The 131,974-nt window shown below is 44.2% G+C and overlaps 2 protein-coding genes across 4 annotated transcripts in view; both read left to right on the top strand.

The window, feature by feature from the left end:
- Positions 1–16,419: 16,419 nt before the first annotated feature.
- On the top strand, positions 16,420–99,407 carry ULK2 (unc-51 like autophagy activating kinase 2). Of its 3 annotated transcripts, XM_080826199.1 has the most exons (27): positions 16,420–16,649; positions 17,867–17,959; positions 19,087–19,128; positions 30,263–30,295; positions 30,588–30,624; positions 35,105–35,278; positions 36,331–36,404; positions 38,087–38,188; positions 39,334–39,392; positions 40,706–40,788; positions 44,503–44,550; positions 44,882–44,970; positions 50,467–50,638; positions 64,928–64,988; positions 72,444–72,581; positions 75,932–76,077; positions 78,003–78,083; positions 80,000–80,286; positions 81,699–81,886; positions 82,478–82,581; positions 88,810–88,959; positions 90,498–90,706; positions 92,381–92,559; positions 93,206–93,324; positions 93,704–93,861; positions 96,710–96,845; positions 97,704–99,407. In XM_080826199.1, exons 1-27 carry the CDS (start codon positions 16,560–16,562, stop codon positions 97,760–97,762), a joined length of 3,111 nt encoding a protein of 1,036 aa, XP_080682325.1. In that variant the 5' UTR covers positions 16,420–16,559; the 3' UTR covers positions 97,763–99,407. The 3 variants fall into 3 exon arrangements, with proteins under 3 accessions (XP_080682325.1, XP_080682326.1, XP_080682327.1); XM_080826200.1 differs by lacking the exon at positions 88,810–88,959; XM_080826201.1 differs by lacking the exons at positions 16,420–16,649; positions 17,867–17,959; positions 30,588–30,624 and adding an exon at positions 18,643–18,658.
- A 32,243-nt stretch (positions 99,408–131,650) lies between these two features.
- ALDH3A1 (aldehyde dehydrogenase 3 family member A1) overlaps positions 131,651–131,974 on the top strand; it is a gene marked incomplete at both ends in the record, with an annotated part of 5,101 nt that continues 4,777 nt past the window's right edge. Inside the window, one exon of the mRNA XM_080826604.1 lies at positions 131,651–131,812. Coding sequence (XP_080682730.1) covers positions 131,651–131,812 — 162 coding nt within the window. The remainder of the gene's footprint in view (positions 131,813–131,974) is intronic.

Raw genomic sequence — 131,974 nt, 5'->3', positions numbered from 1 at the left:
CTTGGTGGGGCACCTGGGTGGCTCAGTGGGTTAAGCCTCTGCCTTCAGCTCAGGTCATGATCTTAGGGTCTTGGGATTGAGCCCCGCATCAGGCTCTCCACTCGGCAGGGAGCCTGCTTCCCCCTCTCTCTGCCTGCCTCTCTGCCTATTTGTGATCTCTCTGTCAAATAAATAAATAAAATCTTAAAAAAAAAAAAAAGAACGTCCTTGGTGAAGCAGAAACAATTATTAATTTTACTAAACCTCAACCCTCAAGTCCATGTTTTTTAATATCACAGGGGACAAAATGGGAAGTAGGGATAAAACACTTCTGCACACGAAGTATGACAGTGGCCTTCAGGGAAAGCACTTCTGCAATTTTTTGGGCCGTTGGCAGAACCCGCCACACTTGTCATAGAATACCGCGGACGAATAGCCGACTAACTGGGTATTCAGACCTGACTCTCTTTTTTTTTTTTTTAATAAGATTTTATTTTATTTATTTATTTGACAGACAAGAGATCACAAGTAGACAGAGAGGCAGGTAGAGAGGGGGTGGGGGAAGCAGGCTCCCTGCTGAGCAGAGACCCCAATGCGGGGCTCGATTCCAGGACCCGGAGATCATGACCTGAGCCGAAGGCAGAGGCTTAACCCACTGAGCCACCCAGGCGCCCCCAGACCTGACTCTCTCTCTCTTTTTTTTTTTTTTTAAAGATTTTATTTATTTATTTGACAGACAGAGATCACAAGTAGGCAGAGAGGCAGGCAGAGAGAGAGGGGGAAGCAGGCTTCCCGCTGAGCGGAGAGCCCGATGCGGGACTCGATCCCAGGATCCTGAGATCATGACCTGAGCCGAAGGCAGAGGCTTTAACCCACTGAGCCACTCAGGCATCCCCAGACCTGACTCTCTTAAAAGACATTTTCTGGAAACCAAATGAAGCAAGCCAATGGCCCTGAGAGGAAAACACTTGACAGCATTTATTGCCAAGGATAGAAGAATGAGCGTTTTCAAGCAAAATTTAGAATTTTGGAACACCGGTCTTTGCCATCGTGACCTGGAGAGTTTCCCATGTTTACAAGGCATTTCTGTTGCGAGCAGATTAACAGATACGATTTTTTTTTTTAAATACCGTCAGACAAAATGTGCCAGCATTTGGAAGATCGGCATAACCCAATGAACCAATGTTTCCCAAACGACCAATGCGTGATGCATAAAAACACGTATAGGTAAGAATCATTCAAAGCTCAAGAGCCACCAATAGAGGCTTGAAGGATTCCTGAGATGAAGAAGTCTGAGAACTCCTCCACTTGTCCAAACCTCAGGCTGGTAGAAAAAGCCACACCTAGGAGGCCAGACCGTATCTGCACTGTGCTGTTGGCATGGAAATAGGTTCTATCCCGTATCATGCTGCGTCCCTGCTGTGGGCTCTTCGGCATTTCCTTCCCCTCTCTGGGCCTCTGTGTCGTCTGCAGAAGTGAAGGTGCTGATTCTTCAGCAGCTGCTGGCGGCGGCGAAGTCCACCGATTCGAGAAACCTTTCGTAATGCAGTCCCCAGGTCCTGATGGTGTATTATGCAGAAGAGAGCGAAGAGCTGGCTTTCTTTAGGTGGTTGCAGAGAAAGGCCCTCTCCAATAACCCTGCTTCCGAGGCTGCTCCCACAGGGCACACCCAGCAGGCCACGCGGGCCCTTGGCTCCTCGTTTCGCGGCGTCTCTGATCGGGAGGATTTACTAGGGTTGTGTGATTGCCAAAGGAAGAAGGAGTCTTCCTTCTCTCCGCACTGCGGTGACAACTGCTTATCTGTCTTCCCCCAACTCAGAAGGAAGTGAACATTCCGTCCTGACCGCAGGGCCCAGAGCAGGCTCCTCTGAGCTGCCTGAGGTCAGCCACAGCGCGGACATGCCAGCCTCTCGGGAAGGAAGCTCGTGGACGCTGTGGGCCTGAGGTCAGCCCTCAGCGTGGCTTCGATGGTGAGCAGGGGACACCAGGAGAAGCTGGGGGCCCCGCGGTCCTCCCTAAGGCTCTCCGAGGGGTGTCTCCCGCCAGAGAATTCGCACAAGCCTGATTTCAAGAGCACCCAGAGGTCTGGCTGAGAGCTTGTCTCAGGAACCGGTGGCATCACTCCAGTTCCCTGAGGCCGTGGCCCTGTCAAAAGGTAAACCAGAAAGAGCATTTGGCAAAATCCAAACACCCGTCCCAGCAAACCAGGAATAGAGGGGAGCTTTCCTCAGCTTTGACGTTTGTCCAAACCCACAGAGTGCGCAACACCGGGAGTGAGCCCTAACGTAAACTCCGGGCTCTGAGGAAGAATGGGGTGTTGACGTAGGCTTATCAGTTGTCCCACGTGTCCCACTATGGGGCTGCATGTGGACAGCTGGGGAGGACGTGCACGTGTGGGAACGGGGTATATGTGCAAAAATCTCTGTACTTTCTGCTCCATTTTTTAAAAAGTCATCTCCAAACCGAACGTGGGGCTCAAACCCACAACCCTGAGATCAGAAGTCACGTGCTCCACCCGCTGACCCAACCAGGGCTAGGACATCTTGCATGAATTCTGCTGTGAGCCATCGTGCTGGTTTTGAACTTTGACTCTCAGAGTTAACCCTCCATCCATGCAGCCATCCTACAGAATGTCAGTTACACATGTCGTCTTTGTCAAGGTCATCCTAGGGCCCAACACAGCAGACAGAAGCAGAAGGGATGACAGAGACATCGCAAAATGGAGGTGCCTTATTTAATAAGAGCAAGTTGTTAAATTTTCATTTTTTACCCTAGGTAAAGATAAATCTCAGATGGATTAAAAAATCAAATGTAAAAAAACAAACAAACAAGATAAAACCACTTCCCAACTCACACAGGAAACTCAGAAGATGGCGGGGGACGGGGAGGGCGGGATACATGTTTGAAAATTAAAAATGTGTTTTGAGGAACACCATAAACTAAGCCAATACATAAATTATAGATTTGGAAAAACAATATTTTCAAGGCAAATGACAAAGTCTGTGTGTGTGTGTATCATATAGTTCTAAGAAGACCTCTAACACATTGCCAGATATTAAATCACCAAGAAAAGCAAATCCAAATGGTCTGCAAGTATATGAAAAGATGTGCAGGCTCCTTAGTTTCTAGGAAAAATCACATTAGAGAAAAACAAAACATTATTTTATTGCCATGAGAGTGGAGAACATTAAAGAGGTAGAAATGGGAACCGTGGTAGCATTTTAGGAAAGCAGTCTGGAAAAATCCATTACAGTGAAAGATTCATATATCCAGGGCACCTGAGTGGTTCAGTTGGTTAAGCATCTGCTTTCGGCTCAGGTCATCATCTCAGGGTCCTGGGATCGAGCCCTGCATCGGGCTCCCTGCTCAGCAGGGAGTCTGCTTCTCCCTCTCCCTCTGCCCTTAGGTTCTCTCTCTCTCTCTCAAATAAATAAAATATTTAAAATGAAAAAATTCATATGTCCTCAGACCCAGCAATTCCATTCCTGACAATCTATTCCAAGAAGTAAAAGCTTTGATACATAAAGCATAGATGTAATGTAACACGGTTTCTAGTGGGAAAAATATGCACACACACACACACACACACACACACGCACGCGCATGTGCGCACACGCACTACAGGGAACAGTGAATGTCCAACAGCAGAGGGTGATTGAATGTCTTCTGCTGCTTCCACGCTGATGTGGGGTCGTTGAGCATGGCGGTCAAGAGAGAATTCTTGAGAAGGGTTCACAGTGCAAAAAGGTGCTTTTATTAAAGCACAGGGACAGAACCCATGGGCAGAGAGAAGTGCACCTCTGATTGTGAGGGGGGACTGATCTGTTAGGGGGTTTGGGATAGGAAAATCTCTGGGGAATTTCTGTACGTTGAAAGTGAGGTTTACGGGACCTTGGAGGTCTGGCTACTGTCAAGACAAGACTACCCTTTACTGTCTAGCAAAACATTAGTCATGAGACCCAGTAAAAATGCCTTATCCCTGCGGTGCCTGGGTGGCTCAGTGGGTTAAGCCTCTGCCTTCGCCTCAGGTCATGATCTCAGGGTCCTGGGATCGAGCCCAGCATCGGGCTCTCTGCCCCGCAGGGAGCCTCTCTCTGCCTGCCTCTCTGCCTAGTTGTGATTTCTCTCTGTCAAATATATTAAAAAAAAAAAAAAAGCCTTGTCCCACGTGGTTCAGATGTGCATCAGAGGGCCACATGCTGTAAGATGATTCTTTTTTGGTTACATTCTTCCTGCCTTTGTTTTCTTCATCATACACCGTGGAATATTATGCAACCATGAAAAGGGGGGTTAACTAGATGGACTCCAGTTAACCTGAAAGAATTCCATCAGGTCATAATCTCAGAATAGCAAAATGCAGGAAAGTGTCTATTATATGATCTCATGTTTGTCAAACTCTGACACATACGGGAAGGCTGTTTTCCATGTATATTTATAAGCACCGTTTAAATAATTTTCCATATGGTCATACTTGCCTGGGGGAAAATCTGTAATAGGTTGCTGACCTGTGTCTTGTGAAAGAGGAAGAAGAGGGAGGTGAGCAAAATTAGAAGAAAAGTTCAAAAGAGTAGGAAAACAAAATGCTGGCATGTATAGCATAATACTTTGTATTTTGGGGTAGAAAAATCTACATAAGAGAATATATCAATAAACCTTAAAATAAGCACACTACCACGATCCCTCTTGTTTTCTAAAATTGTACACAGATGGGGCAAGAAATGATGTGGTGGTATCTATGCCCAGACTAGATGTCCCTTGTCTTTTCAAAATTTTCTACAATGAATTGCTATTGCTTTTGTTACAAGTAAAGATGAATATTACAAACAAGAAGACCAGGGAAGATTTCTTAGTACCCTCCCACCAGATGCCTCAATGGCTCCCACTTCCTCTCTCCACTTGCCTCAACCCGTCTCGCTGCCTTATTTCATACGTGTTTGCTCATGGCTCCCAAACCTCTCTCTTGCCCAGGTAATAAACAAATATTTGTTGAGTGAAGAAAGGTTGTGTCACTCCTTACCTTCTGGCTTCAGCTCCTTCATCCCTTACTTAATCCCTATATCCCAGCCCTACGGGCCTCTGTACGGTTGCTGGATCTGGGCACAAGCTGCTAACTTTGTCTGAGGAGACTTTCTTCCTCAAGGACACCTGACTCATTTTCCAGATTCACCTGAAACACCATTTTAGTCCCATTGGACTCCATCTTGATAGGATTAGCTGCTTTTAATTCTTCTTTTTTTTTTTTTTTAGCTGCTTCTAATTCTAATTCTAGCTCTGCCTTCCACGGATTGTCCTGACTTGTGGGAGTCCCCTGCCACTGCATGACGGGTAAATTAAAAGACAAAATTTATTCGTTCAACAAACTGAGCCTTTACTCTTTGTTGGGCAGTTTCCTAGGCACGGGGACTAGAGCAGTAAGCGATGAAGACACAAATCCTTACCCCCAGAACGCCTCCTTTCTACTGGGAGCAGACAGACACTAGGGAGACAAAGGGGTAAAACAGACAAGAAGGAGGTGAGGGGTTGGCCATGTGAACGGAAAAGAGTTCCAGATGCAAAGACCCTGATGCAAGACACAGGTAACTTGCCATGAGGAGATCCAGAAAGGACCGGGGAATGTGGAAGAACTTTCCAGAAAGGTGACACTAGGGTTGGGCCCTTAAGAAGGAGACAGGTTTTGGTTGAGGCAGAAGGATCCCAACAGCAGCCACATCTCAGAGGTGTAAAAGGGCTGATGCGTTTGGGACATGACTCGTGTGCAGTGTCTGGAGCTGAATTTGGGGTGTGTGATGACAAGGGTGAGGGGAAACAGAACAGGAAGGAATCGGGATGTGGGTTCTGGTCTCCTGCTTCAGGGTCTGGGGATGCCACAAGACTCTGAGGGAGCTGGGAGAACAGAACCATCACCCAAATCCCCAAATGAACTTCCACCAGTTTTCAGATCATCGTCTATACAACCGATTGGCAGGAAGTTTGGATTCACCTCAAGGGATCCAAACTTCCTGCCCCTCTGCCTCTGACACCAGCCCTGTGGGATTTCCATGGAGCATAGAATGGGGCTCACAGCTCTCCAAGAGGAGGAGGCTGATGCTGTCAAGTCAGAGCCACCAGGTGATAAGAAGACTGACCCTACTAGGTACTGGTGAGAATAAGAGCAACCAGAACCCTCATCCTTGGCTGGTGGGGGTTAGACATTGGAATACACTTTGAAATGTACTTTCTTAGCATCGATCAGCATTGAGTACGCATGCTACGACCCAGCCACTCCACTGCTAGGTATATGCCAAACAGAAATGCGTACCTACATTCACCAAGATTCGTGTCCCAGAGCGCTCACTGCCGCACTATTTGTAATAGACTTGAACTGGACATTATTTAACTGCTCATCAGTAGCAGAATAGACACACAAGTTGGGGTGTTTTCGTACCATGCAGTATTGAAAAGCAACAAGAAGGGGTGCCTGGGTGGCTCAGTTGTTAAGCGTCTGCCTTCGGCTCGGGTCATGGTCCCAGGGTCCTGGAATCGAGCCCTGCATCGGGCTCCCTGCTCAGCGGAAGGCCTGCTTCTCCCTTTCCCACTCCCCCTGCTTGAGTTCCTTCTCTCCATGTCTTCTATCAAATAAATAAATAAAATCTTTCAAAAAAATAAATAAACTGCAAGCTGAGATGAAATTAGCCTTTAAAAAAAAGGGCGGGGGGAAAGGAAGAAAAGCAACAAGAATGAACCAGTGACAACTTGGAAGTTTCTCGAATACACATGCAGAGCGCAAGATGCCTTACACAAAGCAGATAAAACTAAACCCACAGGTTGGGATAGTGCTACCCTTTGGTGGAGGCAGTGGCTGGAGGAGGGCCCGAGGGGGTGTCCGAATGAATCCAGCCCTCCAGACCCCGCTGGTCAAGCCATGACCCAGGAGAGGCTGTCTTGGATTTTCCAGCCCAGGTGATGCCACCCCTGCCAATACCTTGTGGGGCAGAGATGAGCCATGCCCGATGGGCCCCATCCCAATTTCTAACCCATGGAATGAACAGTGACCAATTCAAAAAAAAGAAAGCGGTGCGCCTGGGTGTCTCAGTCGTTGGACGTCTGCCTTCGGCTCAGGTCATGATCCCAGGGTCCTGGGATCGAGCCCCGCATTCGGCTGCCCACTCAGCGGGAAGCCTGCTTCTCCCTCTCCCTCTCCCCCTGCTTGTGTTCCTTCTCTCACTGTGTCTCTCTCTGTCAAATAAGTAAAATATTAAAAAAAAAAGTTTCTTGTTTTAAGCAACTAACTGTTACAATGTAGCAATAGATTACTGAAACAGTTTTTATTCATCCTTGAGAGCCTACTGGGGACAGGGACCTAATCATTTCTGTATCCAGGGTGATGTTAAAAATATCTAACAGTATTTAATATAAATAATGTTATATGCTAATATACAATTATAATAATAAATTTAAACTTTCTGTTTTATCATCTGAGTAAATGAGACAATATACCACAAAGCTTCTTATCAGCACATACATAATGTAGCATAATTTATTAAATTACTTTGAAAATCGTGAATGATTTGTTAATGTTTTGAAATTGTTGGATGATCATTTCTCTGATGTGGCTGATTGTCACTAGTTAAATGAGGGCTCTGTGCAGACCATCCTTTAACTATAGGGAATATAGTAAACTCTGCTTAGGAATTCTCCATTCAATTGGAAGTCATAAGGTATTTCAGTATTCTTAATTTGAGAATAATTTCAATTTTCTTAATAAGTAGCAAATGTCTCTTAATATTAATTATGTTGTCGGGGTGCCTAGGTGGCTCAGTTGGTTAAGGGTCTGCCTTCGGCTCAGGTCATGATCCCAGAGTCCTGGGATTGAGCCCTGCTTGGGGGCGGGGATGTCTGCTCAATGGGGAGTCTGCTTCTCCCTCTCCCTCTGCCTGCTGCTCCGGCTGCTTGTGCCCCTCCCCTGCCCCCTCTCTCTCAGTAAAATAAATAAATAAAATCTTAAAAAAATATTAACTCTTAATCCTTTCTTAATCCTTGTAACAATCTCAGAGATTTTATTTTATCTTTTTTAAGATTTTATTTATTTATTTGTCAGAGAGAGAGCGAGCAAGCACAGGCAGACAAAGAGGCAGGCAGAGACAGAGAGAGAAGTAGGCTCCCTGCCAAGCAAGGAGCCAGATGTGGGACTCGATCCCAGGACACCGGGATCATGACCTGAGCCGAAGGCAGCCGCTAAACCAACTGAGCCACTCAGGCATCCTGAGATTTTATAATTTTTTTTAAAAGGTTTTATTTATTTATTCAACAGACAGAGATCACAAGTAGGCAGAGAGGAAGGCGGGGGTGGGGTGGGGGTGGGGGGAAGCAGACTCCCCGCCCAGCAGAGAGCCCGATGCAGGGCTTGATTCCAGGACCCTGAGATCATGACCTGAGCAGAAGGTAGACACTTAACCCACTGAGCCACCCAGGCGCCCCAGTCTCAGAGATTTTAAAAATATATTCAACATCTTTATTATCAAGTATATATAACATTATTGGTATGTCTTTTTGAATCTATTGACATAATTTTATGACTTTTTGTCCGTCCCCAATCCATAAGGCCAAAACATCACTTGAGCAGTTACAGCATTTGATAAATAGAAAGATTTAAGTTTACTATAATTGTCCCTTGTGTATTAAATAATTTCCTTATTATGTAATTAAACAACCAAGATTTTCCCTTGGGATTGATACTTTGGTTTTTTCCTTCCTTCCTTTCTTTCTTTCTTTCTTTCTTTCTTTCTTTCTTTCTTTCTTTCTTCCTTTCTTTTAGAGAGAGAGGGAGAGAGGTGGGGAGAGGGGCAGAGGGAGAGAGAATCCATGCCCAGCACGGAGCCTGATGTGGGGCTTGATCTCACAACCCTAAGATCATGACCTGAGCCAAAATTAAGTCACACACTTAGCTGACTGAGCCACCCAGGCACCCCTGTTTTATTTCTAATTGCATACCATATCTCTTTATTTATCTTTCACCCACTCCTTTGTCATAGTTTCCCATCCTTAGATTTATATGTTTAATCACTTTTATCCTGGACTTAATTAATCCAGCTGTTCTCAAACTGTTTAGCTTTAAGACCCAACATATTTACTGTATTAAAAATTAAAACTAAGAAACGCAAAATAAATTTATTCTTAATTTATTTAAAGACAACAATAACAAGCCCATTAGAAGTGAATACAAATAACATAGTGTAATAAAAATAACTGTATTTTCCAAAACAAATTTACTGAGAAACGTGGCTTTTGCACTTAGTGCTAATATTAATACAACACAAAAGGCAACTCATATTTTTATGAAAATACATGGAAGACATCACAGTCTGACCTCATGGAAACCCTGAAATGGCCTGAAATCTTCAGGAATTCACACTTTGAGGACCATTTAATTAATCCAGCAGCTTCAACAATATCTTGTAAAGCACTGACTCTTCTATTATTTTTTTTAAAAGATTTTAGTTATTTACTTGAGAGAGAGAGAGTGAGAGAGCATGAGAGGGGAGAAGCAGACTCCCTGCTGAGCAGGGAACCTGATGTGGGACTCGATCCCAGGACTCCAGGATCATGACCTGAGCTGAAGGCAGACGCATAACCGACTGAGCCACCCAGGCATCCCAATTGAATTTTTTTTAAAGTGATCTCTACCCCACTGATGGGGCTCAAACTCATGACCCCGTGATTAAGATAGGCGCCCGATAGGCACTCCACAGACTGAGCTAGCCAGGTGCTCCAACTGATATAATTTTTTAACTGCGTTGTCATTCTAGGATCGCAGGCTGCCTATCGAGATCCAAGTCTTCATCCCACTGTCAGTATTTCAATCCCTGCTCTCAAATATTTTATTTCCTTCCCCCTGCTGTTTATTTGCACAGGGTAGTAAATACAACATTTATCAAGGGAAGATTTGAAGTGCGTTACTTGATTTGCAAACGTCTTGCATCATCCAGTGATGACTGAACACAGTGACTAAGCATCACATGAAAACATCTGAAAGTTTTCTAAAACTTTGAAAGGCTAGACTTTCTTCCTAGCATCACACTGGCACCACATCTGCAAAACAAAATGAAGTTTTCCCATGCATCTTCCTCATTGAAACCATTTTTCCGGAGCACTGACCATCAAATTCAATATATGATTTGATTTCTTTAAGATTTTATTTACTTATTTGACAGAGAGAGAGACAGCAAGACAGGGAACACAAGCAGAGGGAGTGAGAGAGGGAGAAACAGGCTTTCTGCTGAGCAGGAGCCCAATGCAGGGCTCGATCCCAGGACCCTAAGATCATGACCTGAGCCGAAGGCAGATGCTTAATGACTGAGCCACCCAGGCGCCCCTATGATTTGATTTTTAGATGCTATTCCCGTTAGCACCACATCATCTATAAGAACCAGTAAACAATCTTCCAAGCAGACAGATACGGAAAACAGTTTCAGAGGGAGTATGGCCAGGAGAAGGCCAAGTGTCTTTGCGTACAGTGGAGCAGTTCTTCCCCCGTGCACACCTCTGCAAAATAAGGGCTTACTCGCTGGACCTTGGCCCCAACCAGCTGGGACCAGGAGCGGGATAAGGTGGAAGCTTATGGGGCAGCTCATGACCAATGGGTGTGATGTGTTCAGGAGGATGGGAGTCTGTTGCGCATGAGGCCGGAGCTACAGACCATGTTCCTCCCCTTCCAGAGTGGAGAGGGCTGTTCGGAGGGACATGAATTCCCACATCACCCAAAGAAAGGGCAGGGCCATCAGAGAGCCAGATGAACATGAGGAAGAGGTGGACAGCAAGGAGGAGATGGAGGTCACAGTTTGGGATGGTGTAGCCGGGAAACACAGGGTCTGCCCCCAGCCTGAACCCTCTGGTCCAGACTCCCAGACTACAAAGGAAGAGGATGGAATCCAGGATGGCCAGCCCATCGCTGGGAGAAGGAAACGAATGCAACTGGGAATGGTTTGCGCCTTTGTTTGCTAGTTGTTTGTGGGAGGTTTTTGGAGGGTTGTGGTCCTCTGGACTGGTTACCCCATCCCTGCCCTCTGCCCCACCCCCCTTCCTGTCCAGCTCCCACCAGGGGATGAAGAGCCCTAGGGTCCTTGGTCTTGGGATTGATGGGACCTGGTTCACCACACTCCCTTGTTGGTTTCCCAACACAGTGCCTCTTGGGAAGGGGGATGAGTGGGTGTGAGTGTGGCTGGAGAGGCTACAGGCTGATTGACAGGTGCAGTTGGGAAGAAACAGGAGAGGCAGGAGAACCAATAATCAGCCTTAGAGAGGCATTCTAACTATTCAGAAGAATTTCAAAGCTTAGTTTCTGGGCGCACGCTAGCAACCTGGTTGTTGGTGGTGTTCTTCTTCTCCTTTTTTAAGTTTATTTATTTGTTTTAGTAATCTCTGCACCCAAGGTGGGGCCTGAACTCACGACCTCGAGATTAAGAGTCACATACTTTTCTAAGCCAGCCAGGCGCCCCACAGCCTGGTACTTTTGCACAAATAAACAGATGGACAAATGGAGCACAGCAGCCCTCTGAAAGTTTCCAAAATAAACTGTTGTGTTTTTTTTTTCCTTTAACAACAACAACAAAGCAAAGCAAAAATACTTGTATGGGAAACAATAGGCGTGTCATTGACAATGATAAAAAGTGTACAGCCTGACCCATAAGTTTTCCAAAACATTGGAGTTGACTTGGAGATGTGCTGCCCAGAACTCGGGGAGGAAGGATGCACCGCCCGGTTGGTTAGCCTCCAGCTCTCTGCTCCTTCAGGCCCGACGGCAGCCTGGCCCACCGGGGGTCACACCTGCCGCTCAGCCCTATCAGGTGATGAGGTGAGCTGGGGCATTCTGGCTCAGTGTAAGTCAACTCTGAGGTTTCGCTCCAGAGCTTTCTGCCGCCGTGGCCCCGGCTTGGTCAAGCCTGCATCCCAGTTCTCTCTCTGCCAATGTTTCTCCCACCCCCTCCTGCCACCCGTGTTAATTTCTAATAATCACCTTGCGCCAAACTCCAGGTCAGCCCCTGTTTCTGCAAACCCACCTGGGACAAGGTTTTCTCATTTGAGTCGATACGCGTTTCACAAGAGGGTGCAAAGCTCTAGATCACAAGGATATGTCGATAAAATATTTCTGTTAGGAGTTTTAATATTTCAGTTGCTTTATTTGGAAAAAACTGACTCATGATGTTCCTTGCAATTTATCTTAGCGATGTTTACAAATATTCTGTATTTTGCCTGTTAGCATGAACAGAACATTACGGCTGTTCCTAGGAAATACATGTTTAGCAGTTTTAACTTTTTTTTTAAAAGATTTTATTTATTTATTTATTTGACAGGGAGACAGTGAGAGCAGGAACACAAGCAGGGGGAGTGGGAGAGGGAGAAGCAGGCTCTTTCTGAGCAGGGAACCGGATGCGGGGCTTGACCCCAGGACGCTGGGATCAATGACCTGAGCCAAAGGCAGACGCTTAACGACAGAGTCACCAGGTACCACCAGCAGTTTTAACTTTTAATGATCCAAACTGTGAGCACCATTTGGGTCCAGCAGTTATGGCAATGGCAAAAATAAGCTACTCGGGATCTTGGGTGAAATAATCAAACTGTTTGTCATTTTAGAAATACAAATTTTATTCCAGTTCTTGAACAATATGGAAAGATTCTCCTTGCTGTTGTCATATTATCAGAGTTGTCGTATTACCAGCGAATTCCTAGGCTGAAGCCTATTTGGGGTATCATTTTGAAAGATGTATGTTTATGATTCAGAAGAATTGTGGCTATGATATTTCCCAAAAGCTTTACAAAATATATCCAAATCTTGTTGTCTCTTCATTTTACGTGCTTATTTCAATAATTTATTATAAATTCATGCATGTATAAATACCAAAGCCCTGCATACTAACTATTCCCAAGAATTCAAAACCTCAGCAGCAGGATCAGAGTAGAAACAATAGAACCGAAATAGAAGCAGTGATGTCATTTGAAAAAAATGATAAACGAGCGATTCTCCTAGACCTCCAGTACTTCCCTGCCCAGGAGACTGGGCTGTGAACGTTCCTCACATTTACTTTTCCAAGAGGCCCTTTTCTCACCATGACATCCTACAGCATTTGGCTGATGAAGTTTATATTTATGAATTTATATTTATATTTATATTTATGAATTTATATTAGGAATTCATCTTACCTCTCATCGGGGTTACTGTTATGCAGTTTACTAACTAGCACTGACGCATTTCAATAGCTTATCAATAGGCACATTTGCACGCATGCGCACACACAGAGTTAAGTTGGACAAATTAAGACCAATGAAAGTGATTCAGATTAGTTATGCTGAGTGATTTCAGAAGCAAACTAAAATCCCCCTTGCCGCCATTCCTGAAGAAAGCCTGAATTTGACCCATGGTAGAAACTTTCTGGGTTGTCCGTCCAGCCCCTTCTTCTGGAAGCATCTCTCCGACCTTCCTCCCACCCCAACCCCTGCCCAGCCTCTCTGCTGCACCTGCAGACTTGCCTTGGGAACAGTCCTAGTTACACAACTTGGATTGCCTCCCTCATCTCCAGTCCCTGGCTTTAAGATGATTGTTCAGTGCCCCTCAACTAAGGTGGGCCAATCAGAATCCCTTTCTTAAGAATTTGGGTTTGAGGGGCACCTGGATGGCTCAGTCAGTTAAGGTCATGATCCCAGGGTTCTACTCAGTGGGGAGCCTGCTTCTCCCTCTGCCTGCCGCTCCCCCTCCTAGTGCTCTCTCTGTCGCAAATAAAATTTGTAATGTGTTAGTATGGGAATGTAATTTTTAATGACATTAAATATAAACAGCTCAAAATTGTATATTAATTATAGTGAGCTTCAACTCCTAGCAGATGGGACCTTGTGAACAAGGCTAGGTTATGAATTATGTCTCATGACAAAAGGTCTGAGACACAGATATGTGTAAAATATCCATTGACTTAGATGACAAAGGGTATACGTGTCCTCATCTGGGACAGTGAGGTGACCACCAGGAAAGTCAGAGTGCTGCTCCCGGCTGGTACTAACCCCCAGAGGGGCGTCCCAGCACACAGACCCTGAAGGCAGCATCTTCAGCCACTTCTGGGCAGCCTGGAATGGCACCCCCTGTGCTCCCCAAGATGCTGACTGCCAAGTACAACGTGGGAAAGGCTGTCAGACCCAGTCTAGATGTATACCTCCCCACTGCTCCCTGCTATCCAGAAAATGTATGCTAATTGTTCCTGCAGGAAACAATTCTGGAATTGTAAGAGGAATAGGAAGAATTCTCCAGACATGTGTTAGATAAACCACCCTTATGAGGGTATAGATGGTCCATCTCTGGATCTGAAGAGCTTTGATTCTGTTCACAGAAGAACTACTGGGGGAGTACACAGAAGAGGGAAGGGGGAACCGTCCTGAGGGCACCGGTCTGGGATTTGGGAAGTACCGCCTATAGCTTTGATTTCACTTTACTTACCTGGCAATTGCTTAAATTGTTCTTTGGATAAGCCAGGCACTGGTTAAACGCTTCACATGCTTAGCTCACTTACTGGACCTGATGAGGCAGTTACTGTTACTGTCTTCATTTTACAAGTGAGGAAACTGAGTCACAGGAAGTTATAAGTAACTTATTCAGAATCCTACAGCCCATAAGACGTATTCCTGAAGATCTATCTTTTTGGTGGTGGGGGGGGGATTGGCACATTAAATCCTATATTCCAGGGCACCAGGGTGGCTCAGACCGTTAAGCCTCTGCTTTTGCTCAGGTCATGATCTCAGAGTCCTGAGATCAATCCCTTGCCTCTCTCTCTCTCTCTCTCAAATAAATACAAAAAATCCTTTTTAAAAATCCCATACCCTATTTAAATATCCATATCTAAACATTTACAATAAAGAAGCTTTCCAACAGGGAAAATCATTTCCAGATGAATTTTTGTGTTTCTGTGCATATTTGCTTCATTTGCTTTTCCATTTCGAAGGCTCCAGATCTCCACAGTGTCCAACACTCACCTGGGCTAGATTTTCAGATAGGGGTAGAATGACGTAGGGGTGCACAGAAGTGAGAGAAGAGTTCCAAGACCCTACATTTTGAAGGTTTGAGGAAGGGAGGTTCTTCCTCTGAGAATTCTAGCTGGAGGTTCTTAGGGTCTCTGTGCCGCCTTCGGGTCAGTTTGCCGCGATGGACCTGGGGTGGGAAATGTAATTCTGGTGGTAAGGGATAACCTGAGAGCAAATATACTAAACAACTGAACATACCGGGATATACGGGGTCTGAGTTTTCTAAGATATTTTCAAGTTTACTGTCTATAAAATGGTTTTGTAAGACTCTTCCTTGAGGAAAGTTGCCAAAGTTCTTTGACACTTGAACTTCAATAATCAGGGAGAAAAACAAGCTCCCTTAAAGCTATTCAAAGCCTGAGATCAAACTGGCAGGATATCTGGTGGCTGGAAGCAGGGGTTCTCATTATTAGGGCCGCGGAAAATGTATTCAATACCGAGTCTGCGTGCATAAACAGTTCTCCGGGAAGAGGGTCCTGAGCTGTCCTCAGCTTCTCACAGAAGTCAAGGGACCCCCAAAATGTGCAAAACCCCTGCCCGACCACATCTTCAGGGACCCTGGGGAGTAAACGCAGACAGGTCGGGGAAGACACGCAGCTTGGCAGCACGACCTCCACTTTCAGAGGGCGCGGGGAAAGCCGGGCTCTAGGAGATGCTCCTTTGCTCTGACCGGTTCCCTGAGGTCTGTACTGCACAAGAGATGCCCGGTCCCTCCTGCAGTTGGGAGTTCAAGACCCGCTTCCCCGAAGCCCGCCTCCCAGTGGGCTCCAGCCCGGGGTGTGGCAGGCTCGAATCTGCTCCCAGGCCCAGCACGAAGGCTGCAGCGCGTAACGAGCCGTGGTTCCAACGGCTCGCACCCTCCTTCCCCGCCTGGGCGAGGGACTGGGGACCGGCCTCGACGGCAGCGCCGCGCCCCGGGACCCGCGCGCACTCATTTTCCTGGCGGAGGGAGCGGGCCTCGGCGGGCGCTGCGTCCTACAAGACGTGCTGACGTCGCGGAGGGCCGGCAGTCGGCTCGGGAGCGGCCGGCGCGCGCGCGTGTGCGTTGGGCGCCGCTGCGAGGCAGGGAGGCGCGCACGGACGGTGGTTGTGCTGGTCCTAGGGCGGCGGCCGCCTCCGCAGCAGCACCCGGGGCTGAGGGGGCCGACGCGGCCGGACTAGCTGGGGATGGGGAGGACCGAGCCCCGCACCTCTCCCGGTCGCGCGTGCGGCTCCGGGGGCGCACAGTGACGGCTGCGGCGCCCCTGGCCGGGCAGCGCTGAGGCCGCTTCGCCAAGGGAGCCTTCGGCCGGCGGCGGGCCGGGCCATGAGGAGCGGCCGGGGCCGGGCCAGGCCTCGCTGACCCCGGCCCCGCGCGGAGGCCTTCCCCGTTTCCGCTCCGGCCTCTCGGCATGAGTGTCCGCCCGGGCCGGGGGCCGCGGCTGCCCCAGTCCGGCGGCCCGCGGGCGCGCTCCGGGCCGGCGGGCCCGCGGTGCTGAGCCCGGCCCGCCTCGCTGCCGCTGCCCGCCAGCCCGCCCGTTGTATGCCCCGGGGGCGCGGCCATGGAGGTGGTGGGCGACTTCGAGTACAGCAAGAGGGACCTCGTGGGACACGGGGCCTTCGCCGTGGTCTTCCGGGGGCGGCACCGCCAGGTGAGCCCCGCCGGCGGGGGCGAGGCCGGGGTCTAGTGGGCGGCGGCGGGACTGGGTGGTCCTGAAACTTGGCGACGCCGCGGGCTCAGAGGCCCCCCTGGGTCGGCTCGCCGCCCTGAGGCCTGCCATTGTGCGCGCTGTCAGTGTCGCGGGGTTTGTTTTGGTCGAGCGAGGATTGTTTTGAGGCCGAAGCCGCTAGGCAGCGCTCCACCTACCGACGGGCCGCTCGGCCTCTGATTTCCTCCGTGCAGAGTGCCTGGCAACCGGAGTGCACTTAGGGGTTCACCGCCTTGGCCCGTGGGGACGTGCCTTTCCACCCGAATGTGCCCAGGATACGAGTCCGAGAGGACAGCACGGTCCGCTGCGCAGCTCGGGGCCCGGGCGTGGACGCACCTTAGGTTTTTCCGCGCCCTGGGTTGCCAAGTCTTGTCACTTTTGAGGTCGATAATTGCAGACCCAGCGGAAAACGGGCTGGTTTCCCGTTAGCCCGAGACTTTCTCAAACTCGGGGCGGGGTGGTATCGCATTTCCCGGCGTTGGTTCCTCTACGCGCGGACGAGCCCGGTACCAGCTTCCCTTCGTGGGGTTAGACAGGCGGGTGGAAAAGATGGTTGGACGCTTCATTCTTCCATCCCAGAAAACATGAACGCAGACTCAAAAATGTCTTAAAGCTCTGGCTGTTCCACAAACAGGGTTCCACGAGGTTTTCGAATCTAAAAAATTTGGGAAGAGCACCTAGGAAGTGGAAATAATCAGAGGCGTTTGAAATAATCAAATCCTTGTTGTTGGCAAGGGGCCTGTTAAAAGTAGGCTGGGTTTTTTTTGCTTATCAGAGTAATAAAAACTTAACTTTCCTTTAATGTGAGAATAACCGCAAACTCAACGGAAAGTAATTAAAAGAGGGCTAAATCTTGCCAGGCGATCGAATACCGCCTTCCAGTTTATTATCTGCATTTCTCCGTAACTTTAAAGTGGCTGTAAACTTTGTCCTTTGTTTCACTTCCTGCTGGTTACTATCTGGTCTTCATAGTTACAGTTTTTAGTGGCTGTCTTGTAGGACATTAGCTTTTAATTTATGAAATCCTTTTCCTATTGGAGATTCAGATTCTTTTCCACCCCCCCCCCCCGCCCCCAGTGTTTATGAATTTGCTAAGAACACCTTGTAGATGATGTTTCTGTAAAACAATTTCCCGGAGTAACACTACTTTTCCTTTTCAGAAAACTGATTGGGAGGTAGCTATTAAAAGTATTAATAAAAAGAACTTGTCAAAATCACAAATACTGCTTGGGAAGGAAATTAAGATCTTAAAGGTATGTTGCTTTATGTGGTATTTCATACTGGGTTAAAACTTATTTTAAATTAATGCATGATGACATCTTTAGTAATTTTGGTCCTTGGAGCCAGGTTTGAGAATTTTCACCTGTTGCTCTCATTTTTGCCTGCTCAGTTTTTTGAGACATTTGAGTACTCGGAAGCTATTTTTAAGAATAGATGTTTGTGGCCTGTGGCCAGCGCTTAGAGGGATTCTGTGAAGACTGATTTTAGCTTCTAATTTCTTCTTTTCTCTAGTTATTGTGTTACTGTTTGAGAAGAGGCACAGCCATCTTATCCGTTATTTAGCCCTTTTCTTGATCTCTTTCAGGTGACACTTAAGTATTGGGGGGGGGTGACTGGGGGGAAATAGAATCTTTTTTCCTTGTAAATTGAAAAAAAATTTTATTTACCTTGGAAGTGGTCTTTTTAGATCACTCACAAGCAGTGTTATCCAAGTGAGGTGCTTTGGGGAAAAAAATGGTCACCCAGTCAAATACACGTGTTAAATCCTGTTTACTGCATACTTCTTGGAGAGTCACAAAGCACTTTGCTCAGTAAAGAAAATCTGAAAAATTGCGCAATGAAGAAACTGGCTTAGGTGTATTTAACTCTGTGTTCCCCATGCTGATGTGGATATAGAGCTCTCACCTCACAGCGGCTTTCATCAAAACTACTACTCTGTGGAGAGCTCTTTGGTAAGAATTACAGCTCTTTGAGCTAAGAATCATACTTCGTTTTCTTTCAGGCAAATAATGTGCTCTTAAAAAGCACTTTGGAATTTCATGCCTTTATTGCTGTTAGAAATGTATATTGAATTCGAAAGACCCCCAGAGAGTCTGTTCATACTAACTGTGACATTTATTTTGTCAATGAGAGTACTCACCTTGTTAAGACTCTAAGAAACAATCTTGGTGAAGAAGCATTTAGGGTTCAGGTAGTTTGATTAGGCACATTTCCTCTTATTCTTTGTAGATTGAATTGTTCTAATCCAGTAACAGAAATATAGTATATAGAAAGAGTATATAGTACGTGTATGTGTGTGGACACTTAGTATTTATTTGCATATTAAGATAAATTTATTAGAGCAATCACAAATATTTTAAATTCTCAATTTCCTTAACAGGAACTTCAGCATGAAAATATTGTAGCACTCTATGATGTTCAGGTACCTCCTTTTTATTATTATTATTATTATTTTAAATTTGCATGTCAGTAAAGAATTTGCTATTTCTTACAAATTTAAGTGGATTTTAAGAGAAATATAAAATTGCCTTATTCTTGTTGGAAAGGTATATAGTTTGAGTTATATGTTTATTAACTAAAAAACTGTATGAAGTAGCGTAGGGGATAGAGAATAATGTGCTGCACGAGTATAGTTATAGTTGTACTACAGGAGTAGTGTTGCTTTAGGTCAAGGAGAGGAATACTGATACCAGATCTAACATTTTTTTCCCCCTACCATTTCTGTAATAAATGTAGAAAGGACTGTTGTGGGCTATTTAAAAATTAGAGCTTTATTTTTACTGCAAAAGCAACATTTGTTAATTGAAGAGATATTGGGAAAAAAATAAAAACAAAGAAAGCATACATATTCATCACCTGATATATCTGTGTCTATCACTGTGGCATACAGTAGAGCTGAATTTTATTTGGAGGTGGGAAGGCAAGGTTCTGAGGTTCTCTTCTAAGGCAACATTTTTCTCCTTGGAAATCCTTTTAAAATGCCCAATTTTGGAGAAAATTAATATTTTGGGAGGGGTAGAGCACCAGGATAGGTAGTTATCTTATATTTAGGGGCCATATTGTGTTTTAAATCCTAGAATCACTGTTGTCTAGTGTGGTAGCCACTGTGTGAGAGCCACGGTGATCTGAGATCTGCGGGGCGGGGTGGGGGAGCAGCAGACTCGGCTTCTCCCTGGATTCTCACTAGGATTCTCACTAGGACTAGGGTGCTTGATTTACTTTATTTCTTTCTTTTGTTTTTCTTAGTCTGGACAGTTGAATCCCAGTAAAGTAAATGGACATGTTATATGAGCCTGCTGTATGTGTTTCTAGCTCAAACCTTTTCTGTGCACACTTCCATTACTCAAATTCATTTGTTTTGTAAAGCTTGGAGTGGCTACTATGTGCCAGGCATTGTTCTAAGGGTTAGGAATAAAGCCGGGAGTAAAACAAAGTCCTTGCTTTCAGTGTGCTTAATTTTAGTGGGGTGACACAAAATGGACTATGAGACAAAAGGACAAAACGTTCTTCATGTGCTTCTTTTTTGCATGTAGTGACTTTTCACATAGTCCCATCATACTACGAAGTATTTAACTAAACCCACGTTACAAGATGTTTCATTTTTTTTTCCATTGTAGAAAGTGCTATGAGGATAATAAATAAATTCTGAACATAGCTTGGATTCTTTACGTTCAGTTTCTAACGTTGGAATCATGAGGGCAGATAAATAGCACACAGAGTTATAAAGTTTTTGACTGTAGTGTGTGATTACTCTCCCCCAAAATTGCAATTTAAATTTCGTGTGCAGACTATGTGATTGCTGTGGGGTGTGTTCATTACCTGTTTAAATGGGTGTAACTCATTCCTTCAAGAAATTGAAAGCAGCATAGCAAGAAATGGGAAAAAATTTTAAAGTCAAAACTAAACTTACCTCACCATCCCTGGTTGAAATGTTGATACTCCTCAGAGCTGTTTGTGTAGTTCATCTTGGTCTCTGGAGGCAGAGGGCACCAAGTGGTACAAGTCAGTGCCTGGTACAAAAATTGTTTAAATAATATTAACTCTTAATTTCTCATTTTTTGAGAAGCACAGACAACCCTGTCAATTGCAGAGTAGATTTGGCTTTCAGAAAATAGAGAGTAAAAAAGAAAATAGAGAGTATACTTAGATTTCATTCTATTAGAAAAATGTTCTTAAGTACTAGCTTTGGTTGTAGAGTGAGATATTTAGGAGGAACAAGTACTCAAAAACCTGAATTATCAAACAATCAGGAATTTTAAGATGACTGCATTAAAATGTTTGTATTTTGTGCATCGTATACTCCTAGAAATACGTACATTTATGAAATATCAGTCAAATACACTTTTGAGCATTTGGCTAATGACTAAACAGTCTTGACCTAATATTTTAGATTTGCTTCCTTGATTGCTTACAGTATGTTGGTAGAGACTGTATAGTAATTTTATCTACTTGAAACAAACATTGTTTTTCCTGGCCATCAGTTTTGGAGATCTGTCTAAAGTTTATGGATACACTTTTATAAATTGAGAACTTCCAACACTGTAAAAAATCAAGTTTCAGTTTAGATGACACTTAAAAAGCAACATGCTTTCCCTAATGAAAAAACTAATGTATTCCCATAGTTAAAATAATCATTGTGAACATGAATAAATTAGAAAAGAATAGAAATTTTCAGAAATAAATTGAGTTTTCAAAAAATATATATATGCAGCTATAATCATTTATACTTAGATTTTTAAACTTTTCATTGTGAGGGACTTAATAATAGTATTTTTATATAAATGCAACTTGTTTCATTAGACTTTGTATATTTTGGATACCTTTTCATATCAACATAGTACCATAGGGCTAAATGATAATTACTTAAAACCCAACTGGGTTTTAAGTTTTGGGTTGTTTCTTATTTTTTCCTGTTAGAAACAGTGCTGCAGAGAAAGCTGTGTACATATCTTTGCTAATTTAAATGAGTGTTCCTGTGGAGTAAATTCCTGGTCATGGAATCATCTGGTATATTAGCACGTTGCCTTGCAGAAGGTTGTACCAATTTATTTTGATCTAATAACCTGGTTAGTTCTTTTTTTTTTCCCTTAAATCATCAATGCTTTGACCATCTTCATGTTTTATTTGCCTTTTTGTATTTCTTCTGTGACTTTCCTGTTGCCATTCTGTGATGCTTTTGTTGTGTTCATTGTTCTTACTGATTTCTTTGTAATTAATATTTCTTGGATCAGTTAGTGAGAGTATACAGGAGTAGAGTGTAAACAAAATAGAAATGGTCCTTGCCCTCATGAAGCTTCCAGCATATTGGGGAAGAGGACACGAAGCAAAGAGCTACTTATTCTAAGTGTGCACCATGTGTGAGGGAGAAGAGGACAGTTAAGACCTTTGAGAAGAAAGCATATGGGGGTGAGGGGAGTAGGGCTCCCCACTTTGTGGGGTGGGGAAGGCTTGGTGAAGAAATGGTGTTAAGCTTGATGGAACTGTGGGAGATGGCCAGGCTTAGGTAGGTGGGAGAGGGGCAGGTAAGAGGCCCAAGCAGAGGAAGTCTTCTGTGTAGAGCAGACAGGCAGGATGAGAGCTTGAGGAGCCAGGAGAAGCCTGGGTCAGGGGTGGGAGTGCAGGGGTGAGGGGAGGGGAGTGGTAGCTGGTGATGGCCTTAATGTTGGCAGGGGCCACATGCGGTCTTGATTCTGACTTCAGTGGCACTAAGCCACTGAAGAGTTTTAAGAGCAGGAGAGAGATACGACGTCTGTTTTTCAAAAAATACCTATCTTTAAGCCTTCCGGGGGCGAGATAAGTATTGTCAGTACTTCACCTGCATACTTGTCCATTGTCAGGATAAATATCCACCACTAGGTAATTTTTAGTGTTGTGAGGAAAAGATGATTCATTTAATAAAATGGTGCTGGCAAAGCTTAGTTGTCTGAGAAAAAATAGTGTGGATCCCTATTCTCATCATTTTCTTTCTATCTTTTTTTGTTTTTTTTAAGATTTTATTTATTTATTCGACAGACAGAGGTCACAAGTAGGCAGAGAGGCAGGCAGAGAGAGGAGGAAGCAGGCTCCCTGCTAAGCGGAGAGCCCGATGCGGGGCTCGATCCCAGGGCTCTGGGATCACGACCTGAGCCGAAGGCAGAGGCTTTAATCCACTGAGCCACCCAGGCGCCCCAATTCTCATCATTTTCCACAGTAATTCCCAAATGAATTAAATGAATTAAAAAGAATTTAATTTCCAAATGACTTTAAATATATAAAATAAAGAGCAAGAGTCTTAGAATAATATATATATATATATAAAGATTTTATTTATTTATTTATTTATTTATTTATTTTTTTGAGACAGCACTAGCAGGGAGGTAGGGAGAGGGAGAAGCAGGCTCCCCACTGAGCAGGGAACCTGATGTGAGGCTTAATCCCAGGACCCTGAGATCATGGCCTGAGCTGACAGCAGACGCTTGACTGACTGAGCCACCCAGAGCCCCAAGAATCCTAGAATAATATTTAGATGACTATAATTCAAGAGTTGGAGAGGTATTTTAAATCAAGAAACTCAGAAGCTATAGAATTTTTCAAAAGTTGCCTTATGGCAAATAGTACCAAGAACAAATTGACGGCCATAAAAAGGAACAAACTTGATACCTGCCACAGCATATGAATTTTAAACATTAGTTTGTGTTTCAATGTCCCGATTGGGCGGGGACCTGTGGTGCAGGTCCTGAAAGGATTCACTCAGCATGGAACAGAGGAGGCGGAACAGAGGAGGTAGACGTTTGCGGAATATGCCGCAAGGGAACAGCGGGCAGGACGGAAGGGAGAGACTGTCTTTGGAGGAGGCAGTGGTGGGGGCTGTAGTTATAATGCAGAGTGAAGAGGTAGGGGCACATATGGACTTTCCCTTTTTTGGTAACTGTACGTGGTTATGTTGGTCACTTAGGCTCTGTGGCCGTTTTGAGGCGGGTCACTTAAGGAGCCTGTTTGCAGCGCAGTGGTCACTGTGGGTCTCTCTGCCTGGCTCATGTTTCCATTGCTCAAGCCTATTGCCTAAAAGTGGCCTCTACAGTGCTGAGGAAAAGAAGCCAGCCATATATACAACTCCCGTATAGGATTCCGCTTTTGTGAGCTCTGAGAAGAGGCAGAACTGAGTGAGGGTGGTAGAAGTCAGGGAAGGTGCAGGAGAGGGTGGTGCCTCCAGGGAGCCGGGGACAGCCAAGGGGATGAAAGAACTTTCTGGATGATGGAAATGATCTGTCTTTCGATTGGAAGGGTGGTTACACGGGTCTATGCATTTGTCGAAACCCCTGAAATGTACACTTTAACTGGTGTATGTTAATGAATATACATTATACCATAATAAAATTTAAAAAAAGAGGAAGTATTTACAACACAACAGATATCAGGCTAATATCTCAAACATATAAATCGTCTCACAAATTGGTAAGGAAAAGATAACCCAAAGAGACAGTAAGCGAAGGATACAAATTGTTGGTTCTCATAAGAGAAATAAAAATGGCTAATGTATAAAATATTCTCTCTCTCTCTTTCTGACAAATAAATAAATAAAGTCTTTAGGGGAAAAAAAAAGGGGGGGGCGACTGGGTGGCTCAGTGGGTTAAGCCGCTGCCTTCGGCTCAGGTCATGATCCCAGGGTCCTGGGATCGAGTCCCGCATCGGGCTCCTTGCTCGGCTGGGAGCCTGCCTCTCTCTCCGCCTCTGCCTGCCTCTCTGCCTGCTTGTGTGCTTTCTCTCTCTCTCTTTCTGACGAATAAATAAATAAATAAATAAAATCTTTAAAAAAAGGGCTAATGTATGAAATGATATTCATGAACAAGTAGTCAGGGAAATGTAAATTAAAGAAACAGTGAGATGTCCCTTCTCATGCATCTCTTCGGCAAATTAAAAATTGCCTCAGTTCCTACTGGTGGAAATGAGGAGGAGGTGTACGGTGTTCTCATGGATCGCTGGTAGAAATGGGAGTTATTAGAACATTTTTGGTATGCTGTTGGACAATATTTTGCTTCCACACCCTGTAAGAATATTCTTAACGTTGCAGTCAGACTAATCCCGGTGATGTAAGTCAGGGTTTGTTGGTCCTTTGCTCGGGCTCTGTAGCAGCTCCCTATTTTTATCAAAGTAAACGCCAAAGTCCTTATTTGCACAGCATGACCCTATTATCTCTGACCCGGCTCCTAGTTTCCTGGGCTTGCTGCTTCTGCTCTGTCCACAGGGGCCCCAGCATGGTCCCCGTAGCAGTCCTTTCTCAGGGCCCTCCTCTTCCTTTCCCCTAAGGCCTTTCTTCCCAGGTACACTGTATATACGGATATAGACATATTCTCAGCCTCTTTGAGGTCTTTACACAAGCGTTATGTTTTCAACAAATACATTTCAGCTTTCTTCAGCGACCCTCAGTAGAATCGCAGTCCCCTCCCCAGCACTGTCTCCCTTCCCTACTTGCTTTTCAAAGCACTCATCACCCTCTGACAGATTTTATATACTCAATTCTTTTGTTTGGTGTCTCTCCCTGACTCTTACCTCTTAGAACTGAAGCTTAACGAGAATAGGGCATCTATCTCTATCCTCACCACCTAGAACAGTGTTTTGTAATAGTGGGCAGTTAAAAAATATTTGAATGTTGCCATTAGAAATACACACTTTTTACTATGAGAAAGTTGTGAAAAGATGCGTACTAGCTGGAAATACTGACTCTTGGGAGGGGTGGAGATAAGCAAAAAGGTGGAAATGGATTATGTTAAAATGTACAAAAATGCAAATATGTGCCCTGTTTGCATGTGAGTGTACGTATAAATAGGTACATGAAGGCGTAAACTATCAGGTCAGTCTCAGATGGTGAGGTGAAGGTGACTGGTTACTTCTTTCAAATGTGTTGTATCTTAAGGCCTTGCAATAAACACTTCGTAATTGAGGAATAAAAGCGATTTTCTTTTTTTGTGGGGGAGTGTTCACTTCTGCTTTCTTTCTGTCTATAATGCTTGGGCAGTCTTCTGATTATGAATTTGCATTCCAGGTCCTTTAATACCAGTGAGGCAGTACATACATCTGAACATTAGATTTAACCATTATGGTTAGGAAAAGGAATATTCTCTGTTATAAATCAGTGGGCATAGGTGTCTGTTAAAGTATGTAAACCACTGGCTACTCTGGAGAATGGGCAGGGGTGGGTATGGGGACACCGTGGGTGAGGGGTGTGGGTAATAGGTGGCACCCCTGGAAATGGAGCGGCCTAGACGGATGGGTGAGACATTTAGGAGACAGGGCTGATAGTAGCTGTGTGAGGTGAAGAAGAAGAAATCTGAGTTGTCAGCTCTTTGTTGTATGTATTGTTCTATGTTTTTCCCAGTTTGCCTGTCTCTCTTCTTGGGGGGGCAATAGGGAGGAGGGAGTTTTTAGCATCTCTTTGGCATATGGAAATTCTTGTGTAGTAGTATTTGTCCATCAGTTCTTTTTTAAAAATTTTTTTTAAAGATTTTATTTATTTATTTGAGAGAGAGAGGGAGAGCATGAGTGGGGAGAAGGTCAGAGAGAGAAGCAGACTCCCCATGGAGCTGGGACCCCGATCTGGGACTCGATCCCAGGATGCCAGGGTCATGACCTGAGCCGAAGGCAGTGGCTTAACCAGCCGAGCCACCCTGAGGCCCCGCATCTGTTCTTTAATAGCCCCTAGGTTTCATATCACGAAGGGAGTTCTCCACTATGAAATTATAAAAAGGACCCTCCGCCATTTTCTTCTAGTCTTTATGGTTTTGGTTTTTCGTATTTATGTCTTTGGTCTCTGGAACTTATGTGCAGAGAAATGATATAGGGGCTCATCTGATTTTTCAGAAGGGTAACCCAAACTTTTACCTGTGGTTGAGTACAACTACAGAAGAGGGTGATACCTTCTGTGGGCCTGTTGCAAAGAGTCAGGCAATTTGAGGAATTATGGGCATTTCGGGTTTAGATTAGGGAAGTCCTTTGTTATCACTTATTAAGTTTGTAACTGCGGCCCAAGGGTCCATGACCACCTGGTGCCAGGGGTCCCGAATGGACCAGGTTTGACCACTCACCACTAACAAAATACAAAGACAGAGAAATGAGTGGTGGTGAAACGAGAAAGGAACTTTTCAGTGCGGCCAACACTGGGAAGACAGCCTAGAGTAACTCTCAAAAGATGGTCTCCAAAGTGCTGAAAATACTTCAAGGTTCATGTAAGGAAAATGTGGGGCAAAGATTGGTCAGTACAGGTGGACAGGAAAGGCCACCCTTAGGTGACCTGGGGGCTCTCTGAAGGTCACCTGATTAACATAACAAAAGAGCCCTTCATCTCTCATCCCTTAGGAGGTTACAAGGATTTTCTTTCTTCTTTTACGAGTAACCCATAGGAGTCACCTAAGGGGTGGAGAATGAATCAGGAAAAGTAGCAGACAAATGGTGAGGGGTGGGTTTCAGGAGTCCAGACTTTGCTTTCAATTTTTCTCTTGCTCTTTACTGAATTGTTTTGTTACTTTAGTTTCTCCCCTTCTGATCCTGAGCATCTGAATTCTGCTGGAAAGAGCACCTAGTCATGCTATCTGATTTTTAAATTCACTTCGTCTTTATTGTTTTTTCAAATTACAGAAGTAAAAGGCCCTCGGTGTAGGTCCTTGGTGGAAAAACAATTTAAGTGGTCTAGCAGTATGTAAAGTGAAAAAGAGATGCCCTTTGCTGATAGCTCCCTTTAGTTCTTTTTCCAGAAAAAACCCACTGTTGTGCGTCCTTCAAAAGACTTTATTTTTTATTTATAAACACCACCCCCTTGGTAAAGGGAGATGATAACCCAAGCCGGCTTACTCACAGGATGCTCTCAGGCTGGCTAATACAATGTAAACCCAAGGAGAATAATCCTGAGGATTGTGTTTTTAGTTGAACGAATTGTTTTTTAAATTGTTTCATCTAAATTTTTGTATTCTGGCATAGAGTTCTTCATGATGATACCTTGCTTTTTTTCCTTCTTAGGGATTTTCTATCTTATTAAGGAGTTTGAGTAGGGAAATGGTAAATTGAAATTCATTGTGTTTAATTCTGTGGATGGGAGTTCCCTGGGGAGGAGTTGAGGATGAGGATTTCCTGAGTTTTAGTCCAGGAGATCAGATGTGTGTTCAGCTTTGGGTAGCCCTCCGTGGTCTGGCTCACAGGCCCGCTGGCCTTGTTTCTCGGCCTTTCTGACCCTCCAAGTACCTCTTCGAGTTCTTCCCTAGTACCCCACTACCGTCGGTGTTTCAGTTTGTCTGCAGATGCCCTGAGTGGTTGTTTGTTCTTTTCGCTCTTTCCTGGCTCTCGGAGCTTGCTCGTGCTCCAGATGTCTTATATGCTTCGCTTAAAAGATGTGCGCTATTTTGTAATGGAGGGGAGTGTTCAAGAGAGAATGATCGCACCTTTGGAGGTTTGTATGGCTTTAAATGTGGGCAAGAGGGGCACCTGGGTGGCTCAGTGGGTTAAGGCCCCTGCCTTCAGCTCAGGTCATAGTCCCAGGGTCCTGGGATCGAGCCCCACATCGGGCTCTCTGCTCAGCAGGGAGCCTGCTTCTCTCTCTCTCTCTCTCTCTCTCTCTCTGCGGCCTCTCTTGCCTGCTTGTGATCTCTGTCAAATAAGTAAAGATCTTAAAAAAATAAAATAAAAAAATAAATGTGAGCAAGAGAAGACTTGCATGAGACATCAAGGATGTTAAAATATTTCTTTCCATGTCTTCATGTGGAGTCAACAGTTTAGCCCTCCCTAGGGAATTCCTAGTTGTCTCTTGTCTTCAGTAGTTAGGATGTGGTGCTATTGTATGGCTAAGCAATACTGATTTGAGATAATATTTTTGTACTTTATACTTAGGAAGAAGAAGACTGGTTTAATGAGATCGCGGTATTTTTAGGGATGATAAGGCATTTTGGTCTGGATTTGATCAGGTTAGATGGCTAAACATAGACCGATTCACCATAGACGTGATTTAGCTAAATTAGAAATGTATTTTTGTTTTTGTTTATGATAAAAGGAATTAAGTATTTCTTGCAGACTTGCTTTTCTGGCCTGCTGGGAGCTGACGGCTCTCCACTTCCTTCCTGCTCATGGGAGTGCTGCTGTTTAGGGAAACCAGCTGTCTGTTTTAGGCTTTCGGCTTGGCTCTCCATGCTGGGTGTGATCCCGCTTGGGCAGGACTGTGGTTCCTGGTTCCCCAGCACAGAGCAGGAGGCGCTGCCATTCTTCTGAACTTCCAAATGCCTCCGTGTGAGGGCTGGGGCTCAAAGAATTGGGCACAGTGTGTTTGAATTTTTTGTCTAGTCCTCTGGAGAATTAAGTGAAGTAAATCATCCCAGGTCACAGAGTTTCTTGCAGAACGTAATTTAGCTCTTGGCTTGTGGCATCCAAACCCTTGGTGAACTCCGCAAAACCACTTTGTGGCAGTCTCTCTGTGGCTTCTTGTTGCACAAAAGAGCTCTAGACTAGAAGCACTGAGATGCCAGTTTTTATTTCCAGTAGTGTGACCTGATAACTGTATTGATAAAATCCAATAAAAACAAATAAAAATGAAGTTAAGAAAGACCTACAGAAGTCCAAAGTTTTTATTATTAGGTTTAGCAGACATAAAATTATTTTGTTAAATTGCTTTAAGCCTTTTAAAATTTCTTATGTTTAGTTTCTATAATTATCTCATGTGGGCTAGTACCAGATAATTCCCTGATTGGCGCTGGTTCTTGAACTACACTCTGAGGGATACTGCCTTACCTCTCCTCTTATCATCCTCTGCCAGAACTCCTCATTCTTAAATTTAGGATATAAGTGAAGCCAAGTGTTTTTGGGAAGGGCTATATCTTGAATCACATTTGAACACTGTCTCCAGTTAGGCTATAGGAAGCACAATTTAAAATTTAATTAACATTGTAAAAATTATTATTGAACAATCAAGAAGCCAGTCTTTGAATTACCCAAGCAGTGGATCTGGATATCATATAGTGTATGACTTTGAGAGATGTAGTAAAATTTCTGAAATCAGTTCCTTAAAAATCAGTCTGTTACCAAGACATGTGAGGAAATAAATGTCTTTCCTTTGCCAACAATTCCCAGATAATGTGATTGCTTCCAAATAAACATAAGAATCAGAAAAACAAAAAACTGATCATCCTGGGTCATGTATTCCAGAAATCAAATTGTGCATTTAGTGCTGCTAGATAGGATTATCAAATCATTGCTCAAATCGTGAACTTTCCAAAGTGGAAGTGCTTTTCTGAGGAGCAGAGATTCCTTCCTGCCCCCAACAAATTTACCATAGCTATGACTGAACAATGAATCTTTCTTTAGTTCTTTCCATAAACAGAATTGAACAAAATGACTATATTAGTGTCATCAAAACTTGGCTTGGCTTTGAAGTTGGGATGCTTAAATTATTGTGTTGGGATTTTAAATTTCACTTATTAATAGATTTTGTGATTTTATTTTACTTGTTAAATAATGAATATAGTATTTTTATTAACTGCCATTATTTTTTTTAATTTGTGCTTCATTCTTTCTCTAAATTCTATTTAATGTTTACTTTTCAGGAATTACCCAACTCTGTCTTTCTGGTGATGGAGGTAGGTAGTATATGTGCTATCTAATTTACTTCAAATTCCTACTGGTTAATATGTACTTTAAAGTGGACAGTAGATTGTTACTTGAAATTTTGAATTAATAAAGTCCATTTAGTGACTTAGATTCTACTTTATAAGGAATATATAATTTAAAATCTTTATACCATAATTCTTGATTTTTCAGGCTAGATTTACATTATATAGAAACTATTTTTAATTAAAATTAGCTGATCATGATTTGAATTAATCTTGAATCGGTTTCCTTATTGTAATTATCTTTTCTTTTATGTATCAGTACTGCAATGGTGGAGACCTGGCAGATTATTTGCAAGGTAATTTTTGTCTGTCAGTGTTCAATAAAGATAGTGCTGTGGTCTGTTGAATCCTCAGAATTACTTCCAAAATAATGCTGACCCTGTTTTCTGCACTTGTACAGAAATGTTCAATAAATATTTGTGTATCTGTTTAAGTGTGATTGCTTTGCTGACCAACTGTTGTTTATTGTGGTTTTATTCCTAAACTTGTGGATAAGTGCTTCCTTCTCTCTGGTACTGTTAGAGAGATGGGTCCTCTCCCCAAGAGAGAAAAAGACCAGATGGTTCTCATCTTCAAAAGACTCTCCTGGGTTGCCAGCAGTGAACCCTTAGTCCCTTTCATTTCTTTCAAAATTAAAAAAAAAAAAAAAAATCATAATGCAAAAAAAATATATCTAAGAATGTGTCTATCAATGTGAATCTTTCTCATAAATTAAAAAGTTACAAAAGATTAATTAAAAGTAACATTGAAATTTTTCGTGGCAGAGGTAAGATTTTAGTACTAGATGGTGCTTGAAATTCTGTATCCAGAATGTGTATAGGCAGGATGGATGTAAGGCATTCAGATCAAAATGTGTCTGTCTCCCACAAGTATGTTTTAAAATTGTGTTATGTGAGGCCAGCTGTTGATCCCTTAAAATGCAAGGGAAATATGCAAAAAAATCTCAACCTCTAAACCGGTCATGGCGGTTGGTGGTGACCCTAAGACTTACAAAGGGTGTGGACAGTTTACAAGAACATAATTAAAATGTTCAATTTCACCTAGTAATTAGGGAGTACAACTGAAAGTGAGCTTTGAAAAATCTTTGAAATATGAAACACTGCTGACTTTCAAAAGCTGCATAGAGATTAATAGGAAGAGCCCTGGGAGTGTTTCCCCCACACCTGCTTGGTGCGGTGGTGGGTGAGGTGGCCCCTGGGCACTAAGCTTCTTGCTGCCCATGGCGGCAGTGGTCCTGGGTGCACAGGGGACAACAGCGACCCTAGGACGCCAACGACCACAGACGCCACACGGTCCGCCGCCGGCAGAGCTCCCGCGGTCCGTGTACATCAGCTGGCCGGCTGGGCACCGCAACTGCCACCTCAGAGAAGGAGCAGAGCGGGCGTCCTGTTTGTCCTGATGGGCAAGAGGCAGGCCCGAGGGGAGCCGAGACCCCACCTGGTCCCGCACGCTCCTGCCCCGAGGGGACCGATGCTCCTCGGCTCCTGCTTCCCCGGGCCAGTCCTGCCTGCCCTGCCCGCTGTGGGCCTTCCACAGTAGTCAGGTGAGAGCGGCAGGACCCCTCCAGAGCCAGCACGCCTTCGGGAGGCACTGGGGACAGAGACAGTGTTTGGAAGCTTGGTTTTTGACTGATTGTTGCGGAAGGAGAGGAGGGAGTGAGTGACTGAAGGAAGGAAGGAAAGGAAGGAGAAGAAGGAAGGGAATGAAGGAAGGAAATTGGTATCCCTCCCCCCATTTAAAAAAAAAACTTACAAATAGTGGAAGCTCTGCCTGAGTCCTTCCCTAGTCCCACTCCCGTCCTTACCCCCTTACCTTGAATTTGGGAGTTTATTGCATGTGTAGTTTTGTGTTTTTTCCAACCAAGATTCATATATATATATATCCCCCCCAAAATGTCAGTTGCTAGTAGATAGAATGTGGTGAGACAGGCACCTTCATTGACACTGGCGGAAAGAAGTTCAAGCTAGAAAACACTCTGCTTCTGCCTGCCCAGTCAGAGAATCTCGAGTTCCTTGCCGGTCTCAGTGATCCGGGTAAAAGCACCTTCCTCTGGGGTCAGATTGAGTGGCTCCCTATCAGTTCGGTGCCCTCATTAGAGTATCAGTTTCCCTCAGTAACAGAAGTCCTCCTTGCTGATGCAGGCGGTGCTGCTGGTGTCTCGGACTTAAGTTAGCTTCCGCAGCAGTTTCCTGCGTTAGGTCGAGCTCCTATTTGATATTACAAAGCAGGAGTGTTAGAACAGGAGACCCGTGAGTGAGGCCTTCACGGGCTTGAGTGTTGGAGTCAGACGAGCTGGTTTACAGCAGGGCCCCCTTCACAGCACTTGACTGCTGTGGTTACTCAAGTCCTTGAACTGCTCCCTGGTCCCTCTCTGCCACAGTCCTTAAAAGGAATCCCTTGTTGTTTGAAAACACTTGTAAAGACATAGAAAAGAAATCCAGACCTCAAGGAATTTTCCAGAGTTAAACCACCCAGTAAGATAGCCACCAACCTCATGGGGTTACGGAGCTCTTAAAGTGTGGGCTAGTCTGAAGACAATGTGCAAATGTGAATGTATTTGATTTTGAACACTTAAAGGAAGAAAACAATGATAATTCGCTAAGGATTTTATGTTGATTACAAGTGAAATTGTTTTGGATGTATTAGATTAAATACATGTTAGTTAAACCTGTTTCTTTTTAGTTTTTAAAATGTGGCTACTAGAAAATTTGAAGTTACATATGTGGGTCATGTATTTCTGTTGGAGAGCACTGGTCTGGACGATCTAATGCTGTTCTAACACAGCGTGATCATTTAGTCCTTTTATTTGCTTTGATAAGTAAAATGCCATTCACATTTTCAAAAGACAGAAAGCAGATTCTATGGATTGTAAGTTAAAAACATTTTAAATTAATTAGCAAGTCATACTTTAACATGCATTCTGGCAGGATTCATTGAGTGTGGCAGCTGTGCTGAGTCTCCTCCCTCTGGACTAACTTGCTCAAGAATTTATTTATTTGGAACAGTTTTGATGTTGGCCGTGCCTTTGAAATACTAAGTTTTTAACATGGGAAATTCAGTTTATGGGGTTATGTTGAGAAGTATGCATTCCATGTTCATTCATGTGAATGTTTACTATAGTTTGTGTTTAAAAACAGCTTTAACTAGATCACTCATCACCCCCCCAAGAACAGTGCTAGAATTTGGACTCTGAAGCAAATAAATTTTAAGTGTACTCAATTGTATGTAATGAGGCAAAAATTCAAGTTCTGAGCAGCTGCAGTCATTTAAAGTAGCCCTAGAATGAAAATGTAAATGAATGAAATGGAAAACTGTTCATTCTAATTTTTGCAAAGTAACTTAAGTAAAACATTACAAAAATAAAGATCTAATCATTGGTTTGACCCACCCACTAAGATCTGGAAGAATACGCTCCATATTTTTAGCAGTGCTTATTTCCAAGGGATGGCATATGGAAGATACCACTTTTTATATGTTTTAGTGTATTTATATTTCTTTTTGTTTTCAGTGAACATCAAGAAAAGAGCCCCAAAGGATTCAAAAAAAAAGTAAAACAGAAAAAACTGTTTATAAACCATGGGGACTTACCTTATTTGAAGATGTTAAGCACATAAAATGTCATTATAATATGTCTAAAATGATCTTAAAACTAATATTTCATTTGTTCCAAGTATAACATTATTTTTATCTTCTTAATTGCGTATGGAAAGTTTATGTAGATCATATTCTAGAGTTGTATGTTCACATACAGAAGTGTGTTCACAAAGGATTTAGTAGGGAGGGTCATGGATATTAAATCCCTAATGTAGATTCAAGGAATCACACTTGTGACTTTTAGATCCATTGTAATAAAAAGTTTATCTTTATGTACTGACTATATTTGAATAGTTACTCTGTGCCAGGCTTTTTCTAAAATCTTCATTACTAAAGGTGCTACCTTTAGTTTGTTTGACTGTCACAACAACCCCATGTGGTTAGTCTGTTTCCAGCTTTTCTAGATGAGGAAGTAGGCCTGGAGGGTTCATCATCTGGGGTCACGCAGTGAGGAGGCGGAGGAGCTGGGATTTGGAGAGAGGCAGCCTGACTCCTGATCAAGCTGTTAACATTACATATGCCCCAGCATACACACAGACACACTGGAGTGGCCACTGTCTTATGACTACCCTCCAGTAACGTCCATACTGTCTCTCTATAGTACTGAAAACAAGTAGAAGTGTTCCTTCTTAAAGGAGCCTAGTGATGAGAGATACTGTGGTGGGGCAGGAGTGTTGCAGCAGGGAAGACGAGGGAGAGCCCTGTGGGAGCGCAGACCCCTCAAGTGGTGGGGAAAGGTCCCAGTCGCCATTCATTGACCCCACCTGCTTTTAATTTGTGCTCACATGATGCCCGGAATGAAATCTGGACATTTATCCCAAACCATTGGCTGATAACAAGGGGCGCTTCTATTTTAGTTTGCCGAGGGGCCTCCCGTTTACAGAGTACCTGTTGTGCTAAGAGTCTCGTGGGCACCTTCACCAGTAAAAACGGGGGAAAGAAAAACACCAGCGAAAACAAGAGATGCAAATTAAGTCAGTTCTCTTTACAACAGATCGAGTGAAATGTTTGAGGTGACTGCTCTCTTTTCATAGACTTAAATTATTAGAGTAAAACGGAAAAAAAAATGTGACTCCCGGTTCCTCATTCCCTCTCTGTTCTTAACTTGATTCTGTTGATGGGAGATGCAGATGGTATTTGATTTTGTGTGCTTAAATATTTATGCGATTCCTTTTCTACCAGCTAAAGGAACTCTCAGTGAAGATACTATTAGAGTGTTTCTGCATCAGATCGCAGCTGCCATGCGGATTCTGCACAGCAAAGGAATAATCCACAGGGATCTCAAACCCCAGAACATCTTGCTGTCATATGCGAATCGCAGAAAATCTACCGTCAGTGGTATTCGCATCAAAATAGGTAAATGGCCATGTAGTGTTTGATGCAAAGGACAGCCTTGGGACTCTGTAGTTTTAGAAAATTTTAGCTCAACTTTGTTGGAATGATGGGTTTTGTTGATGCAATTTTGTAATTTTTGTTGAGTTCAGCAAGGTACATTTGGATGTGGGAACCCTGTACATTACTGGCAGCCTACCCTTAGTCTCAGAACCGAGGGGCCCATGTTAGGAATTCCAAACACAGCTCCCAGCACCAAATGCTGTTCTGCTTCTCATTAGAGGGAAGCTGATGTATGGTCGTTGTAGATGCAGTTGAAGTACTTGGGCTCTTCATAGCTCGTGGAATTGTAACACAAGGGATCTAAGAGACCATTTAGATCAACCTTTCTTTTTTTTTTTTTTTTTTAACAATTATTTGAAGCAGTTTGTAATCCTAGGTATTTTTTTAACCTTTTCTTCGTGTGGTTAGAATTTTTTTTTTTTAACCAGTATGGAAAGAAATTTCCGGAGGTACCTGGGTGGCTCAGTTGGTTGGGCGTCTGCCTTTGGCTCGGGTCATGATCCTGGGGTCCAAGGATGGAGCCCCGTGCTGGGCTTCCTGCTCAGCCAGGAGTCTGCTTCTCCCTCTCCCACTGCCCCTCTCCCAGCTCGTTCTCTCTCTCAAATAAATAAATAAAATCTTTAAGAAAAATAAGGAAGTTTCTGATTTTATGTATGTTACATCTGGATCTGGAGAAGGGAAAAAAAAGAAGTTCTAATTCTCTACCTGGCACTGATACTTAGAGCAGTATTAATGAATCGTTTATTGCAATTAGTGTTTTCTCTTACAGAGCTTGGTGCTCGCTCCCTGAGTATGAAACTGGCAGAGCAGGGACTTGTACAGTTGGTGGTCACTACCCGTTCTTAGCTTGTTGAAACTGAGGTAGAAATTTTCTTCCTTGGCAGGCAGGCTTACCCAATAAGCTGCAAATTTCTCACAGTTCCTTTGTGCCCTCTTGTGTCTTGAAGGTGTGATCTATGTGAAGTGTGAGTAAAGGTATCTTTTGTTTTTCTCCCTTTTATTTTGTGGACTAGCGGATTTTGGGTTTGCCCGTTACCTGCAGAGTAACATGATGGCTGCAACACTGTGTGGGTCCCCAATGTACATGGTGAGTGAGTTTTTTTGTCCTTGCCTGTGTATATAGTATGGTGCCATTAGTACTGGGATTTTAAGTATGATGCTGGTTTCCGGTTCAGGTGTGATTTTATGTGTAGCCTATATTGTTCTATCACTAACAATGATTGTATTACTGATAATGCTTTAAGTCATCTTTTGCTTTAAAATAGTGGACTATAAAAATCATTTTTACCCATTAGCTAAAATTTTTTTTTTAAGTAGGCTCCACACCCAGCATGGAATTCTTTTAGCTTAAGTTTTTTAAAAAAAATTAGTTATTAGTGGTAAAAATTCCTTGTTAGAGTAAATTGAAAATACAGATTAATGAAGCATTGTCATGCTGTACTTGGTGTGTGATATTAGGGAAAACAACAACAAAAAACTGCTCTTGGGCATTTCTTCATCTTTAGGGTGAAAATGCTCATCTTTTCATGTTATTTCTCTTGACAAGACCCTGGATCATAGAAGATTTTTCAGTTAGAGTAGAGTTAAAGCTGAAAAATTGTAGTTCCGTCTTCATCCCTCTGTACGGATGTTGTCATGTCTGAAACGGGAAGGCTATGAAAATTCTGGACCAGTGGGAAGCATCAGGCCTGGAAATAGCTTAATTCTGGAGCTTCAGAATTCTGCCACATAAATGCATGTACCTGTCTCAGTTCTAAGTGTAAAATGGGCTTATGTTCAGTAAGGATTGCCTCTGATCTAAGTCAGTGAGAAGCTTACCAGGGATGACAGCTAAAAATGGTACTTCTGGAAAATAAAGTTTCCCTGGCTTTGAGCGTGTTTGACATTTCTGTTTAATGTTTGTCCAGATTACTGGCATTTTTAAGAAGCAGCATCCAGTAAAAGGTGGGAAGAGAGCTGTAACAAAGCAGTAGAGAAGACAAATGCCTTTGCTTTTAAGACAGTCTGTATTGTATTTTCATCATAGTTTGTGTATTATTTTAAAAGCTTTCAAATGAGCAGAAAAACAGGGAATAATACAGCAAACACTAGTGTACTTATTGTCCATTTTTAAAAAAGGTAACATTTTGCCATGTGTGCCTTGATCTTTTTTTTTCCCCAAGAAAGAAGTAAAACATTTCAGCAACAGCCCAAGTCCTTTAAATCTTTCCCTCTTCCCATTTCCCACTCTTCTACCCCAGAAATCACCTCTGTGTTGTAGCTGGCATGTATTTTTATTATAACCTTAATATCCTTATTGCATTGCTGTCCCATAGTAATACATAGAAATGTTCATTTCTGGGACGCCTGGGTGGCTCAGTTGGTTAAGCAGCTGCCTTCGGCTCAGGTCATGATCCCAGCGTCCTGGGATCGAGTCCCACATCAGGCTCCTTGCTGGGCAGGGAGCCTGCTTCTCCCTCTGCCTCCGTCTGCCAGTGCTCACTCTCTCTATCTCTCTCTGACAAATAAATAAATAAAATCTTAAAAAAAAAAAAAAAAGAAATGTTCATTTCTATAAACTGCTTCTTTTCATGCAATGTTGTTTTTGAGATTTACTAGTAAATCCCAGTGTACGAATGTGGTTTAAGCTCACAGCAGGATCACCTGATTAGGGAAGTGTCATAGTGTGATCTCATTTTAGTATTTGTTAGGAGCGTGAACTTTACCAGTTAATTTATCAATATTAGGTAAATAACATCATGCATGTGTCTGGTATGTTTTTATCCCCAGGCCCCTGAAGTTATTATGTCTCAACATTATGATGCTAAGGCAGACCTGTGGAGCATAGGGACGGTGATTTATCAATGCCTAGTTGGAAAACCACCTTTTCAGGTAGCTGGACTTTTTATTTCTGTGTTCAGTTTTGGGATCTTCTCATTTCGCAGTTGCCTTTGACTTAGAAAATAGGGAATACTTTGAAAACGGTGTTTTTGGTTCCCTTGTGACTTGTTTTGATTTTGTTACAGGCAGAAACTGCTATAGTGAGCCAGAACATCTTTTGCTTTTCCTTTTTTTATCTGCCTTCCCTTTGTCGTTGGCCTGGGCATAAAGCTCGCTTTATGTTTCCCAGGCTGGTGACAACTAGCCAGGGACAGGACTGACACCCTGGTGGAAAGTGGTGTGAACAGTGATGTTCTGCACTTCCTGCTTAGCTGGGTGTGGGAGGCCCTGCACTCCACGTGAGGGCTAGGCCTGGTCTAGGAAGGTGAACGGAAACCGCCTCCGGCTTCCTGGTCCTGGCACTGCTGGGTGAGAGAAAGCTGATGGTTTAGTTTTGGTGGACATTATTTGGGGTTATTCTTCCCTCTTCTCCACTCCCCTCACATCCTGTCAGAAAGAGGCCCTCTAGAACTAATCGTGATGAGTTCATACTGCCCAGTTACAGAGAGGTTTTTCTGAACCTGAAAACTGGAACAGAGTAAGCAGAGTAAAAAAGGATGTAAAATCAGTGCCCCGCCTGGTTTAGACAGTTACCCTCTCAGCCCCCTTGGGTACAGAGGGGCAGTGGGAGGGGCGGGGTGGGGGCTCCACTAATCCTGCAGCTCTTACTGTGTGGGAGGGCGGCATCTGCTGTCGGGGAGGGACTGAGAGGCAGCCGTTTGCTTCTTTCCCTTCCTTGTGCCCTTGGCAGTCCTAAGGGAAAATATACCCTGATTTTACATAATAAAAATGTAGGTGTTGGGCCAGCTGGGTGACCTCCAGAGTAGTGGTTCTGAACTTTTCCTAAGTTTCGGGCTCCTCTGGGAGGCAGACCTCGGCAGAGATACCCTAAGTCCAGATAGGCAGAATTCGCACAAAGTTCCAGAGGTTTTTAAGTTCCTGGTGCCTATCTATGGCCCCCTTCTGCAACCCAGGACTTTCAGGTTCAGAATGTGTGCTTTATAGCAAGCATTTGAGCATGGATCACATGATTTGAACTTTCTGCCCCCGTTGTCTAGGGAATAAAACCTTGTTGTTTTTGTTTTTTTTTTAAACAGGCCAATAGTCCTCAAGACCTCAGGATGTTTTATGAAAAAAACAGGAGCTTAATGCCTAGGTACGTGTTTGGTTACGCTGGGTTTTACTGTCTGTGAATGCAGCATTATTTGAACTCGTGTTACCAGTTTCCAGTCTTGAATCTTTCTTCAGTTGACAGTAATGGGAGAACATTCATTTTAACCAGAAATCCAAAAATTACTGGTGCATCATAGGTGCCTGGATAGTGCTGTACCATTTTTTTTTCTTTTTTAAAATGTAAAGCGTATTTAAAAGGAAAAAAAAAAAACCAGAAGGTTTACATGTTCTTGGGGAGAAGGGAGACACAAACAGAACAGATGTGTGTGAACTAGGCGGTCAGTCCTTCACTCGGTCTTCCCTGCTCTCCAGGATAACATGAGCTGGCTCTGTACCTTCTGTAGATACGTACACGTACATGTTTCGTACAAATTACATCATACTTGGCAAATTGTTCTGCAACTTTTTTTTTTACTGTACAGTGTATCATAGACACCAGTTAGCGTCAGGATATAGAGAATGTCTTCATTCTTTTAAACGGTTCACGGAGTTCCATGGCTAAATGTGTCATATTTTGTTTAATCAGATCCTTGTTTTCATTTTTTGGTTACTCCAAACAGTGTTTAGTGAAGTGTGTGTGTGTTGGTGTACACTGCTGTGTATTTCTTTAGGATAGACTCCTGGACATGGAATTAGGAGACCACAAGGGATGCTCTCCCAATTAGCTAATGCAGCACCACGACAGAGTGCTTGTTTCCCCACCGTTTCACCAACACGGGATGTTATCTCAGCAGGTGCCTCACAAACAGAAGGGGACCAATTGGCTCTTTAATTTGCATTATTCTCTTTACTAATAAAGTTGGCGCTCTTTCATTTGTCTCATGTCCTTTTGTAGTTTTCATTCTGTGAATTGCAGTCGTATTATTCATTTTTCTATTGGTTTGTCTTTTTCTTAGTGGATTTTAGGAAGCTGTATTATTTCTCACTCGAATTGGAGCTGTGCCCTTTTCCAGACAACGAGAGGTGGCTCTTCTTCTAATGGAGAGTTCTAGCAAATATGAGTGCCAGGCTGATTGTGCTTCTGAAGTGCTTTATGCCTGCACATACTCAGATAATATCAATAAGCACAATGCAGGAACCTCCCAAATGGATACCCGTTCTCAAAGGCAGTTGCTTAGTGTTTTGTTTTTTGTTTTGTTTTTCTTCTGTAAGGAATGAGGCTTTACCATGATCTTCTTGGTTTAAGATGTGTTTGTGAATCTGCATATACATTTTCACTTACCATCGTGAAAGCGAAAGTCATGTGGTTAATCTGTATAAACTCACCACTTGGAGTCTTTTTCTTCCTTTCCCCAGTATTCCCAGAGAAACATCACCTTACTTGGCTAATCTCCTCTTGGGTTTGCTTCAGAGAAACCAGAAAGACAGAATGGACTTTGGTAAGTTACATTTTCAAATTCTGCGTGCTTTCTAATTTGACTTTTGTGTGTCCCCCAAAAAATTGTTTTTAAAAAGATACTATAGAGTTTTCAGGAGAAAATTCAAGTCAGTTTCTTTCTTTCTCTTCATCTTTTTTCTTCCCTTATTTTGTAAATATTTATTGAGTGCTTGCTATGTTCTAGATACAGGGGATAGAGTAATAAATAAATAAAGAAAATCCCTGTCATCACATAGCACATATTCTCGTGCAGGAGAGGCAAACAAAGGGTAAAGTTTAATCAACGCACCATAAAGAAGGATAAGTGCTCTGGGAAAGAAGAGGGAAGGGAAATGCCCATGGCTGAGGGATTGAAAGTTTAAATTCCATGAAGCCCCTTCTGAGGAAGTGGCCTTTGAATAAAGACTTGATTGATGGACAGCGGGATAGTGAGACAGTGGGAGGTGTGCACGTCTGTGGGAAGAGCTTGCCAGGCGGAATGAACAGCCAGGAGTGCCGTGTCAGCTGGAGGAACCATTAGAAGGCCAGTTAAAGACATGGGCTTTTGCTCAAAGTGTGATGGGGAGAGTGTGAGCTCAGGAGTAATAAGATCTGACTGATGTTTTAGAAAGGATCATTCTGGTTGCTTGTTGCCAAGAGACTGTGGAGCAGGGCAGTGAGGACCGGGGCCAGGGGACCAATCTGGGGACTACAGCAGTTACCCCAGTGAGAGATGAAGGGACTTAGGCTGGAATAACGGCCATGGAAGTGGTGGAAAATCCCTTGAATTCTGCATCTTTTTGGAGGGAGAGACGGTAGTATTTACAGATGAATTGGATGTGGGGTGTGAGAGAGAGAAAACTCAAAGATGCCTCCAGGGTGTCTGGCCTGGGTGTGTGAAGGAATCGAGTTGTTGGTTACAGACATGCTTGAGGCTTTGTGGCCAGAGCAGGCTCTGGGGCAAATCAGGGGTTCAGCTTGGATCTGTTAAACTGAAGACACGCATTTAACGGAGGGGTGCAGATGCCCAAAGGGCACTTGGAGTCCAGAGGAGAGGTCTGGGCTGGGGATGTATTTCGGAGAAGATCTGGGAGGAGGCAATGGAGGAGAAACACTCCAGAATCCTGGTGGAAAGTCCCTGGCCTCGAAGATGGGGTTTCAGGAGACAGGCAGGGGCCGCTCCGTGGCAGTTTGGTTTTCACGGCGGTGTGAGGGCTGTGGGAGAACGGGCTCTGGGTGCTCCGCAAGGCCGTGAGTTCAGATTTTTACATTCTGAAGGCGAAAGCCGTATTACTGATCTTGAGCCTTTCTTCTTTTTATAATATATTCATTTAAAGCTAAAAATTTCTAAGTATTTTATCTTTACACGGTCTAGGAATGCTTAATACTGTAGGGGTTGTCCAGTCCTGGAAGGCTTTGAAAGAACATTTTCCCCTGAAATTGGCTGGATCTCAGCTCCTCTTTGGGGGCAGTTTGTTAACTTGTTTTTATCAATCTCATGTAAAAGATTGTTCTTTTCGATCTTACTCTTAGCAGTCACATGTAAAAACAGCACGACTTAAATGTCAGACCAGAAAAGCCATAAGACATGTTCAGGGAAAATGCTTTTTATTTTTTTTTATTTTTTATTTTTTAAAGATTTTATTTATTTATTTATTTGTCAGAGAGAGAGTGAGCACAGGCAGACAGAGTGGCAGGCAGAGGCAGAGGGAGAAGCAGGCTCCCTGCTGAGCAAGGAGCCCGATGCAGGACTCGATCCCAGGACACTGGGATCATGACCTGAGCCGAAGGCAGCCACTTAAACTGAGCCACCCAGGTGTCCCAGGGAAAATGCTTTTTAAATTAACCTTGATCTTGACATTTTTAGAAAGAAAAAAAAAAGTGTTTGATTTTTCCTATAGTAATTAGTTGTAATATTAATAGAGATTTGCAAAACCTTAGTCCAGAGTTTTGGTCTGTTCATGTGTGTTATGGAAGTCCATATAGGTTCCTGGATAAGACAGACCAGGGTTTGAATTCTAGTCCCTCAGCTTGCTAGCTTTGACGTTGGAGAAGATACATGGCCTTTATGCGCTTTATCCTTGTCCGTAAAAGGAAGATAATGCTGTGTGTTAAGTTTGTGAGGATTAAATAAACTGGTATGTGAAGCACTCAGTTTGTTGTCCTAGCAAATCTTCTCAGTAGACAATAGCTCTGGAAGTTTCCATGTAGGGGACAAGGTGAAATAGTCTGAACATGTATTTTCTTAACGTTTTGTAAAGTTGGAACTAAATTTCAGCACATGGACTTGGTAAATATTTTTATCTTTCAGGGGGAAGAATTAAATTGAGAGTTGCTCTGTAACCATGAGAAATAGGGGTCAATACTGAAACAACATACTCATCAATAATAGTTTTAAAATACTAGATTATATATTAAGTATTTGTATATTTTCCCTGCCGTAGCAATGGATTTGGGATGTGGTTTCAGAGCATTTGCATTCAGTTCTTTGATATCTTTTCTGTTTCATCCCTATGATGTCCATTGTAAAAATTAGCATTAAAAATCTTATATGTCAAACTAGAATTTATGTATATGTATAGTAATTTTTGTTCTAAAAATGATCTCTGGTAGAAAACTCATATTTTTCTTCAAAAGCCTCCACATTCCTTTTCCTTAGCAAGTCTTGTAACTGATATTTACACTGAGTGCCTTTTGGTGATTTATTTCAGTAAGACCCCCAGGGCCCTTCGGAGTGGAAGATATGCTAGACTGACCCTGAGTTAAGCTTTTCCTGATCTTGTACCTCTTCATTTAAACCCATGCTGGTGTCACGCCACCCTCCTTGCCTGCTTTCTGAGATTTACTAGCATACAGGTCTGGGACTCCATGAGAGTCATGACACATGAGATTAGCTTTATGGGTTGTTGTTTTTTTTAAGATTTTATTTATTTATTTGATAGACAGAGATTGCAACTAGTCAGAGAGGCAGGCAGGGGGAGAGAGGAGGAAGCAGGCTCCCTGCTGAGCAGAGAGCCCGATGCGGGGCTCGATCCCAGGACCCTGGGATCATGACCTGAGCAGAAGGCAGAGGCTTTAACCCACTGAGCCACCCAGGCGCCCCCGAGCTTTATGGGTTTTTAAAGAGTTAATGAAATACTTTAAACACACAGGAAGGTAAAGTAAAATAATGAACGGCCATGTCCTCACTGCCTTATTTACCTTTAATTAGCAGGCTTATTATGTAGGTTTTATCCTTGGTAGACAGCCAAAGAAATTAGACTTGCAGATTTTTAAAAAAAAGTGAAACCAACTGCAGGAATATCTCTTCTGGGATAGAAGGATGGGATTTATTATGTAAATCAGCTGCCTGGATTGCCTCCTAGGACAGTTAACCCCAGCCATGTTTCCATATACACTTTGGGGGGCCTGCTCACAGCACCCCGCCCCCCGCAGGAGGGCAGTGCAAGTCCCTGAACATGCCTGCTTTCATGGAGCCTGCCACCTTGGTAATGCGTGTTTGCAAAACTCACAATTATTATTTTAAATTGTTCGTGGATTAAGATTTATTTATAATGTGATAATTTTTATAGATTTATAAAAATCATAGGCTTCTACAGTGGAAGGAGATAGAGGCTACATAAAGAAGATGATGATAATTATTTATGATCTCGATACTGTTAAATACATCAACAAGATTAACCTGTCTGCTACTCAACCTGAGCTTAAGGATTGCATTCTCCTTTTTTCATTACAGAAGCATTTTTTAGCCATCCTTTTCTTGAACAAGTTCCAGTGAAAAAATGTGAGTACCCTTTTTTTTGCATTTTTACTTGAAGAGTGAAGGCAGACTTAAGGAAAAATTAGTATTTTATGTCACAAATTAATTTTTGATTGTGCTTCTCAAGATTTCATGGAGCTTTATTTATTGAATTCCAGTCATTTTTTTCCCCAAGTCCCAGTTGAAATAGTTGTAGTAATTGCTGCAGGTTTAGTTTAACCCACAGGAGCTGTAATAAGTAGGTAAATGAATCTGGTCAGCACAGCGATGTCGTCGTTTCGACAGGTTTTCTCTTAGACGAGCTGTGTAAGTCTCTGCGGCGCGCATCTCTCTTCACCTGTGTTTCTCCCCCCAGCCTGCCCAGTTCCAGTGCCCGTGTATGCTGGCTCCGTCTCCGGGAGCTCCTGTGGCAGCTCTCCGTCGTGTCGCTTTGCCTCTCCACCAGTAAGTTTTGGTTTTATTAACTCTAATTTCAGAGTGAATGCTATTGCCTCTGTCCCTAAGGGAGCCTGGGATACATTGTGGATTCCCTTCGGACGTTCAGTGTTTACTAGAACTTACATTCTGACGTGTACATTCCAGTGCTACTGCTGAGCTTTGGGCAGAGAACATTAATGTTGAGTCAGACGGACCTAGATTCGCACTCTGCCCTCGTGTAGCTGTGTAAGCTTCAGCAAGAAATGTCACCCCCTGGGCCATTTTCCTCTCAACAGCCGGTATAGTACTCGCAACTTTTCATGCCCCGTGGGTTGGAAAGGATGACAGCTGCAGAGTACCCATCAGAGGCAGGGAGGTAGTAACTTTATTTTCTCCAACTATCATCGCCATCAGTTAGGATATTTATCGTACGTAGAATTTCCAGGGGTGGTGAGTGACCTCGGAGCCGTGTTCCTCCCACTTCAGTTCCCTGAATGCCGCTTCCCAGCCCTTCAGGACTTGCTCCACCCCAGCGCTTCCCTCCCCTGGGCTTCCCAGGCCATTTTCTCTGTGGCTCTCTTCCCTCCAGCCCAAGTGCTGCTTCTAGATCCTGAGAATTTCTGCTCTGCGCTCCCAGGGTTTCACTCTGCCCTCTTCCGCCCCTTCTCCCACTCCTTGCTGTGGGCTGTGACCTTGAGGCTTTCCCATCAGCTGAAGTTCCAAGGGCTCTTGTGTCAGCTCTGGTGACTGTTTTCCAGATTAGCGTGGCAGACGTGAATTTCTTGAATTCTGCCGGTGGAGGGTGGGGCAGTCATAAGAGGAAGTGATTGTATAATTAGTGGGTTCACCTCAGAGGTGTAGGAACATGGGACCAGGGAGCTTCTGCACCCCTTACTTGCCGCATCAACCGGGACAAATCACTTAATCTCTTTGAGCCTGTTTCTCATAGGGAAAGCAGTGTAATTGACCTATTTCATAGGTTCTTTTAAGCGTAAATGAGCAAAAGCACTTTACTATAACGTCTGGTACACAATACTCAGTAAGTTGCAACTGCTGTTACTATTGTTTTCAAGGAAAACCTAACAGCCCATGGTTACTAAGGCAGATGCTGAAGCAGCCGATGGCAAACAGACGAGTCTGAAAACCGGCAAAAAAAATCCTTTTTGCCTAACCCTCCAGACTTAAACCAAGTTAGAAAAAGCAGATGGGCTAATAAGACATTATATTCCCCTAAATTTTTTTTAAAAAGCTAAGAGGGAAAAAAAAGTGTTGTGGATTTCCTGCTTCAGTCTGGAATATAAGAAAACACTGAATTTGGAGTGACTGGAGAGAAACTCGGAGAAGTGTACTGGCATGGAAAGACAGTTGGCTTTATTTGGGGCCAAGCCCATCTGGCTTCAGCGCTGGCCAGGCCGCTGGCTCACGCTTCACCTGGAGCAGGTCAGTTCCAGCGCTGAGCCGCAGCCCCCTCCTCTGTAAGGCGGGCTTCGTGAACAGCAGCCTTGGGCGTGCTTGGTAAACTGTAGCTATTATTATGAAGTCTATATTTGATGTGGTGTGAGACGTAATGTGAAAAGCGAAGTTGATGCTTGAGAAAGGAACTGCAGGGAAGAATCTAATTATGAGAGAGATGTGGGAGAGAGCAAGAAGAGAGGAGCCTGTTCATAGGATGACCAAGGAATGAGAAAGAGGGGGTCCAGTAGGAGGTTCATTGAATTGGAGATTGCTTTGACTGGAGAGAGCCAGTTGGGGTTTTCTGTTGGGTGGGGCAGCATTGAAGAGGAGAGCACTCCGAGCTCAGCTCGGGCTGCTGGCCAAGAGATGGAGTGCTGACAGGGGTGAGGACATGCCAGAGGGAGAGAGGAAGCATATTTAGATGCTAGGAACTTTGGTGAGAAAACCATTTTTAGAAGGCTTTTGTTAAAAGCTGATGGTTGGGACCTGGGTGGCTCAGTCCATGAAGCGTCTAACTCTTGATCTCAACCCAGGGCTTGGTCTCAGGGTCGTGAGTTCAAGATCCATGTGGAGCTCCACACTGTGTGTGGAGCTGACTTTAAATAAAAAGGCAACAAAAAAAAAAGGCAGCTTGAAATGAAAATAAAAAGGGAAAAAGGAAAGCTGAGGAGTAAAAGGAAATCCAGAATGTTTCTGTATAATTTCCAGATAGTGAGAAAGGGGATGGTTTAATAGGCCTTGCTTTTAATGTAAACTGCCAAAAATAAGATGATTTTATGCATGCCTCCCCTTCCTTCCTACGGCTGGAAAAGACTCGTGTGGAGGGTTGATACACACAGGCATGCACATACAACATTCTCTTTTTACATTCTCACACAAATACCCAGCTGCTACTTGATTCCAGAGAAATCTTGAAAGGAAAAAAAAAAAATCCAAATCAGTCTTTTAGTTATGATATTGGCTATAGGTTAAATGCTGTTTAGATAATATTTCTTGGTTTCATAACATTTATTAAACACCTAGTTTGTGTAAGATTCTGGTTGATACTAATGAATGAAATGACCAGGTCCCTTACATTAAGGAGCTTTTAATTTAGTTGTGTGGGGACGAGGTAGATAAAGCAACCACTGTTGGAAGCTTATGTGTGTGTCTCATTATTGCCTGTGGGAACATGAATGGGGAGCATGAAATCAGACCAAGAACTCAGGAAGGCTGCTCAGGGGAGGGCATTGAGCTGAGTCTTGAAGAAAGACCTAGCAAGGTGAATTAGTAAAAGAATGGTATTATAGGCAGAAGAATTCCCATTCATGAAGTCCTGGAAGCATGACGCCCTGAAGGAACCCTGTAGCCCCTCTGGGCCCACTTAAATTTGTTAAAATTAAGTGAAATTTAAAATTTTGTTCCTTAGTCGGGCTAGCCACATTTCAAGTGTTCAGTAGCTGTCTGTGGCTAGTAGGTCGCCAGCACACCGGGTGCTCAGATGTAGACCGTCTCCATCATTGCTGGAAGTTCTGTGGACAAGGCTCCGCGGAGTGGTCCAGGCTGGTGGACGCAGAGCATTGGTGGCGTGGGGAGGGGCAGGTGCAGCTAGAGAGACAGGGGGCTGCTGTCTCTTGATGGGATTTGGCTGTGGGAGCCATCCGAGTGCTTTTAGGTGGAGGTGTGCTGTGAGCCGCTGCAGTGGAAGACGGGACTTGAGAGCAGTAGAGAGTAGAGTGGTCTCTCTGTTAGAGTGCGGAGAACCCCGCAGACTGTTGCACCTTTCTTGTTTTGTTTTTTCTTTTTCTGAGAATGAGGGCCTGAGCTCCAGGGAAGGTGGGGGCCAGGCAATAGAAAGGTAGAGTTCAAGCTTGGAGCTGCTTGAACAGGAGACCGGATGGATGGATGATGGTGAGGTCACTCCGTCAGGGAGCGCGGGGAGCAACGCGTTTGGAGCAGAAAGGTGGTGAGTTAGTCCAGTGCTCACCAGAGAGATCTAGGCCGCAGAGGTGAGGGGGTACTTGGAGTGTGAGAGTGGTCGCTGCGGTGCGTATAAAAATGTGAGGGGTACGGGCCGTGATGAGCACTGGGTGTTCCAGATAACCAGTGAGTCACTGCACACCGCATCAAACGCTAATTACATACGATGCAGCGGCTAACTGAACAGAATTTTTTAAAAATGTGAGGCATAGAGGGTCCAGAGTGGCACCTTGGGGAACTCCACACTCCCTCCCTCTCCTTTAAGGGACGAAAGAGAAGCAGGCACCCACAGAACAGACTAAGAAGTGGGAGGGGAAGCCGGTTCACTGAACGAAGGGGTAGAGTGTCGAGGGGTCTGCAGCGCAGGTGAAGCAGAGCGCGGGTAACACGACGTGGTAGGGGGAGAGCCTGGCCAGCCTGGTGAAGACCGTGTGACTGCACAGGTAAAGGCAGAAAGCGGATTATGGTGGGTTGAGCTATACGTAGGAGGTGAGGAGCTCGAGTCAGTGAAGACTGATAATTTCGAGAGACATTGTTAAAAAGTAAAGAAGTGAGAGAAGACGGTGATTAAGAGGACCGCAGGGATTTGAGGTGTGAGAAAATGGAATGTGTTTATGCACAGAGGGGAAGAAAACCAGAGGAAAGGGAGAGGGTGAGACCGTCAGGGGCAGAGGGAGCTGGTCCAGGTCTCTGAGGAGGTGGAGGGGACCGGACTTAGAGCATGGGGTGGAGAGACCAGCACGAGAAGATCCCTTCCACTCGGATGCTGTGGCTGCAGACAGTTTGACGAAGGCATGGAGGAGCTTGAGAAAGTGCCTGCCTAAACCACTGGAAAGAAATTGTGGAGTTAGATGCTCGGAATCACATCTCAGCTTGAGCACTTTTTAGCTGTGTGGTCTCAGGCAAATTTCCTAAACTGCTGAGCTGTTTGTTTGTATCCATGTATGACTGGGTTTCAGAACAGGACTCGGGTTAGGTAAGACATGGAAAGCACCCAGCGGTGTCTAGCCCGTCGTAGACGGTCGGTCATGTTAGTCTTTCCATTGTCCCTTCCCTTTATTACCTAGACACATAAGGTCTCTTTAAAAAGTGATGAGGGGATTGTATGTCGTGTGTGTCACACACACACACACACACACACACACACACACGATAGGAGATCTGATACAGATTTCATTGCACAGTGACATTTGAAGGAGCGCTAGCAGTGAATTGGGTGTTTAGGACATGGGTTTAAGATTAAAGGGTGTTGTGTAGTATTTTTCCTTTTCTTAAATAGAAACGAAGGTTAAACAAGGTCATAGAGGACTTAACACAATAAATTAGGAAGTTCATTGTTTCAGAAAACCATTGTGTAACCAAGACATTTAATTAGAGGTGTCACTTGAGTCCTTGAACTAGGCAAATGCCACAGGACATACAACTGCTTACATCTGTGTATTTGCTTATATACCTTTTATATGCTTTCCTTTCCTTCCTGTCCTATCTCCTGCAAACCCGCTCCTCCCCCTAACAAAAGAAGAACAAAAGGAACATACCCACAGCCTGTAAGGTTTTCCAGATCTTGCTTTCTGTGAGCATACATAAATTTCTAGGCTTGAACATAGTTATCCTTACCGATTTATTTACTTTTTTGCATAACGTGGTCTCTTGCTTTCCTGTTTATAATGTTTTCTTCTCTGGAGGTTTAAAACTTTTTAAAATGTGTGCAGGATGTTGTTAGTCTAAAGTCCCTGGACATAGTGTTTTAGTCATCAAGTGAATAGTTATTGAGTACCTGCTTTGCTAGGCCAAGAGCTGAAACTGGGCATGTTGAGATGATGAAAACACACCTCAGAAATTTCAGGAGAGGGAGACATGTACATGATAAGTGGTATGATATATTTTTAAGTATCATTTTTGGGAAACATTTTAGAAGTCTTTATATGAAGACACTTTAAACTGTGCTTTTCTAAGGGAAGGATTTTCCAAAGAGATTTTTTTTTCCAAAATTGTAAGATGGAATAACTTTATGCCCACTTTTATGAAGACAGTATTCCTTAGTCTAATGGCTATTCTGACGTGCATTTTATTACTAGGCCAGTTTTAATTTTATGTTGTTAATTTTAGTCCCTTCCAGATATGCAGCATATTCAGGAAGAAAACTTATCCTCCCCACCATTGGGTCCTCCCAACTATCTACAAGTGTCCAAAGATTCTGCCAGTACTAGTAGCAAGAACTCTTCTTGTGACACGGATGACTTTGTTTTGGTTCCACACAACATCTCGTCAGACCACTCATGTGAGAATCTTTTCTACTTGTACACATTATATTTCTTAATTTACTAGACTAGCATTTATTTTTAACCTTTATATCATGCTCTCTTGTGCAGGGCACCTTTTCAAAGGGGCACTTTATTTAGTTGTGTGAATTCCCAGAACTATATACCTACCATTCTAAAATCTGCTCAGTCATCTTCCATGAAGCAGTAACTTTGGATTCTGAAGGTAGATGAGAAGTTTGCAGGAAATGATCTCAAATTCTGTTTGTATCCACACAGAAAGAAATAGAAAAGTCAGCAGAATTAAAGGAAGACCTCTGTTGCAAAACCACCTTAAGAGTCAAGGGAATTTAAAACCAGTCTGGATGCCCTTCAGAAGAGACTGGCATGAGGTCAGGAATGAGCTTCACAAATATATGGGGAGAATTTTTATAAAGGAAGCAGAATCCAAGTTGGCTAAATATGATCAGGGCTCTGAGGAGCAGCAAAGGGCACCAGAAAACCTACAAAAAAGAAGTTAGACAAACCGTCAAGAAAGAAGGAACTGTGGTTTCGTGGTGAAGGAACGGGATCAGAAAAACTAGAAATTGGGTTCCTTTGATAATTGAATAGTATCAAGTTGACCATGTGCAGGTGGTTGGAGAAGTTCGTGTCCAGAGGTCTGTGTAGTTGTTTGTCAGATACTGATGGCACAGCTGCTGCTGTTAGGCATCATGCCAGGTGTGAAGGCTGTCATCCCCAGAGCATGCGCTTTGGGGATGTATCCACTGGGGAGAGGGTGGGGCAGGGACAAGGCTGCAGGAGAAGGTGGGCCGGTTCACCATCGGTGCTCCGACAGCTGGGAGTTCCCTGTAAAAATCCAACATATGGTGGTTTTCTTCTATTTTAAAACAGGAATTAAGACTTTAAAAATTATGCAGTATTTCAAGCAGGAAATACTACAGCAGATACGCAAATCCACCCCCATTCTAATTTTATTTATGTCAGTGTTTAGCCATGTTGTTTTAGATGTCTTTTCTTAAGGATAAAAAATGCTAAATAGGTACAGCCCAAGTCCTTTCCCTTGTTCCACTCTTGCCAGAGGTTAATTCTTACTGTAGATTTTTTTTTATACTTCCGCATATCCTGTATCTATAAGTAACGTATGGTGTTCTTGTGTTTTTACAGTTTTAAGTAAATGGTATAAGGAACGTTTCTATAGCTTGGTTTTTTATTCATGTTTTTGTTACATGCCTAGAGACATATCTAGATATGTATGCAGTTTATTTTAATATCTGAAATTTACGGTATAACTGTATTTTTTTTTAAGATTTTATTTATTTATTTGTCAGAGAGAGTGAGCACAGGCAGAGAGGCAGGCAGAGGCAGAGGGAGAGGCAGGCAGAGGCAGAGGGAGAAGCAGGCTCCCCGCTGAGCAAGGAGCCCGATATGAGACTCGATACCAGGACCCCGGGATCATGACCTGAGCCAAAGGCAGCCGCTTAACCAACTGAGCCACCCAGGCGTCCCAACTGTATTTTTATAATACAACTAAACCACACGTTTTTCCATTTTTTGCTGAGGGTGACCTGGATAATTTCTATCTTTTCACTGTTCGAAGTGTCTTGTAACAGATGTCCTTGTATCAGAGTTTCTTCCACATGGATGCTCTAGAAATTTTCGACTTCAGATCTATAAAATATTGGTACAGACAAGTTGTAGGCAATCAGTAATTTGTGCCATGCTGCCCCAATGGAATAATGGTGACTTCTAAAGATTTTTTTTTTCATCTTTAACTTTACCTGGAATTCACTTTTGTAGATGGAAAAAGGTAGGGATCTTAGTATTGAATATTCTGTCCTTTCTCTGTTGATAGACAATTCCAGATTTGTCCTGTTAGGTTTATATAAAGAATTGGGTTTGTTTTAAGGTGTTCTATTCTGTTGGTCTATTTGTCTGTATTATGATCATTTTTAAATTTGTGTGTGTGTGTGTGTGTGTGTGTGAGAGAGAGAGAGAGAGAGAGAGAGAGACAGTGGGCGGAAGGGTGATGGTAGAGAGCATTTTAGTATTCTTTGGAATCACCCTGGCTACTCTTGACCGCTTTTACCGCCCTGTAGTCTAATATCAGCTTGACAAATCCTACAAAAAAACATTTAGGGATGTGATTTGATGTGAATTTGATTGGTTGATTTTATAAGACCTCTACAGAAACAGTTAATGATCTTTACAATATTAAATTGCCAAATCAAGAATATGTGTTTCTCACAAAATCATAGGGGACCATAGGGGAAGAGAAGGAAAAATGAAATAAAAACAGAGAGGGAGGCAAACCGTAAGAGACTGTTAACTCTAGGCAACAAACTGAGGGCTCCTGGAGGGGAGATGGGTGGGCGGATGGTGTAATTGGGTGACGGGCTTTAAGGAAGGGACTTAATAGAATGAGCACTGGTTCTTTAATCCATCTGATAAACCACTAAATTCTACCCCTGAAACTAGTAATACACTATACATTAACTAACTTGAATTTAAATAATAATAAAAAAAGTATGTGTTTCTCTACTTATCTAGGTTTCCTTAATGTGTTTTGATAGATATTTATGTTTTCCTACATAAAGGACATTCACATCTTTTGTCTTATTCTAGTTACCTTTGTTTTTTTTTTTCCCTTGTGTAAACACTGTATTTGATAATTTTTTTTTTTCAAAACCACTCCTGTGGAGGTCTCTGTGCTTCTAAATCTCAGGTCATTTCTCAGTCTTAAGCTTTTTGATGTATTTACAGCATTTGTTATAGTTGGCCAAACCCTTTTTTAAATTTTATATTTTTTATTTTTTTTTAAAAGATTTTATTTGTAAGAGAAAAAGAGAGTGAGAGCATAAGCAGTGGGGGAGAGGCAGGCAGAGGGAGAAGCAGGCTCCTTGCCAAGCAAAGAGCCCAGTGCAGAACTGGATCCCAGGACCCTGGAATCACAACCTGAGCCAAAGGCAGATGTCCCCACACCCTTCTCTTTATTAAAAATTTGTTATTGTAAAATACATCATGCATATATTTTTAAAACAGTTTATTTATTTAGAGTAAGAGCAAGTGGAGGGAGAGGGAATCCCAAGGAGACTCCGCACTGAGCCCAACATGGGGCTCGATCTCATGACCGAGATCATGATCCAAGCTGAAATCAAGAGTTAGATGCTCAACCGACTAAGCCACCCAGGTGCCCCAAAGATTTTTTTTTTTTTAGAACAGTTTTAGGTTTACAACAAATCTGAGAGGAAAGTACAAGTTTCCACATATCCCTTGCCTCCCCATTCTCAGCATCACTCACCAGAACAGTACATGTGTTGGTGAGGATAAACCTACATTGACACATCACATTCACCCAAAGTCCATAGTCTACTTAGAATTCATTCCTGGTGTTGAACATTCTATGGGTTGGGAGGAAGGTATAATGACATTTATCCATCATTATAATATACAAAGCATTTTTACTGCCCTAAAAATCCTCTGTGCTCCCAACCTGTCCCTTGGAAACCACCAGTATTTTTATTGTCTCTATATTTCTGTACCACAGCTTGTCCATTTACCTATTGAAGGACACTTTGATTGCTTCCAAGTTTTGACAATCAAGAATAAAGCTACTATAAACATCTGTGTGCAGGTTTTTGTGTGGACATAGTGTGCAGCTCCTTTGGATAAATACCAAGGAGCATGACTGCTGGCTGGTATGGTAAGAGCATGTTTAGTTTTGTAAGAAAACACCAAACTCTTCCAAGTGGCTGTACCATTTTGCATTCCCACCAACAATGAGTGGAGTTCCTGTTGCTCCACATCCTCACCAGCATTTGGTGATGTTAGTGCTCTGGGGTGGGCTGTTCTGGTAGAAGTGCAGTGGAGTCTCATTTTAATTTGCATTTCTCTGACGACATCTGATGTTCAGCATTTTTCATGTGCTTATTCACCATCGTATGTCTTCTTTGGTGAGGTGTCTGTTAAGATCTTTGGCCCATTTGTCAGTTGGATTGTTTGTTATCTTCTTGAGCTTTAAGAGTTCTCTGTATATTTGGGGTAACAGTCCTTTATCAGATGTGTCTTTTGCAAATATCTTTGTTCAGTCTGTAGCTTATATTCCATTTTCTTGATGTGGTCTTTCACAGAGCAGTTGTTTTTAATTTCAATAAGTTCATCACTAATGATTAATTCAATCATTAAATAAATTTCTTTCACAGATTGCGTGTTTTGTGTTGGTAACACAATACCCAGGGTCCTCTAGGTTATGTTGTCTTCTACAATATTTGCAATTTTTTTCTTTTATATTTAGGTCTGTGGCCCATTTTGAGTTAACTTTTTTTTTTTTAAAGATATTATTTATTTATTTGACAGAGAGAGACACAGCGAGAGAGGGAACACAGTAAGGGTAGTGGGAGAGGGAGAAGCAGCTTCCTGTGGAGCAGGAGCCCAATGCAGGGCTTAGTTCCAGGACCCTGGGATCATGACCTGAGACAAAGGCAGGCGCTTAACGACTAAGCCATCCAGGTGTCCCTTGAGTTAATTTTTTTGAAAGGTCTGTATCTAGATGCATTTTGTTGTTGTTGTTGTTGTTCTGTAGATGTCTACTTATTATAGCATTATTTTTTTTTAAAGATTTTATTTATTTATTTGACAGACAGAGATCACAAGCAGGCAGAGAGGCAGCAGAGAGAGAGAGGAGGAAGCAGGCTCCCCGCTGAGCAGAGAGCCAGATGTGGGGCTCGATCCCAGGACCCTGAGATCATGACCTGAGTCGAAGGCAGAGGCTTTAACCCACTGAGCCACCCAGGCGCCCTTATAGCATTATTTTTTAAAGACTGTCTTTGCTCCATTGTATTGTCTTTGCTCTTCTGTCAAAGATCAGTTGACTATATTTTTGAAGGTCTCTTTCTGGTCTCCCTATTCTGTTCCATTGATCTATTTGTTTGTTCTTTTGCCAGTGTAACACTGTCTTGATTACTGTAGTTTTATAGTAAGTCTTGAAGTTGGGTAGTGTCAGTCCCTTGTCCTTCTCCTTCAAGGTTCTATTGGCTGTTGTGGGTCCTTTGCCTCTCCATTTAACCTTTAGAATTAGTTTGTCAATATCCATAAAATAACTTGCTGGGATTGTCATTGGGATTGTAGTGAATCTATAGATCAAGTTGGGAAGAACTGACATGTTGACAATATTTAGTCTTCCTATCCAAAAACATAGAGTATTTCTCCATTTATGTGTTCTTTGATTTCATTTATCAGAGTTTTGTAGTTTTCCTCATACAGGTCTTATATGACTTTTGTTAGACTTATACCTAAATACTTCATTTCGGCGGGTCCTGATATAAATGGTGTTGTTTTTTTAATTTCAAATTTTAGTTGTTTATTATTGAGATAGAGGAAAGCAATTTAATTTTTAAATATTAACCTTGTATTCTGCAACCTTGCTTTAGTCACTTATTAGTTCCAGGAGGTTTTTTTGATCAATTTTTTTGGATTTTTTTTACATAGATAATCATGTTATCTTCGAACAATAGTTTCATGTTTACCTTTCCAAGCTGCATACCTTTCATTTCCTTTTAACTTACTGTATTAGCAAGGACTTCGAGAGCTGTGTTGAAAAGAAGTGGCGAGTGAAAGAGGACTTCCTTCAGATGATGAAACTGTAATAACCGCAGCCAATAGAAAAATCAATGGAAGAAAAAAAAGAGAGAGGACATCCTTATATTTTACCCAATCTTAGTGGAAAAGCTTGGAGTTTCTCACCATTTAGTATGGTGTTAGCAGTAGCTTTTTGTAGATATTCTTAACCAAGTTGGGACAGTTCCCTTCCATTCCTAGTTTACTGTGAAATTTTATCATGAATGGTGGTTGGATTTGTCAAATGCTTTTTCTGTGATGTTCTTTCTATTAATGGGTTAGATCACATTAATTTTAGAATGTTGAACCAGCCTTGCATACCTGGGATAAATCCCATTTGGTCATGGCATATGATTCTTTTTATACATTGCTGAATTCGGTTTGCTAATATTTTGTTGGAGATTTTTGCATCTGTGTTCATGAGAAATACTGGTCTGCAGTTTTCTTGTAATGTCTTTTTCTGGTGTTGGTATGAGGGTAATTATGGCCTCATAGAATGAATTAGGAAATATTCTCTCTGCTTCTATCCTCAGAAAGAGATTGAAAATAGATACTTGGTATAATTTCTTCCTTTAATGTTTGGTAGAATTCACCAGAGAACTCATCTGGGCCTTATGCTTTCTGTTTTAGAAGGCTATTAGTTACTGATTCAATGTCTTTAATAGATAAAGACCTATATTCAAATTGCCCATTTCTTCCTGAGTAAATTTTGGCAGATGTGTCTTTCACAGAATTGGTCTACTTCATCTACAGTGTCAAATTTGTGGGCATAGAGCTGTTCATAGTATTCCTTTATTATCGTTTTCAGTGAGATCTCTCCTGATGTCTCTTCTTTCATTTGTATTATTAGTAATTTGTATCCCCCTTTCTGTTTTTTTTTTTTTTCCTTTTGTTAACCTGGCTAGAAGCTTATTGATTGTTGTGTTTTCAAATTCATTTAGTTCAAAATCTTTTAAAATTTCTCTTGAGATTTCTTCTTCGGCCAATTTGTTATTCAGAAGTGTGTTTTCAGTCCCCTTGTATTTTGGGATTTTTCAGTTACCTTTCTGTTACTGATTTCTGGTTTAATTCCATTAAACCAGAAACTGATTTCTGTTCTTTAAAATTTTTTTTTTGGTTGTTTTGTTTTGTTTGTTTTTTAAAAGATCTTATTTATTTATTTGAGAAGGAGCACAAGCAGGGAACGGGGCAGAGGGAGAAGCAGACTCCTCTCTGAGCAGTGAGCCTGATGCACGGCTCTGAGTTGAAGGCAGACGTTTAACCGACCGAGCCACCCAGGCACACCTCTTTTAAGTTTGTTAAGATGTATTTTATGGCCCAGAATGTAGTCTGTCTTGGCAAATGTTCCATGTGAGTTTGAGAAAAATGTGTATCCTGCTGCTGTTGGATGAAGCTGTCTGTAGATGTCAATTATATCTTGGTGTGATTGATGGTGTTATTGAGTTCAACTGTGTCCTTCCTTAGTGGTTTTCTGCCTGCTGGATCTGTCCATTTTTGAGGGATGGGTGTTGAAGTCCCCAGCCATGTTAGTGGTTTCACCTGTTTCTACTTGTAAGTTTTTACCTTGCATAGTTTGACGCCTTGTTGTTAGGGGCATGCATAATGTTAAATAAGAATTGCTATGTCTAGGGACGCCTGGGTGGCTCAGTCGGTTAAGCGGCTGCCTTCGGCTCAGGTCATGATCCCAACGTCCTGGGATCGAGTCCTGCATCGGGCTCCTTGCTCGGCGGGGAGCCTGCTTTACCCTCTGCCTCTGCTTGCCACTCTGTCTGCCTGTGCGCTCTCTCTCTCTCTCTCTCTCTCTCTCTCTAATAAATAAATAAGAAATCTTAAAAAAAAAAAAAGAATTGCTATGTCTTCTTGGAGAATTTATATTTATGTAAATATAAATATATCATTACATAAGGCCCTTTTTTTTTTTTAAGATTTTATTTATTTATTTGAGAGAGAGATCACAGGTAGGCAGAGAGGCAGGCAGAGAGAGAGAGGGTGAAGCAGGCTTCCTGCTGAGCAGAGAGTCCTATGCGGGACTCCATCCCAGGACCCTGAGATCATGACCTGAGCTGAAAGCAGAGGCTTACCCCACTGAGCCACCCAGGCGCCCCCATAAGGCCCTTCTTTATCCCTAACTTTTCTTACACTGATGTCTGCTGTGTCTGAAATTAATATAGCTATTCCGGCCTTCTTTTGATTAATGTAAGCATGTTAGTGTTAGCATGGTCTATTTTTCTCCATCTGTTTACTTTTAATCTGTGTGTCTTTATATTCAAAGTGATTTTCTAATAGACAACATGTAATTGGGTTGTGTGTTTTAATCCACTCTGAAATCTGCCTTTTAATTGGTGCATTTAGACCGGTGACATTAGAAGTGTTATTGATAAACCTGGATTAATATCTAACATTTGTTACTGTTTTCTCTTCATTGTCCTTGTTCTTTGTTCCTGTTTTTGTCTTCCACTCTTATTTTGCCTTTTGTGGTTTTAACTGACCATTTATTATGATTCTATTTTCTTTCTTTCTTAGCATATCAATTGTACTTTTTTTTTCTTTCTTTATTCGTTGCCCTAGAGTTTGCAGTATATATTTATAACTAATCCAGATCCACTTTATTATTTTTTAAAAGCTTTATTTATTTTAGAGAGGGGACGTGTGCAAGCAGTGGGGAGGGCAGAGGGGGAGTGAGAGAATCTCATGCAGACTCCGGCCGAGCGTGGAGTGCAACAAGGGGCTCAGTCTCACAACCTGAGATCGAGACCTGAGCCAAAATCAGGAGTCGGACACTTAACCAACTAACCCACCCAGACACCCGGGTCCAGGTCTACTTTCTTTTTTTTTTTTTTTTTTCCAGATTTTATTTATTGGGGTGCCTGGGTTGCTCAGTGGTTAAGCCTCTGCCTTCAGCTCAGGTTATGATCTCAGGGTCCTGGGATCCAGCCCCGCATCAGGCTCTCTGCTCAGCAGGGAGCCTGATCCCCCCCCCCCCGCCCCCGCCTGCCTCTCTGCCTACTTGTGATCTCTCTCTCTCTCTGTCAAATAAATACATAAAATCTTTAAAGATTTTAAAGATTTAAAGATAAAATCTTTAAAGATTTTATGTATTTATTTGACAGAGAGAGAGAGAGCGAGCGCACAGGCAAAGGAAATGGTAAGCAGAGGGAGAAGGAGAAGCAGGCTCTCTGCTGAGCAAGGAGCCCAATGCGGGGCTGGATCCCAGGACCCTGGGTTCATGCCCTGAGCCCAAGGCAGACGCTTAACTGACTGAGCCACCCACATGCCCTCCAGGTCCACTTTCAAATAAAACTGTACTATTTCATGGTAGTGTCAAGTACCTTATAGTAACAAAATCCTAATTCCTTCCTGCCATCCCTTGTATCACTGCTGTCATTCATTCTAGTTGAATATAAGAATACATAAGCCTATCCCTTTATACATAAGACACACACATTAAGCATGCATAACCGAATATACTGTTAATATTATTTTGGCAACAAATCCCCTCAATTTTTATTGTCTGAGAAAGTCTATTTTTCCTTCACTTTTGTCAGATAATTTTGCAGGGTTCGGAATTCTAAGTCCGTGGTTTTCTTCTCTTAACACTTTAAATACTTCATTTCATTCTTGCTCATGCGATTACTGAGAAGTCAGTGCAATTCTTTGTTTCTCTGTAAGTATGGTGTTCTTTTTTTTACTTCTTTCAGAATTTTCTTTATTTTTAGTTTTTCTGTTAATTTGAAAATGATCTGCCTAGGTGCAGTTGCTCTGGGCATTTATCCTGCTTGAAGTTCTCTGAGCTTTGTGAATCTGTGGTTTGGTGCCTGGCGTTCATTTGGGGGAAATTCTCAGTCGTTGTTTCCAGTATTTCCCTCTGTTCCTTTTGTCCTTTCTTCTCTTTCTAGTAATCCCATTACACGTTACAGCGTTTGTAGTTGTCCCACAGACCTTGGATATTCTTTTTTTTTAAAATTATTTATTTATTTATTTATTTGACAGAGATCACAAGCAGGCAGAGAGGCAGGCAGAGAGAGAGGAGGAAGCAGGCTCCCTGCCAAGCAGAGAGCCCGATGCAGGACTCGATCCCAGGACCCTGGGATCATGACCTGAGCCGAAAGCAGAGGCTTTAACCCACTGAGCCACCCAGGTTCCCAGACCTTGGATATTCTGTTGTGGTTTTTTTGTTTGTTTGTTTGTTTGTTTTTTTAAAGATTTTATTTATTTATTTGACAGAGATCACAAGTAGGCAAAGAGGCAGGCAGAGAGAATGAGAGGGAAGCAGGCTCCCTGCTGAGCAGAGAGCCCGATGTGGGACTCGATCCCAGGACCCCGAGACCATGACCTGAGCTGAAGGCAGTGGCCTAACCCACTGAGCCACCCAGGCTCCCCTATTCTGTTGTTTTTTAAAGGAAATCTTTGTTGGGGCACCTGGGTGGCTCAGTGGGTTAAGCATCTGGCTCAGGTCCTGATCCCAGTGACCTGGGACCGAGCCCCTCATCAGACTGCCTGCTCATCGGGAAGCCTGCTTCTCCCACTCCTTTCCATGCCCCCTGTTTGTGCTCTCTCTGTCAAATAAATGGATAAAATCTTAAAAAAAAACCAAAACTTCGTTTTCCAGTTTTTGAGGATTCTGTCAATAATGTTCTCTAGTTCAGAGCATCTTTCCTCAGCTGTGTCTAGTCTACTAATAAGCCTACCAAAGGCATTCTTCATTTCCTTTACAGTGTTTTTTAAATTTTTTTTTTAATTTATTTATTTGTTAGATAGAGAGAGCGAGCAAGCACAGGCAGACAGAGTGGTAGGCAGAGGCAGAGGGAGAAGCAGGCTCCCCGCCGAGCAAGGAGCCCGATGTGGGACTCGATCCCAGGACGCTGGGATCATGACCTGAGCCGAAGGCAGCTGCTCAAGCAACTGAGCCACCCAGGCGTCCCTACAGTGTTTTTTAATCTCTAGCATTTCTCTTTGGTTCTTTGTTAGGATTTCCATCTCTTCATATCACTCGTCTGTTCTTGCATGCAGTCTACCTTGTCCATAGGGCTCTTAGCTTATTAATCATAGTTCTTTTAAATTTCCAGTCTGATTAATTCTAACATGACTTCCATGTCTGGTTCTGAGGCTCACTCTGTCTCATCAATCTGTGTTTTTTGATTTTTGGTACGCCTTGTGACTTTTTCTTGATAGTCATACATGATGTCCTGGGTAAAAAGGACTGCTGTAAGTAGGTTTTATAGAAATGTGATGGGGAGCTGTGGGGGAAGGGAAGTGTTTTGTGATTGGGTGTCAGTACTTTAGTGAGCCTAGGTTTCTGGTCTGTGAGCTTTACGCATGCTTCCCAGTTTCTTTCTCCTGCCTGAAGGTGGGACAGGATGGCTCTAGGGCATTGGGGTTCGGTATTTTCCTGCCCTCAGCTCAGTTAGTCTGGGGCTTAACTCAAGCTGGCAAAGCTCTGATTGTTGGGCGCCTGGGTGGCTCAGTGGGTTAAGCTGCTGCCTTTGGCTCAGGTCCTGATCCCAGGATCCTGGGATCAAGTCCCACATCAGGCTCTCTGCTCAGCGGGAAGCCTGCATCCCCTCCTCTCTGTCTGCCTGCCTCTCTGCCTACTTGTGCTCTCTGTCTGTCAAACAAATAAATAAAATCTTTTAAAAAATTGTTTTAGGGTGCGCCTGGGTGGCTTAGTGGGTTAAAGCCTCTGCCTTCGGCTCGGGTCGTGATCTCAGGGTCCTGGGATCAAGCCCCGCAGTATCAGCATCGGGCTCTCTGCTCAGGGGGGAACCTGCTTCCCCCTCCCTCTCTGCCTGCCTCTCTGCCTACTTGTGATCTTTGTCTGCCAAAAAAAAAAAAAGCTCTGATTGTTTCTCCTGAAGGCAGGCCCTGCTAAGAACAGAATGCTCACACCTATTTAAAACTGGTCCCTTTTCTCTTCCCCCTCCCCCTCCAAGAGGCAGGAGTAGATTTTTTTCTCTGTTTACTAAGTGAGCATATGAGTTCCCTGGGATAAATCTGACAATATTATGGGCCTCCCTGTGACTAGATCCTCCTGGAATTTTTAACTTCTGAGAATTGTCCACAGTGATCCTTTTGCAAATTGTCAATCTCAGTTCATGTTTTTCTGTCCTGGCTGTGGTTTCCTCAAGCCTTTTGCTGGTGAGTCTCTTCTCAGATAAACCACAACTCCGGATGTTTGCCTGTCTGCCTCTCTAATCCTGCGGCATCAGTTTGCCTCTGTCCTGCTCTCTCTTTTGGATCCAAGGACTGTTGATTTTTCAGTCTGTTCAGCTTCTTACGTGTGAAACCGGGACCCAGAAGTCCCCATGTAAGATCTATAAAACATCTGTACAATTTAAAAGGAATAATAAGACAAGTACCAGAGTGTGCTCTGATTTTCTTATTTCTTTTGCCTGATTTTACTTTTGTTTTGTTTTATTGCTCTAGTTTTAGGGAAATTTCCTTGATGTTTTCTTTTCTTGAGTTTATCATTTATGTTCTCATATTTTTAAGTTTTAGAAGCTTCCCCTTCCTTTGAGCGTTGTTCTTATTTCAGTGTGCAATATTTTATCTCTGAGGACATTAATTAACAATTTTTTTTAACTTTTCCATGAAAAATACTTCTTTATTATCTCTCCCAGGTTGTTTTGGAGTCTGGGTTTCAGATTAGATTCCTTCCTTGGATGTTTGGTAATTGTCATATACTCATAATTAAGCATGGAAAATTAGAACATTGTTTGAAAGCTTCGTATGTGGTGGGTCTTAAGGACAATGAGTTTACACTGGTGATGTATTATGTATTCTGCTTCCTTTTTGGAGGGCTGCTTAGGTCTCCTGGAGAAGACTCCCTCATACCATGTGGGGGAAATTTCTGTTGGCTCTTGGGTCTCCTAGGTCAAATAAAGCTTCAGTCAACTTTGTAACTTCTAAATTTTTGTGGCTATTGACTTTTCTATTCTTTTTGCCCTTGTGAACTTAGGTTCTCTTTTCTCTCCTTCTATAATATGGTATCATATCAAAATAACAATATAATTAACTAAAACCATTTAAAATCATTTTATGGGGGCGCCTGGCTTACTTAGTTGGTAGAGCATGTTAGTCTTAATCTCATGGTCAAGAGTTCAAACTCCATGTTGGGCGTGGAGCCCACTTTAAAAAAAAAAAAAAAGTCTTTTTGTGGGTCTTTTTGTCCTTAGGGTAATCCTGTTAGGAATGTCCAATCAAATTACTAAACTTAAAGTCACTTGAAAAAATTCCCTTCTAGTGATAACACTGACAAATTGTTACATGGTTATGTATGACAGAAGATGATAAATGTTTTGCTTCATTTTCACTTTTGATTTCTAGGGATCGTTTTTTCCTTTTGATTTTATTTTGTTTCATAATTATGTATGGCTCCAAACTCAAAGCTGCAAAATGAAGTGCACTTAGTGAAATACAGCTTCTATCCTTGCCCCATCTACCTTGTTCCCTCCATTACCATATCAGGAGCTATTCTCTTTAAAATAGGTCCCTTCCTTCCTCACTTCTCTTTATTCTGTTACCCTGATTTATTTTCCTTTATATACATTTTTAAATATTTATATTATTTATTTATTTTGAGAGAGAGTGTATGTGTGAAGCCTCATGCAGGGCTTGATCCCATGACCCCAAGATCATGACCTGAGCTGAAATCAAGAGTCTGATGCTTAACCAACTAAGCCACCCAGGCGCCCCATTTTCCTTTATGTTTCTTATCATGCCTGACACCATTACCTTCTTTCCTTACTAGAATAGAAGCTTCATGGGAGCAGGGACTTAAGATGTGCCAAAATAAATGCATTTCTCCATTCTTATTTAGGGCCCTTCAGAGGGATATTTGTGTTTGTTTCCTTTTTTCCCCTTTTTGAGTATGGGTTAGCAGTGTAACCTATACTTTTTAAAAACTTATTTGGTCAACACTGCTATTTCATATCAACACATTGATTATGCCTGTACAGCCATTTAAAATCGCCCAGGCAGTGTGATATAATGGACATCCCAGTGACAAGAATGAGGGGAGCCTGCTTTCTGAGCTCAGCTCTGTTCCCATATATAGATGATACCAGAGTAGGTGACGCTGGCCTGTGGCGGATGCTACTGTGCCTGAGAGGCCCCAGCTTCCACGACGTCTTGTTCAACAACCCTTGCAAGGCAGGGAGTGTTATGTGGGATTGGGGTGCTCCAACATTGGGGTGAACTAGACTGTTTACAGTCAGTTGTGCTAGAATGTGACATGTGTATTCCTAAAACTTACCACTCTCTGAAAAAATTGTTCAGTAAAAACCACAGAGTTCATGGGCAAATTGGAATTAAGGGCATAACACTCAAAAACGTTGGTGTGTGACATATTAAAAGGAACATCATAAAAACGTTAGCACCGTTTTTACTATGCATGTTAAATGGTGAAGAAAGATATCACACTGAAGTAAATATGACACTTTACCTTGAAAAGCCCTGATGTTTGTTTATAGAAGTGGGCACTGAAGGGTTCCATCTGTGAATTCAGCTGGGTGCAGTGTTCAGTGTTTTTACTCATGATTTTTACCTGCTTTTACTTGTCGAGGAAAGTGCATCATAAGCAAATGATAAATTTGTGTGGTGCTCAGATTTTTCCAAATAATCATGTTGGAATGGTTTACATTTTCTTAAGCAGGTGGCAGAGCAGAACTGATGGTATTTTTCTCTTTCTCCTTTAGATGATATGCCAATGGGAACTGCTGGCAGACGTGCTTCAAATGAGTTTTTGGTGTGTGGAGGGTATGTTTATATATATTAAATTAGAACTTTTTCATATTTTGGTTTTTGTGAGTAAAGTTATAGAACTTTGACCATGTTTTTGATTCTGAAATTTATTTTATTTCATGATTTGTCATTTCTTTTTTTAAAAATAGTTTAAATTGTAGATAAAAGCACATAAAATCTGTTGTCTTCCCCATTTTTAAGTTTACACATCAGTAGCTTTATGTATATTCACAATGTTGTACAACCAGTCTCCAGAACTTTTTCATCTTGCAAAACTAAAACTCAGTACTCATTATATACTAGCACTCCCCATTTCTCCCACCTCTAGGTGCTGGTAACCACTGTTCTACTTTCTCTTTCTATGAATTTAACTGCTTTAGCTACCTCACATAAGTAGAATATATAATATGTATCTTCTTGTGACTGGCTTAGTTCAATCATCATAATGTCTTCAAGGTTGGCCCATGTTGTAGCATTTGCCGAAATTTCTTTTAAGGCTGAGCAATAGTCCATTCTGTGTATATACTGTGTTTTGTTTTCCATTTATCTGTCGATGGACAATTGGATTTCTTCTCCCTCTTGGCTATTGTGAGTAATTCTGCTATAAATGTGAATGTGCAGATATCTGTTTGAGATCCTGCTTTCAATTTTTTTGGATATATATCCAACACTGGTGTTGCGGGATCATATGATATTTCTGTTTTTAATTTTTTGTGGAGTTGCCATGCTGTTCTCCATAGTGGTTGTACCATTTTACATTCCTACCAACAATGTGCAAGCGTTCCAGTTTCTCTACATCTTCAGCAATACTTGTTATTTCTGTTTGTTTGTTTTTTTATAATAACCATCTTAATGAGTGTGAGATGATATCTCATTGTGGTTTTAATTTGCTATTCTCTCTAGTGGTTTTTGAGTGTCTTTTCATATACTTATTGGCCATTTGTCTATCATTTGTTGTTGAGTTGTAGGAGTTCTTTATATATTTTGGATATTAACCCTTTACCAGATATATGATTTACAGATGTTTTCTCCTATCCCAAAGATATTCTTTCCACTCTGTTGATGTGTCCTTTGAGCATAGAAGTTTTAGATTTGATGTAGTCTCATTTGTCTGTTTTTTTGTTCCGTTGTCTTGTGTTTTTGGTGTCATTTAAAGAAATCATTGCCTAATCCAGTGTCATGAATCGTTTCTCCTGTGTTTTCTATTACAAGTTATATAATTTTGGGTCTTATATTTAGCTCTTTAATTCATTTTGAATTAATTTTTGTATATTGTATAAGGTAAGGGTCCAGCTGCATTCTTTGCCTGTTGATACCTAGTTTTCACATTTGCTGAAGAGACTGTCTTTTTGCCATCCAGTGGTGTTGGTATCCTTGTTGAAGATCATTTGTCCATATATGCAAGGGTGTGTTTCTGGGCTGTCTGTTCCATTCTGTTGGTCTCTGTGTCTGTCGTTATGCCAACCATATTGTTTTGATTACTGTAGATTTGAAATCAGGAAGTATGAAACCTCCAGTTTTGTTTTGTTTTTCCAAAATTGCTTTGACTATTCAGGGTTCCTGCAGATTACGTATGAATTTCAGAATAGATTTTTCTATTTCTGCAGAACAATGCCATTGAGATTTTGGTAGGGATGGGATTGATTTGTATAGGTCACTTTGGGTGCTATTGACATCTTTACAGTATTAAATCTTCTAGTCAATGAAGACAGGGTGTCATTTATAATTTTTTCCAGCAATGTTTTGTAGTTTCCAATATACAAGACTTTCTCCTCCTTGGTTAGATTTATTCCTCTGTATTTTATTCTTTTTGATACTATTGTAAATAGTATCAAAAAAGTATTATAGTATTGTATTGTAAAACGTATTGTAAATAGAGTATTGTAAAAATTGTAAAAAATAGTATTGTAAAAAGTATTGTAAATAGATTTATTCCTGTGTATTTTATTCTTTTCGATACTATTGTAAATAGCACTGTGTTCTTAATTTCCTTTTTTCATTGCTCATTGTTAGTGTAGAGAAATGCTACTTATATCTGTCTATTGATTTCATATACTGCAACTTTGCTGAATATATTAGTTCTAATGGCTTTTTTGTGTGGAATCTTTGGGGTTTTCTGCATTTAAGATCATGTTATCCATGAACAGAAATAATTTTACTTCTTCCATTCCAGTTCTAATGCCTTTTATTTCTTTCTCTTGCCTAATTGCTCTGGCTAGGAATTCTATGTAGAAGCAGTGAAAGCAGGCATCCTGGTCTTATTCCTGATCATAGAGGAAAGGCTTTTAGTCTTTAACCATTGAGTATGATGTTAATTATGGGCTTTTTATATATGGTGATTTTTATGTCAAGGTAATCTTTTTTTTATTCCTAGTTTGCTGAATGCTTTTTATCACTAAAGGATGTTGGGATTTTGTCAAATCCTTTTTCTGCGTGAATTGACATGGTCATATGGTTTTTGTCTTTCATTCCATTAATATAGGTATATTATATGTAGGTATATTATAAATCACATTTGGTCATGGTACATGATCCTTTCAATGTATTGTTGAATTTGGTTTGCTAGTATTTTGTTGAGGATTTTTACATCAAATTTCATCAGGGAAACTGTTCTGTCTTGTTTTGGTTTGGTTTTGTTTTTGTCTTTTGGTCGTATCTGTGTGTGGCTTTGGTTATTAGTGTAATGCTGAACTCATGGAAGGAGTTCGGGAGTGTTTCCTCCTCTCTAATATTTTGAAAGAGTTTGAGAAATGTTGATGTTAATTCTTTAAATGTTTGGTAGAATTCACCAGTGAAACATCTGGTCTTGGGCTTTTTTTGTTATTGGGAAGTTTTGATTACTGATCCAATCTCCTTAACTAGTTATGGTCGGTTCAGATTTTCTCTTCCTTTATCATTCAAACTTGGTAGGCTGTGTGTTTGTAGAAAGTTATCAGGTTTTTTTGTAGGTTATCCAAATTGTTGGCAAGCACTTGTTTGTTCATGGTATTCTGTTATAATCCTTTCTATTTCTGTGGCATTAGTTGTCATGTTCCTTCTTTCATTTCTGATTTTGAGTCTTCTCTTTTTCTTAGTTAACCCAGCTAAGTGTCAGTTTTGTTGATTTTTTTTAAATGCCAACTCTTAGTTTAATTTTTCTGCTTTCTCAATTTTGTTTATCTCTGCTCTAATCTTCATGATTTCCTGATTTTTTTTAAGGAAATGAGTTTAGTTTGTATTTTTTTTTTAAAGATTTATTTATTTGAGAGATTGAGAAAGAGAGAGTGCCTTGAGTGTGTGTGGGTGGGGAAAGCGGCAGAGGGAGAGAATCTTCGAGCAGACTCCCTGCTGAGATTGGAGCCCAACGTGGGGCTTGATCTTACAACCCATGGGATAACAACCTGAGCCAAAAGCAAGAGTTGGATGCCCAAGTGACTGAGCCACCCAGGTGCTCCTAGTTTTTACTTTTTATAATTTGAGGGGTAAAGTTAAGTTTTTGGCTTGAGGTGGGTTTTTTTTGTTTTTTTTAATGTTAGCACTTACAGCCATAAACATCTATCTTAGTGCTGCTTTCGCTGTATTCCATAAGTTTTGGTATGTTGTGATTATATTTTCATTTTTCTCAAGATATTTTCTGATTTATTTTGTGATTTCTTCTTTGACCTATTGTTTATTTAAGAGTGTGTTATTTAGTTTCTATGTATTTGTGGATTTTCTAGTTTTCCTTCTTCTGTTGATTTCTACTTTCTCTCCATTATGATTGGAAAAGATACTTTGTATGATTTCAGTCTTTTAAAATTTTAAGATTTGTTTTGTGGCCTAATATGTGGTTATCCTGGAAAATGTTTCATGTGCACTTGAGAAGAATGTATATTCTTCTGTTTGTGGTGGGAAGAGTGTTCTGTATACATCTCCGGGGTCTAGAATGTTGCTCAAGTCCTGTTTCTTTATTGCTCGTTCATCTGGCTGTTCTGTCAGTTATTGAAAGCAGAGTATTGAATTGTTCAGCTGTTAATGTGGAACTGTCTATTTCTCCCTTCAATTCTGTCGGTACTCGATACTTGCTTCATATATTTGGGAACACTGATGTTTTGGTGCATGAATATTTATAATTATTACACTTTCCTGGTCATTTGGCCCTTTAGTAATGTCTTTTTTTGTCTCTTTTAACAGTATTTGACTGAAAGTGTCTGATATTAATATTGAGACTCCTGCTGTCCTCTGGTTGCTATTTGCATGGAATATCTTTTTTTTTTTAAGATTTATTGGGCGCCTGGATGGCTCAGTTAAGTGACTGCCTTTGGCTCAGGTCATGATCCTGGAGTCCCAGGATCAAGTCCTGCTTCGGGCTCCCAGCTCAGTGGGGAGTCTGCTTTTCCCTCTGACCCTTACCCTTCTCATGCTCTCTCTCTTTCTCTCTCAAATAAATAAATAAAGTCTTTTTAAAAATTAAATTAAGGGGCGCCTGGGTGGTTCAGTGGGTTAAAGCCTCTGCCTTTGGCTCAGGTCATGATCCCAGGGTCCTGGGATCGAATCCTGCATCAGGCTCCCTGCTCAGCAGGGGGTCTGCTTCTCCCTCTGCCTGCTGCTTCCCTGCTTGTAACTCTCTGTCTGTCTCTCTGTCAAATAAGTAAATAAAATCTTAAAAAAAAAAAAAGATTCAACAATCCATTTTAAACTGAACTTCGTTGCATACAAAAATGCTACTATAGGGAGTATGGGAGTTTACTCCCCCCCTTACCCCTTATGTTCCTGATGTCACAAATTGCATGTTTATGTGTTCCTAATAACCACAGATCTATAGCTTTTTTGGTACTTTTGTCTCAGACTCTATTCAAGAATTGGGACATGCCGATCTTCCAAGAGAGGGGAACAATAGTGATAGCAGAACTATATAATGGCTCTGAAACCTTCTGCTCTGCAGAGGGAACAGCTTGTCCCACATGGGAGCTGCTCTCTCAGCCTGCTGCCCAGGGATTGTGGCCGAAGTAACACACTAGGGGCTGTAGAAAGGGGTTCAGAGAGAGGTAGTGAGTAGTTTGAAAAACATCATACACTCTACCACAGGATATTAAGTGCATGTGGAAACAGATTATTACAAACACATTAAAATTATGCTATATGCAAAATCAAAATGGTCTGATGCAGCTACAAGACATATTCGCTGCAGAGCCATTAAAATTCAGTAGCTCCATGTCCTAACAACTATCATCTCAGGCTAGTCTTTATAATGTTAGTGGTAGTATATCTCATTCTTCCCTTAGAACCTCACTTTTATTGAAATTATTTTGAAATATCTCACTGTATTTCTTTTCCAGGAAAATGTCTTGACAAAAATTATTCATTTCAGTAAAATAACAGCGTATTGTATTTTGGGCAGACTGCTTAGTCTTTCTAGTATTCCGTGCAGGTCAAAGATGACTTTCCACTCGTGCTGGAGACTCGGGGCCTATGTAGACCTGCCCTCTCCTCACCTTGGACTTAGGGAATCAGGTGGTGGTTGAATAGTGTTATTAATATAAAGCTAGACGGAAAAGTGGCTGCAGTGGTCTTAGCTAGCTGGAGCTCTGGGAATTTCTCCAGGGAATACTGTTTAGGCAGAGCAAGTGTGCTTGGAGATTCTTCCAGACAGACCAGATTTACAGGACGCCTGCCATGGCTGCTCACATCCTCACATGCTGGGGGAGGATTGCCCGAGACTCCCTGGGAGAGGGGCTTTGAATTATGTATGAAGTTGCTAAGTTTACTTCTTGGGGTAGTTTTATTCCACTCTAATTTCCTTTGGTGATTAACTAGTACAGGAAAAATATCAGAACTTGAAAATGTATATTTTTTTTAAAAGCCCTTGATGTACACCAACAGTATACTTACTCATTGACGTGAGACTGTAGAAAGACGATATTTCTTCCTTCACATTCTGATCCTTGATGGCCTTGCTGGTTGGCCTTTCAGTGGAACTTGGGCTCTAAGGCCTGTGTGTTCTGGGTTGCAGGCACTATGGTTGGCAAATGAAGTCTTGTAACGCTGTTTAGTTTCCAGTAGTAGAGTTTTTTGTTTTGTTTTGTTTAATTTTCAGGTTATAGATCAACTTCAATCAGGTATATAAATATTAAAAGCACAAATCATTGTATTTAAAAGATAGTTAATGTTACACTTGTCACTAACATTGCGTGTCAACTGTACTTCAGTACAGAAGGATGGATGGATAAATAAATATATGATACTTAATGGGAGTTACCTAAATGAAGAGTAGAGCTGAGGGACTAAAAGCTAGAAACAACAGTCCCGACCACAGCATGGTTAACACCAAAGATGTAGTTTCCTTGCAAGATGAGAAGTCAAAATAAATGGTTGTTGCCTTCGTTTCTGTGGTGCAAGGAATTTGTCTCCAGTTCTTTTGGCCTGTTCTTCACGGTTCAGAGGTAGCTGCTGAAGCTCCAGCAAGTGTACCATGTTCCGGGTAGGAGGAAAGAGGAAGAATGGATAGAAGGCTTCTACTTAGACCTTATTGACCGAGAGAGAGAGATGGCTGCAAAGGAGTCTGGGATGTATCATAATTTCACTGAGCAAATCACCACCTTCCATAAAATTTGAATTCTGCTAGTAAGAAAGAGTGGGCGAATGGCTATTGGGGAAAGCAGCTACAATCTCTATGATGGATGAGATTTTCTTTTTATTTAAATATGAGATACTCTAATGGTTCAGAAAGCCCTAAAGTGACACTTTAAAAGATAATCATACTGTTTGTTAGCTAACTAGATCTCTGATCTCTTTATATCTGCAATGTAATTTGAGAAAAAATGTTAGATTCATGGGGCTTTTTTAGTATCATAGACAGACAGAAGAATGAAATAAATCATCTTTTTTAAGGTCCAGTATTGTCCCTGATGTTTTGATAGGTTGTAGATTGAATCAAAAGGACATACTATTTCCGAATTTATGGAAAGCAAGGAGAGAGGCTATTACAGAAACCTAGTACTAACACTTCAGCATGTGGACCTCAGATCGGTCATGTGCTTTGAGAGTTGTACAGTGTTCTTTTCAATCTTTTTAAAAGTCAGAGTTCTTTGGGAATGCTTACTGCATTCATGACTTTTGTAAACATTCCAGTCATCTTTGCTCTTGAACTTCCTGTTCTTTTACCCAGCATATTTTCCTAGAAATATTTTTTTCTCCTCACATAATAATGAATTGCAGAACATGAGCAGATGAAACAGAAATTTGCCAGCCTACAGACTTCTCTTACTGTTGTAGAGGAAGGTTTTTCCAGTTCTTATTACGATTCTTAGTCCTCAAAATGCTTATAAATGCCTGGAGAGTTCCAGTGTGATTTTTTTTTTGGCCTTATTTTTGAAATGATCATTTTTTATTCACATGAATGTGATCATTTGGTCTCTTCTAGAATTTTCTCTAAATATCACCAAGGTGTCAAATGAAAGAGAAACAGTCTCACTTGGATTTCTTTCCTTTTTCAATCCATGATCATTGCAGTCAGTGTCAGCCCACTGTGTCGCCTCACAGTGAGACAGCACCAATTCCAGTTCCTACTCAGATAAGGAATTATCAGCGCATAGAGCAGAATCTCACATCTCCTGCCAGCTCTGGCACAAATCTACATGGTTCTCCAAGGTAAGCGAGGATTTTTTTTCTCCTTCCTTTTCTTTTAAAAAATTTGTTATTGTTGAAAGATCTGTTACTTTCCATGGTTTAACATAATCTCTTACCTGTGTGTATCATGGAGGTGTACAAAACTGAAGAATATAAAACTTCTGTAATGAATCTATTTTTTTTAAAGATTTTATTTATTTATTTGACAGAAATCACAAGTAGGCAGAGAGGCAGTCAGAGAGAGGGGGGGAGGCAGGAGGCTCCCCACTGAGCAGAGAGCCCGATGCGGGGCTTGATCCCAGGATCCTGACATCCTGAGCCAAAGGCAGAGGCTTAATCCACTGAGCCACCCAGGCACCCCTGTAATGAATCTATTTAAATGATGGTTAAGCTTAGCTGGATGATATAGTAGGATATGTATATATAATAATTCTTAAGAATTAAGGAATAACTTATTAAAGATGAAACCTCACTGGTTGTACAGATCATTTACATATTATTTATTTCCTCCACATCCTGAAACCCCACTAAGGTAGCAAGAACGAAAAGGTCTAAGTCCCCAAAGATAAGTCAGATAAGAACACATGCTCAGTGGATGAGAGGTTTCAGCACCTTTCTGGAAAACAGAAAAAAGATGAAGGGGGCCCCACTATAGTAGGGCCGGCATCAGAGTGCCCCACGGTGCCCTCGAGACCCCAGCCCCCAGAGCTCAGGGAAGGCAGGGCTGCAAGTGAGGCGTAAGGCTGAAGACAAAAAAGTGCAATCTGGACGAAGTAGCCAGAATGCAAAGACAAGAAAACTTATGTAGAAAATGTGTACCCTGAGAAGTAGGGTAGAGACTGCATCCGTAAATTAGAACAGAATGCTGTTGAAAACAATCAACGTCAAAAAGGCCTCTTGGACATTCCAAAATATAACTGAAAAAAAAAAATAAATGTTGAAAGACAAAGTTGAGGCTGTATCTGAAATAGATCAATCAAATAAAGAAGATGAAAACTGTGAATAAAAAATATTCTTCCAGCATTAGGGAATGTGGGCGTTCCAGAAAGAACAAGTTGAAGAAGAAAATTTCCAGGAAATAATCCAGAAAAAGTTTTCTAGAATTGGAGAGTAGAAGATTTTGGATTAAAAGGGCTCACCAAATGCATAGTTGAATGAATGGAAAAAGATTCACACTGTCTCATAGGATGAGATGAAAACTCATGAGAACTTTCTACAAAGGACATTTTGGCACAAAACCTGTGAAAATTATTAATGCATGTATCTTTTGAGCCCAGCACTTGAACTTCTGGTAACTTATTCTGTAGCTACACAGTCCTTGCCTGTGTACGAAGCTACGTATATACAGGTTGTTAATTTGATAATAGCAGAGGATGAGAAATAAGCCAAGTGCCCACCAGTAAGTGGCTGAGTCCTTAATATCCATCTGTGACAGTGGAGCACCTTCCTTCAAGAGGAAGGAAGCTCTCTCTGTACTGAGGTAGAAAAATTTCCAAGGTATATTATAAAATGAGAAAAGCAAAGTGATAGCAGAATTAGCAGTGGTTTTCAAAGTGTGGTTTGTGTGTGACTCCCTTTTGAAAGGTTCATGAGGTCAAGACTGTTTTCATAATGATACTGGGACACTCTTTGCTTTTTTTCGCTATGTTGACATATGCACTAATGATACAGAAGCAATGGTGTGCAAACTGCTGATGCCTTAAAATGCATCAAGGTAGTGGCACCCAAATGCACCGTGATTTTTCATATCTTTTACCACCACATAGTAGTGGTACCAAGGAATATCTTTAAGGAAGCAGTAAAAGTTACTATTTCTCTTTGAAAATCGCAACCTTGAGTAGCTTGTGGGCATAAAGCACTTTTGGTGCACATTGAGTAGTTCTCTTAAGGAAAAGCACTTGCATGATTGTTTCAGTTGCAAGTTGAACTCACCCTGTTTTTCATGGAACACCGTTTTTTCATGGAAGAACAGCATTGGGCATTGGGGAGCCATTTTGTTGAAAACAGTTGAACGAAGTCTGCCGTTCCTAGAAAACAAGTGACATAAAATTTGAGCTCTTGAGCAAAAATTAGAATTTTTGAAAATACACTCACCATATTCACCACTGTGATCTTGACAGCTTCTCTTATGCCTTGATGGCCACTTCTGTTAAGATTTGTGGCGATATTTTGTTATGGATGTGACTTTTTGATACTGTGTGATATGTCAACATTTGGAATACCTGCATATACTCATTCAAAATGCCAAGTGTTTAAAAATCCTGTGTGGATAAAAAATCTAGTCCAAGCACAAGATACCTTGCAAAGGATTAGAGCCTAGTATAAAACAAAATTTCATTGGCATAGTTTCAGATTCCACATGCAATGATTCTTTTAGATCATCCAGGAGTCCAATGGCTGAGTTTTGGTGTAGCCTCCAAGACAAGCATCACAAAAATCTGAAAAGGCTACCAAATTATTCCTCCCTTTTCTGGCTACATGTCTGTGTAAGGTTGGATTTTCTCTATGCGTGTCCCCCCATATATGTGCTACAGAAAAGATTGAATGCAGAAACAATTCTGAGAATCCCAACTACTGAGCCAGACATTAGAGATTTTAAAAAATGTAAAACAGTGTCATGCTTCTCATGAATTTATTTTGTTTGGAAAATATGATTAATTTTCATAATCTTACATTACATGTAATAGGTTTATTCCTTTTAATGAATTATTAATTACCAATTTTTTTCAGTTTTAGCTTCTCATACAGTAAATTTCAACAGATACAAGTTTTATAAATAAAAACTCTGGCATAAGGGTGCCTGGATGGCTCAGTCATTTAAGCATCTGACTCTTGATTTCAGCTCAGGTCATGATCTCACGGTTGTGAGAGTCTCTGCTTAAGATTCTCTCTTTCCCTCTGCCCCTCCACCCCCAATCCCCTCTCTCTTCCTCTCTTAAAAAAAAAAAAAATTCTGGGATATTCAGTAATTTTAAATGTATAAAGGGAACCTAAAACAAACAAACAAAAAAAGAAAATCGTTGGTATGGTATACATTACCTTTGTTAAAACAAGATGAAAATAAGATTATATTTTCAGTTTGTTTGCTTGTATATGACTTAAGGAATTCTGAAAGGATATATTAGAAACTAAAAATAGTGGTAACCTTTGGAGTAGGACTGAGGGAGTGTCGAGAAGTAGGCAGACAGAATATAAGGATGGGAGGGAGACTTCACGCCGTATAATTTTATACATTTTCTGTTTGTTCCATGTGCCTATACTACATATTTTTAAAAATTCTACTCCATGACATGTTGTTAAGGAAGTTTTAGAAAAAAAGAAAGAGAGCCCAGAAGCTGCCAGAGAGGGAGTCATTTTATTTTTCTTTTCAGATCTGCAGTGGTACGAAGGTCCAACACCAGCCCACTGGGCTTCCTCCGACTGGGATCCTGCTCCCCGGCGCCCGCAGACACAGCGCAGACAGTCGGACGAAGACTCTCCACTGGCTCTTCCAGGCCTTACTCACCTTCCCCTTTGGGTAAGGAGAGTGGAACTGTTGTTTTCACCTTTTTTCCACTGTGGCAGATCTGACATGACACTGTCTTTAGGAGCGGTGGCTCACGATGGCAGTGAGTTTCAGCTGATGGGGAGCCATATCCTACCCCGCCCACTCTCTACCTTCTCCTCGGCCGTGTCAGCATCCCCAGATACGTTTGTCTTTGTCGGGATCGCTGTTGGAAATGTAAAATGGATCTCATGGATAAAAAGTATCTCCACTGGATTTGGGCTCCAAATGCACAAAATCAGATACCCTAGATAATAATGCGTGAAACACCTACCCTACTGACCACTCAGATTTATGAGGATTAAGAGACACTCGTGTGTACAGCAGCGCTGGCTTCGGTCCCCCGGGGGCCTTCTAGTTCCGGGAGGAGGACGGTGGCAGCTTCAGCCCAGGTCTTTCCACCTCGCCTGGGAAGTCTGCACGGCACAGGGGGGACCCCCGCACGAGCGGCCCCACAGCCCAGGCAACAATACCCCAAACAAATAAAAACGAACCTAAAACCACAGCTTTCATGAACTGAGAGACAAAATGCTCCAACTTCAGAAAACATGCAAGACAGGCCAAAGCAGCTGAGGCTGCAGAATCTGAGGGAGACGGCACCGCTGTCGCAGGGCAGAGCGGGGTTGGGGGCAGAGAGGGCCCTGGGGCAGCAGGTCTCAAACCGGGCCCCCCATATAAATAGATATATATTTTTTTACTTCTAAAAGGTAAATTTTTATACCCCTGTAAAGGGCTCCACTCTCAGGCAAAACTGCCGAGGTAAGAGTAGGGATCGTGAAGAAATTCCAAAAGGAGGCAGAGTGAGGAGGATTGAAGTATGCCTAAGAGCCCTGATTCAAAAAAAACCCCACCATAATGATAATGTTTTTAAAAATGTGTATCACCACACCTTTTGCAGTGGTTCTGAAGCTGCTGTTTAGCTGAAAAATCTTCCCTGAACAAAATCCTGGCCCTCCCTCACCCCCTCAGCAGTTCCTGAGGCACCTCAGGGTCTCCCGAGACAAGGGCCAAGCCTTGTCCTTGCCCTCCAGGAAAAGGCCCCTCCTCGGGCTCTAACCTTTGCTTGCCTGTGTAACCACCCGGTTACAGACCTCTGCCTCCTGTCTGCTTCAACTCCCTGAGCTCTCCCAGCTCTTCCTTTGGTTGGTTTGGGTTCTCAGAGGTGGATGCAGAGAAGGGAGCTGCAGAGATGTGCCAGAATGATGGGGGAGGCGCCTGTGATGGGTGCAGGGGGCAGGGAGAGGAGGGCTCTGGGGGAGCCCCTTCAGACCTCCTTGCAGTCCTGACCCCTGTGAGGGAGAGGAGGAGGTAAGAGGAGTGGGCCCGGGAGCCTTGACTAGAGTGAATGAATTCTAAGGACGTTTTAGCCAGGCCCCAGGAGTGTCCCCAAGCACTAGATGGTCCAAATTCCCTGACCTGCTTGAACCAGCCTGAATGAGTGCCGCGTCATGTGCGGGTGTTGACTGCGAGCAGCCTCGTGGAGCAAGGCTTGGGACAAGTGGCAGGAGCGTGGTGGGTGCAAGGGACAGCAGCTGGACCATCCGCCGGCTGTGCGGTCCACTGGCTGGGCCCCCTGCAGCTCCACAGCCTCCAACACCGCCAGCTCCTTCCTTCTCAGTCTGAAGTGACCTACCGGTTGCAGGCATCGGTTTGTTCCCATGGCTTTCTTTCCTGCCGCCCTTGTTTCAAGGCCGATTCTGTGGTTCTTTAGATCGTTGTGTGCCCAGCACCCCGCACCCCGCACCCTGCGCTGGTCAGTAAGTGCCGCTGAAATAAAGCTTTGCTCACCCGGCTTTGCGGACTGTCATGTACTGTGCAGCTGGTGCTTGGCTCACCTGCTCCCTCCGGCACTGGTTTTGAATCACCTCTCGTTCCTTTCCCCATTTCCCTGCTCACAGTTGGGACCATTCCGGAGCAGCTGAGTCAGTGCTGCTGTGGGCATCCTCAGGGTCACGAATCCAGGAGTAGAAACTCATCAGGTAGGAGATATGTTTGACATATTAATAATTTTAATCCTGTTATAAGTGGATTTGAGTTATGTTTTTCTAGTCTTACCAAAGGAATAGAAACCAATATGAAATAATCTATCTATTGTCTTACTTTCTAGGATCTTGGTCTAATAGGCTTTAGCATATCATATAGTTAATCAAATATCTCCTTTGGATATCTTTTCTCTTGGGAATTAATTAACTCAGCTAAATTTTGGTCATTGTCATGTAGATAATAAAAACCAATCTAGGGGCACCTGGGTGGCTCAGTTGGTTTCTGCCTTCAGCTCAGGTCGTGATCCCAGGGTCCTGGGATTGAGCTCTGTGTCGGTCTCCCTGCTCGGCGGGAAGCCTGCTTCTCCCTCTCCCACCTCCCACCTACCCTCCTGGCTTGTGTTCACTCTTTCACTGTCTCTCCTCTCTCTGTCAAGTGAATAATAAAATCTTTAAAAAAAAAAAAAGAAAGAAAACCAATCTAGAAAATGAAATTTCATTCCTTTGATTAATACTGTTCTTGATAACAACTGCTAGTTAGCATGAGATAAACAAAAAATATAGTTTATTTGCTTTAATATAAAATATATAAAAGATATGTGCAAATCACACTTTTATTAGTCAAATTTTATATGTGAATTTCAGGAGTTGGCTAATTAAAGGAATACTGTGTTACTGAGAAAAGTATCTTTTCTTAGTTTTTCAGTTTTTCATATTTTGTGTTTCCCTAAAAATAAACCTTAGATAATTTTCTCCAGATTTATAACATTTTGCTACTAATTTTATTTCTTTGCGCATATTTATGCCTATATACACGTACACACACACACACACAGACAGCAGAACCCAGTTCTGAAAGATTAAATACCAGATTTAGGATGAGATTAGGCTAGAAGCGGTCAGTAGCAAAAACTCCAGTTTCCTTTTTGGGAAGATTATGGTTATAGGTCTGTACCTATAAATTATTGGTGGTAGTTTGGCTTGCAACAAGCTCCGAAGAATTTGTATCTGGAGCTCCGGGCTGGCTTAGTAGACCTGAAGTTGGCAACAAGGTCTGTGTGGGGCAGTCCTCTTGCCGTTGCCAGCCGTTCACCGTATCAGGACCCTATTTCTCGGGCTCTTACTGCGGTGTCCCCTGAGGAGGCAAGAGTTCCTGTGGACGAGGGTTTTCTTTGTGGAGAACAGGGATGCTTTCGGTTACAAATGAATTTCATTCACGAGGCTAATAAAAATAATTAAGTTATCCATATATGCTTGTCATTTTTAGACAAGTAAAATAAAATCCCAGAAAAGTGTATTATCTAATGAGATAAAGGGTTATTCTGGATTGGTTTGAAAAGTTTCTTTTAGCTGCTAGGTGAGAAAAGAGAGTAATATATTGATATCCCCAAGTGTGCATTCACATAAAAAGTAGAAATCATTTGGTTCAACAGAGGTTTTTGTAGTTTGTTGTTTTTTTTTAAAGATTTTATTTATTTGACAGTAGAGAGAGAATGAGAGAGAGCACATGAGAGGAGAGAGGTCGATGAGAGAAGCAGACTCCCTGCCGAGCAGGGAGTCTGACGTGGGACTTGATCCCGGGACTCTAGGATCATGACCTGAGCTGAAGGCAGTCGTTCAACCAACTGAGCCACCCAGGCACCCAGGTTTTTGTAGTTTTTATTGACATTGATCATTTATGACGTAGTTCTCTTGTGCTAATTAGAATTATCTGCTAGCTGCTGCTAAGAGCGGCTAACATACCCACCACCATTACCACCTATCCCCAAAATCATCTCTTGCCAAATACACAATTTTTAAAATATCTCCTGAAGAACGTGACGTTCATTAGACTTCCCATTTCGAGTACTGTCCTCTGACTTCTTCAGTGTTTGTCTGTGCTCTGGGTTAACCTGCACGTGTGTCTGTGGCAGGTTCCCCAGTGCCACCGGCTCCGTCACCACAGTCTCTCCTGTCGGGTGCTAGGCTGCAGAGCGCCCCGACCCTCACCGACATCTACCAGAACAAGCAGAAACTCAGAAAGCAGCACTCGGACCCCGTGTGCCCGTCCCACACCGGGGCTGGGTACAGCTACTCACCTCAGCCCAGTCGGCCCGGCAGCCTCGGAACCTCTCCCACCAAGCACACGGGGTCCTCTCCTCGCAGTTCGGACTGGTTCTTTAAAACTCCTTTACCAACCATCATTGGCTCTCCTACTAAGGTGTGTTTGTTAAGCTCTTTAGTCAGTTAACGTTGGTTACGTGGAGCACGGGGTGCTGTGTGGTGAGCTCAGTTCCAGCAGCAGACCACCAGAGAGACTGGAACAGAGAAGTCCATTGCTCACGTTTCTTGGCAGAAGTACCTGGCATGCCTCGAGAGGCTGCACGGGGACGTCCAGGCAGGTGCAGACAGAGACAGGACCCTAGTAAGCTCCACAGGAGTCTGTGTGTGCAACATCCAAGGGGAAAGGAAGGGGGATGGGGGAGACTAGACCACCAGGGGTGTTGGAGGAGTCATCTCCAGAATTTAAATGTAGTTGTGACCTCAGTCTGCTCTCAAGGGCCTACACTTGCATGCGGGGGCCAGTGTCCGTTTAAGGCCCTGCAGCTGTGTGGCCACACGGAGTGACGCGGAGTCCGCAGTGCTTTGGGGTAGCTTAGCTGAGCTCACGACAGTAGTCCCCTTGTCCCCCCGGGGATATGCTCCAAGACCCTCTGCGGTTGACTGAAAGCACAGATAGTACAATAAAGTTTAATTTATAAGTTAGGCACGGTGAGAGATTAATAACCATAAGTGATAATAAAATAGAACAGTTATAATAGGCCACAATGAAAGTTAAGTGAATGTGGTCTGTCTCTCTCAAAATACACCCAAAATATATATAATATATAATAATCATGAGGCAGGTTTTTTTTTTTAAGATTTTATTTATTGGGGTGCCTGGGTGGCTCAGTCGGTTAAGCATCTGCATTCAGCTCAGATCATGATCCCGGGGTCCTGGGATTGAGCCCCACATCAGGCTCCCTGCTCAGCGGGTAGCCTGCTTCTCCCTCTCCCTCTGCCATTCTGTCCACTTGTGATCTCTGTCAAATAAATAAATAAAATCTTTAAAAAAATTATTTATTTGAGAGAGAGAGAAAGCACAAGTGATGGCAGGAGGGGCACAGGGAGAGGGAGAAGCAGAGGATGTAAGGTGGGAGCATGCCCATGTGGGGAGATGAAGTGAGGAGTGAGGTAGGCGTGTGACCCAGCATTAGGCTACCACTGACCTTCTGCCGGTGTATCGGAAGGAGGATCACCTGCTTCCAGACCAGGGTCGGCCACAGAAAGCGAAGCCATGATGGGGGCTACTGTGCTTGTAGAAAAGATTCATGGTGATATTGAATAGCTACCATTTACGGAGGACTTGCCATGAGCCAGGCACAGTCTAAGTACTTTATGCTGAATGCTTTTTATACATTATCCCACTGATTCCCGAAGAAAGGAAGTTGAGGCCAGAGAGAACGAGTGAACTGTCCACGGCCGCAGAGGCTGTCAGTGGAAGAGTCAGGATGTGAGCCCTGGTCTGACTTAGGTCTGACAATTCCAAATGCTGCACGCGGCGTGGTAACCAGCTTGCGTGTGTTTCCTCAGACCACGGCTCCTTTCAAAATACCTAAAACGCAAGCATCTTCCAACCTGCTAGCCTTGGTGACTCGCCACGGGCCCTCTGAAGGGCAGACTAAAGATGGGAGCGACCCACGGGAGTGCCCGCATTGTCTCCTAGCTCAAGGAGGCGAGAGGCAGAAGCCTGAGCAGCAGAACAAAGCGGTGTTTGGCAGGTAAGAGACACCGTTTCCTCCCAGCCTTCAGTGTGAAAGCTGCAATAGTACATCTATGTCTACGATAAAGACAAAGCAGACCAAATTAGTTCAGTAGCTGGTCTATGCCACTTGGGTAATGATGTGAACTGTATACATTTAGAATCTCTGAAAACCACAGGTGCTTCCTGTAACTGAATACAGAGTCCTCACTGAATTTCCTGAATGTTCTATGTCTGCTTTTTGTTTGTTTGGGTTATTGAAGTTCGTCTCTGCCTTGAATTGTCTGGTATCTATTTTTTGTCTCCCTATTCTCTGACTTCCCTTTAACCCTTTTGTGGCTTGGCTTAAATCTCCCTGATTATTTTAAATATTGGGATTTTTACAGTATACTTTCCAGGGACGCCTGGGTGGCCTCTGTCTTCAGCTCGGGTCATGATCCCAGGGTCCTGGAATCCAGTCCCACATTGGGCTCCTTGCTCAGCAGGGAGTCTGCTTCTCCCTCTGCCTCTGCCTGCCTCTCTGCCTGCTTGTGCTCTCTCTTTCTCTGACAAATAAAAAAATAAAAAATAAAGTATACTTTCCATTATGAACATCATGCCTTCTTTCTAGATCTGTCAGTACTGGGAAATTATCAGACCAACAAGCGAAGATACCTTTAGGTGGACATCAGGGCAGCACGGACAGTTTAAATACAGAACGACCCATGGATATAGGTAAGAAAATGGGGTTTCTTTCTAGGTAGGTAATTTGCTAGTATGTGCATTGGTTTACTGTTATTGCTGCCACAGATTAGCACAAGCGTGCTCTTTTTAAAACAACACAAACGTAGTGTTGTACAGTTTCAGAGGTCAGAGGCCTGCAGTGGGTTTCTCTGGGCTAAAATCAGTATGTTGACAAGGCTGCATTCCTTCTGAAGGCTGTAGGGGAGAATGCAATTCCTAGGCTTTTCCAGCATCTAGAGACTGCCCTCATTCCTTGGCTTGGGGTCTCCTTCCATCTTGAAAGCCAAGGATGGCCGGTCTAGACTCCGACCTCCTGCCTCCCTATTCTACATTTAATGGACCCTTGTGATTTCATTGGACCCGCTGGATAATCTAAAATAATCTCTTTATATTTAAGCCAGTTCCATCTGCAACTTTAATTACCTTCTGCCATGTAATGTAGCCTATTTACAGGTTCCAGACGTTAGTCCATGGACATCTTTGGCTGGGTTGGAGGGCAGGAGAAAGTAATCGTTTTACCTGTCTGCTTCTGCTGACTGTTCACACACTCCCTGAGATTTCTTCACCCACTCCCTGCCACTGCATCTTTTTTCTTAGCACATCAAGACAGATGCTTGTGGGGTGTCTTAATGACCACCAGTTATGAGTTAGGAGGAATTCTGACCCAAGATTGGTTTTTTTTTTTTTTTTAAGATTTTATTTAATTTGACAGACAGAGATCACAGGTAGGCAGAGACGCAGGCAGAGAGAGAGGAAGGGAAGCAGGCTCGTTGCTGAGCAGAAAGCCCGATGTGGGACTCGATCCCAGGACCCTGGGATCATGACCTGAGCTGAAGGCAGAGGCTTTAACCCACTGAGCCACCCAGGCGCCCCCCAAGATTGGTTTTTATTGGTGAGGTAATACTGACCAAAGTTAGCTTAAATACACTTGTACTCTTGAGCATTTCTTATACAGTGAGTGAGTAGATCCTATAAAAAATACCATAGGTCACTGAGATCCCCTAGCCTTTTTCATAGTTGTTTCAGGGACTGTTATGTCCACAGATCCACAACTAGATTACTTGGATTGCTGCTTGTCAAAAAATAAAACAAAGGGCAGGTTGCGGACCATAACCCAGACTGATTTAACCAAATTTTCAGGGAATGGATTCTAGGAATCAGTACTTTTAACAAACTCCTGGGTTCCTGAGTGGCTCAGTTGTTTAAGTGTCTGCCTTCAGCTCCCATCATGCTCCCAGGGTCCTGGGATTGAGCCCCACATTGGGCTCCCCACTCAGCAGGGCTCTCCCACTGCCCCTCCCCGCCCCCACTCTCTCTCTCTCAAATAAATAAATAAAATCTCAAAAAAAATACTCTCCCCATGATTATTATATACACCTAAATTTGGAATTCACCATTGTAATCTTTTTTCATTTTCTCTATAATGTTTTATTGACTCTCCCGTTAGCATCCAAAGAAGGAAATAATCTGGACCATCAACTATCTGATTGAACATGGTTTCTAATCCAAAGAGACTACTCCACTCTTTTCTTGCTTGCATGGTTTCTGAAGAGAAGTCCAGTGTAATTCTTACTCTTGTTCTTCCATAGGTGAGGTGCTTTTTCTTTGGCTTCTTTCAAGATTTTTTCCTTGTCTTTGATTCTGTGCAGTTTGAATATATATCTAGGTGTAGTTTTTTTGGTATTCATCCTGGTTGGTGTTCTCTGAGCTTCCTGGATATGTGGTTTGGTTCTGTCAGTAATTTTGGAAAATTCTCAATCATTACAACTACAAATATTTCTTCTGTTCCTTTCTCTCTCTCTTCCCCTCAGATATTCCCTTTACATATATGCTATACTTTTGTAGCTGTCCCACAGTTCTTGACTATTCCGTCTTTGTTTTCATTTTTCTTTGTATTTGCTTTCCAGTTTCGGAAGTTGATATTGGCTCATCTTCAAGCTAACTGTTTCTCTCCTGAGCCATGTCCATCTACTGGGGAGCTCATCAAATGCATTCTTCATTTCTGTTTCAGTGATTTTGATTTATAATGTTTCCTTTTGATTCTTTTGTAGAGTTTCCATTCTCTCTGCTTATGTTACCAATCTCTTCTTACATGTTGTTTACTTTTCCCTAATGAGCCCTTAGCATATTAACCTTATTTATTTTAAATTTTTAGTCTGATAATTCCAGTCTGTGCTGTATGTGAGTCTGGTTATGAAGATTGCTCTGTTTCATCAAACTATTTTTACCATTAAGTGTATCTTTTAATTTTTCTTTTCTTTTTTTTTTTTTTTTTTGAAAGCCTGACATGATATATTGGATAGCAGGAATTGAATTAAATATTACAAGGTTTTTTTGTTTTCCCAGCTATGAGTTAGGCTGTGCTTAGTGTTTGCTGTAGCTGTAGGTGTCAAGCTAAACTTCTCTGTGTTCTTTTTGGGTTTCCCTAGATACCCCTTCTTAAATAACATCTGACACCCTTGCCTAACTCTGTATTCTTTCCTGAGAGTTTTGTATCTTAGCTCTTACATGTAGACCTGTGATCCACTTCAACTGACTTTCTTGTGGACGATGTGATGTAGGGGTCCAACTTCATTCTTTTGTGTGTAGATATTCAGTGGTCCCAGCACCATTTATTGCAAAGATTATTCTTCCATTGCATTGTTTTGTTAGCCTTGTAAGAAAAATCTGTTGACTATAAATGTGTTTATTTTTGGATCCTAATTCTATTTCACCAATCTATATGTCTTTTATTGTGTTGGTACCATACTGCCTTGATTATTATACCTTTATAGTAACCAAGGAAATGAGAGTCCTTTGTTCTTCATTTTCAAGATTGTTTTGGTTATTCTGGGTCCTTGAGTTTCCATTGTGAAATGGAAATTTTATGAAGTGAAATTTTTCCCTGGACTGCTAAGTTGCTTTAACATATGAAAATCAGTTAATGTAATACATAATACTCAATATGCTAGAAATAGAATTTACTCGCCTGATAAAGAACATCTGTGAAAAATGCACAACTAACATCGTATTTAAAGGTGGAAGATTGAATATTTTCCCTCTAGGATCACGAAACAGACAAAGATACCCATTCTCACCACTTCTATTCTACATTGTATCAGAGGCTCTAACCAGGGCAGTGGAGCAAAAACAAAAAACAAAACATGCAGCTTGGAAAGGAAGAAGTAAAACTACCTCTTTTCACAGATGGCATGATTTTGTATGTAGAAAATCCTAAGTAATCCACTAAAAAACTATTTGAACTAATAAATTCAGCAGCGTTGCAGAGTACAAGATCAGTACCCCCAAATCCACTGTATTTCTTATACACTGGCAAGAAACAGTCTGAAAGTGACATTAAGAAAACAATTCTGTATAAGATCCCATCAGAAGTAATAAAATACTTAGGAACAAATTTATACTTGTAAACTATAAAACATTGGTTCTGGAAACTACAAAACACTGATGAGAGAAATTAAAGAAGACATAAATAAATGGAAAGAAACCCCGTATGTATAGATCAGAAGACTTAATATTGTTAAGTTGGCTCTACTTTCCAAATTGAGCTGTAGACTGAATGAAACCTCTGTATGTGACACATGATTTTCCTCTTACTGCTCCAAATGTTGTCTCCTAGTCTTTGGCTTTTACGGTTTTACTGTGATGTTTCTGGGTGTGGCTCTCTTTGAGTTTATCTTCCGTTGAGTTTGTTGAGCTTCTTGGATATACAGATTAATGTTTTTCATCAGACTTGAGAAATTTTCAGCCATTATTTATTTGGATATTCTTTTCTGCTTTTTTCTGCCTCTCCTCTCCTCCTGGCACACCTACCTGCATATAATACACATTATGCATAGGTACACTTAGTGGTGTCTCCTAGTTCTTTTGAGGCTCTCTTTTCGCTCTCTGCTGTACATTGTACAGTCTCTATCAATTTATCTTCAAGTTCATGGATTCTTTCTTCTGCCAGTTCACATGTGCTGTTGAACCCCTGTAGTGAATTTTTAATTTCAGGTATTGTTCTTTTTAACTCCTGAATTTGCACTTGGTTCTTTTTAATAATCTCTCTCTTTAATGATATTCTCTATTTGATGAGATATTATGATCATACTTTAAATTTTTTTTTCTTATTTGAGTATAGTTGACATACAAGTTCACATTAGTTTTAGGTGTACGACATAGTGATTCAGCATCTCTATACATTACACTGTGCTCACCACAAGGGTAGCTGTCATCTGTCCCCATACATCACTATCATAGTATCATTGCCCGTATTCCCTGTGCTGTACCTTTTATTCCCATGATTTACTCATTTCTTAATTGCAAGCCTGTATCTTCTCCTCTTCACCCATTTTGCCTTTCTCCCCTTCCCTTCCCTCCCCTCTGGCAACCATCCGTTTGTTCTCTGTAGTTATAGGTTTAATTCTGCTTTTTGTTTGTTTATTTTGTTTTTCGGGTTCCACATGTGAGTGAAATCACATGGTATTTGTCTTTTTCAGTCTGAGTTATTTCACTTGGGCATAATACCCTCTAGGTCCATCCATGTTGTCACAAAGGGCAAGATCCCATCCCTTTTTATGGCTGTGTAATATTCCACCATATAAGTAAAACGCTTGCACACCACATCTTCTTTATCCATTCATCTGTTGTTGGACAGTTAGGTTGCTTTCATATCTTTGCTATTGTAAATAATGCTGCATTGAACATAAGGGTGCATATACCCAGGTACCCCTAAGTGGTTGTTTGTTAAAAAAAGAATTTTCACCATGGTGCCACAGTTAGTTAAGTATCTGACTTTTGGTTTCTGCTCAGTTGTGATCTCAGGGTCGTGAGATCGAGCCCCATGTTGGGCTCCCTCCTCAGTGCCAAGTCTGCTTAAGACTCTTTGTCCCTCAGCCTCTACTCCCCACTCTCTTTCTTTAATGAATAAGAAAATTAATTTTCACCAGTTACAGTTGTTTCACTAAGAAGCAGGTCTCTGATGCTGCTCACACTTAACACTGCCATTCTGAAAGTCGTCGTTCTGTGTGCTGTTTTCCAGAAGTCAGTCACTACGAGTTGGAGCAGTTTTTGGAATTAGCTTGTTTGAAAAACCGTATTATGTCTCATCCCCTTTTACAAATTAATTTAAATTTATAGGGTTTGTAAGTTCTGCATGAATATGTGTTGTAATTTAAGTCCAAGTTTGTGTGTATGAAACCAGATTTTTCTCCTTAAACAACATTTAGGCATAAAATGCATCTTTGATCATTTTTATCCTCTTTTTCTCTTCTCTTTTCCACATGAACTTTACTATCGTCATTCGAAATCACAGATTTCTCTTTCTAACCATGAAGTCTCCATTTCTGAAAATAAAAACTGCTGATAATAGGAAAAACTTAAGACCTTAAAAGAAATAGGGTCATTGTCTCTTAAAATACATCCATGACCATATTTAAATACACGAATACCTACAAATAGATACTGTTTAATTAATTTCCACTTACTGTTTGTGGCTTCCTAGAAGATTTTTTATAAACTCTCTGTTCTGTTAATTAGATGCTGCAAGTTTGTTATGCTCTGTTGTGGATAGGATGGACACTGATGGTAGGTTTTTTCTGTATCTGGTTTTAAATTTGTGATTTGTGTTGTTAACTCCCACCTCTGTTCTGTGTCCTCAGAAATGTAATGTTTTTGAGATGCTTGAGTGTGAAAAGGCTTTAGACAACTTTTATTGATTCTGTGTAGTTTGGTGGAGAGGGACTTTCCACCTTCCCTTCCTTTAACCCACACCAGCCCATCAGGGCCCCTGACATTGGGTCCACCCCCATTTCTTCCTGACAGATGTACAGCTGCAATTCCAAGGCCCACGTGTACTTTGACTCAACTTTCTCTGGCTCTTACACCATGGAGAGTCCTGATCTCCCTTCATCTTTCCCTCATATTTTTATCCTAAGTTCTTGGTTTCCACTTTTTCGAATGATCCTTAACAGGTGTGACAGCAGCTCATGTCCCTTAGAAGTCTATGAAGTGACTCTGAGTAGGCGGCTTTTGGTGTAAGGAAGGTTCACAGCTAAGAGAGTACTGTAAAATACTACTAATGCAGATCTGTGTTGACTTTCTGATGTTAAGAGTAATAAGTACCTCATGTAAAAAAGCCCCCAGAAACCCAACTATAAAAGTAACGGTCTCCCTGTAACCCCACCCCCAAATCAAAACACCGTGGAAGCGACGTAACATTGTGTAAACTTTTCGCTGTAGCCCCTGCAGGAGCTTGTGGTGGTGGACTGGCACCTCCTATAGGAACAGCAGCAAGTTCCAGAGCTGTCCTGTTCACTGTAGGATCTCCTCCACACAGTGCCACGGCCCCCACTTGTACCCATATGGTCCTTCGAACAAGAACAACCTCAGGTGAAGAATTGTCTTATTATCATTTTGGCTTGTGTTTGGAGTGCAGTGTTCTGTCGATGACTTGATGATGCCACTCGGGCGAGTCCCTCAGCCTCTCTGGACTTCAGTTTCCTTACCAGTGACATTGAGATCATCACTTTCTTGACCTTAAAGGGGTTATAAGGCATAAATGGGACATTATTTGTAGGGGGGAAACTTCGTAAGATAAGAGCACTGCATGTTGATAACACTGTATTATAGTGGTATAATGTACCTGTGACTTCTCCATGATGAAGGAGCGGCGCGTCTGCGGTGCTCGTTATGTCTTTATATTAATAAAGGTGTATTTCAGTACCTCTGGTAAATTTTTTGAAATGGTAGATGGTTGTTTATCTTTGCTTTTGTTCTTAGAAACCTAAGTTTCACCTTTTTTTTCATACTTCGGGTCCTAATCTTTGCACTTAGCCCTACCTGCATTTAGATAGGCCAGTAGATTGGTTTTATCATCCATTCTCTATAAATAGGTTATTAATACCCTAAATTAAGGAAGTATTTAGCTTGGACTGGAAATGAGTTATCATTTGGCATTGTCGTCTGTATCGTACCTTGTGTCCTTTAAATTCTCTTCTGCTACGTAAGTTACCAATCAAAATGTCGGGAGATTTATAAGCAAAGGATTATAAACAGGTAACGAGAGAGGAAGTAGAGTCAGTAATCTTATTCTTCAGATTATTGAAAGTATGAAATAATAGTAAAATATCATTTTCAGAAATTGACGTTTTATACCGTTTAGCTAAGCCAGCGCTAGAAGATGGAGGTGCCCAGCATTGCTGAGGTGTGGTGGGGTCTCTGTGCTCACACCTGGGGTGGAAAGTAGTGTGGCAGTTGTTACAAGAGCTGTAAAGATGTAACATTTGACCTGTGGTAACCCCATTCCTGTTTATAATACCACTTCGGAGTACTTAATCACAAATGAATCATCCAAAAGAAGGGAAAACCTTGGATTTCATTACAGTGTTATCTGTGGCTTAAAAAACCAGAAATAGTGTAAATCCTCCAGACAGTCATCACATAACAGAAATTTAGGGAACTGCTGTGCTTCTGCTGCGTTTTATGATGAGGACGACTATGGGGCAACGGGGAGAAATGTATATGCTATAAACTTGTTTAAAACAAGCCATGAAGCCTGGGGGGCTCAGTCGGTGAAACGGCCGCCCTCAGCTCAGGTCATGATCCTGGAACCCCAGGAAGGAGTCCTGCATCCAGCTCCCTGCTCGGTGGGGCGTCTGCCTCTCCCTCTGCCCCTCCCCCTGCTCTCTCGCTCTCGCTCTCTCTCTCTCTGGCTCGCTCGCTCTTGAATCAATAAATAAAATCTTAAAAAAAAAAACTAGCCATGATGATGTCAATGAAATAGATGTGTAAACAAGTAATAAAGGGGACCTTGGAGAAATAAAACCTCTTCATAGGCTCCACTAGGGGGTCGGTGACTGTTGCTGGGCTGGTGGGAGGGGCGGGCGCAGCCCACCTGCCCACGTGCTCACCGTCCTGTCCTCTTGCAGCCGGCTCCAGCAGCCCTGGGGGCTCCCTGTGCTCCGCCAGCGGCCGCGTGTGTGTGGGCTCCCCACCGGGGCCCGGTTGGGGGGCTTCCCCTCCAGGAGCCGAGGCCGCTCCCAGCCTGAGATACATGCCTTATGGTGCTTCACCCCCCAGCCTGGAGGGGCTCGTCACCTTTGAAGCCCCGGAGCTGCCGGAGGAGACGCTGATGGAGGTGAGAAGAGCCGTGGAGGGCGTTCTAGCCACGGGGGGGGGGGGGGGGGGGGGGGGGCGGAGCAGACTGCTCCTAAAAGTGCCTTTTTGTTTTTGTTGTCTGTTGTTGTTGCTGTTTTTCTTTTCTTTACCTCGCCTTGTCTTTTCTATTTGAAAACCACTGCTGACACGTTTTCAGAATAATGTGGACAGTGACACTCATCCAGAACAAGCTTTGGTTGATAGGAAGTGACAGATACAGATTTTTCGTCTGAAGTTTAGTTTCCATCGATAGGACTTGGAAAGCATAATCTTGGTCCTGAAACCAGAACTTTTTATTTTCAGTGTTTGCTTTTCTTTGTAACATAAAAATGACACACTTAGGCTTAAAAAGTAATCAAGCACAATTAGATGCGTCACTAACCTGGAGAAATAACCCTAGCAGGCAAATGCTCGCATTGGTAGACCAGCCCCTGCCCTCCTGGAGCCAGTTGTGCAGGGACACCCACATCAGAATCCTGCGAACACAGACTGAGAACAGGCGAGGTTCATTCGATGACTGCAAAGGCTGTGCCGGTTCAGTTCCTCAGTTCTGCCTCCAGGACAGCATTCGGGAGCCCACACTGTGTCCTCCCACTGATTACAGTGCTGACTTGGCTTGCATTTCCAGTTAAAATGATCAGTTCTCCAGACCAACAGAGAACAGATGCTCTCTCCGTGCTGGACCTCTAGCATTTCTGTTTTGTGTGAATGAGAATTAGGTATTTCACATAGAAGTTATAAAATGGTGCATGCAAAATATATTAGTGATTTCCTAGTAAATTTAATCATAATTTTGAACATATGTGTAACCCAGGGCTAAAATTGGAAAAGCAGTTGTCAGAGTATTTTCAATCAAATTAGACACAAATTGTTTTCCAGTACATTTAATGGTATATTAGAATATATAATGCTATATGCTGTAAGAGAGCAGGGAGACCTTCACAAGTTAATTGGTTAATTCTCTTTTCTCGAGGAAATGATTCTCATCCTTTTTTAATCATAAAAGGAGAATGAGAAGCTTAGTCTTATTTGAGATTTCGAGAAACATTTATAGCTAAAAACATCTCAAAACAGCACTAATTTTAGACTACCCATTTTTAATGCATGCTATATTATGTCTATGCTTACGCCCCTCTTTAACTAACTGGACAGCTCACCAAGATTTAGAGCTTTGGTGTCAGGAATCACTGTGAACTGAAAACCCACCAGAAATTGAAATAAAGCATCTCTCAAACTATAAGTCAGTAGAATTTGCAGAACTGTCAAGAAGTGTGGTTTAGTGTACGGAATAGCCTTACAATCCCGATATTTATTTTATCATGTTTTGTCTCAGATATTGATTTAATTGTTTAGTTTTATCGTTGTCGTTATTGTTTCTAGTAAAAGCACTCATATCTCATATCTTTGAAACTTAATTTTGTGGCTGCTCTCATCCATACACACAAACGCATGCACACACCCACACACCCACATTGTGTTTCACCTGTGCTTATTTTCCTACTAGTTTTGGGGAATTTAAAAATTGTAGTCTGTTCTACTCATTCTGATGTTCGTAAGTATAAAAACAGTAGCTTTGGCCGCGGTGTATATACAGAAACAAGTATGCCCGTCTTCTTAGTTTCTAAGTTTCTAAGACAAATTGGCTTTGCCACAGAGAGAACACACAGACACCTTACGCCACCTCAACGTGATGCTGATGTTCACGGAGTGTGTGCTGGACCTGACGGCCGTGCGGGGCGGCCACCCGGAGCTGTGCACATCCGCTGTCTCCTTGTACCAGATCCAGGAGAGTGTGGTTGTGGACCAGATCAGCCAGCTGAGCAAAGACTGGGGGTACGTGCCCCCTTTGTCATTCGCTTCCATATTCTCCATGCTTTCTGTAAATTCGTGTCTGAGATGGAGGTCCTGTCAGACACTAGAGATCGTGTCTCATGAAGAGCTTCAAGGGAGCTCTTGGTTATGTCACTGGCCTAGATTCCACTTGTGAGCCAAGACTCGAAGATTCTGCAGCCTTAGTATTGCCTCTTCCTTGTGACTTATACTGTTGAAGGTATTTGATGATGAAGAGGTTGTATTGGTTCTTGAGTCTTTTCACACATGCTTTTTTTCATGCTGAGCCTTTTTCCTTCAGGAGTTATTTGTGCATTAAAAATGTCAAGGAGGGGGCGCCTGGGTGGCTCAGTGGGTTAAGCCTCTGCCTTCGGCTCAGGTCATGGTCTTGGGGTCCTGGGATCGAGCCCCACATTGGGCTCTCTGCTCAGTGGGGAGCCTCCTACCCCTCTCTCTCTGCCTTTCTCTCTGCCTACTTGTGATTGATCTCTCTCTCTCTCTCTCTGTCAAATAAATAAATATTTTTTTAAAAAAATGTCAAGGAAGATGATACTCCTTTAGAAATGCTCTTTGATGACCCGATGTGTAGAGGGCGGAGTGGGGCACATTGGCTCGCAGGATAACACTCTCTGCCTTCCTTCCGGCGCAGGCGCGTGGAGCAGCTGGTGTTATACATGAAAGCCGCACAGCTCTTAGCAGCCTCTCTGCATCTCGCCAAAGCCCAGATCAAGTCCGGAAAGCTGAGCCCCTCCACGGCTGTGAAACAAGGTATGGAGGGTGCAACGACAGTACCCATGCCCACGTCCGCACCCTCGCGCTGCCCTCTTCCCCTTTACACCGAGAGAGAGTTTGATGCGGAGTCTGTGCTAGTAATAACTCTTAGATGGGCGAAGACGCTGACTTTTCTGGGTTGTGCTCTTGCCATTTAATTGATACAGAGAACAGTCAAAAGGGCTTTCTTTATTCTCAACTTCTTCTTAACTGGAAGAGAACCCATGAAAGAACCTGATTTCTGGTCATTTTTTTTCCCCCAAGGATCATTTAGTGCCACTTTCCTTAAATCGGCAGAAAAGGTGCATGTCACTGTGACTTTATTTTTATTTTGGGAGGAAAATTAAAATTAGTTCTCATCTCAACTTCTTTCCAGTTGTCAAAAATCTGAACGAACGATACAAATTCTGCATCACCATGTGCAAGAAACTTACAGAAAAGCTGAATCGCTTCTTCTCTGACAAACAGAGATTTATTGATGAAATCAACAGCGTGACTGCAGAGAAACTCATCTATACTTGTGCTGTAGAAATGGTAACCCTTTTTAATATTGAATATAATATAGGCCGATCTTCTGAGTTGAATACCTGCATGACATTTTCCCTTTATTATTTTTTTTTTAAATGTATTTATTTGAGAGAGAGCGCACTAGTGGGAGGGGCAGAGAGAGTTTCAAGCAGACTCTGTGCTCAGCACAGAGCCCGATGCAGGACGCAGTCTCACGACCCTGAGATCGCAGCCTGAGCCGAAACCAAGAGTCAGAGGCTTAACCAACTGTGCCACCCAGGTGCCCTTTGACATTATCCTTTTAAAAAAAAATTTCTGCCCTTAAGCATTCCCAAGCCCCAAACACTGTGACTCCCTCTTAACGACAGGAGTAATTGGATGTCATTAGCCCAAGTAACACATTAAGTGACATTGGCTACCACATGTGGTGACATTTTATTGTACCTCTTAAAAATTGCTGACATTAGGCACAGTCTAATCTTTTTATACTTTGCATCTAAAGGCTTTTGCTAGATCTGCATTTTCTACTGTTTCAGAAATGTTGGCATAATAAAACAGGAGAAATCTGCTGTTCACCAGCGCATGGGCCCCGACTCTGCTTACTGACCCTACCTGAGTAAAGACGCAAAGTAAGGGGCGCCTGGGTGGCTCAGTGGGTTAAAGCCTCTGCCTTCGGCTCGGTCACGATCCCAGGGTCCTGGGATTGAGCCCCGCATCGGGTTCTCTGCTTAGCGGGGAGCCTGCTTCCCTTCCTCTCTCTCTCTCTCTCTCTTCCTGCCTCTCTGCCTATTTGTGATCTCTGTCAAATAAATAAAAATAAAATCTTTAAAAAAAAAAGACGCAAAGTAAAATCTGCTTTTCCAACTCTGTGGTTGTACTATTGGAAATCATTTGTTTCTATCTCATGGGGGGAAATTGCTCTGAAGTAGAGATGAAATTAGGGACTGTTAAAGAAGTGATTAAGAGGGGGGAATTATTGGCCAATCTTATTTTCTCACACCTCCCGTCCAAATTTGTCCACTTGGAATTGTACTGTTACATTACCCTTGGCCTCATTTTGAAAGCCGTTATCAAGTCATAGGAAAATAACTTTGGAATATAAACTGTTGATAAAAATAATAGATATTATTTTGCTCTAAACTATTGCTATGAATAATATGCATTCTGTTACTCTGTACCGAATTAAGACTTCTTATAATAAATGATTTTTAGAAGTTTGTGCCAGGAAAAATGTCCTCTCCAAAGCAGTTATGGAGCTTCTTTCTTTTCTGATAGTATAAGAGCAGTGTAACTTGAGTAAGTTTGCCCAGGCTGCACAGCAAACTCACTGATACTAGCACTATGTTTAGTTAGTTTGTTCTTCTTCCTTTTCAGAATGGACTTTCTGTACCCAATTTTTTTTTAATTGTAAGTGGCTTTAAAGTATTGTTTGGAAGAAAAAGATGATATCGACAAATACATTAGGATACTGGGTTACTGACAGTCCTGTCATTTAATGATTAAAGAGAATGTTAAAAAGCAAAATTCAACCAAGTAAAACTGGAGATCTAACTGTCTTTGTTAAATGACTCACGAGTCAGGCAGCATCCCACCTAGCAAGCAGTGGGGAGCTCTGCTGAGCTCAATAAAACAAAGGTTTTTAAAAGGGAGGGAGGGGTCATAAAAAGGAAGAATGGAATTTATTAGTCAGAAGAGCATTGTTCGGGCAAAGTTGCCCTCCTGAGGGGGAGCTGAAGGTGCCCGTTGACTAGGAAATGCCATGTTGACTGGGTAACGTCACATTCCTGAGCGACCGAGACTGCGTTCAGGTTGGGCAGTAAGTCCTGGTTTGCTGACTTGCCCTAAGCGATGCCATCTGGGGCCTCATTTCAGAATACTGTTGGGAAAACTTCTGAAATACTCACAACCTGTGACTACTTCTGCTGTCCCTTCTTTCTGGAAAGCTCCTCCCCACCTTTCCCATCACCTGGCCATCTCCTGCTCCTCCTCCAGACTCAGCCTAAACACTACTTCCTGGAGGCTTTCCCTGATCTTCTCTTCCTTCCATGGTTGGGTTAGACGCACCCAGCATGTATTCCCTACCATTCCGGGGCTCCCTCTCTAGTATGACGTATCCCTTGGGATTAGAAATGCCATGTTTCCCAGCCCCGTGCGTCCCTCTAGACGTGCGCTCTCCTTCACCATGTGCACAGCGCCAGGAACGCGGGAAGGTGCTCAGCACACATCTCTGAACGAATGAACGACTACACCCGAAAATGCTTTGGTTAAAACAAGCTAAGAGATGACTTTTAACACCACTGAATTATCTTATTATTACAAAATGTACTTTTTTAAAAAAGATTTTATTTATTTATTTCACAGACTGAGAGAGATCACAAGTAGGCAGAGAGGCAGGCAGAGAGAGGAGGAAGCAGGCTCCCTGCTGAGCAGAGAGTCCAATGCGGGGCTCGATCCCAGGACCCTGGGATCACGACCTGAGCTGAAGGCAGAGGCTTAACCCACTGAGCCACCCAGGCGCCCCATTATTATTACAAAATGTACTTTAATGAAGTGTCAGGCTGCGCTAGTGTGAAAGTGTATGTTTAAAAGAAACTTCTTAGTGCAGTCCTAGAAGAGCCAGTTCAGGAGCAAAAGTTTTACGAGTCCTGCGTCTGAGTCCAAGATGACGTGAGAGCGCAGAGGAACTCTTTTGTCAAGAAGCTCCTGTTTTATTTTGCCTCTCTGATGAATTTTTGAGTTTTATTTAGTTTGGTAGATGATATCATTTTGTCAAAATGTGTTAATCTTAGATTCCATTAAAAGCTGCATTGCCCAGATGGATTCGTATTTTCTGGGAAAAGTTGAGACTCTTCTCGTTCTGTCGACTTGGCTTCAGGTTCAGTCTGCCGCCCTGGATGAGATGTTTCAGCAGACCGAAGACATCGTTTATCGCTACCATAAGGCAGCCCTTCTTCTGGAAGGCCTCACTAAGATTCTCCAGGACCCTGCCGACATCGAAAATGTACATAAATGTAAGTCGACTTAGAAGACAGACAACCCCGTTGTCTCCTACAGGTACAGCGGGAGGAGTGAGCAGAGTTCGGCACCATACGGTCTGGGTTTGGATCTGTAGAGAGCTTTGGTTTTATTGTTAATAATAATAAAGGCAACTGTCCTAAGCCTCATGGGTTTATTAGTGACTGAAGACTTTTATGAAGACTCCAGGGTAGATGTAGGATAGACAGCAGAGTGGAGATCGATAGGCTGCCGGGTGATGGTATCATTTATAAGAAAGAAGCCCTGGGTTTTGAGGAGGGGGTGGTGGGCCCTTTGGAGTGTATGTGCTCATACCACATTCTGAAGAGCCTCGAAGTGATGCCAGTTCTTTTTTTTTTTTTTTTAAGATTTTATTTATTTATTTGACAGATCACAAGTAGGCAGAGAAGCAGGCAGAGAGAGAGGGGGAAGCAGGCTCCCTGCTAGCAGAGAGCCGAATGCAGGTCTTGATCTCAGGACCCTGGGATCATGACCTGAGCTGAAGACAGAGGCTTTAACCCACTGAGCTACCCAGGCGCCCTGGGATGCCAGTTCTGAAATGACTTGCAGTTGGGAGCAAGCTGGCCATTCAGACCTAAATGTCCTGTATTTTACGTGCCAGCCTGAGTTTTGCCACTGCACATCACCGAGCTGGAAATTACATCCAAACAATTATCAGGCAGAAGGAAGACAAAATACTCAGAATGGTCAACTTTGGGCCAAAGAAACGTCAGGGGCAAGGGTGCATGTGGAGAATTAATGGTGATGGGTTTGGTTTTTTTTTTCCATTAGTTCTTCTTGCCTTGGTTTTAACAATAGACATGATTTTCATTATGAATTTATTTTATTTCTAGATAAAACTAGTATTGAAAGAAGATTGTCAGCACTCTGTTGTAGCTCCGCGACCCTGTGAGCAGCCGCAGGCTCGTCCCTGGACCAGCGGTGGGACTGAGGAGAGAGGTTTGGGATGACAGCTTGGGTTCTGTTTCCCCAGCCCCAGGAAACCCTAGTCTCCCACCTGGTGACTACCAAAGAACAAGCATGACTTCAAAAAGGAAAACCACCCAAAAAAACTACAGACTTGTAGGAAATCTGCCTTATTGGAGGCGTCAGCCCTTCCCTTTACTGTGTAGAAGCAGAAGCAGAAGTATTCCACTTGGCTCTCAGTTTGGACGGGGTCAATAAATGTACCTTAGAAATAGAACGATCAGTGCAGTTATTCCTAAGGATGATTAAGAACGGAACAAAGTAGGTCGCTCTGTACTCAGTTCACCAGGGCAGTGTGTGAAATTGCACGCGTTTACTGAGGTATAAAGTAAAAAAAAATAAAATAAAAATCGACATCTCATCCAGGCAGTGTGATAACTGGGGTCGGTTTGTCTGAACCTGAGCACACATCCGTCGACAGCCCAGGAAGAGTGAGCTCGAGAACAAGCTGAGAGAAGGCTCTTGGCAAAAGTGGTGAACTCTTCCATTCGATCAAATATGGACACGTGTTCATCTTCCAAACTCTTTCATATTGCACTAATTTATTAAAACAATTGTGTATTGGATTTTGCAATTTAAAACTAACTGAGGCACAATGGACTTGTTTAAAATATTTTACTTGATTATGTTATATACACACACCCTTTCCAGAATTCACATGTAACCTCTAGTGGACTTTTAAATGGTAAAAACTTGTGTTCGTGTGAACCTTTGCATTTTTTTAACCTATCCATCTACACATACAGATTTTCTCAGTGGCGTTTTTGAGTTGCTGGCTGTTTGCTTTCGGTTGTATTTTTTATTGTGCATGCAGAATGTGCATCGATGCCTGTGATCTCTAGGTTTACTAAAGGCTAGGTTTATTTGGGCAGTATTAGAGAAAAATACCAATTCAGGATCCTCTCAAGAATTTTAATAGGGCCAAAACAAGGTTGGTGACCTAAAGGCTTGTTGGTGATGTGGAGTTTCTCCATGAAGTTAGTGACAAATGAGGTTTGTCTTCTCTTAGGAAGACGAGCGGCTCCTTGCAGCCTAATGTGCATGGTTCGTGTCTGTCCTGACGGTCCACCAACGGCTGGTCACGGAGAACGCGGGCAGGTCACGTCCCTCCAGAAATGGCTCCTGCTTCGTGTATGGTTTCGTTTCTTTTCCGCACCTGCTTGAATACTTGAATAAACCATTCTCCAGTTTTAATCCTTTTATTTTTACCCTTTTAGGTAACATAATCCAAACTCTGACAAATTGCACAGAAGCTCTTTGGCATTAATCTAATTTTAGGATACTGATACAGACAGACAAAAACATGGTTTTTCCTTTACTTTGACGAAGTAATGTAATTTTTACCTTATTTATCTGTATGAAATTCCAGCAGTTAATTTGAACATTTATTTATACGATGTTTGTATTTTTAGGTCTTTAATACAGTGTTTCTACCTCTCATTTGTAACTGCATGCATTATTCTCGAAACTAGGTAAAACTCACGGAATCGTTGTGTAATAGCCTTTTTATTCTTGCGTGTACAGATGTATATTAAGGTAAAATAAAACTGACAAAGTGTTTCTAGGGTAAAGCTGGGTCCATATTACATGGCTTGTCAAGCCAGCTCCTTCCTCTGTGAGTCTGGAGGCTTGGGCGTCAATGTCCTCTGTCCTGCCCCAAGATTTCGGTTGCTCGGTGACTGTCCCGCCCATTGCCACGCTCGGAGGCTACGCGATGGGGTTCCCGCCCTTCCCTGCAGGGCTTCCAAACACTGTTACTAGGAATACTCTTTTTTGTATCATTTTTTTCAAGCATCCCGGGCAATTTCATTTATGTCCTCCTGGTTCTCACCCACATTACCTCAAGAGGCCCTCCAAGCAGCTGGGTTCGTTCAGGCCCCTCCACCCCATCCCTTTTTTTTTTTTTTTTTTTTTAATCAGCACAGGATGAAACAGGTTCACCGCAAGTGATCGGTCTGAAGTCAGGAAACTAAGGGAGGTAGGTAAGCCATGCTTTGTGACTCCCAAGTTCGTTCTCCCTCTTGTGTAACAAAGGTCCGTCCCGTGGCAGATGCCGTGTGTGAAACTGTGACGTGTGGACGGTAGAGAACAGACTGTAAACTCATGAATAATGGTTCTGATTCTACCCCCGTTATCAAGGCTAATTGTTTCCAGAGATTTTGCCTTGACTATAGCAATAATAAATGCTTTATGTTTCCATGAGTATCTTTTTAATTTCGTATCCTCGATTTCACAAGGCAGAAATGGGCCTCGATTTCACAAGCATACTCATGGCTCGCCACCCAGGTTCGAGCCAGAACTCAGGAAGTCAGTGACCACACAGACGTAAGGAGAGGAGTGCCCAGTGAATCAGCTAACCGGCTCTCCGTGCAGCCAGGGTTTGCCCAAAGTGCGCCCGGTACCGGACCCTGTGCATCCTGTGGTCCCACTCCCTTCTCCCCACCCAGAGGACTAACAGAGTCCCGGAGAGGAGTTTACTGTCAGGGGTGGGGCGTCCTCCGTCTCCCCAGGGCGAGAAGGAAGAAGCTGAGTGGAACGTGACCTCTACAGGGCCTCGAGACAACTTACCCCTGGGGCCTGGACCTTGAATCTTCAGCCGAGGGAAGCTCTCAGGACCCACTCACGCCCCTTCCTGGTTCCCTCAAGCCCTTGTGAGATTACGCATTGGGGAGAGTGTCGAGATGGTCCTTTCCTCGCCGGAACCGGAGGGAGCCCCATCCGAAGCCATCCGCCTAGCAAAGCGCCACACTCCTACGGGAAACAGGCAGTCAGCCCCGAAAATCCCAGCTCCTGTGAGAGAGGCAGAGCCACACAGCTGATGGGTCGGTGTGATCGGGAGCCGACTGTGGTAGAGGAAGGCATGGACGCAGAGACCCTGCTGTCCCCGGAGGGGCTGAGCAGAGCTCCCACGTCCGTGCCCTGCAGGCAGAACTCGTCTGCGGCTGACCCCCTTTCCCCGGAGGGCCTCTGCTCTTAGCCCAGTGTTCGTGTGCCCTGAAGATCTTTCTCGTTGTTCAGGGTGTCCCTCTCAACAGCTCCCAGGGTCCCTCCCGGAGCAGGAGCAGGTCTGAGCCCAGGAGCCTGCAGAGGTGACTCCACACGGGTGCTTCCCGGAGCCCCACACCTGCTCCTACCCTGGCACAGAGGCTCCCCAAAGTCTGCCCTCAGGGGAGGCCACATGGCACCAACCTGCTCTGGGACTGTCCTGCTCTTTGGGAATTGGCGTGCGTCTCTAAGAGAGGCCAGCTCGCCCCTTGTTCGTTGGAAAGGGCTCTCTACCTCCTCAGGCACGGGGGTCTCCAGCTGCCTCGTGCACAGCCGCGTGCCCTTGGGCTCATGCGTCTGTATCTGCCAGCGGGGGGCAAGGGCACAGAGCTCAGGGAGTCACGGCGAGGATGGGACAAGTTCCTGAGCATGAAGCTGGAGCCGCCCCGGGCCAGCGCCTGCCCTCGGAACGCTAGATGTTAGGGTGAGCGCTGGAGGTCCACAGCCCCTCGCCGTTTGGTTTTGGGGAGGAGTGTGTTTGCTCGGGGCGAGGCCTGGCCTTAGGGCTCGCTGGAACCACATTTGCTCAGGCTGGATGACTTCTGAAAGGGTGCGGCTCCTTCCCCAGCGGACCCACCGGGCAACCTGCTTTCACACATCCCTTATTTACCCTTTTGGGTCAATCTGGCAAATCTGGCAATCTGTCATTTTAGGCAAATGTCTGTTTCAACCTAATATTTATTGCTTTATCTTCATATCAACCCTTACTCGCCTCATTTTTCAGATGGAAAAACAGACTTGGGGAGTAATCCACCCCCCCCCCAAGAGAAAGGCCCCATGGCTGGGGTAGGGGCTGGACGGCCGGGCTGGGGGCTGGGAGGGGGGCCTGTGTGCAGGGGCCTCTCCTCCCCGTGTGATGTGCCTAGTGCCCCAAACCTGCTCACCCCCATATCCTTGTAACACCTTTCTGGTGATGTCCCGGAGGAGGGGAAAAGGCAGGCTTCTGTGTGGTTTGGACGCGTCTTCTGCGTTGCAGGAGGCCGCAGATTTCGAGAAGCCAGTGAGCCCGCAACTCTGTGCAGCCCCTCTTGGGCCTGGAGCTGGAGCCCGAGAGCAGTAGGTTTCAGAAACCAGTCCTGCTAGACCGATTTTGCAGTTTCCCTGTTCGCTTCCACGTGTGCCAGTGAGAATGGACAGCGGGGAATTTGTCCCACCCCGGATGAGAGGAGCCTCGATCCCAGGCTTGCCCAGGGGACCCTCCCCTCCACTCCTTTGGCCCGGGAACAGCCTAGTGACCCTCCCCCCCACCCCCGCCGTGGCCTCACACACTCAACGTGGCCCTGTCCAGTGTGTGGTTCACACCTTGCCAGCCCCTCGGGGCACCAGGAGGAGCGCAGGGAGGATAAGGCGGGGAAAGGCTAATGGGAAATAAGGACATTCCCTTTGCGCCCACTGCTCCCCCCTCCCCTGTGACCTGTCAGGAGCCTGCCGGGGAGCAGTGGAATAAATGAGCCCCAGGCATGGGGGGCCACAGATGTTCTGAGTCACCCAGCTCTGAAGAGGGAAGTGGATCCAAGAGCCCTTGGTGTCCTCTTCCCTGGACACCAGGTTCTCTGCCTCCTTCCCTTGGGTACCGGGCCGCAGCGGGATTAGAACTCCCGGCTCCACCTTCCCCGCGGGCCACCCCGAAGCCACTTCCCCCGTCAGTCCTGTGCTGTGTTCTCTTCGGCACATCTGTGTTTCGGCGACACGAGCCCTGCCCTCCACCGAGAATGGACGACACGCCAACATTAACCCTCAAACAAGCCGGCGGGGGACAGGAGCAAGTCAGCTCAGAATACAAAAACCGGCAAGTATCTGGGAAACGAGACGCTTAGGACACAAGCAGCGTGTTGGAGAGACCACGGTTTCCTCTCGCAGGGTCCGAAAAACATCTAGATCTGGGCCGGGGTGGTCCAAGATACTAGGCGTTCACGAACCTTCTGGATAGGACCAGACAGTAAGGATTTCAGGCTTTGAGGACAATGGGGTCTCCCCTGCCCCTCCTCAACCCTGCTGTCCTCCCCCAGTAGCAGCCGCAGACCATACACACACGGACACGGCTCTGTTCCGATAGAACTTTCTATACAGACATTGACATTTTAATCTTGTGGAATTTTCATGGGTCACATAATTTTTTTTTTTTTACCTTTTCCGTCCATTTAAAAATGTAAAAAAGGGGGGAGGAGTCAAGATGGCGGAGAAGTAGCAGGCTGAGACGACATCGGGTAGCAGGAGATCAGCTAGATAGCTTATCTAACCATTGTGAACACCTACAAATCCAACGGGAAATCAAAGAGAAGAAGAGCAACAATCCCAGAAACAGAAAATCGATCACTTTCTGAAAGCTCCAACAATTGACTGCTTTCCTCGAGGCGCGACCGCAAGCCAGGGAGGCGGGACTGTTGGGCGCTTTGCTCTGAGAGCGCACTGAGGAGCGGAACCCCAAGCTCTCGGCTCCTCCGGGCCGAGAGATTGGGAGGCCGCCATCTTCATTCCCGTCCTCCGGAACTCTACGGAAAGCGCTCAGGGAACAAAAGCTCCCGAAAGCGAACCCGAGCGGATTCCTTAGCCCGGCCCCTGGCAAGGGCGGTGCAATTCCGCCTGCGGCAAGGACACTTGAAAATCACTACAACAGGCCCCTCCCCCAGAAGATCAACAAGAAACCGATCCAAAACCAACTTCAGTCACCAAGAACAGCGGAATTCCACAGCAGGAGAAAGCAAATCCTACCTGGACAAAATGACAAGGCGGAAAAACTCACCTCAAAAAAAAGAACAAGAGGCCGTACCGAAGGCTGGAGACCTAATCAATACAGACATAGGTAGCATGACAGATCTAGAGTTCAGAATGACAATTCTCAAGGTTCTAGCCGGGCTCGAAAAAGGCATAGAAGATATTAGAGAAACCCTCTCCGGAGAGATAAAAGCCCTTTCTGGAGAAATAAAAGAACTAAAATCTAACCAAGTTGAAATCAAAAAAGCTATTCATGAGGTGCAATCAAAAATGGAAGCTCTCACTGCCAGGATAAATGAGGCAGAAGAAAGAATTAGTGACATAGAAGACCAAATGACAGAGAATAAAGAAGCTGAGCAAAAGAGAGACAAACAACTACTGGAACACGAGGAGAGGATTCGAGAGATAAGTGACACCATAAGACGACACAACATTAGAATAATTGGGATTCCAGAAGAAGAAGAAAGAGAGAGGGGAGCAGAAGGTATATTGGAGACAATTATTGGAGAGAATTTCCCTAATATGGCAAAGGGAACAAACATCAAAATCCAGGAGATGCTAAGAACGCCCCTCAAAATCAATAAAAATAGGTCCACACCTCGTCACCTGATAGTAAAATTTACAAGTCTTAGCGACAAAGAGAAAATCCTGAAAGCAGCCCGGGAAAAGAAGTCTGTAACATACAAGGGTAAAAACATTAGATTGGCAGCGGACCTATCCACAGAGACCTGGCAGGCCAGAAAGAACTGGCATGACATATTCAGAGCACTAAACGAGAAAAACATGCAGCCAAGAATACTATATCCGGCTAGGCTATCATTGAAAATAGAAGGAGAGATAAAGAGCTTCCAGGACAAACAAAAGCTGAAAGAATTTGCAAACACCAAACCAGCTCTACAGGAAATATTGAAAGGGGTCCTCTAAGCAAAGAGAGACCCTAAAAGTAGTAGATCAGAAAGAAGCAGAAACAATATACAGTAACAATCACCTTACAGGCAATACAATGGCACTAAATTCATATCTCTCAATAGTTACCCTGAATGTTAATGGGCTAAATGCCCCAATCAAAAGACACAGGGTATCAGAATGGATAAAAAAACAAAACCCATCAATATGCTGCCTACAAGAAACTCATTTTAGATCCGAAGACACCTCCAGATTTAAAGTGAGGGGGTGGAAAACAATCTACCATGCTAATGGACATCAGAAGAAAGCTGGGGTGGCAATCCTTATATCAGATCAATTAGATTTTAAGCCAAAGACTATAATAAGAGATGAGGAAGGACACTATATCATACTCAAAGGGTCTGTCCAACAAGAAGATCTAACAATCTTAAATATCTATGCCCCTAACATGGGAGCAGCCAACTATATAAACCAATTAATAACAAAATCAAAGAAATACATCGACAGTAATACAATAATAGCAGGGGACTTTAACACTCCCCTCACTGAAATGGACAGATCATCTAAGCAAAAGATCAACAAGGAAATAAAGGCCTTAAATGACACACTGGACCAGATGGACATCACAGATATATTCAGAACATTCCATCCCAAAGCAACAGAATATACATTCTTCTCTAGTGCACATGGAACATTCTCCAGAATAGACCACATCCTGGGTCATAAATCAGGTCTCAATCGGTACCAAAAGATCGAGATCATTCCCTGCATATTTTCAGACCACAATGCTCTGAAGCTCGAACTCAATCACAAGAGGAAATTTGGAAAGAACGCAAATACATGGAGACTAAACAGCATCCTTCTAAAAAATGAATGGGTCAACCAGGAAATTAAAGAAGAATTGAAAAAATTCATGGAAACAAATGATAATGAAAACACAACAGTTCAAAATCTGTGGGATACAACAAAGGCAGTCCTGAGAGGAAAATATATAGCAGTGCAAGCCTTTCTCAAGAAACAAGAAAGGTCTCAAATACACAACCTAACCCTACACCTAAAGGAGCTGGAGAGAGAACAACAAAGAAAGCCTAAACCCAGCAGGAGAAGAGAAATCATAAAGATCAGAGCAGAAATCAATGAAATAGAAACTAAAAAAACAATAGAACAAATCAACAAAACTAGGAGCTGGTTCTTTGAAAGAATTAATAAGATTGATAAGCCCCTGGCCAGACTTATCAAAAAGAAAAGAGAAAGGACGCAAATAAATAAAATCATGAATGAAAGAGGAGAGATCACAACCAACACCAAAGAAATACAAACAATTATAAGAACATACTACGAGCAACTCTATGGCAACAAATTTGACAACCTGGAAGAAATGGATACATTTCTAGAGATGTATAAACTACCACAACTGAACCAGGAAGAAATAGATAACCCGAACAGACCCATAACCAGTAAGGAGATTGAAACAGTCATCAAAAATCTCCAAACAAACAAAAGTCCAGGACCAGACGGCTTCCCAGGGGAATTCTACCAAACATTTAAAGAAGAATTAATTCCTATTCTCCTGAAACTGTTCCAAAAAATAGAAATGGAAGGAAAACTTCCAAACTCATTCTATGAGGCCAGCATCACCTTGATCCCAAAACCAGACAAGGATCCCACCAAAAAAGAGAATTACAGACCAATATCCTTGATGAACACAGATGCGAAAATTCTCACCAAAATACTGGCCAATAGGATCCAACAGTACATTAAAAGGATTATTCACCACGACCAAGTGGGATTTATTCCAGGGCTGCAAGGTTGGTTCAACATCCGCAAATCCATCAATGTGATACAATACATTAATAAAAGAAAGAGTAAGAACCATATGATACTCTCAATAGATGCTGAAAAAGCGTTTGACAAAGTGCAGCATCCCTTCCTGATTAAAACTCTTCAAAGTGTAGGGATAGAAGGCACATACCTCAATATTATCAAAGCCATCTATGAAAAACCCACCGCAAATATCATTCTCAATGGAGAAAAACTGAAAGCTTTTCCGCTAAGGTCAGGAACACGGCAGGGATGTCCGTTATCACCACTGCTGTTCAATATAGTACTAGAAGTCCTAGCCTCAGCAATCAGACAACAAAAAGAAATTAAAGGCATCCAAATCGGCAAAGAAGAAGTCAAACTATCACTCTTTGCAGATGATATGATACTATATGTGGAAAACCCAAAAGGTTCCACTCCAAAACTGCTAGAACTTATACAGGAATTCAGTAAAGTGTCAGGATATAAAGTCAATGCACAGAAATCAGTCGCATTTCTTTACACTAACAACAAGACAGAAGAAAGAGAAATTGAGGAGTCAGTCCCATTTACAATCGTACCCAAAACCATAAGATACCTAGGAATAAATCTAACCAAAGAGGCAAAGAATCTATACTCAGAAAACTATAAAGTACTCATGAAAGAAATTGAGGAAGACACAAAGAAATGGAAAAATATTCCATGCTCATGGATTGGAAGAACAAATATTGTGAAAATGTCTATTCTACCTAAAGCAATCTACACATTTAATGCAATCCCTATCAAAATCCCATCCATTTTTTTTAAAGAAATAGAACAAATAATCCTAAAATTTATATGGAACCAGAAAAGACCTCGAATAGCCAAAGGAATATTGAAAAAGAAAGCCAAAGTCGGTGGCATCACAATTCCAGACTTCAAGCTCTATTACAAAGCTGTCATCATCAAGACAGTATGGTACTGGCACAAAAACAGACATATAGATCAATGGAACAGAATAGAGAGCCCAGAAATAGACCCTCAACTCTATGGTCAACTAATCTTCGACAAAGCAGGAAAGAATATCCAATGGAAAAAAGACAGCCTCTTCAACAAATGGTGCTGGGAAAATTGGACAGCCACATGCAGAAAAATGAAATTGGACTATTTCCTTACACCACACACGAAAATAGACTCAAAGTGGATGAAGGACCTCAATGTGCGAAAGGAATCTATCAAAATCCTTGAGGACAATGCAGGCAGCAACCTCTTTGACCTCAACCGCAGCAACTTCTTCCTAGGAACATCGCCAAAGGCAACAGAAGCAAGGGCAAAAATGAACTATTGGGATTTCATCAAGATTAAAAGCTTTTGCACAGCAAAGGAAACAGTAAACAAAACCAAAAGACAACTGACAGAATGGGAGAAGATATTTGCAAACGACATATCAGATAAAGGGCTCGTATCCAAAATCTATAAAGAGCTTATCAAACTCAATACCCAAAGAACAAATAATCCAGTCAAGAAATGGGCAGAGGACATGAACAGACATTTCTGCAAGGAAGACATCCAGATGGCCAACAGACACATGAAAAAATGCTCCACATCACTCGGCATCAGGGAAATACAAATCAAAACCACAATGAGATACCACCTCACACCAGTCAGAATGGCTAAAATTAACAAGTCAAGAAATGACAGATGCTGGCGAGGATGCGGAGAGAGGGGAACCCTCCTACACTGTTGGTGGGAATGCAAGCTGGTGCAACCACTCTGGAAAACAGTGTGGAGGTTCCTCAAAAAACTGAAAATAGAGCTACCCTACGACCCAGCAATTGCACTACTGGGTATATATCCTAAAGATACAAACGTGGTGCTCCGAAGGGGCACGTGCACCCGAATGTTTATAGCAGCAATGTCCACAATAGCCAAACTGTGGAAAGCGCCTAGATGTCCATCAACAGATGAATGGATAAAGAAGATGTGGTATATATACACAATGGAATACTATGCAGCCATCAAAAGACATGAAATCTTGCCATTTGCGACGACGTGGATGGAACTAGAGGGTATCATGCTTAGCGAAATAAGTCAATCGGAGAAATATAACTATCATATGATCTCTTTGATATGAGGAAGGGGAGATGCAAGGTGGGGGGGTTTGGGGGGAGGTAGGAAAAGAAAAAATGAAAAGATGGGATTGGGAGGGAGACAAACCATAAAAGACTCAATCTCAAGAAACAGACTGAGGGTTGCGGGGGGGAAGGGGGACGGGAGAGGGTGGTGGGGAAATGGACATTGGGGAGGGTATGGGCTATGATGAGTGCTGTGAAATGTGTAAACCAGATGATTCACAGACCTGTACCCCTGGGGATAAAAATACATTATATGTTTATTAAAATAAAAAATTTTAAAAAAAAATGTAAAAAAAAACCCACCACTTTTAACGTATCGGCCTGACGCCTAGGCGGTAGTTTGCTGGTCGCTGGCGTGTCGATTTATGGCACAAGAGGCGGGCAAGGAATAATGACCAGGAGACGCCAGTGGTGCCCAATGGAGGATGAGTTTTCCTTGCTGGGTCTGGTGGACCCAGCTCACACGGATGTGAACCGATCTCCGTGGGTCGGAAGCCAAGCCCGGGCGACCCCACTGCTTTAAAACACTTCATGAAACTGTCAGCAAACATACAGAAGGCACAATGCTTTGCACGATTCTTAGGTCTGGGACATTCTGGGGGAGCAATTTGGTTTTTCTTGGTTCTTCGACAAACGGTGTTCTCTGCTTCTTGGTCTTGCCGTGCGGCCTTGGGCGAGTCACCTCACCTTCCCGAGCCTGCCAAGGGGTACCTGCTAAAGTGGTTTTTGTGGGGAAAATGCACTTTGCACCATGACTGGCACTTAGCAAGTGTTCGATAAATGGGGGTAGTTTTGCTTTTCATACTAAAAATATGCAACGCCATTCTCCCTTGGGCTGGGCTGGATGCCTTATTCCTAGAAACAGGTGCTAAAGTTAGCATCCTAACTGCTAAAGTTAGCATCCAAGCATGGACACAGGCCAGAGAGCCTGTCCCTGGGCCCCTGCCTGCCTCCTCTCAGCAAGGAGCATGGGCACGCTCACTCCACAAAACCAAGCCCCCCACACCTTCTTGCAGGGCTGGTCATCCACAAACATTCTAGCTCTATTTTCTTGATAGGTTTAAAATATGAAATAAATGTATTATGTGTCTGTAAACTGAAAGTTCCCTCTGAAATTGTGCGTCCTGTCCCCGGCCAACAGTGGGCGCCCAGCCACGGGAATGAGGCGTCCTGGATGCCCACGGTACCCTGGGATGGGTCTGGGCTCCTCACTGCGCCCCAAGCGAGAGGACCAAGTACCTGCAGGGGTGGGGGAAGGCGGGGATCGGGGAGGGGAAGGGAGGCCGGGTAGAAGGGAGCAGACAGTAAGGGAAGGCCTCGCCAAGGAGTCCCTGTCATGGACCCCTTTAGATCTTAGAGAAGGTGCTCGCAAGGCCAAAGCTCAGAGAGCTCCCTTGGTGCATTCCAGAAGCTCCCTCCCTAAGCGAGGTGGTGAGCTGAGTCTAGAACCGCGTCCCCCTCCCCCGGGGAAACTCTTGCCCCAAGATTCTCTCAACCCCCACCTGGGGCTGGTCCCAAAGGGGAGGAGAGACGGAGAGTCCCAGGGGGCGGGGGCTGCCCTTACTTCTGCCTCGGACTTCTGCCTTCTAGGGTCCCTCATCTAGGCCACGCCGTGGATGCTCTTGTGTGAAGACAGTCCGAGTCGGGGCGGGGAAATAGATCCCTTCTGGGCTCGGCGCGGCTGGCGCTCTGTCGGTCAGGGAGCCTCACCTGTACGTGTCGGTTCACTGGATGTTCAGCTGGGGCATCGAGGATGATTTGGCCGTCCTGTCCGTCATCAGCCGGCAGGCTAGCCCAGCCTCGTGGACGCCACGGCATCCCGTGGACCTAAGAGGACGCGCCACAGGGCCCTTGCACCCTTCAAGCCCCTGCTGACCCATGTTTGCTAATGTCCCCTTGGCCAAGTCCAGATTCAAGGGCTGGAGAAATAGACTCCCTGCCCCGGGAAGTATGGCAAAGACAGATTACAAAACCACCCACTTGCAGGGATGGAAGAATTCCTGTGGCCATTGGCGTCATCTACCACAAGCAGAAACGACTGGCCGATCACAGCAAGAAGGAATTTGGGGAAAAAAAGGAAAAAACTGAAAATGGTGCTGCCGGATTGGTGGAGCGGATCACAGGCAAGACCCCATTTGCCGAGTGGGCCGAGGCCTCGGGTAGCATGCCTGGTCATCCTTGTATGCGGGGAGGAGAGGTCAGAGGTCAGGACACATGCAAGCACATGAGCCGTGGTGAATGGCTTTGCTGAGTGGTTGAGCGTCTAGAAGAAGCAAGTTTGAAAAATTGGAGTTGAGACCTGGGGAGGGGGCCGGCCAGTGGATGGCCTTGGAAGTGGCACACAGTGGTGTAGTTCATATCTATGGCCACTAGAGGGGGCACTAAGCAAACCGGGTGGACAGGCTGACTTGTCCTGTGGAGTCCGCGTACCTCGGTCCAAGCCCCTCGGTGCTTGCACCATGAGCCCACCACAAGCCGGCCGTTGGGACAGAGTTGGAGGCTACCCATGGGCCTAGCCGGTTATATTCATTAACGCCCAGCCTGCCCGCAGCAGAGGCCAAGGCTGACCTCATTGTGCTACACTCTCCTGAGACCAGCCAGCCTGGTCCTGATGCATTTCGTAACGGCTGGTCCTCATAAGGTCCCACAGAAGCCAGCAGACACGACCGAGGGGTCACACACTCAGCAGCACATCGTCCCATTGGCTTTCTTCCTTCCCTGTCTCACCCAGGCTCCCCTGGAACCACACACCCTGGTGAAGTCCCTGCAGCCAAGATGAGCCTTTATCTCTGGCTTTTTCGGGTACCCAGGCCAACACAGTGCTTTGAGCAAGACAGAGAGCCCAGGACCGCTCGCAAGTCCCTCCAGCGGGACCTGTGGGAGAACTTGTCATACGTAACTTCCAAAGCTTGGGGGACATTCTAGAAAGGTGCAGGACCGGGAATGTTGTAGAACTCGCCCTCGGGAAGGAGTAGCCCCCCAGACCAGTGGGGAAAGAAGAGTGGGTTTTGGGGAGCACAGCACAAGACCCACCAGTCCACTGTGATGAGTGGGTCACCTGCTGGGAGAAGTGTCCTTGGGAGTGCAAGAAACCAGAGCCCCAGCCCCGTGCAGGGGAAAAGGTAACACGGAGCAGCCATTGTGGGAAACAATATGGTGTGTCCTCAATAGATGAAACAGAATTACTGTACAATCCAGCCATTCCACTTCTGGGTACAGCCCCCCAAAACTGAAAGCAGAGATGTGAGCAGATCCGTGTACCCACGTTCATGGCAACATTACTCACAAGAGCTAAAGAAAACACTGGCTGCACCCCAAGTGCCCAGTGATGGATGAATGGATTAAATGTGGTCTTTGCGTCCAGTGGGATATCATTCAGTCTGAAAAAGCAAGGAAATTCTGGCTCCTTCTCCAACGTGGATGAACCATGAGCTCATCTCCTCATGCTGGGTGGAGAAAACCAGTCACAGAAGGACTAATCCTATGTTATTCCACCCGTAAAGGTACCTACAGTCGTCAGATTCGCAAAAACAGAAGGGAGGACGGTGTTTGCCAGGGACAGGCGAGTTGGTGTCAAATGGGGACAGAGGTTCAGTTTTGCAAGATGGAGAGTTCTGGAAGCGGATGAGGGTGATGGCTTCTATCGACGTGGATGTGCCTGAGGCCACAGACCGTACACCGGACATGGGTAGGATGGTGACCGTGATGGCCAGCGTCCTGACCAATGGCTCACATGCACCAGCGGACGGGTGTCCTCGGAGAACGATGTTTGTTTGCCCTTAGTTCCAGCCCGGACCCTCCAAGTCCCAGGCAGGCATCGTCAGTTGCGAGAATGAAACTTATCTTCTCTTATGGTCCTAGTTTTCACAGTAAAAGCAAGAAATAAATAAAAGTCTGCAGTCAGTGCGTCATGGGGGAGGCAGGGAAGGAGCGGAAGGAAGGCGGCGAGGTCCAAGAACAGACAGACCCTGGGGCTGAGCGGTGACGACCCTGACCCCAGCGAGGGGACTGAGCTGGAGCCCCCCCCACCCTGGGGCCGCCTTCCGTGCCCCAGGGTCCTGGAAATGGGACTGCTGGGAAGGGGACGGGGCTGGGGTTTGTGAGGGACAAAAGTACTGACCCGGTCTGGAGCCCACCATGGGGTCGGGAGGAGCCCAGCCCGCTCCTGGAGCCTGAGGTCAGGGACTCGAGAGGAAAAACTGCTCCAGGGGGCCATAGGGGCCCCATTCCTTGTCCTTAGGGGCAAACCAGATTTCCAGTTCAGCCAGGGAGAGAGGGGCAGGTCTGTGCTTTCCAGAAGGTCCAGGGGAGGGATTTGGGCGGAGAGGGAGGGCATGGGAGCTGGCGGGGCTGGGCAGGTGGGGTGATGGTCTGGGGGGCAGAGGAGCTGGGGGCATGGATACTGGCCGTGATGGGATCTGTGAGAGAGCAGCTCCGGGGGTGTGAGTCCTACTGTCATGGTAAGAGGGTCTCAGAGCAAAGGCCGGTGTGAGAGGTAGCTGGAGAATGAGGGAGGAGGGGACGAAAGCTAGTCCTTCCGCAGGCGTCCCAGGGGTCCCAGCCGCAGGCCTGAAGCTGGTCCCTACATCTCTCCTGGGGCGGGACTGCCACGGAGCCACCTGGGCCCCCCCGGCTGGGAGAAGCGCTGGACTCTTTTTTGTCTTGAGGTGGTTGGCTTTGTGTCGTCCTTCCCAGTAGGGCCCTGGCCAACATGTCCTTCTAAACATCCCGTGGCTCCCCACGGCACACGGTCCTGCCCAGCTGGACCGAGCTGCTCTGCGCTCCCTGAACAAACGGTCAGTGGTGACTTGCCCCCGACTTCAGCCTGGGAAAGACCCTCACTGTCCAGAGCCCTTTCTCTGCCACCCCACGGCACCCCCAGCCTGAGCTTGTGCCTTCTCCTGCCCCCGGCCCTGCCCCGGGCCCCTCAGCCTCCCCTCCCGGCCTCCTTTCCCCACTGCCCTGCTGCTTCAGTGGAAACTTGCTGAGAACGGGCACACAGTGGGGGCTTGTTGAGAACGGGCACACAGTGGGGGCCTGGGAAATTCTTGTTGCCTTCCTGAAGGTGCACAGACCCTTCCAGCAGCTTCTCCCTCTCAATGTCCCATGAATGGAGGGAACCCAGAGGGGTTTGCTCCCCCATGGAAGACCCCTCTCCTCCTCTTTATATGAATAAGTACTTTGTGTTCACTGCAGAAGCCTCTTTTTTCCCCAAGAGAGGGAGAGGAGGGGAGGGGCAGAAGGTGAGGGAGAGAGACTCCCTGCCGAGCCCAGAGCCCAGAGCCCCATGCGGGGCTCGAACTCACGATCTGAGATCATGATCTGAGCTAAAATCAAGAGTCAGACACTAACCAGTAGAGCCACGCAGGTGTCCCCAGAAATGTCTTAAAACACAACGAAGCAATAAACCTCCTATAAGCCCAGAGATTTTATTAACATTCCGGTTTGTCTTGCCCAGATTATTTTTCCTCCGCGTGCACTAAATCTTTTCCCCAAATGGGATGATACAGAATATACTACTTCAAGATTGGCTTCTCTTATGTATGAATATATTGGGAACATGTCCCCTTTCTAGGGTCCTGAAGTCTTTCACCAAATGAGGCCACACCCTCATTTACGCAGCTGGTCCCATCCTGTCGGGCTTGAGGCTGTTCCAATTCTGTGCTCATCACAGGTGATGCTGAAGCGAGTGGCGTCTCTGCCGGTTGCGTTCCCAATGGCCACCACGCACCCAAGTCCACGGCACTGGCGGCTGGCCCTGGTGTTCCTGTCCCCCCTCCACAGCCTCCCACCCTGTCCTACCTCAGGAAACTCTCCATCCTGGGCTTCTGTGATTCTACTCTGTTTTCCCTTCAGAACCTCAGGCTGCCCCCTCCTCACCGTCACGCCGCAGTGTAGACCACGTCTACACTCTCGCTCTGGGGCTCTGACCCAGCAAATGCTTTGATGACCGTTTCCAGACAGCTGGGCTTGGATGTGCCCCAGACACCTGGAAATCTACACGTGTCCTCCTGAAGGCAGGAAAATACTCCGAGATGACAGCAGGTGGGTCCGGGTCATGATTCATCCAAACCCGTAGAATGGACAACACCAAGAGTGAACTGTGATATAAGCTATGGGCTTTGGGTGGTGGCGATGTGCCAGGGTCCGGTCATCAGCTGGAACAAACGCTGGGGGTGTTGATGGGGGTGTTTTTTGCTGGGGGTGTTGATATCTGGGGAGGCTATGTACGTGGGGGTTTGGGGATACGTGGGTGATCTCTGCACCTTCCCTTCCAGGTTACTGTGCCAAAGATGGCTCTGACAACCAGCCTTAATTTAATTTTTTTTAAAGATTTTATTTATTTATTTGACAGAGAGATAGAGAAAGTGCGCAAGTAAGCAGGGCAGCAGGCAGAGGGAGAAAGAGAGAAGCAGGCTTCCTGGAGCCTGATGCGGGGCTCGATCCCAGGACCCTGGAATCATGACCTGAGCCGAATGCAGCCGCTTAACCACCCAGGCGCCCCAACCTTAATTATAAAAACGAAATGTTTCAGCTGTGCAAAAATGTGTAAAAACCATTTAACAAACATTTACACCGCTTCTACCCAGCTTCAGAAATTAAATACATGGAAAGCCTGCTGTGCCTCCCTTGCCCACCACCGATTCCTCTCCCTGCTCCCCCCCAGATGTTTTCACTGTCCTGATTTGGCTTTACCATTCTCCACGCACATCTTTCGGCAGGGCCAGGCTTACATACACAAGGCTGGGGCCGGTTCACCTGACCTGGACGCGTCTCTTGCATTTTGGGTTTCTGTCATTGGGCTCCCTGGCCATGTGGTCATGGCTGGCCATCCGGTCCCCATCAGCGTGTGCCCTGGTCACTCCAGCCACTTCTGCCTTCCCAGCTGGATGGGAGCCCTGGATGGGTCATCTCTGCCTCTCTGTCTCTCTCAATCTCTCTCTCTCTCTTTATTTTTTATCACCCTATGGCTCTAGCATTTGGAACCCAGGGGAGGTTAGCTAGTAAAATGTGTTGATAGGTTGCTGCATTCCTGGGTCCTCCCAGATGGGTTTTTAAAGATGTTATTTATTCATTTTTAGAGAGAGAGAGAGAGAGCAGGGGAAGGGGCAGAGGGGGAGGGAGTGCGAGAGGGAAAGGATCCCAAGAAAACTCCCCGCTGAATAGGGACCCCGATATAGGGCCCGATACAGGACCCTGAGATCCTGAGCCAAAACCAAGCAAAGGCTGGAGGCTTAACCCACTGAGCCCCGGGGGCGCCCCCATGTGGATGGGTTTTTAAAAACATTTTTATTGTGGTTAAATAAATTGGACATGTACGTCCTATTATATGTAAATTATATGTAAATAAATAAACAGGACATGAAAGTTACCATCTTCACCGTTTCTAAGTATACAGCTCAGTGACACTGAGCGCATTCACGCTGTTGCACATAACCCCTTTTCTCTTTCTAAATGGAAACTGTCCCCACTGAACACCAATCCTCCCCTCCTCCACACCCACCACCGCCCAGTTCCCCTCCCCCAGCCCTGGGGCAACACTGTTCTACTTTGTGTCTCCATGAAACTGACCACACTAGGCTCCTCCTGTAAGTGGGATCCAAGCCTGTGTCCTGTGACTGGCTTATGTCACCGAGCAGAAGGAGCTCCAGGTTCACGCCCATCCACGCATGGGTCAGATCTCCTTCCTTTTTAAGGCTTAACAATATTCTGCCATATGTTAGTTGTGCAGATGGTTGGAACAGGGCCACGCACCGTGTGGGTGTCTCCGTGGTCCCGAGGACAGCCGCACACCCCTCCCCAGTATCACCTAGGGATGGACACTGGTGGACACGGCATGAGCTCCAGTCTGGGCGTCACCTGCGGGACTCACCAGCCCTCCAGCCCCCACCAGACATCCCAGCGCCTGCAATGTCCCATTCCCTGGGGTTCTGTACTTTCTCTGTGCTCTGGCCCTTCCTCCCCTAACTCGCCGTGAGGAATCTAACTAGTTCAGCTCTCTCCTCCAGCATCTCTCAGCCGTGCAAGCAGAAAACTAGAAACTGGGAGTAAGGGTAAGGGTCAGGGAGTCATGAGCCTAAGTGTCCTTTCCCAGCACCCACCCCCAAAAGCTGGACTTCCCGCCTCTCCAGGCCAACCAAGTGGGGCTCCAAGAGAGTCACTGACGAACTCGGGGTGCCTGCAAGAAGGGGGGTTGGCCATTCATTGTCCCTTGGGACTGCGTCCTCATGCAAGTGACTTGCATCCGAGCTGGTTGAACTAGAAAAAAAAGAGAGCTGGCTGGGTGCAGGGAGGCGACCCTGGGGTGGGGGCAGAGTGAACATTTGTGGTTTCCTCTGTGCTAATTCCTTGCTGGGTTAACCGTGTTGCTGATAGCAGGGGAGCTGCTGGCTAGGTGAGGAGACCCCTGTGGGAGGTGCCGGGGATGGTGTTGGGGGGTGGGGAGGCTACGAGGCAGGAGGAAAAAATCTTTCCCTTTCCTGGGAACCATGCAGTGGCCAAGCCAGCCGGTGTGGATGTCTGCCCACAGAGGGCGTCGGGAGCACCAGTTAAGTAAAAAGGCTTTGCCTGCGTCCATTTTCCCCCTGCCAGCCCAGGCGACTGGGGCGGGGGTGGGGGGGACTCAGGAGACGTGGGGTGGCAGAGGGAGTGAGACCCCCGCCCCTTCCTTGGGGCCACAGGCCAGACCTGAGCCAGGAGTGGAGGGGGGTGGGGAATGGGTAGGAAGAACATTCATGGGGATCAAAGTGTTAAATTAGTCTGGACTGAGCTTTTGATACAGGAAATTAACCAGGAAGTGAGAGGAGCTCCTTGGAATGTTTGAAGGGAGGAAAAAATGAAGATTTGATGAGCACAGTCGGAGGCAGTAATTGAAAACAAATTTGAAAAGCCATTTTGTACTCATACCTCAGTTGGTCCAAACACTAGTCTGTAATTAAAAGTACAAAATTCTCCAGAGGGAGAGGAAAAACCAAAGGGTATAGATGCTGGGGGGGGGGGGGCGGTGCAGAAAGTTAAGCCCAACCTACATGTCACAAGCAAGGCCTGGGGGTCCTGGGAGAGGGGGGAGGAAGTGAAAATATCCAGAGCTCCTGTCTTGGGGCAGGAGAGGGACAGAGCGGCTTAGAGGGGGAAGTGGTTGGAATTTTGCTTTCAAATAACTGTAGAAAAATGTGCATCTGATTTGCGAGCTGGGAGAGGGACGGGGACCATCGGTGGAGGGTGGAAAAGAGCTTACAAGTTAACCAGGAGAAAGGGAACGGGGAGTAACCATCTGAGAGAACAGTGTAAACAGTGAGCCAGAAGGAAACGGAAAGAAGGATATCAAGTATTTCAGTCATTGTGCGAAGTCAGGATGGCGTATAAAACAAAGTCCGGAGGCTAGATGTTATTTACAAGAAAGGATGCAAAAAAGCAGGATGAAAGTAGGGCTGGGAATAATTAGGTGTGCGGGTTCAAACACAAGTAAGGCAGGACCGATGGTATTAACATCCGACAAAGAGGACGTTAAGGGGAAAATGTGTGAAGATGAAAAGCAGAAAGTATAAAAAAGATCAAAGTGTTGGGGCGCTTGGATGGCTCAGTGGGTTAAGCCTCTGCCTTCAGCTCAGGTCATGATCCCAGGGTCCTGGGATCCAGCCCCACGTGGGGAATCTCTGCTCAGCGGGGAGCCTGCTTCCCCCCCCTCTCTCTCTGCCTGCCTCTCTGCCTCCTTGTGATCTCTGCCAAATGAATAAAACCTTTAAAAGAAAAAAAAAAAGATCCAAGTGTCATAAACCCATATGAACTAAGCAAAATGTGATTAAACACACAAAGCAAAAGTATCCGAATCGTAAGGAGACTCGGATAACGATGCACTTACAGCGAGAGACTTCAATACACAACACTCGAAATTAGGACCAGTAAATAAAAAGGAACAATATACGTGAATAATAATAATAAATTTGATTTAATAGTGAAGGTTCGTACCTGTATGAACAGAAAACCTACATCCTGTTCACAGGTCCCCAGAACAGCTGCAAAAATGGTCTATTTGACCACAGAGAAAACCCGAACCGCGGCAGAAAAACGGAAAAGGCCGCTTTTTTTTTTTAAGACTTATTTATTTATGAAAAAGAGACAGAGAAAGAGCGTGTGCACATGCATCTGGGGTGAGGGTCAGAGGGAGAGAATTTTCAAGCAGACGCCGTGCTGAGCGCAGAGCCCCACTCAGGGCTCGATCTCACGACCCTGAGAACATAACCTGAGCCGAAACCAAGATTTGAATCCTTAACTGACTGAGCCACCCAGGTGCCCTGAAAAAAAAAAAATTTTTTTTATCAGAATCTGATGAAATGGGTAGTAACAAAGATGTGATGACTATACTCTTAACTACTGTATTAGGAAACACATTTCTAGAAAACCCTTAAAGAGGACATCAAGAGGGAAACCGAAACTATTGGAAAACAATGAGAAATAGAATACTTCATTCCCGAACTTCTGGGACAGAGCAAAACCACATTCAGTAGAAAATTGAAACTTAAATGACTTCGGTCCTAAAATAGGAAGACAAAGAATAAGGACCTTCTTACGGAGTTTAAGTACCAAAAGAAATTAGGAAGTTGACGTTGATAAAGATAAAGGCAGAAATTAATGAATTAAGAAAGCAAATCTGCACTCACATTCGTGGTTCTACTTGAGAAGAATAAGCATGCATTAATTGGTTTTTTGCAAGCCCGGGTGCACAGAGAAATCCGAGCTCATCATGACTTGCACTTTCCTATTTAAAGGAAAAATGAGATGGAAATATGCAAAGGCAACGGCGAGAAAGGAGACGTGTGACAGGAGACAGTAAAGGAATTTGAAGGAAGCCATATGGCAACAGGTTTGAGAACCTGGAGAATGTGATGAAGCATTTCTGCTATGAACCTCTGAATGGGGGTGGGGGGACTGAAGTCAGATATCCTGGGTAACACCTGGACCTACCATTTACTAGCTGTGTGACCTTAGGCCAATGGCTGAGCCTCTCTGTGCTTTAGTTCCTCATCTCTAAAGTGGAGGTAGTTGTAGTTCCTACCTCTTGGGTGGTTGTGAGAATCAATGAGCCAATACATGGAAAGGGCACACAGTAAAGACCCAGTAAGTGCTGTTGTTACAGTTGGTGGTGTTCTTTTTTTAGATTGATTGATTGATTTAAGAGAGAGAGCAGGCACTCGAGCACGGGGAGGGGCACAGGGAGAGAAGAGAGAGAATCCCCAAGCAGACTCCCTGCTGAGTGCAGAGCCTGACTCCAGGCTGGATCCTGGACCCTGAGATCATGACCTGAGCTGAAATCAAGAGTTGGACCCTTGAGGTGCTGGGGTGGCTCAGTCTGTTAAGCCTCTGCCTTCGGCTCAGGTCATGATCCCAGGGTCCTGGGATCGAGCCCCGCTTCGGGCTCCCTGCTCAGCAGGAAGCCTGCTTCTCCCTCTGCCGTTCCCCCTGCTTGGGCTCTCTTTCTCTCTGACAAATAAATAAATAACATCTTAAAAAAAAAAAAAAAACGAACTGGACACTGAACTGACTGCGCCACCCAGCTGCCCCCCTGTTGGTGGTGCTTTTATTTAAACATTATTTATATTATATTTTATTATAAAAAAGACAACAGGCTACCCATCTGAAAGAAAAAAACGTGGATTTCCATCTTCATATGTAGAATAATTTCTTGGTGGGCTTAGGATAAACAATAAAATAAGAAAAAAAAAACTTGCTAAAACATCTAGAGAATTACGTGAACCACCTAGAACTCGGGGGGGTTGGGGGGGACCTTCCTCATCCAAACTAAGACAGGAGCATTCTAGTTGGCCATATAAAAAACTTTTGAATAGCAAAGGCCCCCTCAGTAAAGCCAGCAAATGACAGATGGAGGAAAGTACTAGTAACGCCAATGGTTACAACACAGAGCTCTTGGGCACTGACCGAGAAAGCACGAAACAGGCCTGAAGAAATGGACCTAGGAGGGCGGGTCCCAGGGCGTGAACGCAAATTGCTAGTGCAGGGGTGAAGAACGCCCCCGCTCCCCTGCGGTCAGGAAATAGGGATCTGGGGAGCCTAGAGAAAGCCCTTGGAGCCCATCAGGTTGGCTGAACCTCCAACCCGCTCTGACAGCTTCGCTGGCCTGGAAATGGGCTGCCTTTGTGGAAATCCATCTGGAGACACCTGCGCAATTGAGGGTGCAAGTATTCCTGGGAATCCATTACAGAGAAATTAAAAAGAAAGAAGTTGACCTTCCTGCCCTCCAGGAGGGGTGTTTGGTGGGGAGGTGAACCCACGGATGCTAGGAGGGCAGTGTGGGGAGCCCGCTGCAGGGGGAGCCGCTGCAGGCAGGGAGGGGGAAGGCTGTGCGTCTGGGTGGGAGGGAGAGTGAGAAGCAGCCCCTAGGGAGGCTGAAAAGTCAATGTTAAGGTGGCGGGAGGCAAAGAGCTGTTGATCTAGAGTTGACCCTTTTGGACAATGCAAGGGCTTGGGGATGGCAGGGGGCCCATCCCGCTCCCCCTCCTGCAGTAGAAAATCCCTGTGTAAGTTCTGAGTCTCCAAAGACTTTACGGGCTGTTGACCTGAAGCCTTACCGATAACATAAACAAGCAATTAACACGCATTTTGCATGTGTACTAATTACTGTATTCTTAAAGTAAGCTAGAGGAAAGAAAATGTTATTAAGAAAATCATAAGGAGGGGCACCTGGGTGGCTCAGTTGGTTAGGCGCCTGCCTTCGGCTCAAGTCATGATCTTGGGGTCCTGGGATCGAGGCCCCCCTCCCCATCAGCTCCCTGCTCCACGGGGAGTCTGCTTCTTTCCCTCCCTCTGCCCTTCCCCCACTCGAGGTTTCTCCCTCGCACACATTCTCTCTCTCTCTCAAATAAATAAAATCTTAAAAAGGAAAAAGAAAGAAAACCATAAGGAAGACAGAAAAACATTCACAGTACTGTAATATAGCAAAAAAAGAGAAAACCCATGTTGTTCCAGGGTCCGCTGTATATTAAGTTAGGAAAACAAGAATGTTTGGAGAATAAAGTGTCCGCACGACTAAGTCTTTTTTAGCCAAACAGCCTACCCTTGCCGGTGGATTATTTTGGAAGAAATTTCACTTTCCAGAGTTCTTCCGTGTATGTTACCGAGTTAGGATCCTACAACTGTTGGAGGTTTTGGCCCACCTTTTTTAACTGATGGGGGAGAGCAGGCCCAGAGAGGGTAAATATCTTTCCTACGTCACACAGCTAGAGAGCTGTGACCCTAGAACTCATTTCACCCTGCATGCTGCCTCCAAATGAGATTTTTTTTTTTTAAAGATTTTATTTATTTATTTGACAGACAGAGATCACAAGTAGGCAGAGAGGCAGGCAGAGAGAGGAGGGGAAGCAGGCTTCCTGCTGAGCAGAGAGCCCGATGTGGGGCTCGATCCCAGGACCCTGAGATCATGACCTGAGCCGAAGGCAGAGGCTTAACCCACTGAGCCACCCAGGCGCCCCCCAAATGAGATTTTTGAAATAATTTTTACTTCTGAAGATTTTCGATTCACAGACAACTCACAAAGATAGTTACAGAGAGTTCCTATAGAGCCTATGCTCGGATCACCTGTTATTAACATGTTTCTCTAGTCACACTAGTGAAACACTCTTTTGTCGCAGGTAATGAACCAATGCTGGTGCATTACTATTAACAGCAGTACATGTTTTATCTGAATTTCTTGACTTTTTACCTAATGTCCTTTCATGTCCCAGGATCCCATCCAGAAGACCACCTTACATGCATTATCACGAATTCTTAGACCCCTCTTGGCTCAGACTTTCCTTGCTTTTGAGGACCTTGATGGTTTTGAGGAGTACTGGTCTGGTGTTTCATAGACGTCTCTCCATCTGGTTTTGTCTTATGTTTGTCTCTTGGTAAGACTGAGGTTCTGAGCTTTCCCGGCAAAGACCACAGAGGTGGAGCGGTCGTTTTCATTATGCCATAATCAGGGGATGTGCTGCCACCATAAACCACCACTGATGACAATGACCTTGACTGCCTGGGGAGATGGTGTTCATTGGGTTTCTCCATGTAGACCCACTCTCCCAACCTGTCCACACTGTCATCTTTGGAAGGAAGTCACTGCACACATCCTGCACTTAGAGAGATGGGGGCTATGGGACATTGACCTTGACTGCCTGGGGGAGGTGGTGTTCATTGGGTTTCTCCATGTAGACCCACTCTCCCAAGCTGTCCACACTGTCGTCTTTGGAAGGAAGTCACTGCACACATCCCGCACTTAGAGAGATGGGGGCTATGAGCCACCTCCTTCAGAAGACATTACCTGTATACTTTATTTTGAATCCTTCTATAAGGGAGATTCCCAAAGGATTTTCAATTCATTTTCCTATTGCGTAGAGTGAAGATAGTAAATATAATGTAAATATTTTAATAGCTTTATTGAGAAACAACATCATATGATGTGTTTGTGCACCTATGACCACAATAATCAGGAACATTTTTGGTCCCCTAAAAGAAATTCTCACCCACACTCCTCCCAACCCCCTTCCTCACCCCTAGGCTGCCCCAATCTACTTTTTGTCTATAAAGTTGTCTTTCCTGGGTGTGTCCTATGGATGGAACCATATATGATGTCGTCTTGTGTGACTGGCTTCTTTCACTTGGCATAATGTTTACAAGCCGCAACCATGCTGGAAGGTGTAAGCAAAACCCCATTGTTTTCATGGCTGAGTTTTCTTCCATCGTACGGAAAGACCACATTTTGTTTCTCTGGTCATCAGTTGATGGACACTTGGATTGTTTTCACTTTGGGGCTATTATGAAATGTGCTGTTGTATACATTCACATAGAAGTTTTTCTGTGGATATACATTTTCATTTCTCCTGGTTATATACATAGGAGTCGAAGTGCCAGGCCCTATGGAAACTCTGTTTACCTCTTCGAGGGACTGCCAGACTGTTCTCCAAGCAACTACGCCATTGCTCGTTCCCACCAGCAAGGTAGGAAGATTCCTGTTTCCCCACATCCTCATTGACCTTTGTTATTGTCTGTCTTTGCTTTTTTTAAAGGTTTTTATTTAAAGTCTACTTATTTAACATACAATGTAATAGGAGTTTGGGGGTGTTACAAAATGGTGACCCAACACTTCCATCGATCACCCGGTGCGCATCACGATAAGGGCCCTTCTTAATCCCCAACCCCTATTTCGCCCAACCCTCCCCTCTGGTAACCATCAGAGTGTTTATAATTAAGAGTCTCTTTCTTGGTTTGCCTCTTTCTCTTCCTTTGTTTGTTCCTTTCGCTTCTTAAAATCCACACATAGTGAAATCACGCGGCATTTGTCTCTCACTGACTGACTTATTTCGCCTAGCATAATACTCTCTAGCTCCATCCGTGTCATGGCGAATGGCAAGATTTTATTCTTTTTGATGGCTAAATAATATTCCATTCCACAGACCACATCTTCGGCCAATGGACCCTTGAGCTGCGTCCATACTTTAGCTATTGTAGATAATGCTTCTATAAACATAAGGTGAATGCGTCCGTTTGAATCCATATTTTTAAATTCCTTGGGTAAGTACCTAGTAGTGCAATTGCTGGTTGGTAGGATAGTTCTATTTTTAACTTTTGGAGGAATCTCCGTACTGTTTTCCACAGTGGCTACACCAGTTTGCTATTGTCTGTTTTTGAAAGAAAAAAAAAAGCCATCCTAGTGCATATAAAGTGGTATTTCATTGTACTTTTATTTACATGTCCTTAATGACTAACAACGGCAAGCATCTTTTCATGTGTTTATTGGTTATTTGTATAGCCTTTTTGGAGAAATGTCTGTTCAAACCCTTCACCCATTTTTTTTTTAATTTTTATTTTTTTAAAGATTTTATTTATTTATTTGACAGACAGATCACAAGTAGGCAGAGAGGCAGGCAGAGAGAGAAGGGAGGAAGCAGGCTCCCTGCTGAGCAGAGAGCCCGATGCAGGGCTCAATCCCAGGACGCTGGGATCATGACCTGAGCCAAAAGCAGAGGCTTTAACCCACTGAGCCACCCAGGTGCCCCTCTTCGCCCATTTTTAAATTGCATTGTCTTTTTATTACTGAGTTGTAATAGTTCTTTATATATTCTGATGTAAGTCCCTTATGAGATAATATGATTTGCAAATATGTTCCCCCATTCTGTGGGTTTTCTCTTTGCTTTCTTGATGATATAACTTATAACACACAAACTTTCAATTTTGATGTAATCCAGACATCGTTTTGTCCCCCCTTTGATCATTTGTGCTCTCAGTGTTGTATCTAAGAAATCATGGCCTCACGCAAGAATGTGAAGATTTTCTCCTGTGTTTTCTTGTAGAAGTTTTATATGTGTAGCTCTTACATTTAGGTTGATGATCCATTCAGAGTTAATTTTTGCATATGGTGTGAGGTAAGGGTTCAGTTTCATTCTTTTGCATGTGGATATCCAGTCATCCCAGCACCCTTTGTTAGAAAGACATCTTTTTTTTTTTTTTTTTTCCATAGAATTGTCTTGGCATCCTTGTGAAAAAGCAAGATGCTGAAGCTTTTGGTCCAGGGGCCATGTTTGGAGAAGCACGGACTTAGTCTTGTACTTTTTAAGAAGGTGATGTTAAGGGGCACCTGGGTGGCTCAGTGGGTTAAGCCTCTGCCTTCAGCTCAGGTCATGATCTCAGGGTCCTGGGATCGAGCCCCGCATCAGGCTCTCTGCTCAGCAGGGAGTCTGCTTCCTCCTCTCTCTCTGTCTGCTTCTCTGCCTACTTGTGATCTCTGTCAAATAAATAAATAAAACATTTTTTTAAAAAAGGTAATGTTAAGGCCTGGGGTCATTAGATGGGTTCCTGGGAGGTGGCATTTGTTTCAGTGGGATGAGAGCTGGATCCCCCAGCCAGGGCAAGGTAGACATTACCTGAGCCCAAAGAGATAACTCAAGAGCCTACTGCATCATATTCACAGGGGAGATACTGTTCACCAGGGGAGTCAGCCTAACGGTGGGTTCTGCCCATGTGGACAATGTGACATGCCACATGACATGACACTTGTGCAACTTACAAAAACAATAACAATGGCCAAGTCAACTTTTCCTGAAGTTTTCCTCCCAGGCTCCCAGGCTCTGTCCCTTCACGAGAGGCATCGTGCATGGGTTTATGTGTTCTCATCCTGCCTGTGACCTCAGCTGCTTGTGAGACCCCATTGGGGCTCCCAGGCTGTCCGTCCCTGGCTGCCCCAGCTTGGAAACAAAGCCAGGAGTGTTTTCCCCATGGTCTGTGCATGAAGTATTCCCACATGCCCCGAGTGTCCACATCTCTCCACCTTCCCTCTCTAACAGAAAGGAGAGACATAACAACCCCTCACACTCACCGCCAAATTATTTCCCATTTGCTCTTAAAAAGAAAGTGGTTTTTCTCTCCAACAGCTACTCTAACCTACATGTTCCTTGAAATTTAAGCAAAGCAATTTTTTTATGCACCTCCCACTAAACAAAGTAAATTTTCCAACCATTTTTTTTCATTTGTCCAAAAATGTTTTGCTAGGTCTAGTTGAGTTTGCTGAAAATCTTCTTGCGGAATGATTGAAAATTTCTCTCGGTCTTTGCATGGACCTTTCCCAGCCCCCTCTGCTAATTTGGGATGGTTTGGTACATTGGCCTGTTTCCATTATTCTCTGAGATCTTCCTATATGCCACACCCTGGAGATATGGTATTGAACAAAAGCTGAGATCATGGTATTCATGGAAATGTGAGTCTGGGCAGAGGGGGCAGCGGGAGGGGAGAGGACAAGGAACGAAGAAAAATAATCCACAAAGAATCAGATGCAAGTATATGATTGCAAGTTGCGGCAGGTTCCTCAGAGTAAGGAAGCTATTATTTGGGGATGAGGGTGGGTCAGAGAAGCTGAGGTCTAAACATGGGTGAGAGTCACCCTGGTGCACAATGGAGGAGGAAGTGTTCCAGGGAGTGAGACTTAGCATGTGCAAAGGCCCTGAGGTGGGCAATCGCCTGGCCCATTCTAGGACTGCCAGTGGACCGGAATCCAGTGAATATGTTGGAACATGGTACAAAATGAGGCTGGGAAGGCAGCCAGGAGTCAGACCATGCAGGTCTCAAAGGCCACAGAAGGCTTTTTTCCTCAGAGCTGTTGAAAGCCCCTGAAGGATGTCAGGGGGCAGAGAGATGTTCAGGTCATCATTGCCCAAGGGTCCCTTTGCCAGCATTTGGAGAAAGGACCATAGAGAGGTGAGCAGGGACTCAGGAGAGCAGGCAGGTGGCTTTGGCTCCGGAGAGAGAGTGTGACCATCTGGGCACTGGGATGGAGTGGGGCGAAGATTAAAACCTAAAAACCAAAAACCTAAATAAATAAATAAATAAAACAAAATGCCTAAAAACCATGCATCCGCGATGCCGTCTGGGACAAGTCAAGCTTATGCCAGAACCCCAAGTCTTCACCAAAAAGGATCTAGAAATTTGTCTTCCGTGGATTTGAACAAGGTTCAAGTGTCCTTGCTCCGTGACCGGGGCACAGGCTGTTCCTTCTAACGAGAGCGGCAGTGCCCAGCGTTTGCACTAAACTTTCCGGGCGCGCCGGGCACCGTTTGGCATTGCTGCCTGCCCTTGCTTTTTCCAGTTGCTTCCATGGCTCTCCTTGGGGAGGTCAACTTCATGCTGAAAGATGAAGGAGGAAATGAGAGGGATGAAAGCGGCTTAAAGCCACAAAGCCTGCAGAGGAGTCTCAAGGAAGACAGGCGGACCCAAGGCCCAGAAAGTGGGGGGCCCGGGGGGGGTCCTCTCTCCATTTCTTTCCACCTCATTCTTCAGATGAGGAAACCGAGGCTAAATAGAGTGATATTTAGAGAGACTAAATAGCGTGACTATCAGACCTCGGTGGGGTTGGGGGCGGGGCAGCCAGGAAACTGCGGAGTGCTCGCTCCGGCGGGCTGTGTCTCCAGGGAGCTGTGGTCATGATGATGACTCCGCTCCCGTGGCCTTGGACCCTGCAGCCTGCCCTCCACTCAGTATCCAGGCCCCAGGAGAGTGTGGGGGGCTCCCGTTCCCCCGGCTGGGCTGCAACAGAGCACCCCGGTTGACCATCTCACTGGCAAGGGGTCGTCTGCAAAGTTCATCAGGTGCCACCACTGGGAAAGCAAGGAGGAGGGTTCCAGCTGGCACAAGGAGCCTGTGCACCCAACTGGTCACTTTCCATCTCAGAGCATGCCCCCACCTTCCACCCACCACCGAGTTCTGCGCCCCCCTGGCCCCAGGCACCAGATTCTCCCCGTGTTTCCTCCTACTATTCTGGAAGGCTTCTCGTTCTACCAGTCTGGGTTGGGGTCCTGTCCCTGCTTGCATTCCTGCGAGCTGCAGTGTGCAGTCCGGACCTCATCAAGACTGTGGCCTATTCAGAGGCATTTTCGAGAAACGAGTTCTGATTATGATACCCACAGCCTGCCCGGCCCCCAGGGTCTCCATGAGCCCCTGGCCCCTGGAGCCTCAGCCTTGCCTCCTGCTGGCAACAGTGTGCCCATCTCAGCTTATGATTAACTGCAGGGGATGCGTGACCTTGTTCACGGCCTCTGTGCCTCTGCTTTTGCTGTTCCAAACCCTCCCACTGTTCCTTGCATGAATACCCCTCACTCAGCACAGACGCCGTCTCCTTCCTGTGGCGCCCTCATCCCCGCCCCTGTAATGTCTTGTGCATGGTCCAGTTGCTACAGTTCCAGGGTTTTTAAAAAAGATTTTATTTATTTATTTACTCGTCAGAGACAGAGAGAGAGCACAAGCAGGCAGAGAGGCAGGCAGAGGCAGAGAGAGAAGGAGGCTCCCCACCGAGCAAGGAGCCCAATGCGGGGCTTGATCCCAGGACCCCGGGATCATGACCTGAGCCGAAGGCAGACGCTTCACCGACTGAGCCACCCAGGCTTCCCTACAATTCCAGTTTTTGTACTGTTTCGGAATTTTCTGTTCATTCCATCATTTGGCAAATACTGATTGAACATCTACTATGTGCCCAGACTCTGTGTGAGGATTAGGGCGGTGAGCAAACCAGATTCTAGCTGGAGAGCCACGGGTAGCCAAGGAAATAAACAGAGTAGCGTGTTGGGGGCAACGAATGCTCTGGAGAGAAATAAAATGGAGGAAGAAGACCCAAAGCGGGTATCAGGGCAGGGCCTCCCAGGGAGGGAAGGGAAAGGCCAGAACACATCCCTGGGGGCTTATAGACCCCCCCCATTGGAGAACCTCTGTTTTCCTCTCAGTGAAAATGGGAAGCAAGGGCGCCCGAATGCTGGCTGGAGAAGAGCCTCCCTCCAGGTGGAAAATTGTAGCAAGGTCTGGTAGGAAGAGGTCAGGACAGGGGTGAGAAGTGACAGGAAGTGACATCTGCCTCCTTCCCCATTGGGTGGCACAAAGGGGCAAACATCTGGAAAGAGCAGAGGAAGGGGCTTCCCGATGCCTTCCTTCCCTCCCGAGCATCTCTGGTTTCCTGGGTGACCACAGAGAGGGAGATTTCCAGGCTGTCATTCCCAGTTCTTGGTCTCGTCTCTGCCCTTCGACAGGAGGGCAGATCTGCGCAGAGGAGGCCCCCAGCCTGTAGTGCCCCAGGTGGGAGATGCTCCCTCAGGGGGGCCCTGACACCCGTGCACATGGCCGGGAGGCGAGGGGTTCCAGAAGGTGTGCGTGCATTGGCGCGTGCTGGGGAGCTGCGTGCGTGCGCACCGGGACTCGTGCCTCACCCTCTGCTGACCTTACATAACAGGGACATCCGGAGAACAGCCTCTGGCAGTTGAACTTCGGGAAATCTAGGAGAGTTCCGTGCCAGGCTGAATCAATCAGGGCCCCCTTGCCCAGGGCAAACACTGAGGCTCCTTTTGAAGAGTGGACGGGAGCCCCACCCAAGCCTCCAGAGACGCATTCTTGCATTACAGAAGAGAAAAAAAATAAACCACCCAAGGCCTAATCCCCAAAGCTGGGGCTCAGAGGAAGTCGAAGTTAGCTAGAACCCATATTCGAACAGTGTTTTTGTTCTGGTTACCCACACTTCCTGGGCAGGGACTCCCAGGCCAAGTGGGCGGGAAGAAGGGTCCTTAAATGTGTCCCCTCTCAGCAGCGGCTCATTCCAGAGTCTCAAGACGCTAGGAAAGGCTGTGTCAGAGGTAATCTTCTCCCCAACCCCCTTCCCATCCCATCTCCCGATCCCGTTCTCTCTTTTTTCCCTAGGTGGGTATATCCAGCATCTTTCAGCCTCACTTTGCTCACCTGTAAAATGGACTCCTAACAGTTCCTTCTTCATGGGCACCGACATGGAGTTTTTGCGAGGATCAAAGCGGGTGATTGAGGGGGAGTCAACCCTGGGGACATCTTGGGGGCAGAGTTGGCACAGGTGAGGCGGGTGGGATTCCGAGGAAAGGAATTCCATCAGCTCTCCTTGGGGCTCCAAGTGCAATGTTAGATGCTCACCAGCTCCATTAATCTCTGTAATAACTGAGGGGCGATGCCATTATGAATGCCGTCCATAGAGAGGGGTCCTTCCCACATACCCCATGGTTCTGAATACTGGACCTGGACTCTTCAACCCTGGGCTGCCCAGGCTTGGTGGCCGATGGCCAGAGCCTGCTGCCCTGTGGTTTGATGCCCCTGAGTCCGAGGACAGAAGCAGGACCGTCCCGTAGAGCTGTGTGGCTGGGGTCGTGGTCAACTGGGGTGCCCGGCTGCCGGCAGGACCCCTTCTCTCTGCGCAGAATGCCTGGGGTGGGGGTCAGCACCGTGGACAGGGGACGCCGTGGAAGTTAATCAGAAGCCACTGGCTGGAATTTGAACAGGATTACACATACACATACTCTCTCTCATTTCCATTTTGCAAAAATGTATATATACTATATATACATATATTTACATACATATATGTATATCTGTATAGCTTATGTGGTATATATAATTTCTTTGCAAAGCAGAAATAGCCTTATTGTGGGTTTTCTTTTTTTTTTTTTTCCTGATATTAGAAGTTACGCGATGTCTGAAAATGCTGGGCTATCTCTGGGCGGGACGGTGAGGAATTGCTGAGGGAAAAGGGAGAAGGGAGACTTTTCTTTGTGCCCCTTTCGTATCTTTTCACTGTCTCTACCATGAGCGCGTGTTACCTACTCAAAAAGGTACAAAACATTTTTAAAAAGGCAAGCTCGTTGCAAAAGAAGGCAAACATCACAGAAGATGAGCGCGAAGATCGCTACTAATTCCACCCCTACCCATCATCACCATGTTGGGGGTTTTCCTTTGGGTCTTTTCTTGTGTGTGCAAGAGCACACGTACACACACGCGCGCGTGCACACACACACCTCTAGGCGCATGCCTCGTGTTCCTGCTGTTCTGCAACCCGCTTTCTTTCTTGTGTCTCGTGCTTATGCCTCGTGCCTGGGAGGCATTGGGCTCCAAGAGCAAGAGAGCTCTACCTCTCCCCTAAATCCTGCACAGTCATCCATTACACGAGTGCTGTGTACCGCATTTCCATTGCCACTGGCCATTTAGGATGTTTCCAGTAGTCCTCTGTTATATACAACCTTGGTGACCATGAATGTTTGGGAATGCTGTGATTTCTGTGAGCTCCTGAATGTGGACCTGCGGTATCATAGAGAAATATGCTGTAAAGGCTTCTGCTAGAGGTTTCCAGAGGGCCCCCAGAAGAGCCATCCCAGTTTGCCAGTATGGTTTCTTGCATGGCTAGCAGGAATTCCCTCCGCGTCTGTGCGCAACGCTGAAGCTGAGACCTGTGCTGGCCCTCACTCTGTGTCTCCCAGGTGTTACAGGCATACTCTGGTTCGCTGGGTTTTCTGGAATCAGCTGGCTGTGGAATCACGACCTGTGCAGGCCAGTCTAACCCAGAAGCGGGCCAGGCTGGATGCACCTGGCTCTTGGCATGTTCGCCTGTCAGGGTCTCCAGCTTTGCAAGCGGGCCGAGGGGGGAGTGAGGCTTGAGAGATGTCAGGAAGGACCTGCCCCAGCACACAGCCCGGGACTCACCTCGAGCAATTAGGTCGCGTGTCGTTGTTCCCTGGCTCTCCCTGCAGATTTGTCATTAGCTCAGGGGGTATGGAGATGGCCAGAGGTTGGGATGTCTGGGAGCTGAGAAGGCAAAAGCATGCCATTTTCCCAGCGCTCTTCCTATAAAATTAACACGGTGCGGGAGCAATGAGGGTGTCAGCTCTCAGCCCCCAGGTCCAAGGTGCTCTCTCCCCCCAGGCACCATGAGCAAAATGACCGAGGTCGTGCAGCGGGCCAGAGCCGCCTTCAACTCGGGCAAGACCCGCCCGCTGCAGTTCCGGATCCAGCAGCTGGAGGCGCTGCGGCGCATGATCAAGGAGCACGAGAAGGACATCGTGGGCGCGCTGACCGCAGACCTCCACAAGGTGCGCCCCGTCCCCCCAACACCCCGGAGGCGTGGGACAGCAACAGGAAGGATCCCTGCTCGCTTTTGGGACATCTGCTGCGCGCTGGCGGTCTGTGCCCGGCTCTTTGCCTAGAACCTCACCTAGTCCTCAAAGCGCGCCGCCCCTGGCAGGACCCTTTTC

This window comes from Martes martes (assembly GCF_963455335.1).
Source record: "Martes martes genome assembly, chromosome: 16".
NCBI lineage: Eukaryota > Metazoa > Chordata > Mammalia > Carnivora > Mustelidae > Martes > Martes martes.
This window is presented reverse-complemented; position numbering and strand designations above follow the sequence as displayed.

Excerpts from the sequence above, each read along its gene's own strand:
- ULK2 (XM_080826199.1), top strand. The coding sequence starts at position 16,560 with ATGGAGGTGGTGGGCGACTTCGAGTACAGCAAGAGGGACCTCGTGGGA. Across the intron at positions 38,189-39,333 it reads TTGGAAAACCACCTTTTCAG|GCCAATAGTCCTCAAGACCT; the intron begins GTAGCTGGACTT and ends TTTTTTAAACAG. Across the intron at positions 72,582-75,931 it reads AATCTACATGGTTCTCCAAG|ATCTGCAGTGGTACGAAGGT; the intron begins GTAAGCGAGGAT and ends TTTTCTTTTCAG.